Here is a 144,179-nt window from a genome sequence, read left to right on the forward strand (position 1 = left end):
GTTCAAATCCTACCAAGGACAACATCCGCAAAGAGTTTGTATGTTTCTATGTAGGGTTTGAAGTTCAGATCCCAAAAGGATGATATCTGCAAAGGGTTTGTATGTTCTCTGTGGGGGTTCTGGTTTCAAATCCCACAAGGACAATATTTGTATAAGTTTGTATGTGCTAAGGGGTTCTGGGTTCAAATCCAACCGAGGACAACATCTTCAAAAAGTTTCTATGTGTTAAGGGGTTCTGGGTTCAAATCCAACCAAGGACAACATCTTCAAAGAGTTTGTATGTGTTAGGGGGTTCTGGGTTCAAATCCCACTGCTGACAATGTGTGCAAGGAGTTTGCATGTTCCATGTAGAGTTCTAGGTTCAAATCCAACCAAGGACGACATCTTCAAAGAGTTTGTACGTTCTATGTCGGGTTCTAGGTTTAAATCCAACCAAGGACAACATCTGCAAGGAGTTTGTACGTTCTATGTCGGGTTCTAGGTTCAAATCCAACCAAGGACAACATCTGCAAAGAGTTTGTATGTTCCCTGTGGGTTTGCATTTAGGGTGTTCTAGGTTCAAATCCTACCAAGGACAACATCTGCAAAGAGTTTGTATGTTCTATGTAGCGTTCGAAGTTCAGATCCCAAAAGGATGATATCTGCAAAGGGTTTGTATGTTCTCTGTGGGGGTTCTGTGTTCAAATCCCAAAAAGACAATAGTTGTATGAGTTTGTATGTGTTAGGGGGTTCTGGGTTCAAATCCAACCAAGGACAACATCTTCAAAGAGTTTGTATGTGTTAGGGGGTCCTGGGTTCAAATCCCACCGCTGACAATGTGTGCAAGGAGTTTGCATGTTCCATGTAGAGTTCTAGGTTCAAATCCAACCAAAGACAATATCTGCAAAGAGTTTGTATGTGTTATGGGGTTTTGGGTTCAAATCCCACCGCTGACGTGTGCAAGGAGCATGTTCTAAATAGGGTTCTAGGTTCAAATCCAACCAAGGACAACATCTGCAAAGAGTTTGTATGTTCTATGTAGGGGTTCTGGTTTCAGATCTTCAAAGAGTCTGTATGTTCTCTCTGGGTTTGCATATAGGGGGTTCTGGGTTAAAATCCTACCATGGACAATATCTGCAAAGAGTTTGTATGTTCTATGTAGGGTTCGAAGTTCAGATCCAAAAAGGATGATATCTGCAAAGGGCTTGTATGTTCTCTGTGGGGATTCTGGGTTCAAATTTCACAAGGACAATATTTGTATGAGTTTGTATGTGTTAAGGGGTTCTGGGTTCAAATGTTTTTTGTAGGGTTATAGGTTCAACAAAGGACAACATCTTCAAAGAGTTTGTATGTTCTTTGTCAGGTTCTTTATTATGCAAAAAGTCTTTATATTCTCTGTGGGTTTGCATTTAGGGGGTTCTGGCTTTATATCCTACCCAAGACAACATCTGCACAGAGGGGAAGATTTATGAAACATGGTGTAAATTGAAGCTGGCTCAGTTGCCCCTAGCAACCAATCAGATTCCACCTTTCATTTTCCAAAGAGTCTGTGAGGAATGAAAGGTGGAATCTGATTGGTTGCTAGGGGCAACTGAGCCAGTTTCACTTTACACTATGGGGGGGATTTATGAAACATGGTATAAAGTGAGACTGGCCCAGTTGCCCCTAGCAACCAATCAGATTCCATCTTTCATTCCTCACAGACTCTTTGGAAAAGGAAAGGTGGAATCTGATTGGTTGCTAGGGGCAACTGAGCCAGTTCTACTTTACACCAGTTTGATAAATCTCCCCCAGAGTTTGTATGTTCTCTCTAGGTTTGCGCTTCTGGGTTCGAATCCCAACAATAACATTTGGATGGAGTTTGTCTATGAAGTGGTGAATTTAGATAGTGAGGCTCAATGGGGGACAGGGAATTAAAAAAAAAAAAAATCGACGCACAATTACTATTATTATTACGACAGGGAATCCGTATCGGAATTTAAGCAAAAAAAAAAAGTAAAGTCGTAAAGTAAATTCGACTCTGCTACATCGCCGGTTGAAAAGAGACAGTCTAAAGTGACAGCTTGCGAGTGAGACGCGGCGTATTGTGACAGGGGATAAAAACAACACAATGCAAGGTGTGTTTGTACAGTGTAAACCGAGAATGGCGGAGACTCCGAGGTGAAAGAGACAAATGCAGGAGAAGGAGGAAAAAGAGAGAGAGCGAGTGAGAGAGACAGGCAGAGACAGAGGCGAGAGAGACAGAGGGAAGAGTGACAGGCAATGTCTCACCCTGAGATCCTCCCTCCTACCTGCTCTCACCCAGGCAGCTTGTTACCTGGAGTAGTCAGAACAAGTAGGGACACATTGGCCTCCACACTGGATGGGATGGTTCCACAGAGACGTCTCTCTGCCTCTCACTCCTTTGGGGTTAAGAGATAATCCCTCTCAATTCCACTCTTCCTACATCAAACCCCCTGCTTCTTCTTCTTCTTCTCCTCCATGGATCCGGGCAGAGCGGGCGGCTTCCACACTGCACTGTTTTTACAAGCGAACCCGCTGCTCTTTGGTTTAGAGTGAAACATGCAATTGCTGGGATATACTCGCAACCCTGAACTCATTTTTTCATAACTTTATATGGATCAGCCTTTTGTCTAGACCATGCACAGACACTCCCGGAGGTGGATTTTCTATGTGTTTCTCTGTTTCGGGATCATCTACATGAAATTAGGGTGAGTACCTGCAAAGAATTGCGTCGCCCCCTTAAAAAAATAAAATAAAAAAAATTGATGGTTGCAAAACTACAACTCCCATCATGCCCTGACAGCCGAAGGCTGTCAGGGCATGATGGGAGTTGTAGTTTTGCAAGAGCTGAAGAATTACGAAGGCTGTCAGTTCATGATGGGAGTTGTAGTTTGGCAAGAGCTGAATAATTACGAAGTTTGTCAGTTCATGATGGGAGTTGTAGTTTGGCAAGAGCGGAATAATTACGAAAGCTGTCAGTTCATGATGGGAGTTGTAGTTTTGCAAGAGCTAAAGAATTACGCTGGTTGTCAGGTCATGATGGGAGTTGTAGTTTGGCAAGAGCTGAAGAATTCCGAAGGCTTTCAGGTCATGATGGGAGTAGTAGTTTGGCAAGAGCTGGAGAATTACAAAGGCTGTCAGGTCATGATGGGAGTTGTAGTTTGGCAAGAGCTGAAGAATTACGAAGGCTGTCAGGTCATGATGGGAGTTGTAGTTTGGCAAGAGCTGAAGAATTACGAAGGCTGTCAGGTCATGATGGGAGTTGTAGTTTGGCAAGAGCTGAAGAATTACGAAGGCTGTCAGGTCATGATGGGAGTTGTAGTTTGGCAAGAGCTGAAGAATTACAAAGGCTGTCAGGTCATGATGGGAGTTGTAATAATAATAATAATAATAATAATAATAATAATAATATTTATTTCTATAGCGCCAGTTGTGGTTTTGCAAGAGCTGAAGAATTACGCCGGCTGTCAGGGCATGATGGGAGTTGTAGTTTGGCAAGAGCTGAAGAATTACGCATGCTGTCAGGTCATGATGGGAATTGTAGTTTGGCAAGAGCTAAAGAATTACACAGGCTGTCAGCTCATGGTGGGAGTTGTAGTTCTGCAAGCGGTGAAGAATTACAGATGTAGCAGAGCTGAATTTGTTGTGTCTCCTATGTTCTGCTACCTTGTTCTCCCTTGCCATTGAAGCTTACAATCTAATTTTAGGACATCAATGCACGTGGTAAGCTCGGCACTGCTACATCTAGATTGCTTTTTTTTTAGAATTCACAATATCGGCTCTGCTAGGTGGTCAATTGGGTTCTCCTACATCATATTGTTTATAGGACAAACGCATCTCTTATGCACGTGACAAGCTCAGCACTGCTACGTGTAGATTTTATAGAAGTCGGCTGGGTGGCAAACTCAGTTCTGCTACATCTGGTGCTCACCACTGCGATAGGTGACTAGCTTAGCTCGGCTACATTTGACATGTGTTTGCATACTCAGCTCTGTTATAGGACTGTTATGACCGGCTCTGGGTGGCAAACTCAGTTCTGCTACATCTGGTGCTCATCACTGTGATAGGCGACTAGCTCGGCACTGCTACATTTAGAAAAGTCAGCCTTTTACAGTTCACAAACTCAGCTGTGTTATAGGTGACTAGCACTGGTCTGCTATGTTATATTACCTTTGACAAACTCAGCTCTGCTACATCTGGTACTCATCACTGTAATAGGTGAGTAGCTCAGCTCTGCTACATCTAGAAAAGTCAGCCTTTTACTGTTCACAAACTCAGCTGTGTTATAGGTGACTAGCACTGGTCTGCTATGTTATATTACCTTTGACAAACTCAGTTCTGCTACATCTGGTACTCATCACTGTGATAGGTGACCAGCTCTGCTCTACTATAGGTGGCAAAATCGTCGAAGTAAAATTTGAAAAACTCAGCTCTGCTACATCTGAACCTCATCCCTGTGACATGTGATTAGTTGTCTTCTATGTGACAAATTCAGCAATGTTACATGTGACAAACTCAGTTCTGCTACATCTTGCACTTATCACTGTCATAGGTGACCAGCTCTGCTCCACTTGTCATGTTACACTTGACAAGCTCAGCTCTGCTACCTTTTACCCTCATCCCTGTGACATGTGATTAGTTGTCTTCTATGGGACAAATTCAGCTATGTAACATTTGACAAACTCAGCTCTGCTACATCTGGCACTCAGAGCATTGTTTCATGCATCAGACTGTGCATTTCTACCTATGACAAGCTCGGCTCTGCTATAAGGGACTAATCCGGCTATGTTACACTTGACAAACTAAATCACAAACTCATCTCTGTTTTATGGGACTAGCTCATCTGTGCTAAAGCTGACAAACACATAGTTACATGTACCAAACTGGGCACTTCTACATCTCACAGTCATGGGGTATATAGGTCTGACAAGCTGGACTGTGCTACAAACTCAGCTCTGCTATTTGTGACAAACTCAGCTGTAATACATTTGACTGGCTCATATGGCAAATTCAGCTCTGCTATATCTGACCCTGATAATTTGCTTGCTAGGTGACAAACTATGATACATTTAACAAACTCAGCTCTACTACATCTGACCCTCATCTCTGTTGTAGCCAACTAGCCCGGCTCTGCTATAGATGACAAACTCAAGTCTACTACATCTGACCCTCATCTCTGTTGTAGCCGACTAGCCCAGCTCTGCTATAGATGACAAACTCCGCTCTACTACATCTGACCCTCATCTCTGTTGTAGCCGACTAGCCCAGCTCTGCTATAGATGACAAACTCAGCTCTACTACATCTGACCCTCATCTCTGTTGTAGCCGACTAGCCCAGCTCTGCTATAGATGACAAACTCGGCAATAATCATTAGACCTGACACATCCGGCAAATTCAACCCTGCTACATCTAACGCTCAGCTCTGCTATAGATGAACATTTAACAAACTCAATTTTGCTACATGAAGAAAACTGAGGATTGATCTATAGATTGGCAAAAGGGTTCTACATTTAATAATCTGGGCCTGACGTCTGACAAACTCCTTTCTGCTACATTAGGTAAACCCACTCTGCTACATCTGACACACCTGGCTATGGTATAATTTGATAATATAAGTCAGTCCTGCTACATCTCCCCCTGTCACTTCTGTTACTTGACTAACTCAGCACCACTACATTTAGCAAGCTGGACTCGGTATAGAAGAGACACTCGTCTCTGTTCCACGTGACACAGTCAGCTCTGCTGCATCTGAGTAGCCCGGCTCTGCTCAGTCACAGCTCAGGGTGATTTCTTGGCAAACCGGAAGATGAGTAGAATGATCTGTATTCACATATGTATCTGTATGTTACAGGTGTCTGGGTCTGATCTCCCCCATAGGTGACTGCTGATCTCCCCCATAGGTGACTGCTGATCTCCCCCATAGGTGACTGCTGATCTCCCCCATAGGTGACTGCTGATCTCCCCCATAGGTGACTGCTGATCTCCCCCATAGGTGACTGCTGATCTCCCCCATAGGTGACTGCTGATCTCCCCCATAGGTGACTGCTGATCTCCCCCATAGGTGACTGCTGATCTCCCCCATAGGTGACTGCTGATCTCTCCCATAGGTGACTGCTGATCTCCCCCATAGGTGACTGCTGATCTCCCCCATAGGTGACTGCTGATCTCCCCCATAGGTGACTGCTGATCTCCTCATAGGTGACTGCTGATCTCCCCCATAGGTGACTGCTGATCTCCCCCATAGGTGACTGCTGATCTCCCCCATAGGTGACTGCTGATCTCTCCCATAGGTGACTGCTGATCTCCCCCATAGGTGACTGCTGATCTCCCCCATAGGTGACTGCTGATCTCCCCCATAGGTGACTGCTGATCTCCCCCATAGGTGACTGCTGATCTCCTCATAGGTGACTGCTGATCTCTCCCATAGGTGACTGCTGATCTCCCCCATAGGTGACTGCTGATCTCCTCATAGGTGACTGCTCATCTCCCCCATAGGTGACCGCTGATCTCTCCCATAGGTGACCGCTGATCTCCCCCATAGGTGACTGCTGATCTCCTCATAGGTGACTGCTCATCTCCCCCATAGGTGACCACTGATCTCTCCCATAGGTGACCGCTGATCTCCCCCATAGGTGACTGCTGATCTCCTCATAGGTGACTGCTGATCTCCCCCATAGGTGACTGCTGATCTCCCCTATAGGTGACTGCTGATCTCCCCTATAGGTGACTGCTGATCTCTCCCATAGGTGACTGCTGATCTCCTCATAGGTGACTGCTGATCTCCTCATAGGTGACTGCTGATCTCTCCCATAGGTGACCGCTGATCTCCCCCATAGGTGATTGCTGATCTTCCCCATAGGTGACTGCTGATCTCCCCCATAGGTGACTGCTGATCTCCCCTATAGGTGACTGCTGATCTCCCCCATAGGTGACTGCTGATCTCCCCTATAGGTGACTGCTGATCTCTCCCATAGGTGACTGCTGATCTCCCCTATAGGTGACTGCTGATCTCCCCCATAGGTGACTGCTGATCTCCTCATAGGTGACTGCTGATCTCTCCCATAGGTGACTGCTGATCTCCTCATAGGTGACTGCTGATCTCCCCTATAGGTGACCGCTGATCTCTCCCATAGGTGACTGCTGATCTCCTCATAGGTGACTGCTGATCTCTCCCATAGGTGACCGCTGATCTCCCCCATAGGTGACTGCTGATCTCCCCCATAGGTGACTGCTGATCTCTCCCATAGGTGACTGCTGATCTCCCCCATAGGTGACTGCTGATCTCCCCCATAGGTGACCGCTGATCTCTCCCATAGGTGACTGCTGATCTCCTCATAGGTGACTGCTGATCTTCCCTATAGGTGACTGCTGATCTCTCCCATAGGTGACTGCTGATCTCTCCCATAGGTGACTGCTGATCTCCCCCATAGGTGACTGCTGATCTCCCCCATAGGTGACTGCTGATCTTCCCCATAGGTGACTGCTGATCTCCCCCATAGGTGACCGCTGATCTCCCCCATAGGTGACTGCTGATCTCCCCCATAGGTGACTGCTGATCTCTCCCATAGGTGACTGCTGATCTCCCCATAGGTGACTGCTGATCTCCCCCATAGGTGACTGCTGATCTCCCCCATAGGTGACTGCTGATCTCCCCCATAGGTGACTGCTGATCTCTCCCATAGGTGACTGCTGATCTCCCCCATAGGTGACTGCTGATCTCTCCCATAGGTGACCGCTGATCTCCTCATAGGTGACCTCTGATCTCCTCCATAGGTGACCGCTGATCTCCCCCATAGGTGACTGCTGATCTCCTCATAGGTGACCACTCATCTCTCCCATAGGTGACCGCTGATCTCCCCCATAGGTGACTGCTGATCTCTCCCATAGGTGACTGCTGATCTCCCCCATAGGTGACTGCTGATCTCCTCATAGGTGACTGCTGATCTCCCCCATAGGTGACTGCTGATCTCCCCCATAGGTGACCTCTGATCTCCAATATAGGTGTCCACTGATGTTCCTCATAGGTGGCCACTTATCTCCCCAAAGGTGACCGCTAATTTCCTCTATAGGTGACCGCTGATCTCCACATAGGTGACTGCTAATCTCCCCCATAGGTGACCATTGATCTACCCCATCAGTGTCGCTGATCTCCCCCATAGGTGACCATTGATCTCCCCCATCGTGTCGCTAATCTCCCCCATATGTGACCATTGATTTCCCACATCAGTGTCGCAGATCTCTCCCATAGGTGACCATTGATCTCCCCCATCGGTGTTGCTGATCTCCCACTAAATGACCATTGATCTCCCCCATAGGTGACCATTGATCTCCCCCATCTGTGTCGCTGATCTCCCCCATAGGTGACCATTGATCTCCCCCATAGGTGACCATTGATCTCCCCCATCGGTGTTGCTGATCTCCCCCTAAATGACCATTGATCTCCCCCATAGGTGACCATTGATCTCCCCCATAGGTGACCACTGATCTCCCCTATAGGTGACCTTTGATCTCCCCCATAGGTGACCATTGATCTCCCCCATAGGTGATTGCTGATCTCCCCCATAGGTGACCATTGATCTCCCCCATAGGTGACCATTGATCTCCCCCATAGGTGATTGCTGATCTCCCCCATAGGTGACCACTGATCTCCCCCACAGGTGACCATTGATCTCCCCCATAGGTGACCATTGATCTCCACCATAGGTGATTGCTGATCTCCCCCATAGGTGACCATTGATCTCCCCCATAGGTGACCATTGATCTCCCCCATAGCTGAGCACAGTAATAATGAGTCACAGGTTGGAGATGACTGACATGGAAGCCTCAGCTCATCATCCAGGCTGCCACAAGCAGCCCCTGTCCTCTGCTGATGGCCGGGCAGCTGCGGGGTATGTGAGGTCACTGCAGCTACTCGGGTTATAGATAAGTTATACAGAGGAGCTGGCGCTCTGTCTGGGGTGAATGGAGCCGTGACCCCATACAGGAGATAGCGATGGACATTGCCTTTAAGTCTGTCTGGGCTGTCGGGAGGTCCCGGTTCTGAGCGGCCACCACCTGACGCTCTCTCCACCATGTGCTGCTCTCTCTGCCATGTGCTGCTCTCTCCACCTGACGCGCTCTCCACCATGTGCTGCTCTCTCCACCATGTGCTGCTCTCTCCACCACCTGACGCTCTCTCCACCATGTGCTGCTCTCTCCACCATGTGCTGCTCTCTCCACCACCTGATGCTCTCTCCACCATGTGCTGCTCTCTCCACCTGACGCTCTCTCCACCATGTGCTGCTCTCTCCACCACCTGACGCTCTCTCCCCCATGTGTTGCTCTCTCCACCATGTGCTGCTCTCTCCACCATGTGCTGCTCTCTCCACCATGTGCCGCTCTCTCTCCACCATGTGCCGCTCTCTCTCCGCCATGTGCCGCTCTCTCTCCGCCATGTGCTGCTCTCTCCACCATGTGCTGCTCTCTCTCTGCCATGTGCTGCTCTCTCCACCATGTGCTGCTCTCTCTCCACCATGTGCCGCTCTCTCCGCCATGTGCTGCTCTCTCTCCGTCATGTGCTGCACTCTCTCCGCCATGTGCTGCTCTCTCCACCATTTGCTGCTCTCTCCGTCATGTGCTGCTCTCTCCACCATGTGCTGCTCTCTCCACCTGACGCGCTCTCCACCATGTGCTGCTCTCTCCACCATGTGCTGCTCTCTCCACCACCTGACGCTCTCTCCACCATGTGCTGCTCTCTCCACCATGTGCTGCTCTCTCCACCACCTGATGCTCTCTCCACCATGTGCTGCTCTCTCCACCTGACGCTCTCTCCACCATGTGCTGCTCTCTCCACCACCTGACGCTCTCTCCACCATGTGCTGCTCTCTCTGCCATGTGCTGCTCTCTCCACCATGTGCTGCTCTCTCCACCATGTGCCGCTCTCTCTCCGCCATGTGCCGCTCTCTCTCCACCATGTGCTGCTCTCTCCACCATGTGCTGCTCTCTCCACCACCTGACGCTCTCTCCACCATGTGCTGCTCTCTCCACCATGTGCCGCTCTCTCCGCCATGTGCTGCTCTCTCTCCGTCATGTGCTGCACTCTCTCCGCCATGTGCTGCTCTCTCCACCATTTGCTGCTCTCTCCGTCATGTGCTGCTCTCTCCACCATGTGCTGCTCTCTCCACCATGTGCCGCTCTCTCTCCACCATGTGCTGCTCTCTCCACCATGTGCCGCTCTCTCTCTGCCATGTGCTGCTCTTTCTCCGCCATGTGCTGCTCTCTCCACCATGTTCCGCTCTCTCTGCCATGTGCTGCTCTCTCTCCGCCATGTGCTGCTCTCTCCACCATGTGCTGCTCTCTCTCCGCCATGTGCTGCTCTCTCCACCATGTGCTGCTCTCTCCACCATGTGCCGCTCTCCCTCCACCATGTGCTGCTCTCTCCACCATGTGCCGCTCTCTCTCCGCCATGTGCCGCTCTCTCTCCACCATGTGCTGCTCTCTCCACCATGTGCTGCTCTCTCTCCATGTGCTGCTCTCTCCACCATTTGCCGCTCTCTCCGCCATGTGCTGCTCACTTCGCCATGTGCTGCTCTCTCCGCCATGTGCTGCTCTCTCCACCATGTGCTGCTCTCTCCGCCATGTGCTGCTCTCTCCGCCATGTGCTGCTCTCTCCACCATGTGTCGCTCTCTCTCCGCCATGTGCTGCTCTCTCTCCACCATGTGCTGCTCTCTCCACCATGTGCTGCTCTCTCTCTGCCATGTGCCGCTCTCTCTGCCATGTGCCGCTCTCTCTGCCATGTGCCGCTCTCTCCGCCATGTGCTGCTCTCTCTCCGCCATGTGCTGCTCTCTCCACCATTTGCTGCTCTCTCCGCCATGTGCTGCTCTCTCCACCATGTGCCGCTCTCTCTCCACCATGTGCTGCTCTCTCCGCCATGTGCTGCTCTCTCCACCATGTGCTGCTCTCTCCGCCATGTGCTGCTCTCTCCGCCATGTGCTGCTCTCTCCACCATGTGTCGCTCTCTCTCCGCCATGTGCTGCTCTCTCTCCACCATGTGCTGCTCTCTCCACCATGTGCTGCTCTCTCTCTGCCATGTGCCGCTCTCTCTGCCATGTGCCGCTCTCTCTGCCATGTGCCGCTCTCTCCGCCATGTGCTGCTCTCTCTCTCCGCCATGTGCTGCTCTCTCCACCATTTGCTGCTCTCTCCCCCATGTGCTGCTCTCTCCGCCATGTGCTGCTCTCTCCGCCATGTGCTGCTCTCTCCACCATGTGCTGCTCTCTCCACCATGTGCTGCTCTCTCTCCGCCATGTGCTGCTCTCTCCGCCATGTGCTGCTCTCTCTCCGCCATGTGCTGCTCTCTCCGCCATGTGCTGCTCTCTCCACCATGTTCCGCTCTCTCCGCCTCTCTTGCCAGCTTTCCTTCCGTGGTGCCCTTATTAATATGCCGCGCTGCACCAGGCCGAGTGGATTTTCCACATTCCTGAGTTGTAGCTGAGTCTTTACCTGTTTTGTTACAAACTCTACAAGGAAAAAAACTGAAGAACGAGAGAAATCTGCCTCGTGGCTATTACTATGATTAAATGGAAGCCGAGCCGCCGCATTGCATCTGTGTCAGGTGGTCACTAGAGAGGCAGCTAGAGAGAATCCACCCAGCTGTCACCTGGACGCTCTCCAGCTCCACCTACTGGAGGACAGGCGCACTCTCCAGCTCCTTCTGCCATAGGAGACAGATAGATAGATAGATAGATAGATAGATAGATAGATAGATAGATAGGAGATAGATAGATAGATAGATAGATAGATAGATAGATAGGAGATAGATAGATAGGAGATAGATAGATAGATAGAGAGAGAGAGAGAGAGAGAGAGAGAGATAGGAGATAGATAGATAGATAGATAGATAGATAGATAGATAGATAGATAGATAGATAGATAGGAGATAGATAGATAGGAGATAGATAGATAGGAGATAGATAGATAGATAGATAGAGAGAGAGAGAGATAGGAGATAGATAGATAGATAGATAGGAGATAGATAGATAGATAGATAGATAGAGAGAGAGAGAGAGAGAGAGATAGGAGATAGATAGATAGATAGATAGATAGATAGATAGATAGGAGATAGATGATAGATAGATAGATAGATAGATAGATAGATAGATAGAGAGAGAGAGAGAGATAGGAGATAGATAGGAGATAGATGATAGATAGGAGATAGATAGATAGATAGATAGATAGATAGATAGATAGATAGATAGATAGATAGATAGATAGGAGATAGATAGATATAGATAGATAGGAGATAGATAGATGATAGGTAGATAGATAGATAGATAGATAGATAGATAGATAGGAGATAGATAGATAGGAGATAGATAGATGATAGATAGATAGATAGATAGGAGATAGATAGATAGATAGATAGATAGATAGGAGATAGATAGATAGATAGATAGATAGGAGATAGATAGATAGATAGATAGGAGATAGATAGATGATAGATAGGTAGATAGATAGATAGATAGATAGATAGATAGATAGATAGATAGATAGGAGATAGATAGATAGATAGATAGATAGATAGATAGATAGATAGATAGGAGATAGATAGGAGATAGATAGATAGAGAGAGGAGATAGATAGATAGATAGATAGATAGATAGATAGATAGATAGGAGATAGATAGATAGGAGATAGATGATAGATAGATAGATAGATAGATAGATAGATAGATAGATAGATAGGAGATAGATAGATAGATAGATAGGAGATAGATAGATAGATAGATAGATAGATAGATAGATAGGAGATAGATAGATAGATAGATAGATAGATAGGAGATAGATAGATAGATAGATAGATAGATAGATAGATAGATAGGAGATAGATAGATAGATAGATAGATAGATAGATAGGAGATCACTCTTAAACCAAAGCAAATTTTCCCATAAGAAATCACTGAAATGCAGACAATTGGTTCCACACCCCAAAAATAATGATTTTCTATTCTGAATGACATGTAGAACAGATGAAACAATGAGAAACAGCAGAATATGTGATATTATAAGTTACTGTACAGTATAGCAATCAGCATGTGGTGTATAATGTATAGTAACTGTATAACCCTGATAACACAGCAGCAGATTGTAGATACAGGATGGAACTGTAGATCCCCATAATGCCGTAGTGTAGTACAACAGGCTAGAATAGAGAAGCAGGGCTGCTGTCAGAGGTCTGTGTGGTCACATGACAGCAATGGGGAAGGGGCGTGTGTTAAGCATGGACCAATCAGGAATTGAGAATCACAGAGCTGTGCAGGAGGACAGTGACAGAAGCTTTCCTATACAGCAGTGTGTATAGCTGAGTGTGAGTGCAGGCACATCATAGCAGCAGTGTGTATAGCTGAGTGTGAGTGCAGGCACATTATAGCAGCAGTGTGTATAGCTGAGTGTGAGTGCGGGCACATTATAGCAGCAGTGTGTATAGCTGAGTTTGAGTGCAGGCACATTTTAGCAGCAGTGTGTATAGCTGAGTGTAAGTGCAGGCACATTATAGCAGCAGTGTGTATAGCTGAGTGTGAGTGCAGGCACATGATAGCAGGAATGGAGAGGAAGGGAACACAAGGGCTGACAGAGACTGCAGGAAGGAATGAGCAGGGAATAGGGTGAGCACAGTATAGCAGCACTTTCTGTCCAGGGAAAGAGGTGTTACAGCTATGAAGAGATTACCTCGACACTCCTGTCCCCTGATGTAACCCCCAGCCTAAAGTGGATCTGCTATGATTTGCAAGGTGACGGAGACTTTCTGGGTCCGAATACATGGCTGTAGACCCTGCTATGCACACCATGCCCCTCCCCCACTCCCCCTCCCACCCAGTACAGGGAGCTCTTAAACCAAAGCAATGCTCTTACACCAAGTTACAATTTTTAAAAACTGTGAGCTCTTCTGGAAAAACGCTCTTAATCCAAGTTACTCTTAAACTAAGGTAACATTGTAGATAGATAGATGATAGATAATTAGATAGATAGATAGATAGATAGATAGGAGATAGATAGATAGATAGATAGATAGATAGGAGATAGATAGATAGATAGATAGATAGATAGGAGATAGATAGATAGATAGGAGATAGATAGATAGATAGATAGATAGATAGATAGATAGATAGGAGATAGATAGATAGATAGATAGATAGATAGATAGGAGATAGATAGGAGATAGGAGATAGATAGATAGGAAATAGATAGATAGATAGATAGATAGGAGATAGATAGATAGATAGATGATAGATAGATAGATAGATAGATAGATAGATAGATAGGAGATAGATAGATAGATAGGAGATAGATAGATAGATAGATAGATAGATAGGAGATAGATAGATAGATAGATAGGAGATAGATAGAAGATAGATAGATAAATAGATAGATAGATAGATAGATAGATAGATAGGAGATAGATAGATAATAGATAGATAGATAGATAATAGATAGATAGATAGATAATAGATAGATAGATAGATAGATAGATAATAGATAGATAGATAGATAGATAGATAGATAGATAGATAGATAGGAGATAGATAGATAGATAGGAGATAGATAGATAGATAGATAGATAGATAGATAGATAGGAGATAGATAGATAGATAGATAGGAGATAGATGGATAGATAGATAGATAGGAGATAGATAGATAGATAGATAGATAGGAGATAGATAGAAGATAGATAGATAAATAGATAGATAATAGATAGATAGATAGATAGATAATAGATAGATAGATAGATAATAGATAGATAGATAGATAATAGATAGATAGATAGATAGATAGATAGATAGATAGATAATAGATAGATAGATAGATAGATAGATAGATAGATAGGAGATAGATATATCTATCTATCTGCTGTTGTATATAGTGCAATATATTAGAGGCTGCTGTATATAGAATATATTAGAGGCTGCTGTATATAGAATATATTAGAGGCTGCTGTATATATAATGTATTAGAGGCTGCTGTATATAGAATGTATTAGAGGCTGCTGTATATAGAATATATTAGAGGCAGTTGTATATAGAATATTTTGGAGGCTGCTGTATATAGAATATATTAGAGGCTGCTGTATATAGAATATATTAGAGGCTGCTGTATATAGAATATATTAGAGGCTGCTGTATATAGAATATATTAGAGGCTGCTGTATGTAGAATATATTAGAGGCTGCTGTATATAGAATATATTAGAGGCTGCTGTATATAGAATATATTAGAGGCTGCTGTATATAGAATATATTAGAGGCTGCTGTATATAGAATATATTAGAGGCTGCTGTATATAGAATATATTAGAGGCTGCGGTATATAGAATATATTAGAGGCTGCTGTATATAGAATATATTAAAGGCTGCTGTATATAATATATATTAGAGGCTGCTGTATATAGAATATATTAGAGGCTGCGGTATATAGAATATATTAGAGGCTGCTGTATATAGAATGTATTAGAGGCTGCTGTATATAGAATATATTAGAGGCTGCTGTATATAGAATGTATTAGAGGCTGCGGTATATAGAATAATGTAATAGAGGCTGCTGTATATAGAATATATTAGAGGCTGCTGTATATAGAATATATTAGAGGCTGCTGTATATAGAATAATGTAATAGAGGCTGCTGTATATAGAATATATTAGAGGCTGCTGTATATAGAATAATGTAATAGAGGCTGCTGTATATAGAATATATTAGAGGCTGCGGTATATAGAATATATTAGAGGCTGCTGTATATAGAATATATTAGAGGCTGCTGTATATAGAATATATTAGAGGCTGCTGTGTATAGAATAATGTAATAGAGGCTGCTGTATATAGAATATATTAGAGGCTGCTGTATATAGAATAATGTAATAGAGGCTGCTGTATATAGAATATATTAGAGGCTGCTGTATATAGAATGTATTAGAGGCTGCTGTATATAGAATATATTAGAGGCTGCTGTATATAGAATGTATTAGAGGCTGCGGTATATAGAATAATGTAATAGAGGCTGCTGTATATAGAATATATTAGAGGCTGCTGTATATAGAATATATTAGAGGCTGCTGTATATAGAATAATGTAATAGAGGCTGCTGTATATAGAATATATTAGAGGCTGCTGTATATAGAATAATGTAATAGAGGCTGCTGTATATAGAATATATTAGAGGCTGCTGTATATAGAATATATTAGAGGCTGCTGTGTATAGAATAATGTAATAGAGGCTGCTGTATATAGAATATATTAGAGGCAGCTGTATATAGAATATATTAGAGACTGCTGTGTATAGAATAATGTAATAGAGGCTGCTGTATATAGAATATATTAGAGGCTGCTGTATATAGAATATATTAGAGGCAGCTGTATATAGAATATATTAGAGGCTGCTGTATATAGAATATATTAGAGGCTGCTGTATATAGAATATATTAAAGGCTGCTGTATATAGAATATATTAGGGGCTGCTGTATATAGAATATATTAAAGGCTGCTGTATATAGAATAATGTAATAGAGGCTGCGGTATATAGAATATATTAGAGGCTGCTGTATATAGAATATATTAGAGGCTGCTGTATATAGAATATATTAGAGGCTGCTGTATATAGAATATATTAAAGGCTGCTGTATATAGAATATATTAGAGGCTGCTGTATATAGAATATATTAGAGGCTGCGGTATATAGAATATATTAGAGGCTGCTGTATATAGAATGTATTAGAGGCTGCTGTATATAGAATAATGTAATAGAGGCTGCTGTATATAGAATATATTAGAGGCTGCTGTGTATAGAATAATGTAATAGAGGCTGCTGTAAATAGAATATATTAGAGGCTGCTGTATATAAAATATATTAGAGGCAGCTGTATATAGAATATATTAGAGGCTGCTGTATATAGAATATATTAGAGGCTGCTGTATATAGAATATATTAAAGGCTGCTGTATATAGAATAATGTAATAGAGGCTGCGGTATATAGAATATATTAGAGGCTGCTGTATATAGAATATATTAGAGGCTGCTGTATATAGAATATATTAGAGGCTGCTGTATATAGAATAATGTAATAGAGGCTGCTGTATATAGAATATATTAGAGGCTGCTGTATATATAATGTATTAGAGGCTGCTGTATATAGAATATATTAGAGGCTGCTGTATATAGAATGTATTAGAGGCTGCTGTATATAGAATATATTAGAGGCTGCTGTGTATAGAATAATGTAATAGAGGCTGCTGTATATAGAATATATTAGAGGCTGCTGTATATAGAATATATTAGAGGTTGCTGTATATAGAATATATTAGAGGCTGCTGTATATAGAATATATTAGGGGCTGCTGTATACAGAATATATTAGAGGCTGCGGTATATAGAATATATTAGGGGCTGCTGTATATAGAATATATTAAAGGCTGCTGTATATAGAATAATGTAATAGAGGCTGCGGTATATAGAATATATTAGAGGCTGCTGTATATAGAATATATTAGAGGCTGCTGTATATAGAATATATTAGAGGCTGCTGTATATAGAATATATTAGAGGCTGCTGTATATAGAATAATGTAATAGAGGCTGCTGTATATAGAATATATTAGAGGCTGGTAAATATAAAATATATTAGAGGCTGCTGTATATAGATAATATTAGAGGCTGCTGTATATAGAATATATTAGAGGCTGCTGTATATAGAATATATTAGAGGCTGCTGTATATAGAATAATGTAATAGAGGCTGCTGTATATAGAATATATTAGAGGCTGGTAAATATAAAATATATTAGAGGCTGCTGTATATAGAATATATTAGAGGCTGCTGTATATAGAATAATGTAATAGAGGCTGCTGTATATAGAATATATTAGAGGCTGCTGTATATAGAATAATGTAATAGAGGCTGCTGTATATAGAATATATTAGAGGCTGCTGTATATAGAATATATTAGAGGCTGCTGTGTATAGAATAATGTAATAGAGGCTGCTGTATATAGAATATATTAGAGGCTGCGGTATATAGAATATATTGGAGGCTGCTGTATATAGAATATATTAGAGGCTGCTGTATATAGAATATATTAGAGGCTGCTTTATATAGAATATATTAGAGGCTGCTGTATATAGAATATATTAGAGGCTGCTGTATATAGAATGTATTAGAGGCTGCTGTATATAGAATATATTAGAGGCTGCTGTATATAGAATGTATTAGAGGCTGCTGTATACAGAATATATTAGAGGCTGCTTTATACAGAATATATTAGAGGCTGCGGTATATAAAATATATTAGAGGCTGCTGTATATAGAATATATTAGAGGCTGCTGTATATAGAATATTTTAGAGGCTGATGTATATAGAATATATTAGAGGCTGCTGTATATAGATAATATTAGAGGCTGCTGTATATAGAATATTTTAGAGGCTGCTATATATAGAATATATTAAAGGCTGCTGTATATAGATAATATTAGAGGCTGCCGTATATAGATAATATTAAAGGCTGCTGTATGTAGAATTTATTAGAGGCTGCTGTATATAGAATACATTAGAGGCTGCTTTATATAGAATATATTAGAGGCTGCTGTATATAGATAATATTAGAGGCTGCTGTATATAAAATATATTAGAGGCTGCTGTATATAGATAATATTAGAGGCTGCTGTATATAGAATATATTAGAGGCTGCTGTATATAGAATATATTAGATGCTGTTTTATATAGAATATATTAGAGGCTGCTGTATGTAGATAATATTAGGGGCTGCTGTATATAGAACAATGTATTAAACACTGCTAAGTGTGACCTGTATAGTACATTTGGCACTGCTATGTAGTACTATATGGCCCTGCTATGTGTGACCTGTATAGCACTATATGGCCCTGCTATGTGTGACCTGTATAGTACTATATGGTATTTCTATGTGTGAATTGTATAGCACTATTTGGCCCTGCTATGTGTGACCTGTATAGTACTATATGGTATTTCTATGTGTGAATTGTATAGCACTATATGGCACTGCTATGTGTGACCTGTATAGCACTTTATGGCCCTGCTATGTGTGACCTGTATAGCACTTTATGACACTGCTATGTGTGACCTGTTTAGCACTATATGGCACTGCTATGTGTGACCTGTATAGACCTATATGGCACTGCTATGTATGGCCTGTATAGCACAATATGGCACTGCTATGTGTGACCTGTTAAGCACAATATGGCACTGCTATGTGTAACCTGTTTAGTACTATATGGCCCTGCTATGTGTGACATGTATAGCACTATATGGCATTTCTATGTGTAACCTGTTTAGTACTATATGGCCCTGCTATGTGTGACCTGTATAGCACTATATGGCACTGCTATGTGTAACCTGTATAGCACTATATCACACTGCTATGTGTGACCTGTATAACACTATATGGCAATGCTATGTGTGACCTGTATAGCACTATATGGCACTGCTATGTGTAAACTATATAGCACTATAGGGCACTGCTATGTGTAACCTGTATAGCACTATATGACACTGCTTTGTGTGACCTGTATAGCACTATATGGCACTGCTATGTGTGACCTGTATAGCACTATATGGCACTGCTTTGTGTGACCTGTATAGCACTATAGGGCACTGCTATGTGTAACCTGTATAGCACTTTATGACACTGCTATGTGTGTCCTGTATAGCACTATATGGCACTGCTATGTGTGTCTTGTATAGCACTATATGGCACTGCTATGTTTGTCCTGTATAGCACTATATTGCACTGCTATGTGTGACCTGTATAGCACTATATGGCACTGCTATGTGTGACCTGTATAGCACTATATGGCACTGCTATGTGTGACCTGTATAGCACTATATGGTTCTGTTATGTGTGACCTGTACAGCACTATATGGCACTGTTATATGTGATCTGTATAGCACTATATGGCACTGCTATGTTTGTCCTGTATAGCACTATATTGCACTGATATGTGTGTCCTGTATAGCACTATATGGCACTGCTATGTGTGACCTGTATAGCACTATAGGACACTGCTATGTGTAACCTGTATAGAATTATATGACACTGCTTTGTGTGACCTGTACACCACTATATGGCACTGCTATGTGTGACCTGTTTAGCACTATATGACACTGCTATGTGTGTCCTGTATAGCACTATATGTCACTGCTATGTGTGACCTGTATAGCACTATATGACACTGCTATGTGTGTCCTGTATAGCACTATATGGCACTGCTGTGTGTGACCTGTATAACACTATAGGGCACTACTATGTGTAACCTGTATAGCACTATATGGCACTGCTGTGTGTCCTGTATAGCACTATATGGCACTGCTATGTGTGACCTGTATAGCACTATATGTCACTGCTATGTGTGACCTGTAGAGCACTATATGGCACTGCTATATGTGACCTGTATACAGGGGCGGATTAACTTTACCATAGGCCCCGGGCTGTTCACCAAGCCTGGGCCCCCCCACCCCACTGTAACTATGGCAGCACTAGCCTGGCGTTCATAGTACAGGATAGATAATGTCATGATGTCCTGATTTGTGCAAAATTGCCATAAAAAAACTGATTTTTTTGCAAATCATGGCGGAAGTGTAGCCAGGGGACAGTACACCACTGAAAGTATAAGTCTTTTTGGGTGGTCATGGGCCCCCCAGGAGCTCAGGGCCCCGGGCTGCCGCCCGAAACGCCCCTATTATAATCCACTACTGCCTGTATAACACTATATGGCACTACTATGTGTGACCTGTTTAGCACTATATGTCACTACTATGTGTGACCTGTATAGTACTATATGGCACTGCTATGTGTGACCTGTGTAGCACTGTATGGCACTACTATGTGTGACCTGTATAGCCTTATATGACACTGCTATGTGTGACCTGTATAGCATTATATGGCACTGCTATGTATGACCTGTATAGCATTATATGGCACTGCTATGTGTCACCTGTATAGTGCTATATGGCACTGCTATGTGTGACCTGTGTAGCACTATATGGCACTACTATGTGTGACCTGTATAGTACTATATGGCACTGCTATGTGTGACCTGTGTAGCACTATATGGCACTACTATGTGTGACCTGTATAGCCTTATATGACACTGCTATGTGTAACCTGTATAGCATTATATGGCACTGCTATGTGTGACCTGTATAGCATTATATGGCACTATTATGTGTGACCTGTATAGCATTATATGGCACTGCTATGTGTGATTTGTATTGTACTATATGGCACTGCTATGTGTGACCTGTGTAGAACTATATGGCACTGCTATGTGTGACCTGTGTAGCACTATATGGCACTGCTATGTGTGACCTGTGTGGCACTATATGGCACTGCTATGTGTGACCTGTATAGCACTATATGGCACTGCTATGTGTGACCTGTGTAGCACTATATGGCACTGCTATGTGTGACCTGTATAGCACTATATGGCACTGCTATGTGTGACCTGTATAGCACTATTTGGCACTACTATGTGTGACCTGTATAGCACTATATGGCACTGCTATGTGTGACTTGTATAGCACTATATGGAACTGCTATGTGTGACCTGTATAGTACTATAGCTGTATAAACTAGAAATAGTATCACAGATGGGCAGGCTTGCTAGTTGCAGTATCCATACTAGTCTGTGTATTGGGAGCAGCTCTAGTGACCTGGCACTAACCTGCACTGACTGACAGCTGCAATGTGATGCCAGGGACAGCTTATACTGGGCAGCTCAATCACTCTATCCCATGGATAGTGCAGTACTCTCTATGGCCTGTAGGTGGTGGTGTGTATAGGATATCTGCCATGTGTTCATATCATAACTATTAATGTAAATAGGGAGGAAGCAGAATATTTCCAGCTAGAACATTACAAGTTCTGGTAGGACTATAAGCCTCAGCATGCCGAGATTACACGAGAATACAATAGCTAAGAGGTTATCTATTATCTATCTATCTTCTATCTATCTATCTATCTATCTATCTTCTATCTATTATCTATCTATCTTCTATCTATCTTCTATCTATCTATCTATCTATCTATTATCTATCTATCTATCTATCTATCTATCTCCTATCTATCTATCTATCTATCTCCTATCTATCTATCTATCTATCTATCTCCTATCTATCTATCTATCTATCTATCTCCTATCTATCTATCTATCTATCTATCTATCTATCTATCTATCTCCTATCTATCTATCTATCTATCTATCTATCTATCTATCTATCTATCTCCTATCTCTCTATCTATTATCTATCTCCTATCTATCTATCTATCTCCTATCTATCTATCTATCTATCTATCTATCTATCTATCTATCTATCTATCTCCTATCTATCTCCTATCTATCTATCTATCTATCTATCTATCTATCTCCTATCTATCTATCTATCTCCTATCTATCTATCTATCTATCTATCTATCTATCTATCTCCTATCTATCTCCTATCTATCTATCTATCTATCTATCTATCTATCTATCTATCTCCTATCTATCTATCTATCTATCTATCTATCTATCTCCTATCTATCTCCTATCTATCTATATATCTATCTATCTATCTACCTATCTATTATCTATCTATCTATCTATCTATCTATCTATCTATCTATCTATCTCCTATCTATCTATCTATCTATCTATCTATCTATCTATCTATCTATCTATCTCCTATCTATCTATTATCTATCTCCTATCTATCTATCTATCTATCTATCTATCTATCATCTATCTATCTCCTATCTATCTATCTATCTATCTATCTATCTATCTCCTATCTATCTATCTCCTATCTATCTATCTATCTATCTATCTATCTATCTATCTATCTATCTATCTATCTATCTATCTGTCTCTATATCTCACATGTCTCCCTCCCTCCAGTTGCTGGCCTGTATCCACCTGTCCTTACTTCATTACTTTCTATATTACACTCTCTGTATATTACGGGGTTATATATACCATGTGAAGTGATATTACTCCATGTGGAGAGATGCAGTCACAGGATCACCCGTCCCAGCAAGGTGTTTCGAGTGCTTTAATATTTGTCATTCCTGGCATTGTTTGCTCACTTGCACAAGTGGATTAACCTTTCAAATCTTTCTTGGCTAATATACATCTCTCCCTATCCTGTGTATAACATATACCTGTCCTGTGTATAACATATACCTGTCCTGTGTATAACATATACCTGTCCTGTGTGTAACATATACCTGTCCTGTGTATAACATATACCTGTCCTGTGTATAACATATACCTGTCCTGTGTATAACATATACCTGTCCTGTGTATAACATATACCTGTCCTATGTATAACCCTATATCTGCACTGTGTATATAGTATACCTGTCCTGTGTATAACATATACCTGTCCTCTATATACCATATACCTGCCCTGTGTATAACGTATACCTCTCCTGTGTATATAGTATACCTGTCCTGTGTATAACTTATACCTGTCCCCTGTATAACATATACCTGTCCTGTGTATAACATATACCTGTCCTGTGTATAACATATACCTGTCCTGTGTATAACATATACCTGTCCTGTGTATAACATATACTTCTCCTGTGTATATAGTATACCTGTCCTGTGTATAACATATACCTGTCCTGTGTATAACATATACCTCTCCTGTGTATATAGTATACCTGTCCTGTGTATAACATATACCTGTCCTGTGTATAACATGTACCTGTCCTGTGTGTATAGTATACCTGCCCTGTGTATAACATATACCTGTCCTGTGTATATAGTATACCTGTCCTGTGTATAACATATACCTGTCCTGTGTATAACATATACCTCTCCTGTGTATATAGTATACCTGTCCTGTGTATAACATATACCTGTCCTGTGTATAACATGTACCTGTCCTGTGTATAACATATACCTGTCCTGTGTATAACATATACCTGTCCTGTGTATAACATGTACCTGTCCTGTGTATAACATGTACCTGTCCTGTGTATAACATGTACCTGTCCTGTGTATAACATATACCTGTACTGTGTATAACATGTACCTGTCATGTGTATAACATATCCCTGTCCTGTGTATATAGTATACCTGTCATGTGTATAAAACATATACCTGTCCTGTGTACATAGTATACCTGTCCTGTGTATATAGTATACCTGTACTGTGTATAACATATACCTGTCCTGTGTATATAGTATACCTGTACTGTGTATAACATATACCTGTCCTGTGTATAACATATACCTGTCCTGTGTATAACATATACCTGTCCTGTGTATAACATAAACCTCTCCTGTGTATATAGTATACCTGCCCTGTGTATAACATATACCTGTCCTGTGTATGACATATTCCTGCCCTGTGTATAACATATACCTGTCTTGTGTATAAAATATACCTGTACTGTGTATAACATATCCCTGTCCTGTGTATATAGTATACCTGTCCTGTGTATATAGTATACCTGTCCTGTGTATATAGTATACCTGTCCCCTGTATAACATATACCTGTCCTGTGTATAACATATACCTGCCCTGTGTATAACATATACCTGTCCTGTGTATAACATATACCTTTCCTGTGTATATAGTATACCTGTCCTGTGTATAACATATACCTGTCTTGTGTGTAACATATACCTGTTCTGTGTATGACATATACCTGTCCTGTGTATAAGATATACCTGTCCTGTGTATAACATATACCTGTCTTGTGTATATAGTATACCTGTCCTATGTATAACATATACCTGTCCTGTGTATATAATATACCTGTCCTGTGTATAACATATACCTGTCCTGTGTTTATAGTATACCTGTACTGTGTATAACATATACCTGTCCTGTGTATAACATATACCTGCCCTGTGTATAACATATACCTGTCCTGTGTATAACATATACCTGTCCTGTGTATATAATATACCTGTCCTGTGTATAACATATACCTGTCCTGTGTATAACATATACCTGCCCTGTGTATAACATATACCTGTCCTGTGTATAACTTATACCTGCCCTGTGTATAACATATACTTGTCCTGTGTATATAGTATACCTGTCCTGTGTATAACATATACATGCCCTGTGTATAACATATACTTGTCCTGTGTATATAGTATACCTGTCCTGTGTATAACATATACCTGTCCTATGTATAACCCTATATCTGCACTGTGTATATAGTATACCTGTCCTGTGTATAACAAATACCTGTCCTCTATATACCATATACCTGTACTGTGTATAACATATACCTGTACTGTGTATAACATATACCTGTCCTGTGTATAACATATACATGTGCTGTGTATATAGTATACCTGTCCTGTGTATAACATATACCTGTCCTGTGTATAACATATACCTGCCCTGTGTATAGCATATACTTGTCCTGTGTATATAGTATACCTGTACTGTGTATAACATATACCTGCCCTGTGTATAACATATACCTGTCCTGTGTATAACATATACCTGCCCTGTGTATAACATATACCTGTCCTGTGTATATAATATACCTGTCCTGTGTATAACATATACCTGCCCTGTGTATAACATATACCTGTCCTGTGTATAACATATACCTGCCCTGTGAATAACATATACCTGTTCTGTGTATATAATATACCTGTCCTGTGTATAACATATACCTGCCCTGTGTATAACATATACCTGTCCTGTGTATAACACGTATACCTGTCCTGTGTATAATGTATACCTGCTCTGTGTATAACATATACATGTCCTGTGTATATAGTACTGTATACCTGTCCTGTGTATATAGTATACCTGTCTGATGTATATTGTATACCTGTCCTGTGTATAACATATACCTCTCCTGTGTGTAACATAAACCTGTCCTGTGTATAAGACTTACCCATACTCTATATACCTGTCCTGTGTATATAGTATACCTGTCCTATGAATAATATATATCTGCCCTGTGTATAATATATACCTGTTCTGTGTATAACATATACCTGTCCTATGTATAACCTGTATCTGCACTGTGTATATAGTATACCTGTCCTCTGTATAACATATTCCTGTCCTCTATATACCATATACCTGTCCTGTGTATAACATATACCTCTCCTGTGTATATAGTATACCTGCCGTGTGTATAACATATACCTGTACTGTGTATAACATATACCTGTCCTGTGTATATAGTATACCTGCTGTGTGTATAACATATCCCTGTCCTGTGTATAACATATACCTGTCCTGTGTATAACATATACCTGTCCTGTGTATAACATATACCTGCCCTGTGTATAACATATACTTGTCCTGTGTATATAGTATACCTGTACTGTGTATAACATATACCTGTCCTGTGTATAACATATACCTGTCCTGTGTATAACATATACCTGTCCTGTGTATAACATATACCTGTCCTGTGTATAACATATACCTGTCCTGTGTATAACATATACCTGTCCTGTGTATAACATATACCTGCCCTGTGTATAACATATACCTGTCCTGTGTATATAATATACCTGTCCTGTGTATAACATATACCTGCCCTGTGTATAACATATACCTGCCCTGTGTATAACATATACCTGTCCTGTGTATATAGTATACCTGCTGTGTGTATAACATATCCCTGTCCTGTGTATAACATATACCTGTCCTGTGTGTATAGTATACCTGCCCTGTGTATAACATATACTTGTCCTGTGTATATAGTATACCTGTACTGTGTATAACATATACCTGTCCTGTGTATAACATATACCTGTCCTGTGTATAACATATACCTGTCCTGTGTATAACATATACCTGTCCTGTGTATAACATATACCTGTCCTGTGTATAACATATACCTGTCCTGTGTATAACATATACCTGCCCTGTGTGTAGCATATACCTGTCCTGTGTATAACATATACCTGTCCTGTGTATAACATATATCTGTCCTGTGTATAAAGTATAGCTGTCCTGTGTGTAGCATATACCTGTCCTGTGTATAACATATACCTGTCCTGTGTATAACATATACCTGTCCTGTGTATAACATATACCTGTCCTGTGTATAACATATACCTGTCCTGTGTATAACATATACCTGCCCTGTGTATAACATATACCTGTCCTGTGTATATAATATACCTGTCCTGTGTATAACATATACCTGCCCTGTGTATAACATATACCTGCCCTGTGTATAACATATACCTGTCCTGTGTATATAGTATACCTGCTGTGTGTATAACATATCCCTGTCCTGTGTATAACATATACCTGTCCTGTGTGTATAGTATACCTGTCCTGTGTATAACATATACCTGTCCTGTGTATAACATATACCTGTCCTGTGTATATAGTATACCTGCCGTGTGTATAACATATACCTGTACTGTGTATATAGTATAACTGTGCTGTGTATAACATATACCTGTCCTGTGTATATAGTATAACTGTACTGTGTATAACATATACCTCTCCTGTATATAACATATACCTGTCTTGTGTATAACATATACCTGTCCTGTGTATATAGTATACCTGCCCTGTGTATAACATATACCTGCCCTGTGTATAACATATACCTGTCCTGTGTATATAGTATACCTGCTGTGTGTATAACATATCCCTGTCCTGTGTATAACATATACCTGTCCTGTGTGTATAGTATACCTGTCCTGTGTATATAGTATACCTGCCGTGTGTATAACATATACCTGTCCTGTGTATATAGTATAACTGTACTGTGTATAACATATACCTCTCCTGTATATAACATATACCTGTCTTGTGTATAACATATACCTGCCCTGTGTGTAGCATATACCTGTCCTGTGTATAACATATACCTGTCCTGTGTATAACATATATCTGTCCTGTGTATAAAGTATAGCTGTCCTGTGTGTAGCATATACCTGTCCTGTGTATAACATATACCTGTCCTGTGTATAACATGTACCTGCCCTGTGTATAACATATACCTGTCCTGTGTATAACATATACCTGCCCTGTGTATAACATATACCTGTCCTGTGTATGACATATACCTGTCCTGTGTATAACATATACCTTTCCTGTGTATAACATATACCTGTACTGTGTATGACATATACCTGCCCTGTGTATATAGTATACCTGTCCTGTGTACAATATATACCTGTCCTGTGTATAACATGTACCTGCCCTGTGTATAACATATACCTGTACTGTGTATAACATATACCTGTCCTGTGTATATAGTATACCTGTCCTGTGTGTAACATATACCTGTCCTGTGTATATAGTATACCTGTCCTGTGTATAATATATACCTGTCCTGTGTATATAGTATACCTGTCCTGTGTATAACATATACCTGTCCTGTGTATATAGTATACTTGTACTGTGTATAATATATACCTGGTGTGTGTATATAGTATACCTGTCCTGTGTATATAGTATACTTGTACTGTGTATAATATATACCTGGTGTGTGTATATAGTATACCTGTCCTGTGTATAACATATACATGTCCTGTGTATATAGTATACCTGTCCTGTGTAATATATACCTGTCCTGTGTAATATATACCTTTCCTGTGTATAATATATATCTGTCTGAGAAGCAAAAGCTAATTCGTCACCTGACTGAAACTTTGTGCCGCACAGTGCCTAACGTAAATGTTTTCAATGTATCGTCGATCGTCCGTGCGTACTATGGACGCCATTGGTTGAGTCTTATCCAGGCTCTGCAAATGAACACCGATCTTGTGACCAATCGTGCTTATCGTAACTTGTTTTGTCACCTCCCATCGGGTAGTGTAAATAGGCAGTAAATATACAGTAAGATTCTCCTTGTTATCCATAGCAACCAATCACAGCTCAGCTTGTTACCCATAGCAACCAATCACAGCTCAGCTTGTTACCCATAGCAACCAATCACAGCTCGGCTTGTTACCCATAGCAACCAATCACAGCTCAGCTTGTTACCCATAGCAACCAATCACAGCTTGGCTTGTTACCCATAGCAACCAATCACTGCTCAGCTTGTTACCCATAGCAACCAATCACATCTCTATTTCATTTTACCAGAGCAATACGCGAATTGAAAGCTGAGTTGTGATTGGTTGCTATAGGAATCAATGAAAATCTTACTATAAGACCGTGCCACGAATCTCCCCCTTTAATCCTTAAAGGGGTTGATACACGATCACCCATGTGTCTGTTTTGTTTTGATAAGCTGTTGCCCTTGGTTACAACTAGGTTCGATCCGGCGAACTTTCGTGAAGTTCGGATTGGTCCGAACAGAAAACAAACCTTGCTCTAACGACTGAATAATTGCAGCTACAATAGTGGGAGTGTGATAGGGTATAGTTTCGTTTAGTTGCAGTTGATATTACAATAAAAAAAGTGGGAAAAGAAAAAGTGCAAAAATAATGAGAAAAAAAATAAAATAAATAATAATACTAATTGGAATAATTTTAATAAAATATAGTAAATAAAAGTGCCAAAATAGTGACAAGAAATATTGAAGAAAAAAAGTTTACAAGGAGGATGCGGCAGCACTTGATTGCACCCAGGCCAGTATTATTGAGAAGAGACAAGTTGAGCAGCAGGAGGAGGCAGCAGTAGATTGCTCGCCTCTCAGGCCAGTATTATTGAGAAGAGACAAGTTGAGCAGCAGGAGGAGGCAGCAGTTGTTTGCTCGCCTCTCAGGCCAGTATTGTTGAGAAGAGACAAGTTGAGGAACAGGAGGAGGCAGCAGTAGATTGCTCGCCTCTCAGGCCAGTATTGTTGAGAAGAGACAAGTTGAGCAGCAGGAGGAGGCAGCAGTTGATTGCTCGCCTCTCAGGCCAGTATTGTTGAGAAGAGACAAGCCGAGGAACAGGAGGAGGCAGCAGTAGATTGCTCGCCTCTCAGGCCTGTATTATTGAGGAGAGGCTACTTGAGGAGGAGGCAGCAGTTGATCGATTCAAGGCCAGTATTATCATAGAGAGGCTACTTGAGGAGGAGGCAGCAGTTGATCGATTCAAGGCCAGTATTATCGAAGAGAGGCTACTTGAGGAGGAGGCAGCAGTTGATCGATTCAAGGCCAGTATTATCGAGGAGAGGGTACTTGAAGACGATGAGGCAGCAGTTGATTGATTCAAGGCCAGTATTATCGAGGAGAGCCTAATTGAGGAGGATGAGGCAGCAGTTGAATGATTCAAGGCCAGTATTATCGAGGAGAGGCTAATTGAGGAGGATGAGGCAGCAGTTGATTGATTCCAGGCCAGTATTATCGAGGAGAGGCTACTTGAGGAGGAGGCAGCAGTTGATTGATTCCAGGCCAGTATTATCGAGGAGAGGCTACTTGAGTAGGAGGAGGAAGCAGCAGTTGATTGATTCCAGGCCAGTATTATTGAGGAGAGGCTAATTGAGGAGGATGAGGCAGCAGTTGATCGATTCAAGGCCAGTATTATCGAGGAGAGGGTACTTGAAGACGATGAGGCAGCAGTTGATTGATTCAAGGCCAGTATTATCGAGGAGAGCCTAATTGAGGAGGATGAGGCAGCAGTTGAATGATTCAAGGCCAGTATTATCGAGGAGAGGCTAATTGAGGAGGATGAGGCAGCAGTTGATTGATTCCAGGCCAGTATTATCGAGGAGAGGCTACTTGAGGAGGAGGCAGCAGTTGATTGATTCCAGGCCAGTATTATCGAGGAGAGGCTACTTGAGTAGGAGGAGGAAGCAGCAGTTGATTGATTCCAGGCCAGTATTATTGAGGAGAGGCTAATTGAGGAGGATGAGGCAGCAGTTGATTGATTCAAGGCCAGTATTATCGAGGAGAGGCTACTTGAGGAGGAGGAGGAGGCAGAGCACAAACGGACAGCTTTTGTGGGGCACTGACTTAGCGTCACCTAGAACAGCTGATCACAAACAAACAAACAAACTTTTTTTATTTTTTTAAAAGTTTTTTTTAACTTTTTTGGTTGCGGGCAGCTAGAAGGGGTTGACGGCAACCAGCAGAGCACAAACGGACAGCCTTTGTGGGGCGCTGACTTAGCGTCACCTAGAACAGCTGATCACAAACAAACAAACTTTTTTTTTTTTACGTTTTTTTAAACTTTTTTGCTTGCGGCTATACGCGGTTAACGGCACCCAGCAGAGCAGCAACGTCTAGCGTCTCCTCTCTGTCACGGAACAGTAGCTGGTTCAATGCTACGTGTCCTGACTCCTGAGTGACTCTTCTCACTTTTCTCTCCCTATTTCTTTTTTTTATCTCCCTATCTCTCCCTAGATATCACGATTTTTGAGTTAGATGCCTCTCTCTCCCTCTCTCTACCTAACTCTCGATTTCTCAGCCTCTTTCACTATGTATGAGCTTATCAAGCTTTCCCTGGATCTTGCGATTTTTTTTTTTAATCTTCCTCTCTGTGGCTTCTCTCACAAGCAATATATACTCCTTCTCTATCTCTCCCTGTACTTATCCAGTTGTTTGGATATGTAATCTAGGTGTTTTCCCTCTCTGCCTAACTTACACCTCCTCTCTCTCTGCAGTCTAGACACACAATGAGAAAGAGCATGGACGCTCAGGCACTTCCTGTTTCTGGAGTGACGTCACACACCTTGATATTCACATAATAACAGGATAAAAGGGATTATAGGAGTAATAATCCCTTATATCCTCTTCCATTCTGTGAAAACAATACAGTTTTGCGACGCTGTTGCGATTTTAACGAACTTCGTAACAAACTTTTTGCAAAGTTCGTAACGAATCTGGTTCGTAACGGTTCGGTTCGCTCATCCCTAGTTACAACGGACTGTCAGGCATCCACTAAGGAGCTCACTCGATCTAGTTCTATTGCGGTCTCCTCATCTGTCCTATTAGTATTGGCTGTTGGTCTTCAATATACATGGAAGCAGAGAAGATTAGGAGAGAGTGTGTGTCCTGTTGCACGGCAACAGCAGGGTCATAGTTCAGACAGTAAACCAGGAAGTGATGAGATTCATGGTGGAGAAGAACAGTACAGGGACGTACAAGAAAGTTGTTTTATTTAAAAGCACATTCACCCTGCTTTATCATGTAGTACACATCTACCTTTTACCAACTTTACATCACGGGACAATCCCTTTAAGTGCTTCCTCTAGGCTTAGACGTAGAGTGACCATACGCCATGCACTATGAAACCAAATGTGTCTTGTGTATACAGTGGATGGAGCTGTTCATGTTGTGGCCGGATCTGTATCCACCCCATTCCAGGACATTACACTCTAGACATTGGACTAGCTATGGATTATATATTCTCCAGTACTTATCAGCTGCTGTATGTCCTGCAGGAAATGGTGTATTCTTTCCAGTCTGACACAGTGCTCTCTGCTGCCACCTCTGTCCATGTCAGAAACTGTCCGGAGCAGTAGCAAATCCCCATAGAAAACCTCTCCTTCTCTGGACAGTTCCTGACATGGACAGAGATGGCAGCAGAGAGCACTGTCTCAGACTGGAAAGAATACTTCTCTTCCTGCAGTACATACAGCAGTTGATACTGGAAGGCTTGAGATTTTTTTTAACAGAAGTAAATAATACATCTCTGGCACTTTATGGTACCAGTTGATTTAACCTCTTAGGGACATATGACGTACCGGTACGTCATATGTCCCCAGGAGGTGTTAAGAGCGCGGCGACCCCGCTCTGAACCGCCGCGAACCCGGGAATAACCCTAACCCCAGGGGGAATAACCCTAACCCCAGGGGGAATAACCTTAACCCCAGGGGGGAATAACCTTAACCCCAGGGGGGAATAACCCTAACCCCAGTGGGAATAACCCTAACCCCAGGTGGAATAACCCTAACCCCAGGGGGGAATAACCTTAACCCCAGGGGGAATAACCCTAACCCCAGGGGGAATAACCTTAACCCCAGGGGGAATAACCCTAACCCCAGGGGGGAATAACCCTAACCCCAGGGGGAATAACCCTAACCCCAGGGGGACTAACCCCAGGGAGAATAACCCTAACCCCAGGGGGAATAACCCTAACCCCAGGGGGAATAACCCTAACCCCAGGGGGGAATAACCCTAACCCCAGGGGGAATAACCCTATACCCAGGGGGAATAACCCTAACCCCAGGAGGAAAAACCCTAACCCCAGGGGGGAATAACCCTAACCCCAGGGGGAATAACCCTAACCCCAGGGGGAATAACCCTAACCCCAGGGGGAATAACCCTAACCCCAGGGGGGCTTCTAGTATAAGTGTAAAAAAAAAAAGTGTTGTTATTAGTAAAATGCCCCCTCTGATCTCGCATGGTAAACGGCGTAAGCGCCCAAAAAATACCAAAGTGCAAAATTGCGCATTTTTGGTCGCATCAATTCAGAAAAAAATTTATAAAAAGCGATCAAAAAGTCGCATATGCGCAATCAAGGTACCGATAAAAAGAACACATTATGGCGCAAAACATGACACCTGACACAGCCCCATAGACCAAAGGATAAAAGCGCTATAAGCCTGGGAATGGAGCGATTTTAAGGAACGTATATTTGTTAACAATGGTTTGAATTTTTTACAGGCCATCAGATACAATAAAAGTTATACATGTTATATATCGTTTTAATTGTAACGACTTGAAGAACATATATAACAAGTCAGTTTTACCCCAGGGTGAATGGCGTTAAAAACAAATACCCCCCAAATAAAAGAAATGCATTTTTTTGTTCAATTTCACCACACTTTGAATTTTTTCCTGGTTTCGCAGTGTACTTTATGCAAAAATTCAGTCTGTCATTGCAAAGTACAATTAGTGACGCAAAAAATAAGGGCTCATGTGGGTTTCTAGGTGGAAAAATGCAAGTGCTATGGCCTTTTAAGCACAAGGAGGAAAAAATGAAAACGCAAAAATGAAAATTGGCCCTGTCCTTAAAGGGTTAAAAGAAAATATGTTTTGGTGAACAACCCCTTTAAGTCAGAAAGACCCGCACAGAACTCATATCATCCATCTCTCCTTATCCTTCCATACATGTGGATGCTCAATCCAGCTGAGCGTTCGTGCATTCAGAATGGATAAAGGGGGTAAGCCACTGCCTGAAAACAGAAGGATCAGGAAGGTGAGATCCATCATGCCCGATCCTTCCTAACACCCACACTGGGAGGCCGCTATGTACAGTCGGTGGATGGCAAATCCCAATGACATTGGCAATTGGTAATTTTATGGCGCCATCTTGGGACACAGAATATATCCGCTTATAGCCTCCAGCAGGAAGAGACAGAGCCACGGCAGTAGATCATTGCTATCGTTGTCATTTGTCTTACAACATCAGCCAAAATCGTGCACGTCAGCTGATCGTTGCCATTTATTACCCAAAGCGATTATCGTCCATAAAGACCGATAATCGTCCATACACAACCAATAATCACTTTGCGTAATAGGGCCTTCACATACACACAGTGTCGGACTGGGGTACCTTGGGCCCACCAGGGATTATTTTATTCTAGGTGCCCACCCTACATACACCAGATATACCCAGCGCCAAACCTTTCACATTACTATAGCGACTTTGTACAGTGCTGTGTATGTGACCGGCAACGCTCGCTCACTGTTAGTAACTGGTCAGACACTCTATGCCAGGGATGGGGAACCTTCGGCTGTCCAGGCATGATGGGAGTTGTAGTTTTGCATCAGCTGAAAGGCCGAAGGTTTCCCCATCCCTGTTCTAGTGTATAGGAGCTATCCAGGCATGATGGGAGTTGTAGTTTTGCAACTTCTGGAGGGTCGAAGTTTCCCCATCCCTGCTCTATGCAAACAGCACAGCCGTCCACTTAAGTTTCTTGAAAGGTGACATCCCCATGAAACTAACTGGGGGATTATATGTCATCCTGAAGCTGCTAAACAGGGATGCAGACCTCCTGCTCAGGGGCCCACCAATGGGTAGGGCCCACCGGGGGATTCCCCTGCTCCCCTCTGGGCCAGTCCGTGCCTGCATACACACAGGCTCCATAGTGTGCACTTACAGGGTTTTCTGCGGCCGCTATTCACTGAATAGCGGCCGCAGAAAACTGACATGTCAGTTTTCTACGGTGCCGCTAAGGATCCCGGCCGTAGTGTATACCCTGTGTGTACACTCCGGCCGGGATCCCTTCAGCCTGCAGCACTACGTGAGTTCTGTGGGAATCACGGCTGCTGTAACAACGGCCGTGATTCCCACGGAACCTACGTAGTGTGAACATAGCCTTGAACGGACAAAAAAAAAAATCAATATTGATTTTTTTTCTTTCAAAAAGTTGGTCAACTGCTCCACCTGTAACTAAAATTGTAACTTTTTTTTTTTTAAGAAGCACAGCGCCATGGCTGTATGACAGCTTTAACGCGCCAATGTATCAGCCCGGCAAGGTGTCCCCCGTCACTGGGCTCCACTTGTCTACGGTCCAAGCTCTCAGCGCTGCGCTGCCCAGGACAGCTGGGATGAGAAGTAGCTGGAACATTCCCCCCCCCCCCCCCACCCCTCCTCTTCTTGTGGCAGCATCCCAGCCAGTGACTATAGTAGCCGTATCTCTGTCACCCTATTGTCATTACACCCCCCACCTCTTCTTTTTCTAAAAAACAAGTAGGCGGACTGCAGCGTCTGTATGCCCAATGGCAGCGCACAGGCTCCTGAAAGCCAGAGGGAGAGGGAGACAGGAGAGGTCCTCTCCCTCGCTGCCATCCCAAGCCTTTAAACCATCATCACATACATCCCAGTCTGTAAAACTTGTGCAACCACTGAGACATGACAAAGTCCCAGCAGCTTAAGCCAAACCCTGCAGGCTGTTACTGAGCGGCCGAGCGCACAGGACTGGACTGGGGAGGACCGGACCTTATTATTAGCCCATCTGGGGAGGGGGCTGGGATTTGGGGGGCCCTTACCAGCAATTAATAAGGATCTTTTTTTTTTTCCTATGAGAGGACAACAGTCATGATTCTGCTCACATCTCGCAGTGTATTACTCTCACTTCACTACCCCCAGATCTTCCTCATCCTTACCAGTGGCAGTTACCTGTAAGTCTTCGCTTTTTTATTTGCATATTTTTTTATTTTAATCCCTTAAAGTTGCAGGTGCATAAAGTGAGAACAGAAGGGGGCGCTCTCCCATGTGGCGAAATCTCAAAAAGTATCTACTGTGCTGAGAAGATTTTTTATTATTATTATTTATTCCGCCATTATATGCAGATCATTTTTCTACAAGTTTTTTTATTTTTTTGTGTTTTTTTTTTTTACACATTTAGTTGTTTTATGATTTATTTCTAATTATTTTACTTTTTTTATTTGCCTTTTTTTATTTTTTTTATTTAGTAATTTATTATTTAGTTACAGGCAATCGATTTCAAATTAGTTTAATTATTTTGTCTATTATTTTGCCTTGTTTTTGTTTTTTTCTAAATATATATATATATATATTTTTTTTTTAAGTTAGATTTATTTCAAACTATTTTTTATAATTTTTTACCTTATTATATAATGATTAAATCATGAATCTATGTGGGATTTATTTCAAATGATTCTTTATGTGCTATTTGGAATATTTATGTATTTATTATTTATTTAGTCGTTCATTTATTTATTTATTATTTATTTAGTCGTTCATTTATTTATTTCGATGTTATAATGTTTTCTTTTCATATTTTTTGCATTTTTGTTTTTTCGATATTTTCACTTCAGATTTACGTTGTGTGGGATTTTCGGCACAATTATATGTATACATTTTTTAAGTATAATTTTGCATTTTATTTAGCTGTTTGTTTGGTTCTTATATATTTAGTCAATGGACATATATGGGATTTATTATTTTACGATATAACGATTTTTTTAAAATTGAAATTTTTATTTAAATGATTTCCGTTTTCTAGAATGAACGGAAGGATTTCTTGCTCTTTAGGTCATGTGTGCTGTCAGTTTGGTTTGTAGTAATCTGCTCTATTACATGTGATATGAAGGGGCCTGGGCAGAGATATTGCTGTAGATATCTGGATGTCACTGTGTCTGAATATATATATATATATTTTTATTATTTTATTTATCATTTATTTTTATAATTAATTTTATAGAATTCATCATTTCTGGTTATTATAATTTACAACCTTGTGGACACGAGTGTTATTGGTCTCCTTATAGTGCTGTGGACTATTCTGCCAGGTATGCTTGGCTGATATGGTTGTGGAGGTGGAGGATGGAGCCTCCTGCCTATCAGCTGGTGTAACCTTCTCTCATTGTGTTTGTATATATTCGGTTGTTTCCTCCGCTTTGGGTTATACTGTTATACTGTATGTATTTGGCTGGTTCTTTGTATGTGTTACTGTATGTGGCCGCTGCTTGGTGTCCTTTGGTATGAGGAGGCAGATTGTGATGCAGGAGGCCAGGATGAGACACCTGTAGTGTTATATTCCTCTATAACCTTATGGCTCTTTTACTTAGTTTGTGTCTGTATGTAATGTGACAGTGTATATGTGGTATTTTATACAATAATAATATTACCTATCTATTCATCTACTTACCTTTCTCATATCTGTCTATATATCCATCCCTTACCTCTCTTTCCTTATCACATCTATTATTAATTCTATCTATCTATCTATCTATCTATCTCCTATCTATCTATCTCCTATCTATCTATCTATCTATCTATCTATCTCCTATCTATCTATCTCCTATCTATCTATCTATCTATCTATCTATCTATCTATCTATCTATCTTCTATCTATCTATCTATCTATCTATCTATCTATCTCCTATCTATCTATCTATCTATCTATCTATCTATCTATCTATCTATCTATTATCTATCTATATTCTATCTATCTATCTATCTATCTATCTATCTATCTCCTATCTATCTATCTATCTATCTATTATCTATCTATATTCTATCTATCTATCTATCTATCTATCTATCTATCTATCTATCTCCTATCTATCTATCTATCTATCTATCTATCTATCTATCTATCTATCTCCTATCTATCTATCTATCTATCTATCTCCTATCTATCTATCTATCTATCTATCTATCTATCTATCTATCTCCTATCTATCTATCTATCTATTATCTATCTATCTTTTATCTATCTATCTATCTATCTATCTATCTATCTATCTATCTATCTATTATTTATCTATCTATCTATCTATCTATCTCCTATCTATCTATCTATCTATCTATCTATCTATCTATCTCCTATATATCTATTATCTATCTATCTTTTATCTATCTATCTATCTATCATCTATCTATCTATCTATCTATCTATCTCCTATCTATCTCCTATCTATCTATCTATCTATCTATCTATCTATCTATCTCCTATCTATCTCCTATCTATCTATCTCCTATCTATCTATCTACTATCTATCTATCTATCTATCTCCTATCTATCTATCTATCTATCTATCTATCTATCTATCTATCTATCTCCTATCCTGTTAGTGTGTGTTGATGCTTTAAGTTTCGACCCAATTTTGTGAACCTTCCTGAATCTCTGAACATTTGTGAGATTTTGTGGTCTGAATAATATAGACGTTCCTATCTCATTATATTGAATGTAGTTTAGTTCTTCTGTCTGATTTAGTTTGTTTTCAACCTTTTTTTCAGTATTTTTCAAAGATATATTTCTTTCACCTAAAACCAACATTGAGTCCTTAGCTAACTACACTGTATACCTCCATCCAGGTTGCGTCTCCCGAGACAACTTTTTTCCATATTTCATGTGATATCCATTGATGTTGATGGTAGTTGTGCAAACAGTGTAGCACTGCGGGCCGAGCTGTTTTACTTACTCCTGTTATATTGTTTATGCAACTCCCATTAACCTCTATGGGAGTTACATGAACTGTGGAAAACAGGCGTCTCAAGATATAGGGGGAGATTTATCAAACATGGCGTGAGGTAAAACTGGCTCAGTTGCCCCTAGCAACCAATCAGATCCCACCTTTCATTTTCCAAAGAGTCTGTGATAAATGAAAGGTGGAATCTGATTGGTTGCTAGGGGCAACTGAGCCAGTTTCACTTTACACCATGTTTGATAAATCTCCCCCATAGGCCCCGTTCCCACTGAGGAAAGGTAGCGGAATTCCGCGACGGAATTGTCCGCCGCGGAATGCCGTTAGCCTCCCGCTCCTAATGGGAGTCTATGGGAGGCGCGTGCTGCTGCCCTGTCCGCGCTGAAGAATGAACATGTTCATTCTTCAGCGCGGACAGGGCAGGAGCGTGCGCCTCCCATAGACTCCCAATATGAGCGGAAGGCTAACGGCATTCCGCGGCGGACAATTCCGTCGCGGAATTCCGCTAGCTTTGCTCAGTGGGAACGGGGCCATACAGTGTATTTGAGTTAAGACCCTGTGGTTCATTGAAATATTAAAGAAGTTGAAAAGGTCAAGGTACAGTAGATAGGGAATATCCCTTTAACTGCACCACCCAATGGGTCATCATAGGCCCATGTCCGATGCCATAGCTAAAAGCCTATCACCAGTCACTGACGGGTTAAATGCCATCGATTACCAGATGTTTTTAAAGAATTAAAGAGATTTTTCTCTGCCGATCTGCGCTCGCGATGCCTTGGCTCGGCCCTAGAAAGAAACATTATCAAATATTTGGATTTTTTTTTTTTTACATAAATGCGGCCATATTTTCATAAAACCGTATAGGAAATTACTATCCTGAAAAATTTCGCTCCCTATAAATAGTTCTGATCTTGAAACAAAAGTTTTCGACCACATACCAGATGCTGAGATGCTGGTGGTTACCCGGACTGTGTGACATAATTATAAGGTTCTGCTGCCGGAGCTGGAATCGCTGTGATACCAGAACACAGTCGCAGAAGGAATTACGAGTGAATGATTGCAGAAACCCATGGCTGAAATATTTCCTTATAAATTCAAGGACGTTTTAGAGGAAAACTAGGAAAATCGGCTTTGCCTACAGCTCGGGAAGGACTCGCTGATCCCTGGACTCCTGGTATCCATAGTGTTGGCTGACACCAATTTTCTCACACTTACAATTGTACCATGCCTCTCCCCCCCATTCGTGTTTGCAGGTGCACACTGGGATAGCCCAATGCTCACGTCCCGGAGAGTACGTTTTAGATTTGTCACATTACGACAACCCCATTCTGTATGTTATACGGCTCCTAGTGTTCCTCTCCATGAATCTTAGTGGACCTAGCCGTCCATGTATTATATCAATGATCACTGACTTCAATGGATAGCATGTAATACTCCATTTCGCCTGTAGTGGCCGCTGCAGTGTTAGTTCGACCAGTTTAAAAAGTAACGCCAGCAATTTTTTTTTTCTTTCAAATCAACTGGTGTCAAAAAGTTATATAGAATTGTGACATTACAAAGAAAAGAATATTAGGAGGCACTCACCCTAAAAAAAATCTTCTTTATTAGTGAATCTTCATTTAAAATCGTTCAGAGTGTGTAGCAGTCGGCGGGGACTGACAGTGAAACAGCCGTTTCCCGCGTGCATGCGCGCTTCCTCAGACTGAAGAAGTGTGCATGCGTGCGGGAAACGGCTGCTCCACTGTCAGAAGATTTTTTTTACGGTGAGTGCCTCTTAATATTCTTTTCTTTGGAATGTCACATTGTTGCTTACACTGCATTTCCTTGGGATAGCTCCCCGCTACATATATGCTGCATTATTAGCGGGAGTCATTGTGCATAGTTAATTAGTGCCAGTCTGCTGTTTCTCTTGAGATATAAGTTATATAGAATTGTACTTTACTTGTTACTCTGTTATATGAGAGAAGTAACCCCAATGGCAAGTGCTCTGCCCATTGGTGACCCTCACATGAGGTTGTCTTCTGCTGGATCTCAGGAGTTCTCCTTAAAATGTAGGACCACATAAAGGTTCTTATGCCTAGGCCTAGGTGTGCCATCAAGTGGTCCCTACGTCTTTTCTAGCATGTAACATCTGTGGTCTGACGGTAGGATACGGTATCACAGTGTAATAAGTTTGGTCTGACCACCTTGTACCATGACCAATCTGCAGAAAGAAGGGACAGTGCCACCAGCTGGATCTCTTGGGACCCCTTGACTGCAGGACCAACACAGAAGGGCTTTCATGGTGGCAACATAGTTGGACTTATTGCCAGTCAGACATTGAACGATCCTTGTTAGAATGGTCTCCTAATGGTTGTCACACAATGGTCCCCTACTAGGGGGTAATAGTGATTCTTGTGGAGGTCTTACTTGTGGATTATCAGAGAAGTTGTCCATCCAGTCAGGTAGGAGGTGAAGGTCAAAGAAGGAGCTGAGGCTGAGGAACCTTGAGGAGGCTGACCAGCTGTTGGAGAGCTAGGGGCCTGGGTGAAGACCTCGCATTGGTTATTCAGATTGGGCCTAGCTCTCCATGCTGAGGTGAAGTTGTCAGTACCGAGCACGTTTCCACTCCCACGCTTGGTCTTTTCTCTGTATGTAGATTGTTGGCCGCTCTCTATTGTTGAGGGGGGGGGGGGGGGTATTTTTACAGCATGGGGCTTGTGAATGGCTGCTACATAAACACTAGTTATTACAGCACGGCTAATGTGTGATTCTGTGAGGAAGAATCTGGAAACAGAAGAATGGACGGAGCTGTCAGCGTTACATGTTCCCACTGAGCTACATGGCGGAATGTGGGATGTCGGGGATACGTCTTAGGTCTATAAGAGAAGGGAGGTCGGATCTCTATCTGTAGGTGGACTGTATGGTCTGTGTATGGGGATATAGATGAACATGAGTTAACGCCAATTCCATGTCTTATATCAACCCAGTCTATCTATCTCCTATCTATCTATCTATCTATCTATCTATCTATCTATCTATCTCCTATCTATCTATCTATCTATCTATCTATCTATCTATCTATCTATCTCCTATCTATCTATCTATCTATCTTTCTATCTATCTATCTATCTATCTATCTCCTATCTATCTATCTATCTATCTATCTCCTATCTATCTATCTATCTATCTTTCTATCTATCTATCTATCTATCTATCTATCTATCTTCTATCTATCTATCCATCTATTATCTATCTACTATCTATCTATCTATCTCCTATCTATCTATCTATCTATCTATTATCTATCTATCCACATATTTTTATATCATCTATCTGTTCATTATCTATCTATATATCATCTATCTATTATCTATCTATCATCTATCTATCTCCTATCTATCTTCTATCTATCTATCTATCTATCTATCTATCTATCTATCTATCTATCTCCTATCTATCTATCTATCTATCTATCTATCTATCTTCTATCTATCTATCTATCTATCTATCTATCTATCTATCTATCTATCTATCTCCTATCTATCTATCTATCTATCTATCTATCTATTATCTATCTATCATCTATCTATCATCTATCTATCTATCTATCTATCTATCTATCTATTTATCTATCTATTTATCTATCTATCTTCCATCTATCTATCTATTTATCGATCTTCTATCTATGTATCTATCTAATGTAAAATCAAAGAAAGGTGAATTTATTGCTCCCACACTGCAACGTTTCGCTCTGCTTCTCAAGAAGCTATGAGTGCAGAGCGAAACGTTGCAGTGTGGGAGCAATGAATTCACCTTTCTTTGACTTTATCCTACCATATACAGTCTCTGCGGTGGGTTCAGCTGCAGTCACAGCCAGCACCCTTCTTCAAGTTCTAACACCGAGTGCCGCTTCCACTATACTATCTATCTATCTTCTATCTATCTATCTATCTATCTATCTATCTATCTATCTATCTATCTATCTTCTATCTATCTATCTATCTATCTATCTATCTATCTATCTCCTATCTATCTCCTTTCTATCTCCTATCTATCTATCTATCTATCTATCTATCTATCTATCTATCTATCTATCTATCTATCTCCTATCTATCTCCTTTCTATCTCCTATCTATCTATCTATCTATCTATCTATCTATCTATCTATCTACTATCTATCTATCTATCTATCTATCTATCTATCTATCTATCTATCTATCTTTCTATCTCCTCCTATCTATCTATCTATCTATCTATCTCCTATCTATCTCCTATCTATCTATCTATCTATCTATCTATCTATCTCCTACCTTTATACTGTCTTCTATTAATCTAACTTTCATTTCCCAAATGTGAAAAATTCCCGGAACTTTTTAAGCAACCAACTAAGCAGGACATTCTCATTTGGGTTCCAAGGCTTGGGTGGGTGGCAGAACCTACTGGAAATGGTTAAAGACCACAAGTGTTTTAAACCCGAGGGGCTTCTATACCATAGAGGCATAGCATCCTTTAGGGGCCTTGTACCCCCTTTTAAACTCCCCTTTATGGAGTTATCCCAAGAGTGATGGAAAGGATGAAACAACGAGGCACCTTACTGGGGTGACTATGTGGTGCCCTCTTCTCTGTTCATGCCAGTGGCCTATGTGTGGTGGTTCTCTCCCAAATTTACCCTAAAGGTGCCCAAATAATCTGTTCTTCGCACACCCTCCAAGCTACATCTGAATATTACCATAGGCCAAATGATTACAAATTTCAGGGATTATCCCTTGATATCCCCCATTAGCCCACATTAAGAGCTGAACGCCGACCACCCATTTACGCCCTCGACTAATTAGCCGGCATGTAGTCAGATTTTTGGAGGTCGTCACACAAAGTTTTTGTTATTTTTTTCTTTCCTCCCACTAATTCCGTCCCATGACAGCTTGAACCATGATTTGTCGGGAATGCGCGTCCCATAATAAGCGCCATTGTGCGACATCACAGCGGTGATCTGTCCTCGCTATCATTAATATGCATGTTGAATTCTCACTGTAAAAAAATAAATAAAATGGTTTCATTTGCGTGCCAATGGCACATTGAGGAGTAACTTGGCCAAAAACAAAAGTTACTGGCAGGGGGTGTTCAGACGTCTCGGAGAGAATTAGAGAACTAAGGATAATAAGAGGCTCCCTTTTCCGGCCGGGGCTGGCTTCTCTTTCACTGGCCATTCAGTCTTTTTTTTTTATTTTTTATTGAAGAGGTTCTGCAGCAGCCAGTGGAAATTAACACAAATGGACCATGTCTAATCTACTTTTATAGCCAACTATTTGATGAATGTAATTTATGCTTTTTGTACTAGTTTCTAAAGGCGGCCATAACTTCTCCCACCACCCATACACTTAAGCCATCTCTGGTGCTGGCTTACCTCTAATGAGACATACCTGATCCTTTTCTCCTGCCCTTGGGAGACCACCATAAATTTTTTTTCAATCCAGACCATCCTAAAGCATGACAGGGAAGGTCCTTTGGCTACTGCTGAGCTAGACCTTTCAAGACATTGCAGCCAAGTGGCGGGAACTGTTTCTGTAGCGGCTACGCGGTGGCGGAGAAGATGGGAGTAAGGCAGGTGCGTGGCTGCACTTAGGGTCCTTTAGGGCAGGGCTGGTCCTGCCCCTGAGGTCTGATTCTGGGGCTTGTAATAAACTGGGGTCCAATTGTGAGGTCTATCTTATGCTGGGGGTCTAAATCTGGTTTGTATTGCGGAGGGGGTCTGATTCTGGGGTCTGTATTGCGGAGGGGGTCTGATTCTGGGGTCTGTATTGTGGAGGGAGTCTGATTCTGGGGTCTGTATTGTGAAGGGGGTCTGATTCTGGGGTCTGTATTGTGGAGGGGGTCTGATTCTGGGGTCTGTATTGTGAAGGGGGTCTGATTCTGGGGTCTGTATTGCGGAGGGGGTCTGATTCTGGGGTCTGTATTGTGAAGGGGTGTGATTCTGGGGTCTGTATTATGTAGGGGGTGTGATTTTGGGCTCTGTATTATGTAGGGGGTCTGATTCTGGGGTCTGTATTATGTAGGGGGTGTGATTTTAAGGTCGGTATTATGTAGGGGGTGGGATTTTAAGGTCGGTATTATGTAGGGGGTGTGATTTTCAGGTCTTTATTATGTATGGGGTGTGATTTTCGGGTCTGTATTATGTAGGCGGTGTGATTTTAAGGTCGGTATTATGTAGGGGGTGTGATTTTAAGGTCGGTATTATGTAGGGGGGGTGATTTTCAGGTCTTTATTATGTAGGGGGTGTGATTTTTGGGTCTGTATTATGTGGGGGGGGGGGTGATTTTCAGGTCTGTATTATGTAGGGGGTTTGACCTTCTGGTCTGTATTATGTAGGGGGTGTGATTTTTGGGTCTGTATTATGTAGGGGGGGTGATTTTCAGGTCTGTATTATGTAGGGGGTTTGCCCTTCTGGTCTGTATTATGTAGGGGGTGTGATTTTTGGGTCTGTATTATGTAGGGGGTGGGATTTTTGGGTCTGTATTATGTAAGGGGGCTGATTATAGAGTCTGTATTGCACAGGGGCTCTGATACTGGTTTTCTACAAAGTGCAGAACCTGTAGCTAAGTAATGTTTAGCCATTTTAGCCCCTACCTACTACCAAGTCATGTGGGCCTGAAATGGAGAATTACTTTTAATCTTGAGATGGATCTATTTATGGCCTCAACCTACTTTCTGTTGTTCGTATAATTTCGATAACCAATGGTCCTCCAGCTCTTTTGGAACTACTTGCTCCCTTTTCAGATTGTAAGTCCTAAACCTATAGTATCACAGATCATCATTTGAATACTGGCAGCTGAAGACGTTGAATTCAGGCCTACGGAGTCCGGGAAAACATGGATATAGCCATAGGCCATAGACTGTACACATATTTTCCCGGACTCCCTGGGCTGAATCCAACTTTTTCAGTCATCGGTATTCAAATACCGAACGATCGTACTTGAGTAAGCTCCAGTTCTGCTCATCTCTACAGCTAACCACCGAACAAGTTCTTTCACCCACATCTGTCTCCCCTGAAAAACAAGAGACTGGACCGCTTAATGTCGTAGTGGTTATTGAGCTCCAAACAGCGCTTCAAGTGTAGACAAAAAACACCCATAAGGTGCACTCCTTCTAACAAATCACTTATTAAGCAATGTGTTTGGGGGTTCAAAGGAGTCCTATGGCAAACTATAGAGACTTAAAGGGGTACTCCAGCGGGGGGGGGCACTTTTTTGCTGGGACCGGGGAGGAGGTGGCTAAGGGAAAAGACGTCCACTTACCTCCCCGTAGCCAGTGGCGGGTCCCGCATCGCGACGCTCCGGTCCCTGAATCCCGGCCGCTTCCTGGTGTCCTGGGGCCCAAGACGATATGTTTCAGGTCCGCTCAGCCAGTCAGTGACAGAGGCGGGATCTGAGCGGACTTGAAACAGATCCCGCCTCCTTCACTGACTGGCTGAGCGGACCTGAGATGTCATGTCTTGGGCCCGCGTCAGACACCAGGAAGCCGCCGGGAACCGGGCACCGGAGCACCGCGATGCGGGACCCGCCACTGGAACCGGGGAGGTGAGTGGACGTCCCAGGGAAAAAGCGCCCCCCCCCCCCCCCCCCCCCCCCCCCCCGCTGGAATACTTCTTTAAGCCCCTTTTACACTGGCTGTTTATCGGCAAGGATCACTTGTTGAGAAAACTTCATGAAAGTGCCTGGTCTTGGCAATTTCTCCGAACCTGAACACTCGGCATTTAACTCCCCACGTCTGGAGTAGAGATGATCGAACATCGGGAATTTTCAAGCTCGATCGAACTCGAACCTTCGTCATTTGATTCCTGCTACCAGTTTTCCAGGCGTTACTTGGGCTGTTTCCATCTTCCCTACGGAACGGGTAGGCAGCGGGAATCAAACGACGAAGGTTCGAGTTCGATCAAAAGTGAAAATTCCCGATGTTCCAACATCTCTAGTCTGGAGACGTTGGATGCCGCCCATGGGAGTCCTGGAAAACTTGGACAAAGCCATAGGCAAGAAGCTGTTTTCCAGGCAGTCCTCGGACTGCCTCCACCTTCCCCAGATGTTTGGATAGTGTTCAGAGAAGTTGCTGAGCCCGGACACTTTCATGTTCGCTCAACACTAGTTGCTAGAAACGCTCTTTCATCCGATCAGTCAAGGAGCGGAAAAATGTATGATCCTCGGCCGATTGCATCTTTTGTACTTTGTAAAAGTTATCGCTATTGGCCTTACATCTCTCTCTAGACACAGAAATGTGATCACTGCAACTATTAACTGGATGGATCAGTGGAGTCTGTGCGGTGAGTGACCAGGAAGAGGCCAGCTGGGGACCAGGGAAGCGCTGATATATAAGTGGACTTGAAACGTCAAAAGATTAAGGGGGAGATTCATCAAACATGGCGTAAAGTGAAACTGGGCCAGCCCCTGGCAACCAATCAGATTCCACCTTTCATTGCTCACAGACTCTTTGGGAAATAAAAGGTGGAATCTGATTGGTTGCTAGGGGCAACTGAACCAGTTTCACTTTACACCATGTTGGATAAATCTCCCCCTAAGACTATATTCACAGGTCCTGTTAAATTGTCTGTGGTCACGGATCCGTGAACACGAACAGTTTTAGGAACCATTCATATGAATGCAGCCATTCTCACGATCCCCACCGCGAAAAATAGGACATGTCCTTGTGTGGATCCTGGCACGGAGATGACAGGCGTGCAAAAGACAACTAGTCGCCACCCCCCCACACACACACACACCCCTCCCCTGTGCCAGTGAACATGTAAGCCGGCTGGCACGGAGGGAGTAGACGAGTGTTTGTCTTCTGTGCTTCTGTCTTCTGCGCTGCTGTCATATCTGCAGAGGGGGGCTGCACTTCTATTGGGTGATCCATGCCGCGATCCTCATCCGAACATCACGGCGCTGATCGTGGCACGAATCGTGTGAATGAGGCCTAAGAGTATGGACAAAACCCTTTGTCCTTAAAGCTTTGTCTACTTTGGACCATTTCTTTATGTTACTGGGTGTTCTCCTACTAGTACGTTCAGCGATCAGCGAAGTAGCAAGTGTACGATTTCTCTACAGCTCCCCCGCAGGAAAAAATAAGCATTACACTTTTTTTTCCATTGTTATCATTGAGCTGTTCGTGTAATCCATAGACCTATTGAGTCCTCCAGAACAAGAGACTTGCTTTCTGTACTCGATAACCCCTTTAAAATCCTATAGAGGAACAAGAGGTAAATTTATGTCAGAGTTAAAGAGAACCAGAAGGACTTTGATAACCACAGCTGGGTCTATAGACTGAAATAGTTAAGCCAAAAATGAAGGAACAAGATACGGTTTGAAGAAAATGTTGGTTATTCTGCTTACTTTGTGTAGGATTCAGAAACCACACCAGTCTTCTTTTCTTTTTGGGCAGCTGAAGAAGAGACTCTTGTGGTTTTGAATCTCATTGATACTTCAAGTGCGGCTCTGCTCATGCAGTGTAATTATAGACATCTCGCCCTAGGATTCCCATGCATTCTTAGGACGGGGATACAATTGTTCTTTGCATTGCTAAAACAAATCTCCTCTCCTTTTGATGATCCGCTGAGGTTATTCATCCGAGGCTGACTGATGCAAATTGGTGTAAAAATCCACATTTCAAGCCCGGTTGGTTTTTTCGCTAGCGTCAGGCTCGATTATTTTGCAGTGTTTACTTTTCTAACCAAAGTCTGAGCAGAAGAATGAGTTTTCTTAGGGAAATTACCTTGGATGTATATACGAACATTTACTAATTTCTTCCGACTTCAAGGTCTCTTAGATGTCGTCTGGTTAGATAATTCAATGGCAGCCTAAGTTAGCGAATCTCTCCAATTCTCAGACCCTAAATTCGAGTTTGGGATCCTCATCTCTTCATCAGAGGTTACAAAGAGTGTCTCTCGCTCTGGAGGACCTGTCCTGTCCTGCAATGCATACATATTGTGTAATACTTAAGTTCCCCTGTGGTGGCGCTAGAGAGATATTGAACACTATAGGTTCCCTTAGGGCCCTATTACATGGAGAGATAATTGGCCAATTATCGCTTCGTGTAATAGAGACAACGATCAGCCGATGAAACGATCATCGGCTGATCGTTGGTTTAGGCTTGGACCTAAACCGACCGTGCATCATTATGCGTAATAGTGATACACGGCCGAAAGCTGACATTTCCCCCCACACCTGACACCTTACTTCTCCCCGCTTCCAGTCTTCTCTCCTGTGCACCACAGCTTCCCAGTCCCAGCGGTTGGAGCGTCTGAGCGGCCTGTTAGCTAAAAGGGTGCTCAGCCACAGGCCACGGCCGCCACGGCTGGATCGGAAAGCTATCTAGCACAGAAGAGAAGACCGGGAGTGGGGAGAGGTAAGGTGTCAGGTGTTTAAGCAAGGGCTGCATGGACATCACTAACAATGTCCATGCAGCCCTTACCACCCAATTATCGGGCTATCTAATGGTCCAGTAAATGATCTAGTAGATCGGTGCTTGTTTGCTCAAATGATCGGGCCGTAGTCGGCCTGTCTAATAGGACCCTTAGACTTTATCCTACTGCTGACAGTATTAGGTGTATGGGGGTCTCCCGAAATATCCAACGACAGATGATCTTGGTGGACATAGGGGTTGGGCATAATGTTGTTTCACTATCCGACCCCTATGTTATTGGAGAGATTGGCAAGTGCCGGGGCCTCCGCATAGAGAACACAGGGACGTTACGCCATTCCAAACATTTATGTGTATATGGAGGATAGGAGAGATAACAACAGTTATTAAAGTTGTATAGGCACCTTGATCATCCGTAAAGTGGTTGGCCATATTGGAAATTTACGCAAATTTTGTATGAACGATCGTTCATGAACAAATACTCTCACAATGTTCCCTGAAAGATCTTTGATGCCTGTCACTGATCATATATGGCTTGTTTGAACCGGCGATAAAGGTCCCCATACACATTCGTTGGCCTTACCAGACACTCGTGGCAGGTTTAGCCATCAGTGTAAGGTGTATGGGGCTCTCCTGACCATTCACCGATAGATTATGTTGTGGAGATTAGACATGATGAAAAATCACTGCCCGACCCGTGTTCTCAGAGAGATAAGCCGCAACCAGAGCAGATAGAGAGATAATGGACGGCTGAACCATGGTTCGCCCATCAGTTATTGAAGGCGTATGATCACGTTAAGAAAAAAATGTGTCTATGAACTATTGTACCTACTTATATCTAATGTGTATGGCCACCATAAAGGTCCCTGTTCAGCTATCACTATAAAGTGTATGGGAGTTTCAGGCACCACTAAGCGATGGTGTCGGTGAATAGGGGTCAGGCATGATGTAATTTCACTGCCCGATCCCTTTTTTCTCAGAGAGATAAGCTTCCGCCAGAGCGGCTTACCCCTCCCCATAGAGAAAATAGGAAAGTTTGCTGGGCAGAACTTAGGCATCTTAACTTGAGATACTGGAGCTTAATGTGTGATCTGTACCCTTGGTGCCATGTATAATACTATGTGGAGCAGGAGCCCTTGTGCACCAGGATCCGGGTGCATCTACTACCTCTGCTACACCTTGTCTGATACATGGGTCAGCAAACTTTTTTGTTATCATTGGAAATGTCACATAACACGGCAAGGCCTACGAGGAACCCAACTGCATGATGTTTGACCTTTCCGCCCCTTAGACCGAGCACTCGGATCATTATAGACAGCCCCGCAGCCTATTCATGCAGTCAGATGACCACACAGACAGCTCAATAGTTCTCTGTTGGTGGCCATTGTCTAACATGTCTGATCATGATTGTCCCAAATTTGAGGGGATTATAACCAGGCGTAGGCTTAATTGTCAAGCCGTAAATACTTCAGAAGCACATTGGTATCCCCGGTATCTCCACAATTATCTCCAAGTCTATAATAGTGTAAGATGTCTGTCAGTCAGTGCAGTGCTTAGTCCTGGGCCAAGTACTATGCTATGTGACTTGTTGCCCTAGTTATTAGAGAGGGTTGTACCTTAGGTCTATACTATTACTACTACCTTAGTACTATACCTATACTCTACCTTAGTACTATACTATTCTTCTTCTTGTAGTTCTCCAGGGATCTCTCTCCACTGCGTCCTTCTCCACTATGGTCCATTCTAGGTCTTTAGCCCTATTCAGGTCTTTGTTGACTCTGTTGACCTTAGGGTCTTTACATGGTCCAATATGGGGCCGTGCAAGGTGTTGATCAATGCTGCCATTTAACTACCTGCACTCCCTATATTTCCTCCCTGGTTTATGGGAAAGCCAACACAAGAAGACGTCCCCTAGTTCTTGACTAAGACCAAGAAGGTGGTTGCATCCTATGTACCCGCTATGTCTTCTCCCTTGGGACCTTTAAAGGGGTATTAATTAACTAATTTATTGATTAATGAAAGGTCTGATTACGAGGGATCCAATGTCTAGGATCCCTCATCATCTCAAGAACAGGGCTCCGACTCTTCCAGCTGAGAGGAGTGACTGGTTGGCAGGTGTACCCAACTGGTCCATCCATTCTCTATGGAGCCACTGGAGATAGCCGAGAGCTGCAGAAGCCCCATTCTGAAGATTGTAGGGGGTCCCAGATGTCAAACGCTTATTTCCTATCATGTGGATAGGGAGTGTATTTTTTCGTCACTGGAAAATCCCTTTAAGGGCTCTGTGGTCTTCAGAGATGTCATTAGCCCTATTGTGGAGCTATCGGAAGGAGCAGATCTTGCTTTGTCTGGCTAGGTGCTTACCTACCCACTCTTTACACTAGGCCGTCAATATCAGATTGGTGTTGGCACCACCGATGACCAGATGTTTGCTAGAAACACACAGTGAATGGAGATGGAAACGCGTACAGTGTAGCGGCCATGCTGGATTTTTCCAGCTCAGATCCCATCAGGGAATCTCTGGCCATCACTCGATATCATCTACAGTCAACGAATGAGTTGTAAGACGGCACACAATGGGGCTTTGCATCTAGACTTATTGGGGGAGATTTATCAAACATGGTGCAAAGTGAAACTGGCCCAGTTGCCCCTAGCAACCAATCAGATTCCACCTTTCATTTTCCAAAGAGTCTGTGAGGAATGAAAGATGGAATCTGATTGGTTGCTGGGGGCAACTGAGCCAATTTCACTTTACACCATGTTTGATAAATCTCCCCCATTCTTTTTATGTAGTTTTTGAGTCCATTTTCTTTGCCCAAAATGCACAAATTTTGCACACCTTCTAACTACACTGGTTCGGCGGTGGAGTATCGATGTGCGCTATTATTTAACAAAGAAAAAACTCAGCTCACCATAGGTGGTTTGTTGTGTGATGGTGGACGTTCAGGCAGGAGCAAGTGGAGTAGTAGCGGGCCGCACCCGGTGATAATAGTAAGAAGGAGGAGAAGATCCACAGCGTCCAAAAAAAGTTTTGTTGTCTTTATTATGAGGCATATGAAAAGTTACAAAAGATAAAAACGTTGGCCTACATTTTTATCTTTTGTAACTTTTTATATGCCTCATAATAAAGACAACAAAACTTTTTTTGGACGCTGTGGATCTTCTCCTCCTTCTTGCTATTATTTAACGTTAAACGTGGGCACCTGAAAGATATATGGATAGAATGGCGCTGGCGCGGTGAAGCCCCAGCCAAGGTCCTTTTTTTCAACTGCAGCCCGGTTCCCGTGTACAGCACCGTTCTATTCACGGGTATCGGGCCGGGGGTGAAGCACTGGAGGCAGGCTCATCATACAGCTCCTTTAGGGCCCTATTCCACAGTAACGATAATCGGCCGAATCGGCCCCATTTGGCCCGATTCGGCCGATTATCTAGCAGATCGGCGATCGTTTACATCGTTGATCGGACCCTCCTCGGCCCGTGGAATAGGACCCTTAGAATCAATGGAGCCGCATCATAGAGGGACGGGGGTATCCTCCCACTGGGGGCGGGCCAGCCTGCCTTCAGTGCTTCACCCCTGGCTGGTACCCGTGAATAGAACAGTGCTGTACACGGGAACCAGGCCCGTGGTTCAAAAAAAGGACCGTGGCACCAGCTTCCCCGTGCCGCACATTGTTCTATCCATGGGCAAAACTTAAAGGGGTTATCCAGTGCTACAAAAACATGGCCACTTTCTTCCAGAGACAGCACCGCTCTTGTCTCCAATTTGGGTGGAGTTTTGTAACTTCCATTGAAGTGAATGGAGCTTAATTACAAACCCCACCTGAACTGGGGACAAGAGTCATGTTGTCTCTGGAAGAAAGTGGCCATGTTTTTGTAGCACTGGATAATCCCTTTAAAGCCAATGTATCTGATAGTACATTCGCTTTAAATGCACCAAAATTTTATGGCAGAATATTGGTGCACAGTGGGCCAATGATAAGCTGCCATAAAAAATTACACATGTCTAAAGATACTAAAACAAAAATTTTACTATGAAATCCCCTTTAAGTAATTCAAAGGCTAATGTATGTTTGCATAGGTTTTCCTATCTGATTCTGGAGAAGCCGAGTGACAACCAATATGGCCGCCATATTAGCCTCCACAGGGGTTGCCCATGATATCCGCTCAGGAACTTGATAAAGCCATGTGATGGGGTAGAATGAGACGTACGACTGACTCCAGGACTTAAAGGGGAAGCTGAAAAAAAGACAATGATGGGTGAATAGAGTAGTCAGGATACTGGTACGGGCTCCATTAAGTGTATAGAAATATGTGGTCGAGCAAAAAGTCGAACTTTGGTCGGTGTCTGTATTAAGTTCGTGCCCCCCTCCCGCAGGGTCTCCTTATATATGAACTGCCTGCTCAGCGGTACATGAATCTGTAATTACAACCTGTCATTGTTGCCGGGTAACAAGAAAGCAGAGGAAAGCGTGTAGTGGGGGTCACGGACTCCGACTCTTAATAACACGAGGCGTAACGTTGTGCTCCGGCCCCCCGCTACACAGAAATAAAGTCATAAATCAACTTTAATTATTGTTGTGTGGTCCCCGGGTGAGGGAAGATTCTGGAAGCCTGAGGGGAGATAAAAATTTATCACAGGCGGCCATCTTGTTTCAATATGACTTGGAGACTTAAAAATCACAGCCATAAAAAAAAAAAATATATTTTTTTTTGTTGACCTGATGTTGTCACAGCCCCGCCTCTGTTAGTGACATCACTTAAAGCGTTTTTTCCAGGTAAAATATATTAATGAACTGAACTATCCTCAATTTCCCTCAGTAACTGGCACGCTGCAGTTACCACATATGGCCACTACTGAATGGACAGCGCTGTCTGCTTCCTCCTCTATTGACTTTGTAGGCCGAATATCTGCTTGTTGGGGATGCCGATTGTTAAATACTAGGGATGGGTGGGCTTGCTGACAACTAGGGATCTCTATTGACAACCGAACCTGAGGATGGGGGTCATCAGTGAATTTTGGACGTGTCCTTAAATAATAATTTGATGCGCCCTCTTAAAGGGATTGTCAAAGACAAAGATAACCCATGTCCTTAGACCCATGAGGGATATATGAAACCCACTGTGTGTGTGTACGGGGGGGGGGGGGGGGGGGGGGGTACTGTGCAAAGTCAGGTTCTCTATGTATAACATATTCTGCTGTTCATTTGGGGAAGATGATGGAACACAGACGTGCAGTTGAAAAGTCAGCCCTTAAAGGGTTTCTCCATTTTGGATGGATCCTATGAAAACAAACGGATCACAAAGCTCCTCCCCAATCCTTAAAGGGGGTTATCCACCACTACAAAAACATGGTCACTTTCTTCTAGAGACAGCATCACACTTGTCTCCAGATTGGGTGGGGTTTGTAACTCAGTTCTATTGAAGTGAATGGAGCTTAAAGGGGTTATCCAGCGCTACAAAAACATGTCCACTTTCCCCTCTCTTGTCTCCAGGTCCGGTGCGGTTTGCGATTAAGCTCCATTTACTTTAATGGAACTGAGTTAGAAACCCCACCCAATCTGGAGACAAGAGAGGGGGAAAAGTGGCTTTGTTTTTGTCGCACTGGATAACTCCTTTAATTGCAATCCACACCTTACCTGGAGAAAAGAACTTTGCTTTTTCTGGTAGAAAGCGGCCATGTTTTTGTAGTGCTAGATAATCCCTTCAACTCCCGATAAACGTTTGCCATCTCTATGGGAAGCGGCAAACTGAAGCTAGACTTCTCAGGCACCAGCTTATCTCTCCCAGAACAAAAGATTTGGGTGCCAAAAATCCAACAGGCCCAACCCTTTAGGAGGTCCCATACACATTGTCCAGTTGGCCATTCCTGCCAAAATCAGTGCCTTTGGCCCACTTTTCTTTTGTCTATGGGGGTTTTAAAGAGGGTTTTTTTTTTTTTTTTAAATGTCTGTTTTCTCTCAGAAACAGCGCCACCCTTCAGTTTGTTTGTGGTACTGCAGCTCACTTCTATTAAATTAAATGGAGCCACGTTGTAATACCACACACAACCTGAGAACAGCTGGTGCACTGTTTTTGGAAGAAGGCAGCTATGTTTTTCCGACCCCTATGGGCCTTGTTCTTGCTAACCCCCCATATAAAATGCCGGGTCATGCCTCCTGGAACACGTAAGACATGTCCGACGCATCTGTCACTTCAGATAACCGTGAACGTGATTGTGCTGACATGGTACAGAGGGTGAAAAATCCTTTGAAGCCGCAGTGAATGACAGGAAGAGTATTTGTTGTGCTGGAGTCAGTGACGGCGCATTGTTCAGGGGTGATAGGAGGCCCTACGGCAGCGGCGGAGAGAGACCTAGAATGTGTTCTTAAAGGGGCAGTCATTGGCGTCTTTACAGGAAAGTGGCTGCCTATGTCCATGTAATACCACGCACAGCCTGAGACTGGGGTGGCGCTGTTTTTGTAAGAAAGTAGCAGACCTGGAACGTGGTCTGACACCCTACCAATCATTTACTGAGTCTCGGTGAAACGATCACTGGATCTACTATCACCCTGTTTGGCCAATAGGGCCTTAAAGGGGAACTCTGTCGAAAATGATTTCCTTTCAGATCAACTGGTGTCAGAAAGTTATATAGATTTAGAATTTACTTCTATTTACAAATCTCCAGTCTTCCAGTACTTATCAGCTGCTGTATGTCCTGCAGGAAGTGGTGTATTCTGGTGTCAGAAAGTTATTTAGATTTATAATTTACTTCTATTTACAAATCTCCAGTATTCCAGTACTTATCAGCTGCTGTATTTCCTGCAGGAAGTGGTGTATTCTGGTGTCAGAAAGTTATATAGATTTATAATTTACTTCTATTTACAAATCTCCAGTCTTCCAGTACTTATCAGCTGCTGTATTTCCTGCAGGAAGTGGTGTATTCTGGTGTCAGAAAGTTATATAGATTTATAATTTACTTCTATTTACAAATCTCCAGTCTTCCAGTACTTATCAGCTGCTGTATGTCCTGCATGAAGTGGTGTATTCTTTGCAGTCTGACATAGTGCTCTCTGCTGCCACCTCTGTCCATGTCAGGAACTGTCCAGAGAACGAGAGTTTTTTTTATGGGGATCTGCTACTACTCTGGACAGTTCCTGACATAGACAGAGGGGGCATCAGAGAGCACTGTGTCAGCATGTTTGATCAATCTCCCCCATAATGTTACACCTGATTTCTTCAGGAAACCTCGTTCTCACAGTCCGGACATAACTACTGGATGCCAGACTCATCTCCGGGCTATAAATCCCAGTGTAGAAGTCCACAAACATGTCTCTTCTTTCACAGCCTGCGATCTGTCATGACCGCACACATCAAGATGTCATCCCTAGCTGTTCCTATGTATTGTGAGAGGGGCAGGAGGGCTATGGAGGGGGGGGGGGGGGGGGGGGGAGGGGTCAGGGCAGTTCTTACCACCACTAAAACAAATATGGCTTTTCCCTGTGTGATTTCTTCTGTTATATAAACCTCAGCCAGATTTTATACGATCTTAACCCTTGGAGGGGATTACTCGTCTCCTTATTGCTGATCCTGAGAATAGAGGATGGATGGAGTGCGACACGTGTCATGGCTGTTTTACAGTCAGGAAACACTGATCAGAAACCTTTCAGGAGGAACGATCAGTGTTTCCTGATTGTAAAGATGAAGGGGGAAAAAAAGCTATACTCACCTGCTGCAGACACTTACCTGCTGCGGGCATACTCACCTGCTAGGGGCATACTTACCTGCTGCGGGCATACTCACCTGCTAGGGGCATACTTACCTGCTGCAGGCATACTCACCTGCTAGGGGCATACTTACCTGCTGCGGGCATACTCACTTGCTGCAAGCATACTCATCTGCTGCAGACACACTTACCTGCTGCGGGCATACTCACCTGCTGCAGGCTTACTCATCTGCTTCGGGCATGCTCACCTGCTGCAGGCATACTCATCTGCTGCGGGTATACTCACCTGCTGGGGGCATACTCACCTACTGGGGGCATACTTACCTGCTGCGGGCATACTCATCTGCTGCAGACACACTTACCTGCTGCGGGCATACTCACCTGCTGCAGGCATACTCATCTGCTTCGGGCATACTCACCAGCTGCAGGCAAACTCATCTGCTGCGGCATGGTCACCTGCTGCAGGCATACTCATCTGCTGCGGCATACTCATCTGCTGCGGGCATACTCACCTGCTGCAGGCATACTCAACTGCTGCGGGCATACTTACCTGCTGCAAGCATACTCATCTGCTGCAGGCATACTCACCTGCTGCAGGCATACTCATCTGCTGCGGGCATACTCATCTGCTGTGACATACTCATCTGCTGTGGGCATACTCATCTGCTGTGGGCATACTCATCTGCTGTGGGCATACTCATCTGCTGCGGCAATACTCACCTGCTGCAGGCCTTCTGGCTTTGTGAGCGCACGCTGGGGGAGAGAAAGTGGCTTCCTCTGGCCAGAGGTATAATGCTGCCTCCAGCCTGAGGAGTAATTGACAAGGCCGGGAGCCAATGGCGCCGCATTTAACTGTATGTGCTCCTGATTAAGAGTTCATACACTTAAAGGGCCAGTGTCAGCAACCGTCGTCACTTGCCTGGGTGCTGGCGGTCTGCTGAGCAGCGCATCCAGAATTCTGGACAGTGTTAATCCGGTGCTGTCCAGACTTCTGGATGCCCCCATACGGTTCGATGGGGCATTTGTGCTGGAATTTTTTTATTTTTTTTAACAGCATTTAATAATTACAGCAAGTCCCACTGAGAAAGCCAACAATAGACAGGAGCCGTCCCATTGATATAAATAGGAAATATTACTGAGCGTACTCTGTGACCTTTGAAGAGGTCATCCACAGGGAGCGGGAGGTTGAGCTGTGAGCTTCGTCTGTCACCTTCACTGTAATCCTGTACAGATCACTTACCAGCACTCTCCTCCTTATCATCACAGACAGAACGAGGAGTCTCCGCTTAGTTTTAGGCCTAGTGGTTGGAATGGAAACTGCAAGATTTCGGGATGATTTTACAGTATAGATAATAAGATAGAACATTTTAAAATAAAAAAGTAAACAAAAATTCTAATATAAAGTGGTGACTTGGATTACGAGCATAATTCGTTCCGGGACTGTGCTTGTAATCCAAATCTGCTCTTAAACCAAAGCAAATTTTCCCATAAGAAATCATAGAAGTGCAGACAATTGGTTCCACACCCCAAAAATAATGATTTATTTTTCTGAATAACATGTAAAACAGATGAAACAAAGATTAAGAAACAGCAGAATCTGTGATATCATAAACTACTGTACAGTAATGGAGAGGATGGGAAACACAAGAGCTGAGAGAGACTGCAGGGAGCATGAGGGAATGAGCAGGACAGATGTGGGCACATACATGCAGCACTCTGTCCGGGGAGAGAGGGGTTACTGCTATGGAGAGATTACCCCCCCCCCCACAGTCCTGTCCCCTGATGTAAGCCCCAGCCTGAAGGGGATCTGCTATGATTTGGAAGGTGAGAGAGACTTCCTGGGTCACAGTACAGGGCTGTAGACCCCCGCTATGCAGACCATGCCCCTCCTCCACTCGCGCTCTTACCCAGAACATGGAGCTCTTAAACCAAAGCAATGCTCTTAAACCAAGTCACAATTTTGAAAAACTGTGAGCTCTTAAACCAAAACGCTCTTAAACCAAGTTACTCTTAAACCAAGGTACCACTGTACATATATATATATATATATATATATATATATATATATATATATTTTATATATATATATATATATATATATATATATATATATATATATATTTTTTTTTTTACTTTTATATATATATATATATATATATATATATATACACAGTCTTCCAGTAGTTATCAGCTGATGTATGTCCTGCAGGAAGTGGTGTAGTCTCCAGTCTGACACAGTGTTCTCTGCTGCCACCTCTGTCCATTTCAGGAACTGTCCAGAGCAGGAGAGATTTTCTATGGGGATTTGCTTCTCCTCTGGGCAGTTCCTGAAATGGACAGAGGTGGCAGCAGAGAGCACTGTGTCAGACTGGAAAGAATACAATGTCATCTATATGTTGTCTTCTTATGGGGCAGAACACCCTGTTACAACTGCTACTTCAGCAATCCCTATAGCCGCTTTAGTCAGAGACCATCGGCGACCTCCCGTTTCCTTCCCTGGAATCCAGCACGTACAAGATGTAGAGGTAGAAACGATGATGTAATTGACGAATGAAAGTCATTACAAGAGCTGCCACCTTGCAGCAAAAAAAAAAAAAAAAAAATTTATAGCTGTAATTTGTGTGTGTATGTTTTTTCTATGAAAAGCTTGCTTAATCCTTTCTTTGCAAGGGTAATAAGTTAAGTGCCGTTTGCCAGTAATTTACGCGTGGTGTCTGTGTTTTTTTACAAGGCCTTTCATGTGGGTAGTTCCATTGTGTTTAGTGTGTGTCTAGCATATATGATTTCTACAAAGAGCTTAATAACATCAAAGAGGAAGTGGCAGTGATGGGGTTACCATAGAAAATATTTATGTGCCGGTCCCGCCTCGCCAAGCACAAGGAGTTGTCATAGGAAGCCGAAGGTGGCTGGATATGTATGGGGTTTGGGTCGTTACCCTCCAATTTTTATTCTATGTCCGCCTTAGTAAGAAGAAGTCAACAATATCTATAAACCTTATTAGGGTACATGGACATCTAGCCCCTGGGTCAGACTGGCCTAACGGAGGACCGGGCCCCCAGCTTTAGAACCTGCAGAAACACTGACTGACATGTAGTTTCTCACTGGTTCTTTATTGGTGGGCCCCAGACACCCCAGTCTGACACTGTCTAGCCCGTCCCTTTATGGGCAAGAATGTGCGACTGAAACTCTTGCTCTAATATTTATCAAAATGGCCACCTTGTAATACCGCACTTCTCCTATAGTGGCCACTGCAGTGCAAATGCCTGGCTAGAAATGAGTGTCAGTGAAACGCTCAGCGATCAAGTGATCGCCACAGAGATTATTATTTTTAAAGGGAAGCTTTCATCTGTACCCTTTGCTGATCGCCTGTGATCGTCAGGGGAAGCCATGGGCAGCCACGTTTTACAGATGTAGCACCTGCCAAATTAAGCCTAAAGGAGGTACCTCACTTCACCGGCAGCTTTTGCACTGGTCCTGGCAAATGTAGAGTCAGCGATGATGCTTACATACAGCATCTAGATCTAGATCTACTGGGGCCAACAGACCCCCCCCCCCCCCCCACACACACACACACAAATATTCCGCCATTGCCCACCACTGCCAGGCAGTTAGAGGCGGAGAGTGGTGCAAGTTCCTCCTTGTATGGTGCAATTTGCATGTTGCACTATACCATCACCATATCGTGCCCCCTGGTAGAGTTAGTGGCACTGAGATCCAAAACTAGTGCCGTATGGAGACAACTCCCCCCAAAAAACACTATATACAGGTGAGTCCTCATAAAATACTTGTGTTTGTCTCCTGTATAGTGTGCACTCATATCCGCACCTTTGTAGGCTGATCTGCACTATACCAGCACCATATCGAGCCCCCTGATAGAGTTAGGGGCATGGAGTTCCCTATATGCCGTATGGGGATGACCCCTTTCCCCCCTTAAAAAAACACTGTATACAGGTCAGGTTTTTACCCATGTGTCCACATAAAACACTCATGTCTCCGGTTTGTCTCCGGTATAGCGTGCGCCCCTGTTCGCTCCTCCATACAGCGATAGGCTGATCTGCATTTAACCTTTCCGAATAACTGATCGTAACCTCAGGGGCTCGCCGCAGCTTATCCTGCTTTAATATCTCTCTACATCTGTCTTCAAATCTAAATTAAAACTCTTTATCTCGATAGCTTGAGTGCAGTTAATATACTATGCCTGTCATCAGCACCTTTAAGTCGTCTTTTATAGTATGGGTGCACTGGGGCGGGGGGAAGGGGGGGTTCAGGCCAGGGCACCACTTGCCTGGATTTGTATGTGTGTTCTGCATGTATATCTGGTTTTCCCACAGTCATGATACAGTATACAGTATAGTACAGTATACGGCTTATAGTATACGGCTGCTATCACTGACACCTTTCATATATTTTATGTATTTTGTTAGTTTAAAGGGGAACTCCAGCTATTTTTTTCAACTAGTGTCAGAAAAATATATAGATTTGTAATGTACTTCTATTTAAAAAAAAAAATCTTCAGTCTTCCAGTACTTATCAGCTGCCGTATGTCCTGCATGAAGCAGTGTATTCTTTCCAGCCTGACACAGTGCTCTCTGCTGCCTCTTCTGTCCATGTCAGGAACTGTCCAGAGCAGGAACCTGAATGAGGGGTCAGCATGGTATCGGAAAGAAGAGTAACTACTGCTTTGTTATTTTAAATAATTTAGGCTCCTTTAAAAAAAACTGGATTGCTACTTTAGTTATTTGCGTGGGGCATAGTAACATCCAAAAATGGTCAATTAAAAAAATTCTTTAAAAACAAAGTTGTAAAAACTTACCAACAGGTCATGCTTTGAGCATATTCCATACAAAGAACATCTGTGATAATACCTGGCGCACTAAGTATAATTATATCACCTGTGAAATCCTCAAAACATCACCTGTTGGTAGGCCATGAGGACTAGAATTGAGAAACACGTATACGCCATAAATACTATGCATTTAGAACTGTGTTATGCCTGGAGTAGGCTCCGAGGGGGTGGTCCATAACACACAGATTCTCTCATTGGTGTTCCTTAACCCCGCCCCCACAGTTCCCTAACTACACAAACTCAGTCTATCAGATCTGTCTTCTGTGTTTCTCTAATTTCCCAGCAATCTCCTCGCAGGGTAACTGTAATAATTTATTATCATAGTAAACAATCATCACAAAGTGAACTTCATCTGACTGTAGAAGCGGCTTGTTTGTCCTTTGCCAGTATTATAATCTAGATGCCAGGCTGGTATGGAGTGAATTCAAAGTATTCGTTGTGAGGAATCTTACGTCTTATCACCGTGATTGGAACAGATGGTCCCTGTGATCTTTCGGAATATGACACACCTTTCCAAATATTTAGAAAGGACTTTGAGTCCCACTGTGTCAGACATCCGTACCGAGGAATGGGACTGAGTCCATGTGTCATTGTTGTGGTCTGGGGGATTATTACACATTTTAAAGGGCAGCTTCATTTTATCATTGTTATCAAGGCTCACTCAAATGTACAGATTCTTTAAAGGGGTTATTCAGGATTAGAAAAACATGGCTGCTTTTTTCCAGGAAGGGCGCCACTCCTGTCTACAGGTCGTGTGTGGTATTGCAGCTCACTTCATAGGGACCAGATAAGGTGTGAGCGGCAATGTCTTTCCAGTCTTGGTCAGCCACTTTAAATGTAACTTTTGGCTGCAATACCCAGGGTCGGCTACAGGTTTTTGCGGGCCCTCGGGCGACAGAGCTTCAGTGAGCCCCTCATGCATCCACTAAGCACCCATCATCCACACACTATGCACAATCACTTGAGACACCACTAACATACACAAACACATATTATTGACTTACACTGACTGACTGACACAGACACTGACTGACACTGACTGAAACAGACACTGACTGACACTGACTGTCTGACACACACTGACTGACACACACTGACTGACAAAGTGACTTAAACAGACTCACTGACTGACACTCACTGACAGACGGTGACACACTCAGACACTGACATGCAGCACTTACAGCTCAGTCTTCTCCACCTTCCTCTCTGCCAGGCTGCCCTCCACACTGTAAGATTGAGGACCTTCGGGTCATGTGATCAGGTCCTTCACCCTTTGCTCTCTCTATGCAGGATGCTGACAGGTCCTTTCTCCTCTGTCTTCTGATGTTCAGCCTACTCACCCTGCCCTACAATGTGCAAACTGAACATTAGAACACCAGGCCCCTCTCCCTTTCTGGGCCCCTAGAGGCACAGAGGGCCACGGCACTTGCCCGGGTAAGCTCTGTGCTGACGCCGGCCCTGGCAATACCTGTAGGTGAAGATGGGGCAGTTTCTTTAAAAACACTGCCACTATTAGGGTGGGTTCACATTGAGGAATTCTCGCGGATAAACTCAGCGGAATTCCGCCGGCTGTTCGCGTTCACGGACGCTCGCCTTTCCGCCGGCTCCATGGACACCATTCTATGGGCCGGCTGATTCCGCATTCCGCCGAACGAATTGACATGTCAGTCCCTTCTGATAGTCCTATGTTTCAGCTATGTAGGCTTGGGCCCTGTGCCCAAAAAGTTACGTTGATTAATTTAAAAAAATTTTTTGGAGGCCCTAGAACATCCACAGGGTAGAGACGAAAGGGCTGATCATCTCTACAATCTCTAGAATGGTCTCTGACTCTCACCAGCTCCATACATTGTCTAAGGGAGATACCCAAGTGCTGTTCTTTGCTATCTCTGACTTGCCATAAACAATGCATGGAGCATTTGCCGAGCCATCACTCCATGCAGCAGAAAGAACCAGTGCCCATTTTGGAACCCCTTACGATCAAACAGTTATCCCTTATCCTGTGTATGAGGGATATGTTTTTGGATACTATGTCAGAGATTTTAGACAGTATTTTTAAGGGGTTATCCAAGATTAGAAAAAACACAGCTACTCTCTCCCCAAAACAGCTCCATCCCTGTCTTCAGATCGTGTGTGGTATTACAATTCAGCTCCATTGTCTTCAAAATTCTCTTTGTTGCAGAGAGTGCAGATTCTGCCGCCATGTTTTTCGAGGCCTGGACAATGGAGATTGATTGCAAATATGCTGTTGTCTGGCTGTGTTGGTGGTCGTGTAGCCTGGTTATACTACTGATAGAGTACCCACAGGTGGTTAGACTTCATTCAATTCTTCTCTCCTTCTAAGGTTCTTTTTACTTTCTCATTTAAGTCCATGGGTAAAATTCGCAAAAAAATCTCCAATTCGTGGAATAAAATTCTCACAATCTTGATCAGATTGATCAGGTTTTCCGTTGCCTATTGTCCCCGACCAATGGCAAAGTTTCCAAAGGGTTAAGCTCGTAAATAAAAACAACCTCCAAATAGATGTCTCATTGACCACATGCAAATTGCAGTAAAAGCTGGGCTCTGAAAAGATGGCTAATTGCCGGGGGTGGTCACCCATCACCCGGACATGTCTCCCGCTATTCCATGATTTGGGAATTCCCATATTTCTTTGGGAATAGCAGGGTTGGGGGGTTGGGTTAGGTCATTACCCACGGACTCTTCCTACTACTGCTGAGATTTGTGACTTAGCGTTGAACCCTTGACCTCATAATCCGATGGCATGTGTAGGGTCTACAGGGTTGTAAAACGGCCATTACAAATGGGTGAACAGATTTGGTGAATGCCTGTGACCTTCCCAGGTCCTAGCAACCATATTACGAGTTGGGTCTATTATCCTCCCACCCCCGTAGGTTGACAAGGTAGCTGTCATTAGTTTTTTTTTCACCCATTTCCTGCTCATTGGCATAACATTAGATGAGTCCACATTGTGTGAGATCCTGATAAGTCTGGACAAATGGGGCCATCACATGCTTGTCCCATGATGGTGGATCTAGGCCACCATGACAACTGTTAATGGTGCTTGTATTGTACTTAGCCCCCTCTACAGCTACTTGTTAACCCAGTAACCCTAAGGGACAACTTGAGGTCACTTTTTTGTTAGTAGTTTACGAGTTTTTGGCTCACATCTCGTGTAGGGTCTCCATATCGAACGTCTTCGCCGTTGACCACATCGTGTTGGTCTCGACTAAAAATTACTGACTGATCCAAAAACTTCTTCCTAATAGAGAGGGTCAAGTTTCAGACTTTAGGATATACATTGCCTGAAAGGAAATGGAAATCAGGACATCACAATGTTGGACCCAAAAACTACATGGGGTAAAAAAGTTGACCTTCACCTTAAAGGGGCTTTCCCAACTCAAACATTTAAGAGATTGTGGTTTGATATATGATATAAGATGAAAAATTCTCCGTACCTGACACCAAGTAGACTAGTACTAATGGGGTATTTCCCAGTTTAGCTTGGGCTGCCATAGTGTTTCGGCAACTCCTACTAAGGTCTAGAGGAGTTGTGTAAACAATGTAAAACAGCCCACATGACTGTTCAAAATTCTGTCCACCTCAACCATCGAGTTCGGTGCGTTACCGACTGGGCTTACGAGGATATGTCATCATTATCTTAGATGGTAGTGCACCCTTTTAAGGAGGTTGCTGGGCAAAAGTGATGTGTGGATCACTGTGAAGCCAAGCTGGAAGCAAATAGCTCCATACATTATGTAGTGGCCATTCTGGGTTACTGCAGCACTTCTTTCATCAAAGTTAATGAGAGCTGAGCTGTAGTAACCCAGAATGGCCACTACCCTATGTATGGAGCTGTCTGCTTCCTGTTCTTTCTCGCCTTGTATACTAGCACCCTGCCTTTGGCAAACAGATGGCACCTGACCAATCTGATATTGATGACCTATCCTGAGTACAATATTTTTTTCTTGGGGAAAAAAACCCTTAAAGGGGTTATCTAGAAAAAAAAACCTGTAGTTTTCTTTCAAAAACAGCGCCTCAGGTTGTGTGTGGAATTACTATTTGGCTCCATGTTGTTTTTGTTTTGTTTTTCACTTTATTTTTCATATATTAAACCAAACAAGTCATTTATATGGATCCTTACACGGTACTATGTGTGCCGCCAAACAGTGCACAATAAAACCTCTGATATACTGGTTTCCAATTGCAAAATTTTTACAAAAATTTGAGTAAATATTCTGAAACTTTTTAATTTTAGGAAGGTTTATTGTTTCGCCACCTGTAAAATATGTGATCCCGGCCTCGGCCAAAACACCTGTAAATACCTGAGGAGCTTGGCTGGCTATAGGATATCTCAGCTGAGGGCAGATAATTGTATTGCTTGCACATTAGGCATTTTCTCAGTCAGTCTATTGATACAGAAGTGGTGGGAATTAGTCACGCCGGAGGAATGGCCGTCTGGAATTCTCCGGCTGTATTTCTGCATTATTTACCATGTGTTCAAGCTGAGTCAATATTGCGTAAAAACTGCTACACAATCGTCTCTCGGGATAGCCGACTGAAATGTCGCAATGCCGCTCTGCCTATTACACGGCAAAGGAATTCAGAGCCTTGAGACATATCCCTCCATGCAATGGGAATTGTATCTGATATACAGGCTGATGATAAGGCCGGATCTACTCTCTGCTCACAGGATGTGTGACTTAAAGGGACACTCCAGATTTAAGTGCATGATATGGTGGCCTACTTACATTAATGTATGGTTCAGTAGACTTTTATTGTTGTTCCTGTCTTGTAAAGGTTTGGTCGATAGGAGTCCGATCCCTGGAATCTCTGCTGATTGGCAGAGTGGAATATGTAGGTAGAACAGCTCATCCATATACTTTGCATAGAATATATTGTGCAGCACAAGTACCAGGCTCAATACAGACGTGCAGCACATGTACCAGGCTCAGTACAGAGTACAGCACAAGTGCCCAGGCTCAGTACAGATGTGCAGCACAAGTACCAGGCTCAGTACAAGTGTGCAGCACAAGTACCAGGCTCAGTACAGGTGTGCAGCACAAGTACCAGGCTCAGTACAGGAGTGCAGCACAAGTGCCCAGGCTCAGTACAGATGTGCAGCACAAGTACCAGGCTCAGTACAGGTGTGCAGCACATGTATCAGGCTCAGTACAGATGTGCAGCACAAGTACCAGGCTCAGTACAGGAGTGCAGCACAAGTACCAGGCTCAGTACAGAGTACAGCACAAGTGCCCAGGCTCAGTACAGGAGTGCAGCACAAGTACCAGGCTCAGTACAGAGTACAGCACAAGTGCCCAGGCTCAGTACAGATGTGCAGCACAAGTACCAGGCTCAGTACAAGTGTGCAGCACAAGTACCAGGCTCAGTACAGGTGTGCAGCACAAGTACCAGGCTCAGTACAGGAGTGCAGCACAAGTACCAGGCTCAGTACAGATGTGCAGCACAGGTACCAGGCTCAGTACAAGTGTGCAGCACAAGTACCAGGCTCAGTACAGATGTGCAGCACAAGTACCAGGCTCAGTACAGATGTGCAGCACATGTATCAGGCTCAGTACAGATGTGTAGCACATGTATCAGGCTCAGTACAGATGTGCAGCACAAGTACCAGGCTCAGTACAGATGTGCAGCACATGTATCAGGCTCAGTGCAGGTGTGAAGCACAGGTACCAGGCTCAGTACAGACGTGCAGCACAGGTACCAGGCTCAGTACAGAGTACAGCACAAGTGCCCAGGCTCAGTACAGACGTGCAGCACATGTATCAGGCTCAGTACAGACGTGCAGCACAAGTACCAGGCTCAGTACAGACGTGCAGCACAGGTACCAGGCTCAGTACAGACGTGCAGCACAGGTACCAGGCTCAAAACAGAGTACAGCACAAGTGCCCAGGCTCAGTACAGATGTGCAGCACAAGTACCAGGCTCAGTACAGATGTGCAGCACAGGTACCAGGCTCAGTACAGATGTGCAGCACAAGTACCAAGCTCAGTACAGACGTGCAGCACAGGTACCAGGCTCAGTACAGACGTGCAGCACATGTATCAGGCTCAGTACAGATGTGCAGCACAAGTACCAGGCTCAGTACAGGTGTGCAGCACAGGAACCAGGCTCAGTACAGGTGTGCAGCACAAGTACCAGGCTCAGTGCAGATGTGCAGCACAAGTACCAGGCTCAGTACAGATGTGCAGCACAAGTACCAGGCTCAGTACAGATGTGCAGCACAAGTACCAGGCTCAGTACAGATGTGTAGCACAGGTAACAGGCTCAGTACAGATGTGCAGCACAGGTAACAGGCTCAGTACAGATGTGCAGCACAAGTACCAGGCTCAGTACAGATGTGCAGCACAAGTATCAGGCTCAGTACAGATGTGCAGAACAGATACCAGGCTAAGTACAGATGTGCAGCACAAGTACCAGGCTCAGTACAGATGTGCAGCACAAGTACCAGGCTCAGTGCAGGTGTGCAGCACAGATACCAGGCTCAGTACAGGAGTGCAGCACAAGTACCAGGCTCAGTACAGGTGTGCAGCACAAGTACCAGGCTCAGTACAGATGTGCAGCACATGTATCAGGCTCAGTACAGATGTGCAGCACAGGTACCAGGCTCAGTACAGATGTGCAGCACATGTATCAGGCTCAGTACAGATGTGCAGCACAGTTACCAGGCTCAGTACAGATGTGCAGCACAAGTACCAGGCTCAGTACAGATGTGCAGCACAAGTACCAGGCTCAGTACAGGAGTGCAGCACATGTATCAGGCTCAGTACAGATGTGCAGCACATGTACCAGGCTCAGTACAGGTGTGCAGCACAAGTACCAGGCTCAGTACAGATGTGCAGCACATGTATCAGGCTCAGTACAGATGTGCAGCACATGTATCAGGCTCAGTACAGATGTGCAGCACATGTATCAGGCTCAGTACAGATGTGCAGCACAAGTACCAGGCTCAGTACAGATGTGCAGCACATGTATCAGGCTCAGTACAGATGTGCAGCACAGGTACCAGGCTCAGTACAGATGTGCAGCACATGTATCAGGCTCAGTACAGATCTGCAGAACAGGTACCAGGCTCAGTACAGGTGTGCAGCACAAGTACCAGGCTCAGTACAGGAGTGCAGCACAAGTACCAGGCTCAGTACAGATGTGCAGCACAAGTACCAGGCTCAGTACAGATGTGCAGCACAAGTACCAGGCTCAGTACAGATGTGCAGCACAGGTACCAGGCTCAGTACAGATATGCAGCACATGTATCGGGCTCAGTGCAGGTGTGAAGCACAGGTACCAGGCTCAGTACAGACGTGCAGCAGAGGTACCAGGCTCAGTACAGAGTACAGCACAAGTGCCCAGGCTCAGTACAGATGTGCAGCACATGTATCAGGCTCAGTACAGATGTGCAGCACAAGTACCAGGCTCAGTACAGACGTGCAGCACAGGTACCAGGCTCAGTACAGATGTGCAGCACATGTATCAGGCTCAGTACAGATCTGCAGAACAGGTACCAGGCTCAGTACAGGTGTGCAGCACAAGTACCAGGCTCAGTACAGAGTACAGCACAAGTGCCCAGGCTCAGTACAGATGTGCAGCACATGTATCAGGCTCAGTACAGATGTGCAGCCCAAGTACCAGGCTCAGTACAGATGTGCAGCACAGGTACCAGGCTCAGTACAGATGTGCAGCACAAGTACCAGGCTCAGTACAGACGTGCAGCACAGGTACCAGGCTCAGTACAGACGTGCAGCACATGTATCAGGCTCAGTACAGATGTGCAGCACAAGTACCAGGCTCAGTACAGGTGTGCAGCACAGGAACCAGGCTCAGTACAGGTGTGCAGCACAAGTACCAGGCTCAGTACAGATGTGCAGCACAAGTACCAGGCTCAGTACAGATGTGTAGCACAGGTAACAGGCTCAGTACAGATGTGCAGCACAGGTAACAGGCTCAGTACAGATGTGCAGCACAAGTACCAGGCTCAGTACAGATGTGCAGCACAAGTATCAGGCTCAGTACAGATGTGCAGAACAGATACCAGGCTAAGTACAGATGTGCAGCACAAGTACCAGGCTCAGTACAGATGTGCAGCACAAGTACCAGGCTCAGTGCAGGTGTGCAGCACAGATACCAGGCTCAGTACAGGAGTGCAGCACAAGTACCAGGCTCAGTACAGGTGTGCAGCACAAGTACCAGGCTCAGTACAGATGTGCAGCACATGTGTCAGGCTCAGTACAGATGTGCAGCACAGGTACCAGGCTCAGTACAGATGTGCAGCACATGTATCAGGCTCAGTACAGATGTGCAGCACAGTTACCAGGCTCAGTACAGATGTGCAGCACAAGTACCAGGCTCAGTACAGATGTGCAGCACAAGTACCAGGCTCAGTACAGGAGTGCAGCACATGTATCAGGCTCAGTACAGATGTGCAGCACATGTACCAGGCTCAGTACAGGTGTGCAGCACAAGTACCAGGCTCAGTACAGATGTGCAGCACATGTATCAGGCTCAGTACAGATGTGCAGCACATGTATCAGGCTCAGTACAGATGTGCAGCACATGTATCAGGCTCAGTACAGATGTGCAGCACAAGTACCAGGCTCAGTACAGATGTGCAGCACATGTATCAGGCTCAGTACAGATGTGCAGCACAGGTACCAGGCTCAGTACAGATGTGCAGCACATGTATCAGGCTCAGTACAGGTGTGCAGCACAAGTACCAGGCTCAGTACAGGAGTGCAGCACAAGTACCAGGCTCAGTACAGATGTGCAGCACAAGTACCAGGCTCAGTACAGATGTGCAGCACAAGTACCAGGCTCAGTACAGATGTGCAGCACAGGTACCAGGCTCAGTACAGATATGCAGCACATGTATCGGGCCCAGTGCAGGTGTGAAGCACAGGTACCAGGCTCAGTACAGACGTGCAGCACAGGTACCAGGCTCAGTACAGAGTACAGCACAAGTGCCCAGGCTCAGTACAGATGTGCAGCACATGTATCAGGCTCAGTACAGATGTGCAGCACAAGTACCAGGCTCAGTACAGACGTGCAGCACAGGTACCAGGCTCAGTACAGACGTGCAGCACAGGTACCAGGCTCAGTACAGGTGTGCAGCACAGGTACCAGGCTCAGTACAGACGTGCAGCACATGTATCAGGCTCAGTACAGATGTGCAGCACAAGTACCAGGCTCAGTACAGAGTACAGCACAAGTGCCCAGGCTCAGTACAGATGTGCAGCACAAGTACCAGGCTCAGTACAGACGTGCAGCACAGGTACCAGGCTCAGTACAGGTGTGCAGCACAGGTACCAGGCTCAGTACAGACGTGCAGCACATGTATCAGGCTCAGTACAGATGTGCAGCACAAGTACCAGGCTCAGTACAGATGTGCAGCACATGTATCAGGCTCAGTACAGATGTGCAGCACAGGTACCAGGCTCAGTACAGATGTGCAGCACATGTATCAGGCTCAGTACAGATCTGCAGAACAGGTACCAGGCTCAGTACAGGAGTGCAGCACAAGTACCAGGCTCAGTACAGATGTGCAGCACAAGTACCAGGCTCAGTACAGATGTGCAGCACAAGTACCAGGCTCAGTACAGATATGCAGCACATGTATCGGGCTCAGTGCAGGTGTGAAGCACAGGTACCAGGCTCAGTACAGACGTGCAGCACAGGTACCAGGCTCAGTACAGAGTACAGCACAAGTGCCCAGGCTCAGTACAGATGTGCAGCACATGTATCAGGCTCAGTACAGATGTGCAGCACAAGTACCAAGCTCAGTACAGACGTGCAGCACAGGTACCAGGCTCAGTACAGACGTGCAGCACAGGTACCAGGCTCAGTACAGAGTACAGCACAAGTGCCCAGGCTCAGTACAGATGTGCAGCACAAGTACCAGGCTCAGTACAGACGTGCAGCACAGGTACCAGGCTCAGTACAGGTGTGCAGCACAAGTACCAGGCTCAGTACAGGTGTGCAGCACAGGTACCAGGCTCAGTACAGACGTGCAGCACAGGTACCAGGCTCAGTACAGACGTGCAGCACAGGTACCAGGCTCAGTACAGGTGTGCAGCACAGGTACCAGGCTCAGTACAGACGTGCAGCACAGGTACCAGGCTCAGTACAGACGTGCAGCACAAGTACCAGGCTCAGTACAGGTGTGCAGCACAGGTACCAGGCTCAATACAGGTGTGCAGCACAAGTACCAGGCTCAGTACAGATGTGCAGCACATGTATCAGGCTCAGTACAGACGTGCAGCACAAGTACCAGGCTCAGCAGATACATTACCAGAACCAGGCTTACAGAACCAAGATACAGTGATAAGCTGCAAAGTCAGGGTAAGTTCTGTTATAGCTATATAAGTTTGCAGCATGTGACGTTATATCTCCAGCTATTACCTAAGCAATGGTAAGGATATGCCAGGAGGTGTTTTTTTTCCCCTCTTTTTGTAATTTTTACATACATGAATGCCGCCACCCATCGTCTCGCTATGGACTAGTCGGAAGCAAAATAAACATTACAGTACACTGGGTGACTCATAGGTGACGTCTTCTGTGTTTGGAGTTGTTCTCTTTTCTTCTCCATTCGGCTGACACCTCTATAGCTTACCTGATACAGGGCTTGTAGCGCCTACTGAATGTTTTTGATCCCTTAAATTTCTCATAGCACCACACACTGCACCTCCTTACTATAACACATCACAGACTGCACCTCCTCAATATAACACACCACAGACTGCACCTCCTGAATATAACACACCACACACTGCACCTCCTGAATATAACACACCACACACTGCACCTCCTGAATATAACACACCACACACTGCACCTCCTAAATATAACACACCACACACTGCACCTCCTAATATAACACACCACACACTGCACCTCCTGAATATAACAGATCACACACTGCACCTCCTGAATATAACACACCACACACTGCACCTCCTGAATATAACACACCACACACTGCACCTCCTGAATATAACACACCACACACTGCACCTCCTGAATATAACACATCACACACTGCACCTCTTAAATATAACACACCACACACTGCACCTCCTGAATATAACACACCACACACTGCACCTCCTGAATATAAGACACCACAGACTGCACCTCCTTACTATAACACATCACACATTGCACCTTCTCAATATAACACATCACACTTTGCACCTCCTGAATATAACACATCACACACTGCACCTCCTAAATATAACACACCACACACTGCACCTCCTGAATATAACACACCACAGACTGCACCTCCTTACTATAACACATCACACATTGCACCTTCTTAATGTAACACATCACACACTGCACCTCCTAAATATAACACACCACAACTGCATCTCCTGAATATAACACACCACACAGTCTGCCCCCTCAATATAATAAAGCCCACAGAAAATAGTACCGCAATACACTGCACCCTCTGAATATAAGCTTGCTCTCTCAATATACTGTAATAGTACCATTTAGTGAGCCCACTGAAAATAGTACCGCCATACACTGTGCCTCCTTACAGTTCCCCGACATAGTGCCACCAGACGGTAAAAACACAGTGCCCCTATGGTAAAAAAAAGAAATACTTACTTACCCCTGTTCCCATGCTGCCATCAGGGATACAGGCCAGGCCTGGTGGCACAATGATGATGCCCTTGTTTTTGGAAAAATTGGCACGTGTAGGGCCAAAGTGTGATGTCGAGATGACTGGGACAGAGCATATCCAGAATGGCCGGTCTTTTGGGGTATCCTCGGTATGTAGTGGTTAGTATCTACAATTGTGGTCCAAGAAAGGTCAACTGGTGACCAGGGTCATGGGTATCAGAGGTCCATTGATGTTTTTGGGCAGTGAAGGCTAGCCCATCTGGTCTGAATGCAAAGGAGTCAGAACACACAGGGCATCACAGCTTCTAATAGATGGGGCTCCAGACTGGTCATAGTGCCCATGCTATCCCCTGTCCACCACCAAAAGTGCCTACAGTGAACACGTGAGCATTACAACTGGACTATGGAGTAATGGATGGATCAAGTGGCAACAATCCAGCACAACCGACCTTTCTCTACACCAACATCATCAGGAGGCCGCCATAAACCTTATACCATCTGAGTCGGGATCGGCCAACTTTAGTATAGGGTGTATAGCCACCTTTCGAAAGGAGGCCACAGAGCAGGGATATGGAGATAGGGAGATGATAGGAATATGTCCGAGCAGTTTCATTGACTCAAGGGTGGAGTTAAGAGCAAGTTCAAGGAATGTGTTTGAGGTGGAGATGGTGGTGAGGAACAGGGAGGAGAAGAATGCAGAGCCACTAACTGTGATGGATGAATACGGTTTCGTTCAAGACGAGTTTCAGGAATTAGAAGAAGTGATATCATCCATAAATACCAAGGACCATAGAAGGAGTGAATCACTCCCTCGCTCCGTGATTCACCGATCATAGGTGCAAAGTGGCTGAAAGTGATGTCTGGCCATGTTGAGCAGAACGCCGATGCACATGACGGGGCTTTGTTACCTTAAGCACCATGGCGGTCTCCTATGTGGTCATGCTTGTTATGACTATGCCGGGCAGCTTAAGTTCAATCAGCTATTAGATTCTATCACGGAATCCAGTCCTAGACATTCAAGAGCGTAGAGAAGTGCTCGGCACTAATCTGGTGCTACATTGTCTACTGCCTCATTGTGTATCTTGGTGGTTGAGACGCTAAACTTGGTTGTCATATGGAAGTTATTTCAATGGTATTGTTATTTTTACAGTGTAATTCCTCCAGTCAATCACAAGATCCCCCCTTTAACCTTGTGTTTTTAATGTCTGAACTTTTTTCGTCGGTGGAAATTCCCAAGTTCTCAGGTAGACGTGCAAACTGTGTTGATTTAGTTCTATCTCTTTCCGTGCGCGCTAATCGTTCCTTACCGAAGAAAAGCCGGGATTTGCTGACTGCCGGTAATTTTCCTGACAGGCGTAAAAAATTTAAAGGAAAACTCCACTTTGGTAACATTCCACAGTTAGGAGGTCATGCACGTGCCTGTAGGATGGATCTACATTGTAGGGCCTGCAATGAGGCCCATACTATACCGCCATGAACCATCCCTTGACCCATTGAGTCCCTACAGGTTTGTGATGTCATCGTAAAGGGTCAGATTGTGAGTTACTTTATATTGCTTATTATACACTATAGGTGCTATTATAGTATGTGGTCACTATGTATGACCATTATATCGGCACGTTTATTAGTCATATTAGTCATGTACTACTATTAAATAGGCATTGCTATGTGGTTACTGTGTAGTACTATTATATAGCAACTATTATGTGGTTACTGCATAATACTAAATATATAGGTACTGCTGTGTGTAGTACTATTATATAACAATTATTAACATGGTTACTATGTAATACTAACTATATAGGTACTGTCAGGGCCGATTCAAGGGTTTCCGCCGCCTGAGGCAAACCTCAGGCGGCCGCCCCGAGTGATAGCCGGCATCCCCCCGGAGCACCCCCCCCCCCCCCGCCGCCGCCGCCGCCGCCGCCGCCGCCGCCATCTACTCACCTGTCCCACGCCGCAGCCGGCCCGCGCTCTCCGCTGTCTCCACATCCCGTCAGGTCCCGCGATGTCACCCTGCAGCTGTCACGGACCTCCAGGCTGTGGTGAGTGAGTGGGGTGATCGGGTCGCGCGGGGCGGTCCCGCGCGACCCGATCACCCCAGCGCGTCCCCCACCGACCCCGGGCACTCACCACAGCCTGGAGGTCCGTGACAGCTGCAGGGTGACATCGCGGGACCTGACGGGATGTGGAGAGCGCAGGCGACGGGACAGGTGAGCGGCCGCTGTCATTTTTGTTAAGTGATACTTAACAAAAATGACAGCAGGGGGGACATAATGCCGCCCCCAGCCGGACCGCAAATTCTGCCGCCTGAGGCGGAAGGCTCATTCCGCCTCATGGCAGAAGCGGGCCTGGGTACTGTTATGTGGTTACTGTGTAATTGTGCTATTATGGTTACTGCATAATACTAAATATATAGGTACTGCTCTGTGGTTACTGTGTACTATTATATAACAATTATTACATGGTTACTATGTAATACTAACTATATAGGCACTTACACTCAGCGGCCACTTTATTAGGTACACCATGCTAGTAACGGGTTGGACCCCCTTTTGCCTTCAGAACTGCCTCAATTCTTCGTGGCATAGATACAACAAGGTGCTGGAAGCTTCCTCAGAGATTTTGGTCCATATTGACATGATGACATCACACAGTTGCCGCAGATTTGTCGGCTGCACATCCATGATGCGAATCTCCCGTTCCACCACATCCCAAAGATGCTCTATTGGATTGAGATCTGGTGACTGTGGAGGCCATTGGAGTACAGTGACCTCATTGTCATGTTCAAGAAACCAGTCTGAGATGATTCTAGCTTTATGACATGGCGCATTATCCTGCTGAAAGTAGCCATCAGATGTTGGGTACATTGTGGTCATAAAGGGATGGACATGGTCAGCAACAATACTCAGCTAGGCTGTGGAATGGCAACGATGCTCAATTGGTACCAAGGGGCCCAAAGAGTGCCAAGAAAATATTCCCCACACCATGGCACCACCACCACCAGCCTGAACCGTTGATACAAGGCAGGATGGATCCATGCTTTCATGTTGTTGATGCCAAATTCTGACCCTACCATCCGAATGTCGCAGCAGAAATCGAGACTCATCAGACCAGGCAACGTTTTTCCAATCTTCTACTGTCCAATTTCGATGAGCTTGTGCAAATTGTAGCCTCAGTTTCCTGTTCTTAGCTGAGCGGAGTGGCACCCGGTGTGGTCTTCTGCTGCTGTAGCCCATCTGCCTCAAAGTTGGAGGTACTGTGCTCTTCTGCCTACCTTGGTTGTAACGGTTGGCTATTTGAGTCACTGTTGCCTTTCTATCAGCTGGAACCAGTCTGCCCATTCTCCTCTGACCTCTGGCATCAACAAGGCATTTCCGCCCACAGAACTGCCGCTCACTGGATGATTTTTCTTTTTCGGACCATTCTCTGTAAACCCTAGAGATGGTTGTGCGTGAAAATCCCAGTAGATCAGCAGTTTCTGAAATACTCAGACCAGCCCTTCTGGCACCAACAACCATGCCACGTTCAAAGGCCCTCAAATCACCTTTCTTCCCCATACTGATGCTCGGTTTGAACTGCAGGAGATTGTCTTGACCATGTCTACATGTCTAAATGCACTGAGTTGCCGCCATGTGATTGGCTGATCAGAAATTAAGTGGTAACGTGCAGTTGGACAGGTGTACCTAATAAAGTGGCCGGTGAATGTATATAGGCACTCTATGTGGTTACTGTGTAGTACTATTATATAACAATTATTACATGGTTACTATGTAATACTAACTATATGGGCACTTATATGTGGTTACTGTGTAGTGATAATATATAGCAATTACTACGTAGTTAATATTTAATACTAACTATATAGGCACTCTTATGTGGTTACTGTGTAGTACTATTATATAGCAATTACTATGTGGTTACTGTGTATTAATATCTATGTAGGCACTGTTGTGTGGTTACTGTGTAGTACAATTATATAGCAATTACTATGTGGTTACTGTGCAATACTAACTATATAGGCATTGTTTATATGGCAACTATTATGTGGTTACTGTGTAATTCAAACTATATAGGCACTGCTATGTGGTTACTGTGTAGTACTATTATATAGCAATTATTACATAGTTACTGTATAAAACTAACTATATAGGCACTGTTATGTAGTCACTGCATAGTACTATTTTTATGCTGCAGGTACTGTTTTGTTTACACTATACAGTACTATATAGAGGCATTGTTATGTGTTTAACGGTACTAATTATATATACCATAGGTACTGTTACAGTATGTGGTCACCATGTATGACTATTATAAAAACACTATGGGGTTACTGCGTAGTATTATTATATAGCCACTCTTATGTGGTCACTGTATAGTAATAACTATATAGGCACTGTTTTGTGTACACTGTATAGCGCTGTTTATATAGGCACTGTTATGTGTTTAATGTGTGCTACTAACTGTATACCATAGGTACTGTTACAGTATGTGGTCACTATACAGGCCTATTATATAGACACTGCGATTAGTCACTGTTTAGTACTATTAAATAGGCATTGCTATGTGGTTACTGTGTAGTGCTAATTATGTAGGCACTGTTACATGGTCAAATATATTGGTACTGTTATTTGGTCACTGAGTGGTACTAAGTATATAGCTACTGTTATGTGGTCACTGTATAGTATAGTAATAATTGTAATAATTATATAGGTACTGTTATGTGGTCACTGTATAGCACTATTCATATAGGTACTGTTATGTGTTTAATGTATGGTTCTACTTGTATACTTTGGATACTGTTACAGTATGTGGTCACTATATAGGCTTGTAAAATTAAATAGGCATTGCTATGTGGTCACTATGCAGTTCTATTATATAGTTGCTGTGTAGTTACTGTGTAGTACTACTATATAGGCACTGTTGTACATACACTGTGTAGTAATAATTATACAGGCACTATGGGGGAGATTTATCAAACAAGGTGTAAAGTGATTCCACCTTTCATTTTCCAGAGTCTGTGAGGAATGAAAGGTGGAATCTGATTGGTTGCTAGGGGCAACTGAGACAGTTTCACTTTACACCATGTTGGATAAATCTCCCCCTATGATTTGATCATTGTTTTGTACGATTAATAAGGCACTGTGATGTTGTCACTGTCTAGTAGGATTATATAGGCACTGTGATGTCGTCACTGTCTAGTGGGATTATATAGGCACTGTGATGTCGTCACTGTCTAGTTGGATTATATAGGCACTGTGATGTCGTCACTGTCTAGTAGGATTATATAGGCACTGTGATGTCGTCACTGTCTAGTGGGATTATATAGGCACTGTGATGTCGTCACTGTCTAGTGGGATTATATAGGCACTGTGATGTTGTCACTGTCTAGTGGGATTATATAGGCACTGTGATGTCGTCACTGTCTAGTAGGATTATATAGGCACTGTGTTGTCACTTTCTAGTAGGATTATATAGGCACTGTGATGTCGTCACTGTCTAGTAGGATTATATAGGCACTGTGATGTCGTCACTGTCTAGTAGGTTTATATAGGCACTGTGATGTCGTCACTCTCTAGTAGGATTATATATTCATAGTGATTTTGTCACTGTCTAGTAGGATTATATTGGCACTTTGATGTGGTAACTAATTAGTGCAAATCACATAGGCGCTTTATGGCAGTGTTATGTTGGCAGTGTATGGTACTATATTGGATAGTTTTAGGATATATTGGAAGCTTTAGCTGTCGCATTCCCATGTTAGTGCCCCCCCCCCACAACAACCTCCACTGTAAGTGGCTTTTAAGGACATGAGGATTAAGCTCCTTCTGAGATCTGGTGTTGTCACAACACGCTCGGCGAGGCCCTTACACTGTAAATATCTCTTGTTTCTTCAGCACCAGACAGAGCACTTAGTGAAGAGGACAAAATGGCTGCCCCCTCCCCTTTTTCCTCCTATACAAAAAATCCTTGAAAATGCCACCAAGATGGGGCCGTAATCCTTATCCGCAGAGTAAAGAAACAAAATGCACTAAAAACTTAAAAACGTCCAATAAAGAAACAGTCATTTCCAGGTCGCAACAACATGATGGGCTACAATGGAAGACACATAGAAGACGGGGATCATAGTAGCGGTAAACCGGCGACATAATGGAATAAAATACCAAGGTTACTGTATAGGCCCCTGTTAGCGTTGAGTAGAGTTGCCGAATGGTTCAGGTTTTGCAACGTTTTCCGAACCCTAAAGCTCAGCATTTGATTCCTGAAGAAGTTAGCCCTAGGGGGTCGGGAAAATATGGATTCAGCCATAGGTTGCATCTATGTTTTTTCTGGCACTCCTAGGATGTCATCTATCTTTTCCAGACACCGGGAGTCAAATCCCGAGAATTTGCGTTCGGAAAATGTTGCTGAACCCAAAAAGTTTGTCAACTCTGCTCACCACTAGATACCATAACATAGTTGTATTTAGCCCATAGCTGTAATATGAATCTTGTCCGGTGTTTTTGTTGGGTTCTATGCAGCCATGGTCTTTTTTTTCCTCTTTTTTAGAAGAGCTGGTTGACAACCAATATGGCTACCATTGCGGTGCCCATAGGGGCTGTCCAGTCCAGGATCACCTCCCTTACATCTCTGATAGCTCTTTTTATTTCTTTCTAGAGCTTTGTCATCTGTGGTGGCTTTGGGAGCAAATATAATCTGCAACAAGATTCCAGGGTTGGCGCCTCGGCAAAGAGCCATCTGCGAGAGCCGCCCGGATGCCATTATAGTTATTGGTGAAGGGGCACAGATGGGGATCAACGAATGTCAGTATCAGTTTCGCTACTCCAGATGGAATTGCTCGGCACTTGGAGAGAGGACCGTCTTCGGACAAGAGCTACGAGTAGGTAAGCGATTTCTATCACTAGAGGGGTTGGGAAGTGATGAGTAAAATCTGTAATGTTTTTAAAGGGGTATTCCAGCCATTGCATTGTGCTGGGTAATAATAGAAAAAAGGCTGATCTTACCTACTCCTGATCCCCTGTTGGACCTCTGTCCTGCTTCCGAGAAAAAAGCTTAGTGTAGGTCTTGCCCACTCACTGGCTGAGACCGGACACCATTGATTGGCAGTAGACAGTTCCTACACTGAGCCCACATTAAGGTCTTACCATTACTTTAAGTGTTGAGTGGACGTGCCAAATTGTTCTCTGAACCTGAACGCTTGCCATTTGACTCCCGACATCTGGAGAAGTTGGATACTACCCTAGTGTTGCCTGGAAAATGCATGTTTTCCAGGACTCCTTAGGTCAGCATCCAACTTCTTTAGCTGACGGGAGTCAAATTCCGAGTGTTCGGGTTCAGAGAATCTTGCCGAACCCTTACAGTTTGGCAAGTCCGCTTAACACTAGTTAATTCAAAAAACTTTTGACTTGTCACAGAGGCATGTCAAGTTTGGATCCGTCTGGGTGTTCAGATCACCACCAATCACTAGATAGATCCTTGAGAATTTGCTTCCCGATTCCATGCTCTCCTCTTCTTGCCGCAGGAGTTGGGTTCTGTTGTAGGTCTATGGTGCTAGACTCCTTCAACAAGACTGAGCCAGGGACACCAGTTTATGGTCGGTATGGGCCTAACACCTATATTGGCCCTTCAATGCATATATGTGTGGCTGTGCCTAGTACTGCAGTTCAGCCCTCTTCAAATCAATGTGTATCCATGATGCCAAGCTGGGTGCTGCAATGAAGGCAATGAAGTGCCAATGCCAGTCATTTAGCCGATTAGTGGAGGTCTCACCATCCTGGCACTCACCATGGTCAAGCTGATGTTCCTTAATGGCGTTCCTTAATAACCTCTGGTAATCTGTCAATTTAATGTTGGTCCCAAGCATGTTGGTTTATTGGATTTTCATTGTATGTACTGGCTGGCGTTTTGTTCTACTTTTGAGCTTTTTTGTATTATTTGCAGATTAACGGTATAGTTGACAAGAGTCCTGATTTTGTTGGGTGAACCCCAAGCTGAATCACAAAAGGGGTGTGGATTGCATACAAACTCCACCCCAAAAGTGGGTGTTTGAAGGTATTTCTGATCTACTAAGCTATGGAGCATTCTAATTCTGGGTTGCGGCTTAAAGGGGTTTTCCACACAAATTTATTGTTGGCCTATCCTCAGGAACGATCGTCAATATCAGAATGGTGAAGATCTGGCACCTAGAACTGCCACTGATCAGCTGTAGTGCTGATATTCATGATGAAACAGAGCAGGAAGCAGATAGCTCAGTCCACTGTACAGTGGTCAAGAGTGGTTACTGTAGCTCAGCTCCTATTGAAGTGAATTGGAGCTGAGCTGCAATAACCGATCTTGGCCTGCTTCCTGTTCTCATTTACTGTGTATACCAGCGGCTAGTTCTGGCAGACAGCTGGTTGGTGGGGATGCTAAGGTCAGATCCTCACTGATCTGATATTGATGACCTTTCTTGAGGATAGACCGTCAATAAACTAGAAAAAAAAAACCTTTAAATGTCATAAATTTGGCCATGTTGACAGGGCATGTTGCTCATATGATGTCTCTGGAGAACAGGGTCCAGTCCTGGTTGGTTCTCCTTTGCTGTTGGGTGGTCAGTACCTGTGCATGGGCTCAAGAGTAGCATTGAGCAGACTCGAGAAAACTCTCCGGGTTCAGAAACTTCTCCAAACTCTCAGAATTTGATTCCTGCCGTCTAAAAAAGTTGGATCCTGCCCTAGGGCTGCCCAGAAAACATGGATAAAGCCATAGGTCATATCTATGTTTTCCAGGACTCCCTAGGGCAGCATCCAACTTCTTCAGATGCGGGAATCAAATGCCAAGTGTTTGGGTTTGTAGAAGTTGCCGAACCTGGATAGTTTCCTCAACTTCACTCAACACTACTCAAGGGTCATAGAAAGAACTAAACAAACACCAAGCCATTAAAACAAAACCTGGCACCATCATGGGTCCAGTCATTGCCAGGTACCCCACTGATTACACTTGCCCTTGCCCCATCTGTCTTTTCATATTGCAGTTTTTAGTTAATGCCGATGGGCATCAACCCCTACCACTGGCCACCAGTGTATGAATGGCTACTCACATTCATGAGGCAGGGTGCTCGTACTCCGACCCAGTGAATGTGCTATACAGTGTAACCATCACCAATCACTACTACACAGAAGCAGGGGGCCCAGTGATACATAGGAGTCATACTTGCGATGATGTGCTACACCTATAGAGTAATACGGCATGGAAACAGAGTAGCATGCTGCCAATCAGTTTGGTGCAAATTGGTGGAAATTCCACATTGCATGGTCACTGCGCCCGCAACCATCCCAATGCCGTCATTGATATTAGTTTCTATTGACTTACCGTTGAGCTTGTGATTATATCGAGCATCCAATCTGAATGGGCCTAGCCACAGTATAAAGCATGGCAAAGTGATACTGTTATGTCCGCTTCTGTTCAGACCTCAGTGCAGTCCTCTGCCCATAATGTAAGATGGTGACTGTAATTTTTGCCGTGATTCTGTCTGTATGTTTCCTACCAGTCTGAACATCTTATTCCAGCATTTGCCATGTGGTGATTGACAGATTCCACCACACCCGTCTGGTTTCTTCTGCTAAACTGAGTGGTGATGGACAGTTGCCTTCTCCAATTATCTCCCTTCCCTGTCAGTCTGTGTTCTCTGTGGTCTGGATGTCAGAGGGCTGGTCCCAATCACGCCCTGGACCGGTACTCTGGCATCTCATAAGAAGTCCACTTGTCCTCTGGGACATTGCTTGTGATAGTGTCGGATTGGATTGATTGGTATTCTGACTTCTTTGCTTGTCCTTCTTACCTCTTTTTTTCCTGCTGTTTTTGTGCTGTTCTGCTATTGTGTTTGTCCGTCTCATTTTGAGTTTCACTTACCTTGTGTAGGGACTGTTGCCTGTTTGTTGTCGACCACCTTGGGTCAGTCTGGCAAGTAGACAGGGACAGAGCTCCCTGTATTCCATCCAGGTTCCGGTTTCCCTTAAAGCCTGAGACTCTGATGACACTGTAGGTGGGATTTAGGTCAGGTTGTCTCAGACTCCCATAGACGCCATAATGTTAAAATTCTCTTCGAATTTGGATATAGATTTTGTCAGGTAATTTGTCAGGGAGCGAAACAAAGAAAACAATGTCAACGTATATGTATTTAAGGTGAAGCTAAAAAAAAATAGCCCGTAGACCTCCATTGGGCTCCAAAGCCCATCAAAGGCGAAGAGGGAACGCTCCAGGAAATGTGCTCCTTGTAAGGTGCTGGGGAATGCGTCCCGCTGACAGCTCGGGCCTTGGGATATAGAGAGAGGGGTGACTTATCCGTACAGGCAGCGATGATGCCTATGGCTAAGGAATGTATCTATTTGGATGTTTATGTAAAGTTTTCCACAGAAATGTCAAGTAGCAATGTTGGATTTAGTTCAGTTCATGACCCTTGGAGTTTAGACGGTCAGTCCTGGTCATGGTATTCTACCTAAAGAGGAACAAGCTGAATGGGAAAAGTTTCCTACACGAGCCACTACACTTCCTGACCTGAACCCTTAACAACAGTGCCCCCACAACATGACCCCATAATGAGAGTTCCTATAAGGACAATACTAGTGCTTCCCTAGTGTTAACCCTAAGGGCTGTATTACATGGCCCAATATTTAGAAGCAAGCGTCCATACAACCTGGCAGGTCAGCGCTCGCTTGCTCCTCATTCCACACACAGACATCATGCGGTGGTGGCGGGGGGCATAAGCGGTCCCCATGAGCAGCAGGAGGGCTGCCCGAACGATCTTAAGGTGGCCCATAGGAGAGAGCATTGGCCAGCAGACCGTAGCTATTGTAATCTTTTTCTTTAAAGAAAAAAATATTTAAAATCCTCCATTGTGGACGTTTTTGTTGCAAATTTTTTTTGTGGATTCTCATTTCCTACATTGAAGCCAATGGAGGAAATCATGAAGACATTAAGGCAGTAAAAACATTGTAAGGGGTTGTCTAAAAAAGTGCCAGGGAACAACATAAAAAGGGGCACGGTGACAGCAACCTACAAGACTTACTCAGAGGTGGCGTAGAGTATCGCTTGTGGTACACAAGAGGAGATTTAGTAAGGGCCAGTTCCCCTTTAATAAATCTGACGAAATATTTGGCGGTGGGGGGATTCCATAATGACTGTTATTAACCCAATAATATTTATCACCACAGTGTGCCCATAAAAAAATCTCTGTTAAGTTTCACGCGGCCTCCATTGAGTTTCTCACAGACTTGAAGGAGAAGTCCTGGCAAATCAATTTTTTTAAGAAGTGCCGGGAAGGGGGAGGATTAAAAAAAAATAATGTGCTCTTACCTTCCTCGCTCCGGCGCTGGTGGCCACATACCGCCACTCCAGTCCCCAGGTCCACGGCCACTTCCTGATTTGAGTGGGAACACGAGTTGTGATGTGTGGTCAACTCAGCCAGTCAACGGCCGTAGTGGGGTCCTGCATTCGGCTGCTGACTGGCTGACACGCGCTACAACCCGGGTCCATCTCAGATCAGAAAGTGGCCTGGGACCGGAGCGGCGGTATGTGGCCACCAGCGCCGGAGCGGGGGAGGTAAGAGCATGTTATTTCTTTTATCCTCCCCAGAAAATCGATTTTCCCGGACTTCTCCATTAAATGGGCTTGTAAGAAGGGACTGTACTGTAAGGGGAAGGAGACTGATTCTGACCAGATCTCACCTCTAAGGACCCTGGTGAGCAGCAGCACCACAGATGGAACAGAAGAGTAAAAACAAAAATGATGAAAAATCGAGAAACACTGCAAATCATTCACGGGATGACCTCTGGCAACACCATTGAAATAAAAGGACCGGACGCACTCCAATACAGACCGTTTCTGAGCATATATAGTTTTTGAGTCCCACAAAAAAAAAAAGTAGGTCTTCTATCCTTACTATACAGAGTTGGGGCTCCTCTGCAAGGTCATATTTTTGGCTACCAATCCCTGGCAATAGAAAGAGTATCCACCTGATTAACAATCGATAAAAGCCCGGCCTCAGTTGTCTTCTCTTCCGCCCACTACTTGAATATCATTTTATCCCGGTCTTTGATGTCTTTCCCACAATTATCTGTCACCAGCACATTAGAGGACGTTGCATCTGTCCTGCTCACTCAGTTCTAAGCTGGAGATGGTTAATATTACTGTCACCCAAGTACCAAACACTTTCATCTTCCGAGTCTTGTTTACAAAGGAAGAGCGGAGGAACATGGTCGGTATTTGTTGCTTCTGGATGGTTTTTCGAGAGGGTTTCCATGGTTCTACGCAAATTTTTGGGGGATGATATAATAAGTATATATATATATATATGTATATTTTTTTTTACAATGATGGCCTTAATGGTATGTCATGGTCATAGTTTCCTTTACACAATCACCATCAAAGAATTCCTTATTAGCTTATGGCTTTTGAAGGCATGAATGGATACGTCCTCATTCCTTCTGTGTTGTAGTGGAGTTGTGTGGTGTTGTTAGGTGTGTCCAGGTAATAACGCATAGTTGTGAATGGATGACAGTAAAGCTGGTGGTGATGCTATGGGATCCAGCAATGAAAGGTTGGCTTCTATGAAATCTTGAGACACCCCCATATGATACATATGTAGGATGGGACTAGACGGTGGCTTGTTTAAGTACCGCGGCCCCACCTAGAGGCTCTAGAGCTAAATTTATTTTCACATTAATATAGTTATATTAATATAGTTGATAGAATAAGGGGAAATATGGGTTAAAGGGGGTTTCCTACTAACATCATTGATCACCTATTCACAAAATAGCTGATCAATATAATAGTGGTCCCAGAGTGCCCAATGTACATGAAGTGCACGACATGTCAGACCCCCTCTAATGATACACTTATGAGCTGTGGGTATAAAAGCTGATGGTGGGCCAACACCTTTAAAAGGGATTTCTGATAATAAAACAAGCCCTCTACACCTTCTTGACTGTAATTCATAGTAGCAGGGAAATAGAGTTGGCTGAATTCCTCACTAGAGTGTACACAAGAACAGGAAGTCCATTAGAACATGTACACCAGACTGGCTGCTTTTCGAAGCTGCACATCTTAGTGGGATTTCTGATTATCTTGTGTGTATGAGGCTAGCCTGAGTCTCCTGTGATGGTAGAGGCAAGTGAATGTGTTTATGGTGGAATTGGCTGCAGATATAAAGCTACCTTAAAGGGTTTTAGCCATGAAAGACTAGATGTGAGTCTGTTTGGTGGAGCAGCCTGCTGCTAGGACCTCCAGTGTTCCCTTGGTGGACGGACATGCTTCTTGCCATTTCAGTCAATTCTTTGGGCTAGATGAAGCTAGTTAAGTACGATGCTTGGCTATCGTCATGTTGCCTATAGAAATAATGGAGTTCCACTATATTCAACCAGGGGAAACCACATCACTTCTGTTCTTGTAATAGGTGGGGGTCCCAGACGTTGGGCCCTCAAGATTGCTCATTCTCTATTCTCATAGGGGATTAATGTCTTTCCTGGACCCCTTACCATTCACTCATCTCGTATCCACAGGTGTCTTTCATAGACAAACCTCTTTAAGTGATGAGCCACTTTAAGGGTGGTACAGTCCCACAAACAGGGCTGTGAAAGGGTGAGGATTGTGTAAAGTCTCTGATAGACTTAAGACTTGAAATGTTGGCCACTGTATATCCCAACTGGGCTTTATACACTCGGAGTGGACCAATGACGTGTCCATCACAGGAGGCAATAATAGATCAAGTGGATAATATCATGAACAATCGGTGGTCAGGGGCACACAAGAGGTGGAGCAAATAGTAATGTGACGCTGCCACACAAGACTCACCAGTGGCATCGGTGTCCTATCTGCTCCTCTGCTGTGCTCCTTGCTCGTCCCGGTGCTGCTTGTGTCTTCCGACATCTTCTTCCTCCTGTTGCAGTGACACATCTGGCCATTAGGGTGTCCAGGTGCTCTGGATTTATAGAGGCAGCTTATCTCCACCTGCTACTGCCACCTGCCAATCCACAGCCATCTACACCTATTTAAACCAGCTCCACCTGCTGCTTCTTGCCTGAGCATTATTGGACTCTTGCATTCCAAGCAAAGGTTTGTTTCTGCTATTCTGCTTACTGTCTGTGAATTCTGACCTATGTCTGTTCTTCCACTTACTCTTGACTGTACCGTGTACCTCTCCTGTTGCCGACTCAGATTGTCTAACCAGCCTCTAAAGTCGCCTGCCCTTATCCTTCTCCTATCTGACCACTATACCTGTTTCATCCTTGCTGACCCTGCTTACTGACCACATATATTCGACCTGTTCCCTGGTGCCTTGCACCAACTTCATCTGGTTCTTGGGAACCAGAGGCTGGTCGCAGCAGGACCACACTTGTGGAGCGAGCTGGTGTCCTCTAGCAACAAAAGTCTAGCTAGACTAAGACCTAGAGGTCACTTAGACCCTGGTGTGACCCAAAGCCAAACCACTTGAGTAGCACAGCGAGTCCACACGCTGTCTCTTACAAAGGTCAATGATGTTGTCCAAACTATGGCTTAACATAGCTTTAGAAACATGCAAACTAGAGACAACTTCTTAGGGCGTTAACTATTAGCATGAATTTTTGGAACCATGGTTGGACACCCATGATGGACCAACGGGAATCGGGTTAAAGCTGCAAGACAGCTATGAGACAACCAGTGTCCCACTATAGTAACATAAGCTGCCCACACACCTTATATTACAGCTGACTGTATAAGCTATACGGGAGACTCTCAACTCTCCACCCACAGATGACATTGATGGAGAAAGGTTCTCCACCAACGATGGTGGAGAGGATGTCAGTGGAGAAAGGGCCAGGCGTATGGAATTTTTAACACTTGCCCCATCTCACATCTATTTTGATCTATGGGAATTTCGCCAGCTGGAAGGCCTTGATTTTCTAGTTGCCTTGGACCCCATTTTGTATCAAACCAACCTAAGAGCCCAGACCACTCTCAGTCCATGGATGGGAAGATGATGGAGGTCTCCTACCCCTTACAATACAGGATACTCTTGAATCCTAAAGTATTAGCTTCCCCTTGTTCTGTATTACACTGCTCCGATCCTCTAACACATATCACTGTCCGTCCCATCCCGACCAGGCCGTGTTCATGAAGACATTAACCAAAAGAAAAACCAAGCTGTAAAAATCAGTAATAATAAGAAGCATGCCAGGTATGCCGAGCTTAGATAGTCTCCGCATAGTGGCCTCTTTTGTTATCGGTGCCAAAAATGATAATTTAAGGTCCATTTGCTGGTGCCAGAACTGGGGAGCCTCTCGCGGGTCCAGAGAGATAACGGGATCAGGTAACAGATAGGGTTTATCCATTATTTATTTATTGTGCTATTATCTTTTCAATAAAGCAATTATCTTATAGCGGATTATTCACCGACTGTGGCCGAGAGGGGAGAGAACTCAAGCTTTTAATGGAAAAGAAGAACGCCTCGATAAGATGGAAATTAGAGCGAATATTCGAGAATTTTCTTTTCCTTTTTTTCCCGCAAAACAAATGTTTTTTTTGTTAACAGAATATAATACTTTTTTTGTTATTGGTTGGCATTGGTAATACCAGCCGAGGTTTCCTCCAGACGGAAACTGCAATGGCCGTTACAAGGAATGGGCGACCATGTTATACACTGGCACATAGACAAGAAGGGCCTATAAAATGGGTGGTCTTTGTGGTCAGGAGGCCCTAATATGGTTCATGGACGGGGTCTATGGTGGAATACATATCCAGGGGGCAACACATACATGTATGTAATCCCTAGTACATGCCCATCTACAAAACTCATATTCTTACTCCATTACTTGTCCTGGGCATCTCATAATCTTACTCCATTATATGTCCTGGGCATCTCATATTCTTACCCATCACATGTCCTTGGCATCTCATATTCTTACCCATCACATGTCCTTGGCATCTCATAATCTTACTCCATTATATGTCCTTGGCATCTCATATTCTTGCCCATCAAATGTCCTGGGCATCTCATATTCTTACTCCATTACTTGTCCTTGGCATCTCATATTCTTACTCCATTACTTGTCCTTGGCATCTCATATTCTTACTCCATTACTTGTCCTTGGCATCTCATATTCTTACCCATCACATGTCCTGGGCATCTCATATTCTTACTCCATTACTTGTCCTTGGCATCTCATATTCTTACTCCATTACTTGTCCTTGGCATCTCATATTCTTACTCCATTACTTGTCCTTGGCATCTCATATTCTTACTCCATTACTTGTCCTTGGCATCTCATATTCTTACTCCATTACTTGTCCTGGGCATCTCATATTCTTACTCCATTACATGTCCTTGGCATCTCATATTCTTACTCCATTACATGTCCTTGGCATCTCATATTCTTACTCCATTACATGTCCTTGGCATCTCATATTCTTACCCATCACATGTCCTGGGCATCTCATATTCTTACTCCATTACTTGTCCTGGGCATCTCATATTCTTACCCATCACATGTCCTTGGCATCTCATATTCGTACCCATCACATGTCCTTGGCATCTCATATTCTTCCTCCATTACATGTCCTGGACATCTCATATTTCTACCCATTACATGTTCTGGGTATCTCATATTCTTACCCATCACAGGTCCTGGGCATCTCATATTCTTACCCATTACTGGTCCTGGGCATCTCATATTCTTATTCCATTACTTATCATGGGCATCTAATATTTTTAGCCATTACATGTCCTGGGCATCTCAAATTCTAACCCATCACATGTCCTGGGCATCTCATACTCTTACCCATTACTTGTCCTGGGCATCTCATACTCTTACCCATTACTTGTCCTGGGCATCTCATATTCTTACCCATCACATGTCCTGGGCATCTCATATTCTTACCCATCACATGTCCTGGCATCTCATATTCTTACCCATCACATGTCCTGGGCATCTCATATTCTTACTCATCACATGTCCTGGGCATTTCATATTCTTACCCATTAATTGTCCTGGGCATCTCATATTCTTACCCATTAATTGTTCTGGGCATCTCATACTCTTACCCATCACATGTACTGGGCATCTCATTCTTACCCATTACTTGTCCTTGGCATCTCATATTCTTACCCATCACATGTCCATGGCATCTCATATTCCTACCCATTACTTGTCCTGGGCATCTCATATTCCTACCCATTACATGTCCTGGGTATCTCATATTCTTACCCATCACATGTCCTTGGCATCTCATATTCCTACCCATTACCTGTCCTGGCATCTCATATTCCTACCCATTACTTGTCCTGGGCATCTCATATTCTTACCCATCACATGTCCTTGGCATCTCATATTCCTACCCATTACCTGTCCTGGCATCTCATATTCTTACCCATCACATGTCCTTGGCATCTCATATTCCTACCCATTACCTGTCCTGGCATCTCTCATATTCCTACCCATTACATGTCCTGGGTATCTCATATTCTTACCCATCACATGTCCTGGCATCTCATATTCTTACCCATCACATGTCCTGGCATCTCATATTCTTACCCATTACCTGTCCTGGGCATCTCATATTCTTACCCATTACCTGTCCTGGGTATCTCATATTCTTACCCATCACATGTCCTTGGCATCTCTCATATTCTTACCCATCACATGTCCCTGGCATCTCTCATATTCTTACCCATCACATGTCCTTGGCATCTCTCATATTCTTACCCATTACATGCAGTGGCCATGACCCATTCTCAATGCCCGTCACATTGTGTGCCCCATACAGAGCCCTGATACAGAGGATGATGGGTGTAAATTGAACACCGTATCCCAGAAAACTCAGGTTACACTATGGAAACCAAGCCGCCGCTCTCAATCTAATCCATCCAGATCAGGTCTTTATTGTCTAGACATCAGACGAGGAGCGGAGTCTCCGTTCTAGCAGTCACTTTTTTTTTTGGCTGTTTTAACCTCTTAACTGCTAGAGGCGTCTGCCATGTGGCACTGAAAGGGTGGATTTGGTTGACTGGCGGGGAAGGCTCTATAAAGTATTATAGCAGCGACTGGCTCGTATAATTACATAATGATCTGTGAAGGAAGCCGCCAAGGAGCAGCCGTGAAGACAATCTCATTCCGCTTTACAGCCTCTAGTAATCTTACTGAGCTGCCCAGCAGTATTGTGCGCGGATGATGTGTGTTTTATCCCTGCCAAAACCTGTGTACACACTGTATTTATACAAGAGTCATTTGTTGGCATAGAGCGGAGATTCCCAAACTAATCCCTAGTGATGCCTGAACAGAACGTATCTATACCGTAATGACTGGCAATCAGGGGGCCCCAAAGCAAAGCACGGAGCAGGGCCCTCCTCCCCCTACCCATGTTATTCACTCCCAAGGTTCACAACCCCTTCATCACCTTCTGGCCAGGCGGGAGTATAGCATCTCTTGCTCTGGAGGACCTTCTCTACACTGGAATACACCACTATTTAATTTGGACCTTGTGTAATACCTGAATTCTCCTGTGGGGGAGCTGTAGAGAAATTGAACACCTACTTCCAGGTTTTTGTACAGATTACAGATGATCATTAGCGATCCTAGTAGAAAAGACAAAACTAAAGGCCAAGTAGAGACCCATGCATCTTCTCAGCATCTTATATCTACAGATTAGACTAGTCCCTTAAAGGTTAGATTGGTCTCCTTAAAGGAGTTGTTCACCAATTATTTTTTTGGTGCTGGAATTTACTTCTTTTAAAAAATCTCAAGTCTTCCAGTACTTATTAGCTGCTGTATGTCCTGCAGGAAGTGGTGTATTCTTTCCAGTGTGACACAGTGCTCTCTGCTGCCACCTCTGTCCATGTCAGGAACTGTCCAGAGCAGAAGCAAATCCACATAGAAAAGCTCTCCTGCTCTCCAGACTGGAATGAATACACCACTAGTGTAAAATAACAAACCTTACATAATTCTTGTCACTCCCCGGTGTCCTTCTCGCTTCTGCCCCCTGCTCGCATTTCACTCCCGATAGCTGGAGAACTTGGATGCAGCCCTAGAACTGCCAGGAAAACATGGATCCAACCTATGGACAGCCAGGACTCCTTAGGGCCACCACCAACTTCTACAGCCACCGGGAGTCAAGTGTCAAGCATTTGGGTTCACCTGAACCTGAATGTTTGGTAAGTTCGCTCATCACTAGTCATAGGTATAGTCTACACCTTGCCCAATGGGTGACACTGGCTCAGTTCGAATTGATTTGTTCAATTGATTTGATTGAGGAAGTTTGGCGTTGAGGAGATTGGACATCAGTTGTTCCCCAGTCATGTGTGTTAACTGGCTACATCCCTGAAAGTGTTTAATTTCCCTGCAGTGCCCCCACAGGAGAAATGAGGCATTACTCCCCTCTGAAATTATTTTTTGTAGATACTTTCTTTGACTAGGGCAGGGTTCCCATTAAGATTATGACTTCCGAGGCACAGACATGTCAACAAAAGTCAAAATGGCATGCTGACGCATCAATATACCGTAGACAGGCACGCGCCTCTAGATTACAATGGCCTGAACATAGTTAGACAGTGTATATGCATATGCAAGTTTTGACCCAGGCTAAAATGCAGTGTCAGACTGGCCCACCAGAGTACCGGAGAATCCTCCGGTGGGCCCCCAGCTTTAGAATCTGCACTAACACTGACTGACATGTCCTTTATCACTGGTTCTTCATTGGTGGGCCCCCAGGATCATTTCCTCTGGTGGGCCCCAGATACCCCAGTCCGACACTGCTGGTGCAATCATCACTGAGTCTATAGAATAAATAAACTGATCTTTACAGAAAGTCTCTTACAATACAGGATAGTTGTACAATAGATGACTTCTGAGATACAAACTTGAGCTCACTAAATCTGTGCTGAAAGATGCTTAAGTGCTGAGGTAGAGAAGCAGTGCTGGTTCAGTTTAGAGTTGAGAAGAGTAGTAGAGTTTAGAGGAGTTGAAAGGAGTTTGTTGGGAGAGCCCCAGTCCAGTAGTAATGTGCTCTGTCAGAACTTGAGAGAAGAAATACTTAAAGAAGAATACTTGAGAGAAGAATTGTGCCCGTGTTTCGACCTTACTGTCGCTAAACCACCTTCTGCCCTGCAGTGTTGGGTTACCGTCCTACGAGGGTGACACAAGACCCAGACTATGTTACCTGGGCAAAGCTAAGTGTCCAAAGTTCTCCAGTGTCACCTGCGCTGTGAGATAGAGTACGTAGACCTTGGTTACAGTTGCTTTGCTCTATCTGGGTCAGTTCCTCTGTCTAGGATACTGCCCTGCTCTGTTTAGAGAGGTTCTCGGCATGGGCTTGGATGATCTCTGACTTGTCCTCCTTTAGTGACTTAGCACTGCATAGTGTCTGTAGGTGTAGCTTGGAAAAGGAAAGTCTCTGCTTTCTCCATACACGTGTGTCTGTCCCCTACCACAGCTGGTCTGTCCCGGACAGGGAACCTGGCAGAGCTAGGCCCTGACTAAGTTCAGCAGGGATGCCTGGTCTGTGTGTGTCCTACTCCTCAGAGAATCAGAGGGAAACTAAACTAGGTAACGCTACACTTCCTCTCCCCAAGTGACTACTTCCTACAGGGTGTGTAAAAGTACCTGTGAGTGGTGGAGAAGAGAGTGTGTAAAGAAAGGAGAATAGAGATAGGTAGAAGGAAAAGAGCATCTCTCATTAGCTCAAAGAATCACATAACAAGACAGTTAGGGTCCATTTACACAGAAAGATTATGTGACAGTTTATCTGCCAAAGATTTGAAGCCAAAGCCAGGAATGGATTTGAAAAGAGGAGAAATCTCAGGCTTTCCTTTATGATCTGATCTCTTTTTATAGTCTGTTTCTGGCTTTGGCTCTAAATCTTTGGCAGATAATCTGTCAGATAATCTTTCTGTGTAAATTGACCCTAACCCTGTAGTGACTACATCTGTGCAACATATACAAAACTATACATAGTGACATCTAGTGGCGAAGCTCACACACAACTTCATCAGCATTTTACTTTAGAGTACAAGGCTTTTGCAACAGGTGTTCAGACTAGAAACACCCGTAGTGGGACACCACACAGGTGTAGCGCTGTTTTCTTGAAGAGAGCAGCCATGTATGGAAGAAAATCCATGTAGGTAAATGATCATGATGGTCGCGTAACCTTCTCTATGAGAAAGAATCCTACTGATCGCCCACAAACATGTACTGTCTATAGAAAGAATTCGCAGTGGGGTTTTACGCATTCTTCGGAGGCGATCATTAGTAAGTTATATGAAATGCCAGTTCTCTGTGTAAGCCATCCCACCTCTGAGTCCTCTCATTTGTCTTTCTCAATGGCTTTGAGAAGTGAAGACTATGTCTATTACGTCTTTAAGCTCATGGGCAAAATAGAAAGTGCAAGGCAGACAAAACTGAGCAAGTATGCGTTGTGTCATTCTTAGTGGAGCACTCTCCAAAAACACCCCAAGCAGCGTTTTGTCTGCTCTCCTCCTGTACAATGGCTTTCTCGGAGACCATCGAGCCGTGAACAGTCTGTCTTTTTCTTTTGACTTCGGAAGACCACAAATACTTGAACCATGTTTGTTGCCCTTTGTTTCTGCTCTCTCGGCTGTTGAACAACTTGGTTGTCCTACCAGATCCTTTGACTGTGTTTTCCGAATGTGTTTTGAGGACTGGATTCCGATAGATGGAAGAAGTGCCGTCTGACACTGGGTTGAACACAAATCATGGCCGGTTATTTAACTTGACTGTTAAGTTGATGGGGTGGTATGAGATTCCAAAAACTTGTCTGTTATGTTGTATCAGGTCTTATCCATGGGCTGGTCATTGCAGCTCAGCCCTATTTACTTGGCTTAGATGCAACACTTGTAACCATTCTTATGCACAGGTGGACCAAAAGTAGTCTGGGCCCACTGGCAACAATGGTCATGAATCCATTGCTTATACATTTGAGCACAGAATCACTGCTTTCGGCCTTTTCCTGGTCCTGTCCACACTTCTACTGCCGCTCGTGGTCCTGCCAGCTCCTCTAGCATACTCCCCATTTGGACCATGGTGGCTGGTGCTCTCTCAGCCTGGGCTCTGCACCTCAGGCACCACTGTTGTTCCTCTAGAGTGTATGCGCACCTGCCTTGGTTGCCTGGTGCCCTCTAGTCATAGAAGTCAAGCTTCAACGTCCTGGAGCAGGATAAAGGGTCATGACCTAGAAGACACTTAGGGCCCTGTTACATGGAGCGATAATCGGCCAAATCGGCCTGCTCTGTGTAATAGAGACAACGATCAGCCGATAACAACGATTATCGACTGATCATTGGTTTAGGTCTGGATCTAAGACCTGGGCGCCGACCGCGCATCACTTCAAGAAATAATGTTGCACGGACGATGGGTAATGATTGCCCAAACACCTGATACCTTACCTCTCCCCACTAGTGGTCTTCTCTCCTGTGACAGGCCACTCAGACGCTGCTGCTGCCGCCAGGACCAGAAAGCTGCGCAGCACAGGAGAGAAGCCCAGGACAGGGAGAGGTAATGTGTTTGGGCAAGGGCTGCATGGACATCGCTGACGATGTCCATGCAGCCCTTACTGCACGATTATCGGGCCATCTAATAGGTCCAGTAAACAAGTGCTGATCTAGCAGATTGGTGCTTGTTTACTGAAATGATCGGGCCGTAGTAATGGTACCCTTAGACTCCAATTCCTGGCATGGCCCAAAGTCACCATTACAACTGACTGAAGGGTTTTGGACTCCTTTCCATTGACATTTGGCTACTGCCCCAATACCCCAAATCCTATAGGTGGCACAACATACAGAGACAAATTCTCCCTATAAATTTACTTGGTACCCATCCCTTTCTTTCTTCTATACACTCCATGAAGATGGTTGCCAGTTTTGCTGTTCCCTGCTGGGTACACGTAGGCTTAGCAGCCCCTCTCCACCACTTTGCTATCCCATTACATGGGTAACTGGCACATTTCATCTTACACCAGGTGAGAGTCCAATCCTCTAGTTAGGAGGACAACAACACCCACACTCATGACGGACAGGGATTTTTAGTTCCCACCATGCCAGCAAACATGCAAGTTGCCCAAATCTCACCATCTGGTACTAACTAGTAAATGGGTTCTGAAGGTAGGGAACTCAATAAGCCTCAGTAACAACGAGCTTGCTTGAAAATATAGTACCGAAACTCCACTAAGCAGGCCTTGATCTCCTCAATCTATGTATTTACCATGATAAATGTCTCCTGGTGTAATCCTGTGGGTGATTCCTGACAAGTCACTAGGAGCGCAGATGAAGCAACCTATCACAGGAGCTTCATAAAACATAAAGCACTCTCGAAGAAAACACGGCCTCGCAGGTGTGATCTCCACTCAACCTAAAGTTCACATGTAATTCCTTACGATGGGATGAAAGCCGGCACTTGATTATGTCACGAACATTGCTCAGTGCTGACAAAACTTATCACCGTATAACTTCATTATCTACCCGGACAAAATGGGATTTCCTGGTATGGACGCCTAAAGTCAATCCTATGACTACTGGCACTGTTATATGAATAGCATATGGTGGGATGTTGGTGGGGGGAGTGGCCCGGTAAAGATTTTGCGTTGTGATCCAGGAGGTTCTGGTTAGACTTTAATCACACGTCCCATAAAGGTGCCTATGGTCACGGATCCACGACCATGGACAATTTTAGGGGCCATTGAATCCAGTGACACCATTCACACGATCTGTGCCAACATCCGCTCCGTAAGCCGTGCCGTGAAAAAAATAGGACATGTCCTAGTGTGGAGTTGGATCGCAGCACTGACTGCTCAATAGAACTCTACTGGATCTGTGTTTTTTACTGACTCCATGGATCCCACATCTGCAGAAACTGTGAAAAACAGGGATAATATGTCACCTACATCCCCCCCATCAACCCCCCCCCCCCCCGACCCTCCTGGCAGTGCCCCCTGAACCTGTCAATGCATCACCAAGAAGACCACAAGCAGGTCCGGGGACGAGGCCTTCTTGGTGATATACTGCCAGGTTCAGGCGTGGGGTCTTCTTGGTGATGTACCGCCAGGTTTGGGCGCAGGGTCTTTTTGGTGATGTACCACCAGGTTCGGGGGTGGGGGTGGTTGAGCGCCTATTTGTGGGGATGTTCTGACAGGTCTTTGGGTTGGGGGTGGGGGGGACTACACATCAGTAAAAACAACAGGCACAATGGATACAACTACGAATGCAATTAAAGATGAATTTCCGTGAATTATGGAGGAAAAATAGTGTGAGACTTTTCGGCCCTGAAAAAACACTGAACGTGTGAATGAGGCCTTACTCCTCTGTGTGTGACCTTTTTAAGGTGCTCATACATCTTATGTTAAAGTTGGTTGAGCCCAATGCCTTCAGCGGGTTTCACCGACTGTCTAAGGTGTTTAATGGCCTCTCGATTTTCAACCAACAGAAGATGTCAGGGAAGTCTAGGGTCAGGCATGTTGGATTTTTTTACACATGACCCTATTGATCTGGAAGGAATAAGCCAGCACCAGAGGAGTTTGGCTGCAGCTTACCCCTAACTGGTTAACTGGTTTTGTCAGCTAGATCTGCAGCGATCAGGTGATTGCCATTGCAATATCTGTTTGGAAGGAATAACCCTCTAAACATCCCTTGACCTATAGCACAGATTGAATGCAATGTGTTACCATAGGAAAGGGCTCTATTTTTCTCCTGAATTCCCATTGTATGAAATATTAAATCAAAGAGTCCAGAATTTAAGCATTTAAGGGTAAGTTTTCAAGGAAATTCCAAGTGATCACTTTGTATTAAAGAAAAAAATAAAAACTTGGCACAAGAGCTTCTGCCGCTTATAGGAAATCATTGTCTATTTGCTTTGTCTCCACAGTATGGCCTCCAGCTAATAACCGCAAGTCTGGACTTCTCAGCAATTTTCTGAATTTTAAGAAAGTGAGAAGCATTTGGGTGGATACATTTGTTAATTGGTAAAAATTTTCCCAATAGAAACAAAAATCACCAAAAAGTAAAATGGTATTTTAGTACTGCATAAGCCCATTTATATCCCCCCCCCATGATGTCCTGATCTGGAGTTGGGGGTTTCATCCTATGCCAATCAGACCTGTCCTCACTTCTTCTTCTCTCCTTCTCGTCCAATTTCTAAAAACTTCAGCTTCACCCCCTTCCTCCCCCATCCTTGTGTCTTCGATTTACTATTTTACCCTAGATGGACTTTCTGTGTGACTTAAAAAGGTTTCTTATTAGGGATGAGAGAGCACGCTTGGTGGAGCATGATGCTGAATTGAGCATCGGGGTGCTTAATTGAGGTTGATGCTCAACCAAGTACCTCATGCTTCTCGGGTTACGCGGGTAGAAGCTTGGCCCCCAGGAGGTCACTTTAGATTAACCAGGTACCCTCCGCTCTGCCGAGCAGGGGCACCTGGTTAAGTTCTCGAGTCTCCCGTTGTTTTCCATGGGGCTCGTTACTCGAGTTGAGCACTTGACCATTGAAAAATGCTCGACTCAAGTAATGAAAACTCAAGAATTTAAAGGGGAACTATCAGCAGGTTAGATGAATGTAACCTGCTGATATGTCCCTACTGCACACAAGATGCTGAGGAGGAAGGTACATCTCTTACCTTTCTCCTTGGTGCTGTTTCGGTGAAGTTAGTCTTTTGCTCTACAGTGAGACCATTAGGAGTACTGCCCGCCCCCATAGTGCCTATCAGCCCACGTCCATCCCACCCCTTTCTAATGATAATGAATGGAACGGGCCAGCTGAGGGGCGGGGCAGTCCTCCTAACAGTCTTACCAAACCAAGGAGCAAAAAACTAACTGCATCGGAACAGTGCAGAGGAGGAAGGTAAGAGGCATACCTTCCTCCTCAACATCTTGTGTGTAGGGACATATCAGCAGGTTACATTCATCTAACCTGCTGTAAGTTTCCCTTTAAATACTCGAGTGCTCATTACTTGAGTCGAGCATTTTTCAATGGCCAAGTGCTCGACTCGAGTAACGAGCCCCATTGAAAACAATGGGAGACTCAAGTATTTAACCAGGTGCTCCAACTCTGGAACATATCAGCAGGTTAGGTTCGTTCCTCTTTAAGTGCTCATTCAAGTATATTTCCTGTCATTTACAGTGAAATGATAACTATAGAAGATGATAAAGAGGCCACCTCTAGCTTTTATATAATTACATCATATACTAGTGATGTATGTATAATTATTATAATAGAAATACCTCAGAGGTAGTAAATATGAAGTAAAAAAAAAATTAGAGGACAGTAATGGGGTCAAACTTTACCCCTAGCTTCTTGGCTCCTCCATGATGGAGGGCCAATGTCTGCTTGTATAGCCCTAATGGATAAGTCAAAGAACTCTTTAAGAGTTAATGGATGTTTCTGCATGACAGAGTTTATGGCACTTGGATAGTTCAGGGCTCCAGATCCGACCCTGACGTGATGGATGTTGTCTCACATCAACACCTCATCTGTAGCTTTCAAAGAGACCTTCTCAGGAGCAGTGGTGCCTGTGATCTTAATTATCTCTATAGCCTTCTCCAATGCATGACATCACAACAGCCAATCACGGCCTATACCTTCAAGCTCCTTGCCTCGGATACGCTCTCTAGAGCATGCAAGAAAGGTCTTAGTGGTTGATGGTCCTTAATGTTCCTGAGCTGTGTGTGCGGCACATGATGTATTATTGCTGTTTTATACTTTTTACAAGCTGTTGAAATGTCCCATGCGACTGAAAGGACTGATGGGTCGGCACTCTTAAACTAATGGGAGTCATAGTCATAACGGTACCTTCTTGGGGGATCTCGAGGAGAAAAAGCTTAATCCACAAAGCTCTAAATCCTTTCACACAAAATATACAGTTTTTTAGGATATTTTTAACCTCACAGTCATACATGAAGACTATCTTACTGCAAAGCATTGTGGGTGACCTCTATTTGAATTCATGTGAACTCGTAGTCGTTTATGTAAAGTTGCTTAAAAAGCGTTGTTACTGGCAGTTAGTGGCCGTTTTACTGGTGAAAGGGGGTGTGGCTTACACATTCCGTAATTCTATGTTTAAATTATGAATTTGTCATTAGTTCCTATCATTGCTTTTACATTATACAACATGGCTGACTTGTTTTGGGGTCTTGTTTTTCTATAGGGCTAAGGTCAGGATGTGTCGGTCATTCTATTACTAACACTTTGTTGTCCCTAAGCCACAACTTTGGAAGTTTTCTTGGGGTCATTGTCTATTTAGAAGACCCCTTTGCACCCAAGCTTAAAAAGACTCTGTCAGAAGGTTTGTGGTGTCCTATCTAACTAGTGACAGATCAGCTGAACAGAATGATGTATCACTCACCTTGTTCTGTGCAGCTGATCCAGAGATATCCTCCTGAATAACATGGACAATAAGTAGTCCTCTCCATTATGTGCATGAGCCCAGTAGTCCTGGATATTCATTAGAAGCCAAAACTCCGCCCACCTGCTGCTGATTGGCAGTTATCTATCCATGCTGTGTATAGGCAGTTAACTGTCAATCAGTAGCTGGAAGGGGGGAGGGGTGTGGCAAGAATCCTATTCTCCTGCATATTAGGAGAACGGCTGAACAGAATGATGTAAGTAATACACCGATCTGTTCAGCATTTCTGTCACTAGTTTATGCTGTCCTTATTTAAGGTACAATAAACCTAGTGACAGATTCCTTTTAAACTCCCTGCTAATAGCTTGATATGTTATTTCAATATCTCTATATCCTTTCTAATGATGTCAAGCAAAGTGGTGAGTAGGCCTTAAAATCCTGCTACAGGTACACCACTAATGACATCACATGACGTAAATTAACCAGAAGCCTCTAAGGGGACTTACACAGCAGCAGTAAAAAGATAGGGATGGGTAGGGAGGGGGTCTTACAGCTGCCAGGAGGGATTTGATAGGTGGTGATGTCATCTAGTTCACAGGAAGTTAGCTGACCCCAGACAGATCACTTCCTGAGACACCTAAAGCCATGTCATTTTCTGGTGGTCTGAGTGCAAGTCACATGACCTGGCTAGAGTAATGAAACTTATGTACATGACAGAGCTGGGATGAAGCAGATGGCACTGAAGGAATAGTAAGGATGAGTGTGCATTATGAGGGCAAAAGAAAACTGGAGTACTTCTTTAGGGCACTTTCATAATTACTATCTTCTCTGTATATTTTCTGCTGAAGACCATGCATTCTGTATAGGGAAGGGGAGGTAAGCCAATGCCTGACACCTCTGGCAGCAGCTTCTCTCCCTAAAAACAAAAGGGGCAGTTGAAATCCAACATGGCTGATCCTTCTCTTCTGATAATTGGGAGTCCTCCATACTATCAGGCTAAGCGTGAATAATATTTTCCTGCCTCTTTCCCGTTAATGAATCTGACACAGGTCACATGGGGCCATGGGCCAATATTATGTCATCTTCCCCCAGTTTTCTAAGTTGGTTTCCACCTCGTGGATGGAAAATGTACTTTTTTTTTTTTTTTCGATGTGGGCATGGCTGATAAGTAGAAATTTTTGAGTGTAGTCATGTTGCAAATATGTGAGTGTGTTTTGGTTGCAGTCTTATTCCTACTCACTACTGCAGCCAGGATTTCGCCACTTTTGAGTCCTGAATGGGGTTTGGAGAGAATGTTTGGAGACTGCCAGGGCATGTTTAACATTTCTGCAATACCAAAGTCATCTTTTTACATTTAACATTTGATGAGGAGTGGTGAGGAGGAATCGTGGAAATTAATGTATAATAAGCTAAGAAAAAATGCATGCAGTCAGACTTTACCCAGAATTCCTGGCACGGGGATCCGACTGTCAGACCTTGGCTCGTACCATCGAATGATTAGAAAACCGAGCCTCTGTGTATAAATGTTTTAATGTTTTCTTCCACTCCTTGCATTGGACATGGGTGATTGGGCAGGCTCGAGAGGGTACTGAAAAATTATTACAGACATAGAGGAATCATTGTATATTTTGAATGGAAACGATATACTAAAAACCATAGCAAAAAAAATACTTCACACTAATATCTGCCAAACCGTAACAAAAATAGACACACAAAGATTTGCTACATCTCTCATGTCCAATAGCCGTCACTTCTCCACATTATCACATGGACCATAGGGACCTCTATTATTTCAGTCGTGGTCTATTCTAAACCTTTTGCCTAGTAAATTGTCACAGTTCACAAACGTACAACATGGCGTCCTAATCACTGAACCTGATCACTAATTTTATATTAATAAAGATTTTATTGGGCTGGGGATGGCATGAAAAAAAAAAAAGACATACTCACCTAACTTGATCCCTCCCAACTCCCGATGTGATGTCATCTGGTCCCCCACTCATCCTCAATTCTAAGATGGACTTGTCCCAGGATCATCCAATCACTGTCAGTGATAGGCTGACCAGGTCATAACTGCCAAGACATAATGAACTCAGAAGTAGAGATGAAGGGGGGACTGGATGACATGACACCAGTAGCTGCAGGGGGTAGGTGAGTACGTATTTTTTTTTTTCTTCCATAAACAAATTTTATTGTAATTTTCAAATATAACAATACAGACAATATCCAATGCCGATGAAAGTCAAATAATAATACAAAGATCTTTTATTTGATGGTACCTCCAGTCAAACATAAACATTTTTAAGGCCCATATAAACCCTTCAATCCCCGGTATTGGGAAATTATTGTAATACTGTCATATATTGTAATACTGTTTTGCCTTTGGATTGTACCAACCTCAGTGTCACGGGTGTATAAAGCTGCTTATGTTTACTTTTTTTTTTTTCTTCCAAGAATTCTTAAACACTTGCCCTATGCATACATGACAGGTGCCCTTTAATCCGCTATGATGCTATATACATGTGGCCCCAGGTGATACAGACAAATGGCGGTGTTTATATTAGTCTGTGTATACAAAGAATTGAGCCAGAATGCCGACAACAGACTCTTCTCGTTGTGATGTTCCTGCGTGACAGCGACATTACGTACCTTGAAGGTCACAGAGGAATGAGAAGAATTACAAATATTCATTGGGCGTAAATATACTCTCTCAGGAATCTAGGCCTAGATAGTTTCACTGATCGTTCTGTCAGATCGGACAAAATATTTCTCAATTACCATTTTAGTTAAGAAGAACAGCCGATCCAGTAGAAGAGTCCATTTTGGCACCCAAACCCATACTATACCCTTTATATAGGGATTCATAGTAGAGATAGACTCTGCAGTTATCAAGGTTTTGGTTAAAGTCTTTCTTGGGCTTCTTGAACCCGAGTAGATCACCCATCATGTAGGCCACCAACTGGCATAAAAAGTTACTAAAACAATGAAATTGGTGGGCTGAGAAGTCCACTGGCAACACAAGTAGGATAAGATGGCTGGCTTGGGGTTGAAAGGAGTGTCTTCTGCAAGGGATAATAAGGAGATGGCACCAGTAGGTGCCGGGATGGTGACTGCGATGGTACCAGCACCAGGACTGAGCTTTACTATGTAGGTTTTTGACACCTGGTTTGACATTCTACTTTGGATTGGACTGAAATTGCGATATCAAACTATCTTTTATAATTTCTCTTACTTCCCGTGTTTCTGATGTTTTTGTGTTCTATCTCCGCAGGTAGCAGGGAAGCTGCCTTCACCTATGCCATCACTGCCGCTGGGGTAGCACACTCTGTGACCTCCGCCTGCAGCCAAGGAAACTTCAGTAACTGTGGCTGTGACCGAGAGAAACAGGGCTACTACAATCAGGACGAGGGCTGGAAGTGGGGAGGATGTTCTGCCGACATCAAATACGGCATTGAGTTCTCCAGGAAGTTTGTGGATGCAAGAGAAATAAGGAAGAATGCCCGGCGGCTCATGAACCTTCATAACAATGAGGCTGGAAGAAAGGTATTCTAGATCAGGGTAAACAAGTCACATTTATTGGTCGATGATATGTGGGGGGAGGAGGTGTAACTTCTTGTGATCTTAACGTTCTAGTTTACTAAAAAAATTGGTCCCCTAAAGGCCTTGTAGCTTATAATATACAGGTCCTCCAACTTCTGGTTCCATTAATGTCTTGGGTGACCATGGGGTAGGATGTTTTACAGTTATCATACACCTTAGACTGCCAAGGCAGAAGATTCGATGGACTGTCTATAGCGTTTAGTGGTCTCCAAGATGATGTGGCTTGCTGTACATTAACCCAAGCCTATTGTTCTGGGAGCAATAAGCCACTATTACAACTGTCTGGCAGTGGCTTACCTCTGCTCCTTTCCATTGAGGACACGTGAACATTTGTGTGTATGGGGAGGTTGGGAAAACTACTTTGGCCACCTTTAGACTTCTCATCCAGGAGTGTTCCACTTTGTACCTATTCTACAGAAAGCAGGAGACTTAAGAGAAAATGTAACAGAGAATGTCTTTAGAACAGGAAGTTTAGTCATCGGGACAGGAAGTGAAGTCAACAGAACAGGAAGTGTAGTCATCAAAACAGGAAGTGTAGTCATCAAAACAGGAAGTGTAGTCATCAGAACAGGAAGTGTAGCCATGAGAACAGGAACAGTCTCTGGTCTTAGGGCTGTGGATTCAAGCAGTCAAAACTAAACTTAGAAGTAGGATACAAATAAATGTTTTTCATATGTTTAATGTACAGGAGACCTTTATATATTTCTTCTTGCAGTCCGAGGGGTAAACACAGCTCAGTATTCTGCAGTTTTCCTTATTTGCCCCTTTGTATAATGGACTTTCCTGTTCGTCAGTTGGCTACATGCACTGGCGGCCAGCCTTGTTCATCACAGAAAAGTAATATATTTTTTATAGAAATTGGCTGGAGCCATGGCCCAGAATTTGTTCAGATGGTTTACGCAGTGTATTTCCTGGTTAATATTTCCGTCATTATTAACAGTAAAACATGATCGTCTTTGGCAGATCCGAGGGGGCCATTACACCGCGGTCTGATAGAAGTTAGCTTTCGCTGACTCCGCTTGGCTTACACAATTATAGAGTTAGGTTGAAAAAAGACGCGAGTCCATCAAGTTCAACGAGAGGCGTAACTAAAGATTACTAGGCCCAAATAAAAAAAAAAAATCTGATTTTTGAAATTTAACAAGGACCTACATTCAATAAAATTTGAGTTGTCCTTTTTTGTCAAAAAGTTCCTCAAAAATACCGCTAGGGTTGAGCTAGGCCACCAGAATACTTGAAGATCCTCAGATCTTCAGCCCAAACTTTGATATAGGAATGAACCCCTAGTAGGACTTTACCCTAGAACTTCAACTTCATTTGGAGCCAATCATTTGTGTTCATACCTCTGGCCTCAAAATAATTTACTTTGGTGGATTAAAGGAACCCAAGTTCGACACTGATGGCAGCCATTCATTTCTTAGGCTCTTCCAGAGAATATCAGTAGAGATACAACCTATGTTCCACATTGTCATATATTAAGACAGAGGTCATTTTCAAGACTCCATCTCTACCACTAGAAGCCATACTGGGGACTTATACAGCTTCTCAGCTTTGGGCAATCCCTTCTTGTTTGAAGATTAATATAAGTTGGCCCCCAGTTAAGCTCCCAGTGATTGTCTGTCATCTGTGAAGAAACCTGGTAGTAAGTAGTCAATTTCTCTGCAGTGCCACCACAGGATAAATTAGGTATTACACTGTGCTCATTTTTTTTTTTTACAATGGGTTATCAGTATAGGGCAGGACAGGACAGGTCCTCCAAGGTAAGAAACCATTCTCCATACTGTTCAGAAAGGGGAGGATCCTCTATTATCTCAGAATCCCCTAATAGGATGTATGATAATAGGTTTACTAATGCGAACAACTGCTTTAAGGGCCCTTTTGGCAATTGAGGTGATCAAATCATTTTGTCTACAAACCAAAGGACCACCCAGACCCGACCCTTCGACCTCTAACCTCAAACTACAAGACCTAACTACATGGTCAGGAAAGGGGTTAATGACTTAACAATCCTTCTAAAAATGTCCGACAGAGATCTGAAGGTGTGAAAGGTGAAGGAGAGTTGTAAATACTGCACAGAGAATGCCAATCATTCGCCTAGAGCCAAGGGCTCATCTTCTAAACAGGCTGCACAATTATTGTTGTGACGGTGTAAACCTGTCACCGAAACAATGGTCCTTGTTACGGAGCGTAGGACTAGAGACGTGATGGGTTTGGGTTGTGGAATTTCTACCTCTACCTTGTTTTGCTTCTGTGTACAGAGAAGCCATTCGCAGAATGTGCCCGATCTGACCTTAAAACTTAGCGAAATGGAGTTGATGAACTTTCGACAGGATGCTGGTGGAGATGTCAGGACAGGTACTAATTCTGCTTGAGGAGATCTAGGGAGGCTTTTGGGCAATGTTTTCTGGGGGGAAAAAAGCTATGCAAATTAGTTCTTTAAGAAGAAGAAGAAAACTGTAGCTGTACAGGTTACTACCATGAAGTCTGAACCATAGGCCAAAACAGATGGTGCTCTCTGATGCCACCTCCAATAGGAGAGCTTCCTTCTTGAGGAGGGCTATTTTGTTTATTTAGTTTTCAATGGAGCACTGCATGACCTATAAGACTCCATATGCCAATTTGGTGCCCTCCTCAAGGAAAAACAGTACACCTCAGTCAAAATAGAGACAACCACCTTCAATAACCATTGGCCAAACAATCGCTCGGCACTGGCTGAACATTAAAATGCATTGCAGTGAAAGTCCATCACCCTTGACCGCTATCTCCACTGACATCACGTACTGGAGACTCAGGGGCCACCATTCAACTTCTACCACCAACCAAACCACCTTACAGGTACCCTCTTTCTATGCAGAGGACTAGCCCATTTGCAAGGAACTCCAAATACAATGGGCCTCTCTATATGTCAATGCAACTGGGAGTCTAGTGGGCTTGGGGTCCCCATACTCATAAGAAAGCTGCGGCCAAATGTTTGATGGCTGATAACTTTTTCTGCCGATCCCTCCACATGCCAGATTCTAGAGGGAGCTCATCCCTTCAAGAACAAAAAGATCGGGCAGTTGACATCCAACGTGTCCAATCCTTCTCTCCCCCAAAGTTGGGAGGCCCCAATTTTTTTATCCCTCTTAACCTTAATCCAGTCCTGGATGCAAAGTTTTTAGTTACATCTGGGCTCTGATGTCTATTGGGGCTCAAAGAACCCTTTCCCTTCTGAATAGAGGAACCATTATAATACATGGTAGATTAGAGTTCCATCACAGATAGAGCATGCTCGAGTCCAATCATTCGGCGTTTGATTACTGGTGGCTGAAGAAGGCTGCTTGAAAGACATGAATACAGCTCTAGGCCATAGGCTATATTCATGTTTTCCCAGACTCCCTAGAGTTGCATCCAACTTCTCCAGACACCGCTATTCAAATGCTAAGCAATCAGACTCATCTCAAATTACAGATTTTGGACCTGAACTAAGGAGCTACACAATACGTTGTTGGGCCAGTCCAGACCCATTTTCAGCACACTTATGCACACTTATTTAGGGATTGTCTGAACCTGCCGAGGTTCGGGTTCGTACGAACCCGGACTCTCGTCAATGATTCCCACTGTCTTAATCCTCCGTGCAGAGGGTGGATACAGCGGGAGGACCGCCTGGAAAACCGGGATACAGCCACAGCCATAGGCTGTATCCCAGTTTTCCAGGCGGTCTTCCCTCTTTATCCACCCTCTCCACAGAGGTTAAGACAGCGGGAATCATTGCCGAGAGTCCGGGTTCGTACGAACCCGAACGTCGGCAGGTTCGAACCATCCCTAGTCCTATTACATGGGCTGACCACGGCCCGATCATTTTAGTAAAGGAGCCCCGATCTGCTAGATCGGCACTCGTTTACTAGACCTATTAGACAGCCTGATAATCGTGCAGCAGGGGCTGCATGGACATTGTTAACGATGTCCATACAGCCCTTGCCCAAACACCTGATACCTTACCTCTCCCAACTCCCGGTCTTCTCTGCTGTGCTCCGCAGCTTCCTGGTCCCGGCGGCTACAGCGTCTCAGCAACCCGTGATTGGCTGAGCGGCCAAACCTAAACCAACGATCAGCTGATGATCGTTTCATCAGCTGATCATTGTTTCTATTACAAGGAGCGATAATGGGCTCGATTTGTTCGATTATTGCTCCGTGTAACAGGTTCTTACTTTAAACATTTGCTTTATTTTCGCCAACCTATTATTCAGATGTTGGAATCCGTAAACTGTGATCTCCACTTGTCCTATAAAACATCTCGTGAAATTTTTATTGCTTTCTATTTCTTAGGTGGCATTTCTCTCATCATAGGCCCAAGGCGTTTCCACCTGCCCTGGCGCTACCTGACGGTTTATCTGCTGTCATCTAAATTTATAGAACCGACAAGTTGTTACCCAAGCTGCAGCCCCTGCTGACAAGTACCTGCCTGAATAGACCGCAGGCCCTTAATAATGCCTGTATGGTTACAATAGAAGGTGTCTGGATATTTGTAAAATGGATAATTATACGGAGCAGCTCACCCAGCTGAATTCTCGATAGAATTCCTCGCATACATGTCATTTTTTATTAGTCGAGGGCTGAGCTCATAATAATGGTGATTGACATGTAGCAGAAGGCTGTTATTTTATGTCTACTAGACGGATACAAAAGGCCGTGTAAATTCTGCTGCAGTCAACATCTGTTACAGGAATGTGCATCCCCCTCACTCACCCGGTGATCACGGTAGCCAAAAACAAATAGGCAGGTACAGTACGGGGTTGTCAGGCAAACCGGGATATAGCTCTAATATCTCTTTGTGAAATTTAAAGTGGCAGAGCAAATCAGCAAACCTTCAATATCTCTGCAGCGCCTCCAGAGGGGAAGCGAAGTATCACATGTTTGAGCTCTGTGTAATTAAGTATATATATATATTTTTTTTTTTTTTTTTTTTTTTTTACTTATCATATGCTTTTAGCACTTGGGGCCTGAATTCTCAAACTCTCAGCATTGGGGCAGAACTCAACTAAGCCCTGGTGTACAAATAATCAATGAGATTGATTAAATTAACAGCGGTAGAAATAATCAGCAAGCGTTCTGTTTCCCTATAGCACCTCCAGAGGGGAAGTGAAGAATTACATGTTTGAGCTCTGTGTAATTAAGTCTCTCTCTCTTTCTCTCTCTCTCTCTCTCTCTCTCTCTCTCTCTCTCTCTCTCTCTATATATATATATATAATTTTTAATAACATTTGACATGTTTTGAACAACATGGATCTGGATCCAGAGCCCCCCCCCCTAGAGATATAAACTGCTGTTTTCATACTCCTTGATGTTTTCTGTGAATCTGTACACCAAGGGGGAGATTTATCAGACATGGTGTAAAGTGAAACTGTCTCTGTTGCCCCTAGCAACCAATCAGATTCCATCTTTCATTCCTCACAGACTCTTTGGAAAATGAAAGGTGGAATCTGATTGGTTGCTAGGGGCAACTGGGCCAGTTTCACTTTACACCATGTTTGATAAATCTCTCCCATAATGTGCAAAATTGTTCAGAACCCTTAAAGGGGTTATCCTGGCTTAGAAAAACATGGCTGCTTCCCTCCACAAACAGCTCCACTCTTGTCTCCAAGTTTGGGGGTGGTTTTCAACTAAGCTCCATTCACTTCAATGGAACAGAGTTGCAAAACCTGGCCCCAAACTGGAGACATGAGTGATGCTGTTTCTCAAAGAAAGCGGACATTTTTTTTAAGCATGGATAACCCCTTTAAAAATAATTTTCCTCCCATAATGCTTTAGCACAAAGCCCAAATTTGATAACTTCTTTAACCTCTCTATAAGAGGAGTAACCCTCCCCATACACTTTATAGTCAATATGAAATGTTTGAGGGTCTCCCCTCCCCTGACAGATGATGGCGGTGGAGATAGGGGTCGGGTGTGATGGAGTTTCACTGCCAGTTCTTGAAGGTGTAGTTGTCACCGTAAGGGAAGAGAAGTGACTGTAGTTGTCACCATACAGGCACATTCAGTTATCTAGAATTTCTTTCCTCTAGGAGTCTTCAGTTCTCTAATACTGCCCCCTATGGACGAGAATGTGTAGTTCTGCATGAGTAGAAATAGTTGGACAATTTTGCCAGGAATAGAAGATGTTGTGCTTCTCCTTCTGGAGTGATGTAATGGTGCTGGCAGCCTGTCAAGGAGGCCTGCTCCGAAATGCTCAGCCCAGGGACTAACTTTAAAGATCTGCTTGCTGTTAGGAAATAGGGATAGTCATGTTTGCATTTGAGGGCTGAAGACCCAGTCGTTCTCACAGCTGAGGGTCTGTTACAATGTATAATTTAAAGGGGTAGGAAAAAAATGTTTTCAAATCAACAGGTGTCAGAAAGTTATACAGATTTGTAATTTACTATTTAAAAATCTCCAGTTTTCCAGTACTTATCATCTGCTGTATGTCCTGCAAGAAGTGGTATATTCTTTCCAGTCTCTGCTGCCACCTATGTCTATGTCAGGAATTGTCCAGAGCAGGAGAGGGTTTTCTATGGGGATTTGCTACTGCTCTGGACAGTTCCTGACATGGACAGAGGTGTCAGCAGAGAGCACTGTGTCAGACTGGAGAGAATACACCACTTCCTGCAGGACATACAACAGCTGATAAGTACTGGAAGACTTGAGATTTTTTTCACAGAAGTAAATTACAGATCTATATAACTTTCTGACACCTGTTCATTTGAAACAAAAAAAAAGTTTCACTACAGTACCCCTTTAAAGATCTAAATCTGTATAGTCTGGAGGAAAGAAGCTACATGATCGAAGCCTTTACATATGTTTAAGGGTTAAATACAGTTCAGGGGGAAAGAAACTGAGCACAAGATCAAGGGGGCACAATCTCCGTTTGCGAAATTTGGATCCCTGCTTATTGCCATGGATTCGGAAAAACTACTGACCAACTCAGCTCTGCTACATCTGTATGTTTACGTCTGCAGATACAACTTCATTGTAGGCTTCTTGCCTTTTGTTCTAGCGTCACCTTCAGGTCTTCACACCTGTCTTCCATTGGTTGCATAATCCTGTGTTTGGGCACCCGGTATGCAGCACATCAGCCTAAGGCGGGTGGGTTAGAATGAAAATCTGCCTTGTGCATTGGAGCAGTGTATGTATCTCTGCATGTGAGGGCTTGATAGGTGATTAATCCATCTGTAGAATAAGGTCGGTCACCATAGCTAATGGGTTTTCCATCTGTAATCAGGAGCTCGCTGGCAGCCACCGCTGAACCTGGTTGACTGTATAGAGCTTGGCTCCAGGCCAGAGGTGGGAAAACCGCTGCCTAAGCCAAGCCTGGTATTGATATTCCTCATCCAGCATCATTTTCTGTGGAATCTGAATGATGAGACGGCCAAACCCCGAGAAGTATTAGTTTACGGCTTAGAAAAATCATTTCGGACCAGTTTTGTGGTTGCATCCGGGCCAAAGGTGCTGGTATATTATCTCTATGAGGGCAAACAACCATGGGGAAAAGGGGTAAGCTAGGATTATGAGCCTCCCGTAATAGCGAGGTCATCCAGGTATCTCCAAGTCCAGGTCTTTTCGTAGTTCTCTGTTTCATCACGTATGGTTGACCATACATAACGTAATGTGACCATGATGACCATTTGCCCCCTACTCTGTTGACGTTACACGTGATGACCCATTTTTGCTTTTTAACACTGTTGACATGTTTTTTACTCCTTCTCCCACGAATATTCCTTTTAATATTTGTGGGTCGATCCCACTGATGCTACAATGGGATATGTAAGGGTTCGGCCTGATTTGATGATCCTAGCATATTGTTTATTGAACTAGTAGGCCGCTACCTGCAGGAGAAACAGGTATTCTGAGATTAGAACCGGCGCCACTCCTATGTTCTGGCCATGAATGGAATTGAGGGTCTGCCCCGTTCATTTTCTAGTTTGTGGTGACACATTTTACAGAGTCAGCCTTAAAGGTGTATTCCGGCAACTGTAGAATAAAATAATATAGTGCTGCGGCCCTATAAAAAAACTATACTTACCAAACTTTACTTACCAACCCCTAGTACCCTGCTGGTTCCACCACAGCTCCGGTTCTTCCTCCGGACTCCCACCACTTGTCTTTTAAATGTGCTTGTGAGACAACCCTGTGGAGCGAGACCTTCTATCTCAGCCAATCGCTGGCCACAGTGTTCTGCTGTCCCGTTCAGTCGCTAGCTGATAAGGAAGGTCCTTCTTCAAGGCTTTGTCTCGAAAGCAGCTTAAAGTGTCACTGTCTTCTCACAAAACCTTGGACATTTCATAGAGATATGTCAAAAGTTTTGATCGGTCCTGGTCTTTTTCAGAACTGTACCAATCGGGAGATAGAGCCTGGAGAAGACCGCGCTAAGCATGGTCCTCTCTCAGCTCAGTCTCATGTGATCAGTAGGACTTATAATGGAGCTCTATGGAGCCTGGTCTTCTCCCAGCTCTATCTCCTGATCGTTACGGGTCTGAACATTTAGACCCGTAACAATCGGGAGATAGAGCTGGGAAAAGACCAGGCTCCATAGAGCTCCATTATAAGTCCTACTGATCACGTGACACTGAGCTGGGAGAGGACCATGCTTAGCGCGGTCTTCTCCAGGCTTTATCCTAAATAGACTTTTTGGAGGCAGAATACCCCTTTAAAGTTGGCCATACACATCTTTTAGCTGTTGGGCAAACACTTTTCCAGCCAAGTTATCTCTTCCCATTTCCCCCCATGTATGTATATTGAAATCCCAACATACCCAACTCTTCCCTATACAAATCAGATGGTCAGCCAATTCCCACTTTGATTGACTTTCATATGTACGGTTAGCTTTAGCATGTGACCTGTGCGGTCATACATCACATGTCTTTACTGGACCCAAAACAGTACTTCCTTCACAAGCGGTAAAAATGTATTCCCCCCCCCCCCAGCCCTAGAATTATGGTTGTTTGCTTCCTTAAAGGGTTATCCCCATCTTGAGAAGTGCCCCACAGGATAGGGGTAGGGGCTAACTACCTGACTGAGACAGGGGTCCAACTAATGGAGCCACCCACAGACTCATGAACAGTGACCCCAGTCCGCCATTAGGACAGAGCACCGGGGGAACATGGAAACAGCCGTAGGGTACAGTGGAGATGAATACAGTATTTGGCTGTTCTTGGCAGCTTCCTTAGAGAATGAATTGGGAGTGGTACGCATTGCGGTCCTCATTCTAGATAATACGGGGCCCGAGTGGTTGGACATCCCGAGTTTAGCTAGTAATAGCTTGTCAAAATGAGAATACCCCTTTAACGTGTCAAACATCCAACCCAAGTCACTGTTAGTTCTTCAAAGTCTTTCTTGGTATTGTTGCCTCATTTGTCTAATGGTTAACGTGCCCCCAGTATACAACTTGAGGGAGGTGAAAGGAAACCTTTTACTCCGGCACTCGGGGCAGAGCCCTTCCGACTCCCCGGTAGAGCTCCGGATACTTACCCCTCCTGCCCCAGTTATTTCCTATGGGTGTCGGACTCATTTACATATCATGCGAGCAGACCGTTGGGTGACGATTTCTCCGCGACAGGAACAGCTTCTGGAGTGGGACTTGCAGGATGGGGTAAGTATCCGGGGCTCTACCAGGGGGTTGGGCGGGCTCTGCCCCAGGGTGAAAGGTTTCCTTTAAGATACAGCACATGGCACCATCCAACTCAAGACCTCACCAATGCTCATGCCATTTCGGTCATAGGAACTCTAGGGCTTTTGTATGACACTACAGGAAGTCTATATGCAAATGATGTATATGTTTTTTTTTCTCCCCGATCAGGTATTAGAAGAACAGATGAAGCTGGAATGTAAATGTCACGGGGTCTCGGGATCTTGCACCACCAAAACCTGTTGGAACACTTTGCCAAAATTTCGGGATATTGGATTTATTTTAAAAGAGAAGTACAACAGTGCCGTACACGTGGAGGTGGTGAGGGCCCACCGGCTACGCCAGCCCACGTTCCTCACTATCAAAAAAGTCAAAAATTACCAGAAACCCATGGATACAGATCTGGTGTTCATTGAGCGTTCTCCAAACTACTGCGAGGAAGACAGCACCACGGGGAGCGTGGGGACTCAGGGCCGGCTCTGTAACCGCACCTCCCCTCACGTGGACGGTTGCGACCTCATGTGTTGCGGTCGCGGATACAACACCCACCAGTACACCAAAGTATGGCAGTGCAACTGTAAATTTCACTGGTGCTGTTTTGTCAAATGCAACACGTGCAGCGAAAGGACAGAAGTTTTTACCTGCAAATAGAGCACGGAGGTGCCCATCGAAAAAAAAAAAACCACATTACAGGACCACTATGGCGCCATTTTGCACACTTAATTTTCTTTATTAAGAAAATTAGACCCTTTTGTTACAGGCAGGGAGGGAAATGCTTCGTTCATTGCTGATTTTCCTAGTCTACCGGGAGGCATTGCACCTTTTCACGCTGGAGGGGGAGTTTATTGTAGATATTTTTTTTTTAAATTATACATTTTACAAGGAAAAAAAAAAGTCTAAAGAAAATGAACGAGAGAAAGAGGTCGCAACGTTATATATATATATGGGACTGTAGGACTGCTGAGAAGGGACCAAACGGAATAAACTATAATACAAATCTCAACTATTAGCTAAATGTGTTCAATTTGTATCACCTGCCAGTCACACTGGAATTATTCTAATGAACATAAAATTTTTATAATTATTAATTTATGTTTTTAATAGTATGAACAAATTCTGAGCACTAACGGGTAGCTTGCGTCTTAATTCCCTACTAAATGTTAAACTTATAGTTGTCTGACTTACAACAAATCTTGTATATGTTTTTTTTTCTATTTTGTGCTACTGAGGGGTCCTAAATTTTTTGTTATTTTTTTATGTTTTTTTTCCTTTTTTTTTTGTAATTGTCTTACAGAGCAGAATAGAGTACTAAGTTGTATCAGCCCTGCTGGATGACTGCAGATAGCACAAAGTGTCAATACACAGGAGTTATTGATTAGGTACGACGATATCCTTATCCCTGGCCTTTACTCATTCGGCTGTCCAAATGAGACCTCAGTTGTTGCAGGACTTTAAGCACACCATGAATGGTATATTAAACCAACTACCTACGTACTGTATGATGTTCGGTATTTGTTCAATAAATGTTTATTTTCTAGATATTTGGATTCTAAGGCTGAATCTTGCCATTTTATTTTATTTTTTCACAAAGGTTTGGGAACTCCTGGTATCAAAGATAGTTTGTTGTCCATACCATGTTAACTTATAATACATGATTCTAATGTTTCAATGTCTATCTTGTGCTAATCTAGTCATACTTTTAGTTAGACTTGGTTCCTCAAGGGCGTGGCCTAATATTTTCTAAATTCTAATTTGACTAAAGTGGTCTCTTAAACTGGTTTTCCACTTTTAACTTACTTGTCTTCTATAGAGGGAAAAGTATGAGATCATGGGGGATCTGACCACCATTTCCCCCAGGGATCTCTAGATCTGAGCCCCAGCTCCTTTGTTATGAATGGAGCCGCAGCACTATGGAGCTGTTGGAAAGAGTTGAATGTGGTACTTGGCTCTCTCCGATAGCTCCATAGAAAATAAAAAGAGCTGCTGACCCACGGCTCCATTCATAATAAATTAGCCAGAGTACCGATCTAGGAATCCCTGAAGGTCACAGAGGTCAGACCCCCTGCAATCTCATACTTGTCCACTATCCTGTGGATAGGGTACAAGTAAGATTTGATTGGAAATCCCCTTTAATACAGTAAACTATTTTGAAGGGGTCAGCCAGAGAAAATTTGTTCAATTTAGAAGGGCTGAGGGTGGCAGTAAAACCTTACAAAGTGCAGACAGTGATTGGTTGCTGGCACTTCCTATGTTTTTGGGACAAAAGTTTACGAAGTTCTGAGCAGCAACAGGGAGTGCAGAAACAGGTGAGTACACTTCATCATTCAAGAAACAGAAGAGGTCATAAAAATATGGTAGAATACTCTTTGTTATGCAAGTATGCTTTACAGGTGGGTGGAACCTAACACAGGAGATTTGCCTGCGGGTTGTTCTTCAAATCCTGTGTCATGCCCCGCCCCTGAGGTCCCGAACTATGAAACAATATATCACATTTATGCAAATTGTAATTCTACCCTCACAAACCAACTTTTTTTTTTTGTTTCCCAGGCAACCAAAATGAAACAACTTTTCAGAAAGTCTTTATAGTAATATTTTGCCATTGTGTGTTTACAACTCCTCTATAGAATTCTGTCTCCATGGTAACAGACAACAAACAAACCCTGTGTAGTCAGCAGTCAAACTCTTCTTTATTTCTCCTTTACTTCTCCCTAACCTACTGAATGTAGTTTAGCATAAAAAAATAGCCGAGCTTCAATTCTTCTTTTATATTCAATAAACACAGGAAAAAATGGAGAAGGTAAAGATAGCCTTTAGCGTCTTTCATAGAAAGTTCCTTCTTCCTTTCACTCTCCTGATTGATGTCAGGGGAGAAGCGTTTCTCTGTAACAGGCCTGAAGAAGAATGCTGTCGTTGATTCTCGCTCGGGGGCAGGGTCAAAGATTTCACAGCAGCTCAGATGACTGCATTCTCCACTTTTTGACCATTATCTTCTCCTGTTATGATAGTGCTCTAAGAATGTGGAGAAACTTTTGCTCTCGCTAATGGATGAATGATAGGACGGCTTGCATCATTTGCAGAATCTTACAAAACGGTTCGATCTGGTTTCAGGTTTCCTATCTTAGGTTGTCAATGCTAGGATATAGTTGTCCCCGAAAGCACAAAGATCTGTATTCAACTATATCAGAAGGGAGCGGCTCCAGTAGTACTGCCTGAGGAAGTCATCAGCAATAATCAACTTTCGTCTATATGACTTTTAAAGTGGTTCTCTCCTACATATTGTTGAGTAAACTTTAGGAAAGCGTCCAGGTTCTGCAACTTCTCCAAACCCGAACACTCCTCAGGCTGTATCCACCTTCTGGAGAAGGTTTAATGTGGAGGGTTCGGGTTCAGAAAAGTTGCCGAACCCGGAAACTTTCAAGAAGTTCGCTCAACACCACTCTTAGGTCTAGAGGTCTGGTTTTAAGTACATCAGCTGATGAAGGCAATATGCCGAAACGCGTCCTCCTATATTGTGTGATGCTTTGCACATAATAAATAAGCTTATATTTGAATTGGTGAAGTGTCGGGACTTTCTTCTACATAACTTATTTTTAAAACACTCCCTGCTGTCCTGCAATTTTTTTTATTTTGCCTGGACAACTCCTTTAAGCAACATTTTTTTCTATAATTTAATAATTTTTCTATAATTTTTTTTTTTGACCAAGACAGGAGACATCATTGTTCTCCCCTCCCTGACCTGCAGCATAGCCCCATCCAAGTGAACATACTACCTAACACCAACTATGTGTAGAAGTGGCGCTGTTGTCTTAGGGGCCACCACTACAATTTTAGGTAGTTTTTAGTACATTTGGAAATAGATAAAGCCAGGTAAATGCCTCTAGTATATAGTAAAGTAGTACAAAATAACCAATAACAAAACTCCCCGCCCTATCCCATAAGCATTGCCTAACATTGCTGCTGCAGCAAAACAAAGCAGCTGCAAAAACCACAGCCAAAAAGCGAGGTGCGTGAAAGCGGCTTGGGGGCCAGAGTTCACGGCAGACAATAGATATTTTAGATAAAATCATTAAGAAAAAAACTTCCCAGAAATATTGAAATTTTTCTTGCAGCCCGGGTTATTTGAGCAGACACGGATCCAGCGCTGAGGTATGTGTGTACGGCGAGGGGAGGGGGTCGCATATTTCATATTCTCTGTGTAACTTGACTGATGACAATTGACATCTTTAGTGAAAGGTGCTGAGAGCTGATAGCCTTTACCTCCTAATGCTACGTGCTGCCGAGTTCTCCGCCGGCATGACTCCTACAGCAACCTCTCATATAGAATGTGTGGAGGGAGCAAATCTATGGGATTTACAGCCCTTAAATGGTGCAACTTTTCTTGTTTAGCCACTGTTTTTCAGTTTTTTGTTCCCTTCGGGTTTGGGGTAATGCCCATTTAGAGGGTGGCTTAAAGGGGGAATTTCCATCTGACATAGTTATCCCCATCCATAACTAGCTGATCATGGGGTCCAACCGCGATCTCAAGAACAGGAACCCTGGTCTTCTTTTAGAATGGACTGACTGTTTCTATAGCGTAGAGAATGCATGCATGACCTGTAGCTCTATTCTAATAGGAGACTGGTGCCCCCATTCTTCGGATTGTGGGGGGCATCTTTAGGGTAAAACTTGGGTTCATTTGTTGAATGACAGGGCATAACTACCATGTTTCCCCAAAAATAAAACGTGCCTTATGTTAATTTTTGCTCCCAAAGAGGCACCATGTCTTATTTTCCGGGGTTGACGTTTTTCTCTCCCGCCAGTCTCAACCCTGGCTCTGCCCACAGCTCTCAACCCTGGCTCTGCCCACAGCTCTCAACCGTGGCTCTGCCCCCAGCTCTCAACCGCGGCTCTGCCCCCAGTTCTCAACCGCGGCTCTGCCCACAGCTCTCAACCGTGGCTCTGCCCCCAGCTTTCAACTGCGGCTCTGTCCACAGCTCTCAACCACGGCTCTGCCCACAGCTCTCAACCGCGGCTCTGCCCACAGCTCTCAACCGCGGCTCTGCCCCCAGCTCTCAACCGCGGCTCTGCCCCCAGCTTTCAACTGCGGCTCTGCCCACAGCTCTCAACCGTGGCTCTGCCCCCAGCTCTCAACCGCGGCTCTGCCCCCAGCTCTCAACCGCGGCTCTGCCCCCAGCTCTCAATCGCGGCTCTGCCCCCTGCTCTCAACCGCGGCTCTGCCCCCAGTTCTCAACCCTGGCCCTCCCCCCAGCTCTCAACCCTGGCCCTCCCCCTGGATCTCCCCCGGCCTTCCCGCAGTACTCCCCTAACCCCCTCCCCCCCCAAACTCACCAATGTCCTCAGTGTTTCTACTGTAGAAGCAGCAGTGGGACCAGGAGCGTGCGTCTGGACGTTCAGCAGGACGTGGGGGTCATGGACCAGTATGCCTGCAGCACCGGTTGTGAAGGTCCAGGACGGGATTAAAAGACTATCAGGGGGTGATGGCCTTACTTTAAAGGGGGTGACTTAGTTTACGGTGGGATTGCCTTATTTTCAGGGGGATGCCTTACTTTAGGCTAGTTGGTAGATTAGTTGGGGTGTCTTATTTTAGGAGGACATCTTATTTTTGGGGACACACGGTAGCTGATTGCATGGGGTCCAACCACTGGGGCACCACGTGATCTCAAGAACAGGCACATCAGTCTCCCAATAAAACATAACAATGGCCCACGCACCACTTTATTCATTTTCTATGGTTGGAAATTGTTCTAATGGGAGACTGGGGCCCCCAATCTCCAGAACATCAGGGGTCCCATTACTTAGACCTCTCATGATCAGCTAGTTAAAGGGACATACAATGACTTTGTCAGGCGTGAATACCTGTTTAACCAGACAACACTTTTAAGGAGTTGTCTTGTTGGAAACCCCTTCCTATGAAAGAATAGGGGCATCATGGAGGGGGTGCCCCTTCTGGTCCCAATTCTATTAACCAGAGCAAGAAAACGCTAATAAATTCTGCATTGTGTCACTCGGGGGAAGTGTATGGCACTTACCCCTGGCAGTGGCTCATCGTTGGGAGGTCCTCAATTCGAAAAAGGGTAATTTTTTTTTTACAATATTTTGGACACTAGATGGCGCTGCACAGTTGCATAGTTACTAAAAAGTTTTTAAAAGGTTTGAGCTCGTGGGAAAATTGATTAATTGCAAATATTTAGACCACGACTTAAAGGGATTTGCAACAGACAGAATAAGTTTGCTACTAAGGTGGGCCCAGCGATCCTTATCTAGCTCTTGTCAATCTCGCAGCTCCATCTCTCTGGATCACAGACTGTTTGTTCACAAAAATGCCAAACTTGTCCTGACTTTTTTTTACCGTTAACTCTTTCTGGAATTTAGTCTTTTGTAAAGGTCTTGAAGCTCCAGTCTGTTGAGTTATTTCAGGTGACCGGGAGATCTCTGCGCCATAATCCCCTGTGTGCGTTACAGTAGACTGCAACAGTATCTGCAAGCCGGGAGCGGCGGCATACCATTCAGCTTATACGCTAAGGTGACATGAAAAAGGTTTTGCCCCCTTCCCTTCCCTTTTTTTTTTTTTTTAACAAATGTCTAAATATTGCTCAATTGTTACTATGGGACATCTAGTGATCGCTATGGCTGCACTAGGTAAGACTTGGTCTTTGTCATCTCCACTAGGTTTCATGGTTGGCCCATCAAAGTCAAGGGCCAACCATGCAACTTCCACAAAAAAATGAAGTTGACAGAATTGGTAACGAATAGAAGGAACTCAATGGCAATGTTTAAGCTGTGTCCACTACTCTGATGTCAAGCTTCTCCACCCAGGACAGAAGGGCCAAGTGTTTGCGTCCTCTTACCTACTTTCCATGACCCTTAGTCCAATTCACCATTGCTTTGTCTGCAGTTCATCTGTGAAGTAGAGTCCTTCAGATGTCCTCACCATCTAACAGTAATGGGATTGGGACGACCAGGATTGGGCTCTTCTTTCCAAGGTTGGACTCCATTAGTCAGATATGGCTGCCATGTTCAAGTCAGATGCCATCAACATCACTTGTAAGTCAATTCTTTATACTCTTGAGGGCATAATAGGAGAGAATGCAGTCACTGACACAAGGGTTTGGATCTGGCCATTTGGATTCCGACAAATCTCAAAAGCGTTTGCCAAACTCTGTGTTACGTAACCGAGATGGACTTCCAGTGTAATTCTATGGGACCAATCCTGTGATGTGGACAGAAAGTGGGAGGGAAGCACACAGGTAAGTACTCCCCTCCCCATCCGTTGTAGCGATCAGTTTGGGTCTGACCACTCAGATCCTTTCTGATCAAAACCTTTGTTTTATCACACAACATGGATCTTTGGATCTTGTCAGGCGGCTGAAGAGTTCCCGGAAGTCATGTCCCCCCACCCTTCTACCAGTAATTTCCTAAGGATAGGTCATCAATATCCAAGTTCCGGAAAGCTTCATTACCCCTACAAAACCATTATATTCTTATGTTCCCTCCAGTTTGAAGGCCCAGCTGCCCATATCTCCTGGAATTTCCAGATTTTTATGTTTCCAGTTGAGATATTCCCCCTTGTTAGTAATAGCTTCAAGGACTTCAAGCGCGCTCCGGTGCTGTATATGGATATGACGGGGATATAGACCCTGCTTAGAGTGATCCTCTAAAATTGTACTCTATAAATGCCCAATTCCTGCAGTCTATGGGTGGAATCTTTTCTATCCGATACTTTGCATGCTATCGAGATGATTGGAATAGAACCAGCCTCGGTAAGTTCCAAGTCCCCGGTGGGGGGTAAAGTCACATTTCGGTGGATTCACATGGTGCCGTATGCGTCCTTAGCTGCGCGCTCCCACAGTTCTCTCCACCTTCTCCAGTCTGGTTTCTATTTGTAATGCAGACAGCCCGTCCCGGAAGGAATTAGAGAGGAGCATTAGCTTGCAGAATATATGCCGCTGAGCTAATGATTCTGACACATCCACAATACCCGCTTTGTAGACGACCAGCTATGTTTTTCTATCTCTTATATTTTACTGGCTGAAAGTTTGTAGGAAACAGAATGGACTTATATACTCGTCAATCCGGGGTATAATATGGAGGCTTATGGAGTTCCGGGACCTGGGACCTCAGACAACTGACAAAACCCCTCTTACTTCTGCTCCGATTGATGCCTGATATGCTTTACACGTGAATAAAGAATGTGGGGGACTCAACATAGAAGCATGATGGCCAGGAGAAGGCGTGGCTAAAACCTTCCCATAGGGGGCAGTATTATAGTAGTTATATTCCTGTATATAGGAGCAGTATTATAGTAGTTATATTCCTGTATATAGGGGGCAGTATTATAGTAGTTATATTCTTGTATATAGGAGCAGTATTATAGTAGTTATATTCTTGTATATAGGAGACAGTATTATAGTAGTTATATTCTTGTATATAGGATCAGTATTATAGTAGTATATTCCTGTATATAGGAGCAGTATTATAGTAGTTATATCCCTGTATATAGGGGGCAGTATTATAGTAGTTATATTCTTGTATATAGGAGCAGTATTATAGTAGTTACATTCCTGTATATAGGGGCAGTATTATAGTAGTTACATTCCTGTATATAGGGGCAGTATTATAGTAGTTATATTCTTGTATATAGGAGCAGTATTATAGTAGTTATATTCCTGTATATAGAGCAGTATTATAGTAGTTATATTCTTGTATATAGGAGCAGTATTATAGTAGTTATATTCTTGTATATAGGGGGCAGTATTATAGTAGTTATATTCCTGTATATAGGAGGCAGTATTATAGTAGTTATATTCTTGTATATAGGAGCAGTATTATATTAGTTATATTCCCGTATATAGGGGGCAGTATTATAGTAGTTATATTCCTGTATATAGGAGCAGTATTATAGTAGTTATATTCTTGTATATAGGAGCAGTATTATAGTAGTTATATTCCTGTATATAGGAGCAGTATTATAGTAGTTATGTAGAAGGAGAGAAAATAAATCCAGCACTCACCAGCTTCTGAGTCGTAGGCTTGCTTCTTTATTTCATAACAAGGTTCAGGCAGGGAGAGGGAGGGTGCGTGGCGTGTCTCTAATGGCGACGGACGTTTCTGGCCTCACGGGCCTGTCGTCTAGCCGAGAGCAACCTTGTTATGAAATAAAGAAGCAAGCCTACGACTCAGAAGCCGGTGAGTGCTGGATTTATTTTCTCTCCTTCTACATTGCATTACACTGCTGCTCCTATCCGCTCACCAATGCTGCAGACTATCTTTATTGGGGATACACTCCTACTGCCCATACCTGTGCTCCATATGTTGATGGTTGTGCGTACTGCTGAGCGGTTGTGCTGAGGTCTCTCGCTCTCCACGTACTATTATAGTAGTTATATTCTTGTATATAGGGGGCAGTATTATAGTAGTTATATTCTTGTATATAGGGGGCAGTATTATAGTAGTTATATTCTTGTATATAGAAGCAGTATTATAGTAGTTATATTCCTGTATATAGGAGCAGTATTATAGTAGTTATATTCCTGTATATAGGGGGCAGTACTCTAGTAGTTATATTCCTGTATATAGGGGGGGAGCAGTATTATAGTAGTTATATTCTTGTACATTAGAGCAGTTTTACAGTAATTATATCTATATACTGTATATAGGACGCTCAATATGGCGTCACTGTGGATAACACAACAGCATATATTGCTGGTTGCGAGAAGCATATACATCAGTGGTGCCAAGCCCATAAGGAGCCCCTCTAACATGACACTTATGATCAGCTATGCCAAGAATGCCGGATAAGTTGAGGTCTAACCCTAGGACTCCAAGGGTCCAATGTCCTTGAAATCCTGGGCATTTGGTGAAGCAAAACCAAATTCTGACCAGATACTTTGTACAGAGGTTTCCACATGTATTTGAAGACCACTACTATTTCACTCTATTGGTGACACAGGGGTTAGTCCTGGCTTCAGACTTGGCCAGGGCACCACATTGACCCTTATGTTTTTATGTAATGGACCTCTAAAAGTGGAGCTTACAGTCTACAAACAGAAGGAAGCCTAGGGATGAGATAACCTCTTATCAGGAGGACATAGTTAATCATCTGAGACGATGGATATTGATGTCGATTCTCGGTTTCCGTCATATTTCCAGCCCAGCCTGTCTGCGCTCAAAGACGACTTGTGACCCTACCTCTCTGTATTTTGTCATCACAACGTGTTGCCAGGGAAATCATCTCGATGCCATGAATAAAAGTCTTTGTGTGATTCCCACTTCCCGGGTCATTGGAGTAATAAGAAAAAAAATCACCAGTTAAACATTATAGAACAATAAACTACTCAAGTTTAGAGAACACTCAATGGAAACTTTACCTGCGTACATATAGAAGGGGGGCTGGTCCAGAGCAACGATTAGGATGGGGCTCCCAGCAGGTACTGGCTAACACATAAATAACTATGTGGATCAGGGGGACTTGGCGTTTATTTGCCCCCCGTCAACTTTCCATGGGCATAGCCTATGCCCTATGGCTGTATCCATGTTTTTCAGGACTCCCTAGGGCTGCATCCAACTTTTTCATCCACCAGTGCTCTAATGCCGGGCGATCATCTCTAATAGTAAACTCCAGATAGTCCCGAAATGATGCCATTTAAAGTCCAAATAGCAGTACCATTAAGACCCCATACACCTCTATTTTTCAGTGTACGTTGCCAATATACATCGGGATACTGGCAAAAAGGTAGACCTTCCCATAGCATGGTGTAAGTGCGGCTGACCCATTGACTCTGCAAAACCAAACTATCGACTCTGTTCAGTCTACTTCTGTAAAGTAAAATTCTCTGATATCTCCAATTCTCCGATATCTCCCAATTTTGTGCCATTGATTTTCTGATCACCATTAGAAATGAGCATGCTCGAGTCTGATCGTTCAACATTTGAATACCGGTGGTTGAAGAAGATGGATTCATCCCTAGGGAGTCTATAGCATAACTATAGGAAGTACAGTGGTCCCTCAACATACGATATTAATTGGTTCCAGGACGATTGTATGTTGAGACCAAAATTATATGGAAAACTAGCCCAGCTAAAGAGCAGCACAGGACATGTACTATCACAGTATAGTCAGAGAATGACTATTAGACAGCCAACCAGTGCATGCATTTCAGTAATACTGGGGTTTTACCAGTAAAATGGCCAGTTTCATTGGTCGATCATCTAGTTATTCACATGTGCCGCAGATCCTGTCTGTAGCATTGTATGTTGAGTCTGGTCTCAAGTTACGATGGTCCAGAAATGACCATTGTATGTTAAAAATATTGTATTTTGAGGTCATTGTAAGTTGAGGGATCACTGTATACTATATATATAGTATACATGAGCCCTTGGGCCTCTTTGCCCCAATATAAGGAATCAGTATTGTATGTCACATGGGGACTGTACAAGGCCTGTAACAGATTCTGGAGCTCCCCTTAAAGCCAATAAACTTTGCTATTTCGAGTACATATAAGATATTTAGAATTTTTCTTGACCCTCAGGCCTCCTACAATAAATCAATATTACTAATATGTGTACTCAGTAAGATCAAGCACAGCACTCAAGGAATCATTAAACCTAATGCTGCTATGTGGACTGAAGACATGAGGGAAGGTCTCGTGTGAGACGCCTTTGTTTAAAGAAGGTATAGCGTTTCCATATGGTGAAAGGACTGCTAACTCTGAAGCCACCCATATACATTAGGCCGAAGTCAGATGAACTCTTGGTGACTGACTTACTGGTCTTATGTACTGTAGGCTGTCCGGATTCTCCCATGACAGCAGAAGTCCTACAAGATGAATTTCAACATTCCCGATCTTCTGCCAATGGAGTCTGGCTGTGTTTTTTCCCCTCCCTTCATGGAAAGGGCTTTCATGGGTATGGGGAGGTGTGGATGAATAGGTGCGGGCCAACCAAGTGTTCAGCCGACAGCTATATAGGCATCTTTACACCAGATCCAAATGGGCTGCTTTTTGGGTGGTATTTTTTTTATTGGTTTTCTTAAAATTAGATATAAACTTAATTTTTATAGCCATAGAGTCATAGAATCTGCCAAACATTTTAGGTTTACACTCCAGCACCCCCTTATCTCTATACAAACCCACACTTCCCCCATATAGTAGTCAGCCCCCACATTGCCGTTAGGCCCCTCTGAGCCCCCATATAGTAGCGGGGCCACCTCTATGCCCTAATATAGAAGTTAGTCCCCAGACTGCCCAATTATAATACTTATGTCCCTTCTGTGCTTTATATAGAAGTTAGGTCCTTCTGTGCCCCAATATAGTAGTTAGGCCCTTCTTTGCCCCTGTATAGCAGTTAGGCCCCCTCTGTATCCCCCATGTAGTAGATAGGCCTCCCCATGCCTCTATACAGTATTAGGTCCATCTGTGCCCCCCAATATATTATATAGGCCCCTCTGCGGCCCAATATAGTAGCTAAGCCCCTCTGTGGCCCTATATAACATAAGTCATCCTCTGTAGGCCCCTCTGTCCCTGCCTTCATATGTGGCAACAAGAAAAAGAATCCTGTTACACCATACCCAAGAAGCTACTCCTCCAATGCTCCAATCCCCACAGCTCTTTCCCATTACTCGGACTATCTCCATCTAATGCTGGCTTCTCTGAAAGACCTGGCAACGTTCAGTTGTGTAGTGCAACTGTGTGTGCCTCTTAGCTATACACACACAGTTAAAAACTTAAAATTACTTCGGGATCTGGGACCTGTGTTCTGGATCCCAGGGCTCAAACACTTTTCACATATGTGCCCGGTCACAGTCTTAGCCCTGCGACTGCCCCTTATTCCCTTGGTATATTCCATATCATCAAAAAGTATTCACACCATTTTATGGGTCTCCAATGATATCGGTTTCCGAGTAAATCTAGCTATACACATTACATATGTGTCAGCTGAACCCAACGATTTCAATGGGATCGGCTAGCCATCTAATGTGTTCAGCCTTCATCTCTCTATTCCCGGCAGCAGTACACACCATCGGGCGTATTCTTAGGTCTTGCTATCACATTGGATGTATATTACATTCATCACGATTTTAGTAGCTTAAAATGATCATCACAAGATAATCTGGTAATTATGACGATAATAGAGCTGAGGGTCAGAGTCGGTTTGTAACATTTACAGCACAAGTCTCGCCATTGTTCAGCACGTTCCTTGCAGCCTCGTTTTCTTGAACTATCCACCCAGGACAGCGAATCGACATGTTTCCTGAGATCAAATTAATATTCTTTGTCTTAATCCCATAATAATTTTCTAATACCTTTCACTATTCTGTCACTAGTGGTTGAATCAAAAGTTGGCAGACGCTGCTGGAGAAAGGTTACGTAAGAGATGGAAGATGGAGTGCAGGCGCACATGGATCCCGGGAGGGACCGTCTATAATAGACCTGTAGCACCACTCACCTATGCATTAGAGGTGTAGATCAAATTTAATGGGAAGAGGTGAAAAAATGGAAAGGAATGCACTGGTGACCTTCATGTACAAATAACTATATCAGCCTAACAATAGCTATTGTAAAGTGAAACCTTTCCAAGTTCTTGGGAAACCAATGAGGTACTCAGATTCCATAGTTCTCATATGGTGGTCTATATTTGTAATGTTTTAAAAGTCCAGTCCCTGTTCGATAGTGGTTTTGGTCCACAGTTTTTGATGGCTGGTAGCTTAATTCTCTAGTCCCAGGTGCCTAATTTCTTCATTTCCAAGTCCTTGGTATCTAGTGTCTTCGCTCCTCAGTCCCTGGTGTCTCGTATCTTCATTGTCGAGTCCCTAGTGTCTTTATACCACAGTCCCTGGTGTTTAGTGTCTTCATTTCCCAATCCCTGGTGTTTGGTGTCTTCATTCCACAGTCCCTGGTGTCTATTGTCTGCATTCCCCAGTCTCAGATGTTTGGTGTCTTTATTACCCAGTCCCAGATGTTTGGTGTCTTCATTACCCAGTCCTAGATGTTTGGTGTCTTCATTCCACAGTCCCTGGTGTTTGGTGTCTTCATTCTCCAATCCCTCATGTTTAATTTCTTCATTCCCCAGTCCCAGATGTTTGGTGTCTTCACTCCTCAGTCCCAGATGTTTGATGTCTTCACTCCTCAGTCCCAGATGTTTGGTGTCTTCATTCCCCAGTCCCAGATGTTTGGTGTCTTCACTCCCCAGTCCCAGATGTTTGGTGTTTTCATTCCCCAGTCCCAGATGTTTGGTGTCTTCACTCCTCAGTCCCAGATTTTTGGTGTCTTCATTCCCCAGTCCCAGATGTTTGGTATCTTCACTCCCCAGTCCCAGATGTTTGGTATCTTCACTCCCCAGTCCCAGATGTTTGGTGTCTTCATTCCCCAGTCCCAGATGTTTGGTGTCTTCACTCCCCAGTCCCAGATGTTTGGTATCTTCACTCCCCAGTCCCAGATGTTTGGTGTCTTCATTCCCCAGTCCCAAATGTTTGGTGTCTTCACTCCCCAGTCCCAGATGTTTGGTGTTTTCATTCCCCAATCTCTGGTGTTTGGTGTCTTTATTCTCCAGTCCCTGGCGTCTTCACTCCCCAGTCCCTGGTGTTCGGTGTCTCCATTCCCTAGCCCCTGATGTTGGGTGTCTTACCTCCACAGCCCCTGGTGTTTAGTAACTTTACTCCTATCTTTTGTAATTTCCCAATCCCTCGTTCCCCAATCCTTGGTTTCTTCTGGTTTCACACCCCCAATTCCTGATATCTAGTGTCTTAACTCTACAATGTTTGATCTCTCAAGGCTCCATTTCTCAACCCCTCATTGTCTTGTGGTTTCATTCCACAGATCTGGATTCACACTCCAGTCCTTGGTGTCTTTCAGATAATTTTCTAGTCCCTAGTGTCTATCGTGTTCGTTTTACAACCTCTGGTGTCTCAGTTCCTAATGTCTCAAAATAATAGTTGCCAATCCCTGGTTATCTTGTAGTTTCATTCCTAGTCGGGGGCTTCTTCTGGTTTCACATGCCATTCCCTGATGTATTCTTGATTCCTGTCATTCTTAATGCTTCAAGACATAATTTCCCACTTCCTTGTTGCCTTTGGCTCTATTCACCAGTCCCTGGTGTCCTCTGGTTTCAAATTCCAGGCCCGATGTCTAGTGACTTCATTCCCTATTTTCAAGACTTAATTCCCCAATCCCTCATTGTCTTGTGGTTTCTTTACCCAATCATGGATGTGTTCTATTCTCTTGGGTCTTCTGGTTTCCCATTGCAATCCCTGATGTCTAGTGTTCCCAGTTCTTGATGTCTCAAGGCTTGATTTCTCGTTCCCTGGTTGTCTTATGGATTCGCTCCCCAATCCCTCGTATTTCTTAGCTTCACACCCCAGTCAGTAGTGTTCAGTCTTCACTCTCCAAATTCTTATGTCTCAAGTGTTCATTTACCAATCCCTCTTTGTCTTGTGGTTTTATATACCAGAGCCTGGTGTCTTATGATTGCTTGCCACAACCACCAGTTTTTGCCTAACCTCCGGCGTCTTGTGACTTCATTTCCTAGGGATTTTTCCATCCAGTCACTGATGAAGGATAGCTCAGTACCAAGTGAGCTCTTGGGGATGTTTAAGTTTAGTACTCCACTTAGGCCTCATTCACCAACCCGTGCTGCAATCCATGCCACGATGACCAGAGAAGTAATATGGATCCCTCAATTAAGAAAGGCAGCCCCCAACCCCCCCACACTCCCCGGCAGCAGAGATGACAGGGGCACAGAAGACAACTACTCCCGTGCCGGCCAGCTCACGTTTACCGGCAAGGGGGGAGTAGATGCGTAGTTGTCTTCTGCACTCCAGTCATCTCTGTTGCCGGGTGGTGTTGGGGCTACACATCCGTGCCACGATCCAAACTAGGACATGTTCTATTTTTTCGAGGTGCGGATCACAGTGGGGGTCACAGCACGGATCCTGTGAATGGCAGCATTCATTTAAATGGTTCCTAAAATTTTACGTGGTCCCCGATTCGCGACCATGGACAATTTTACAGGACGTGTCAATGCAGCCTTAGTATCCAGTCTGTGGTGTCCAAGGGTTTGTTGCCCTTGTATGGTTTTTTGGTTCTCCTATACCTCGTCAGATCCTAGCTCCCATAAAGCTCTGTTTGGGAAGACATGAGATGCCTTCATAAAGGGGGTTTATTAAAGGGATATCCCCCCATTGAGCAAATTCTTGCATAAGGCCCAAACTCAAGTAGCGGTTTCAGCTGTTGGGTGTGGTCCACATTGCATCGCTGATATTTGCACGGCGCCCTCTCATGTGCACTTAATATAATTGTTGGTGCATTATCAGCGCTGGTGAGACCTCACGTGAACACACAGGCTTATTTGATGTTGAATATTAACTGCAGGTAATTGAACAAATGGTGTTGAAACACAAAACACAGATAACACAGCTTTGTAATTGGAAACCTAGAATTCAGAGCATCTGTTCCCGGGTTGTAGTGCGTCCAAATTGGCATGAGGAGACACAGAGAGTATGTGCTAATGCGGGCACGTGGTTTCTAGATGCCTTAGGAATGTTCACCACTTTCAAATTAAACCTTTTAATGCCGAGCACTTAAGGCAGATATCGGTATCGCTGATCAACTGCTGTGGAAGAAGGGATCAGACAAGAATTCCATCATGGATGTTACTTAGAAATCAAAAAAATCTTTCGAAACGTCTTTTCAAGAGAAGATATTTTCGCAAGTGTAACTTTTCCTGGGTTCTTCAACTTTTTGAAAAAGTGCAGGTATTACAAAATTGTATTGAAATAATAAAAATCGTCCCATAATATATATCACTAACTAATATTGTCCAATAATAGAAGGAATCACAGCTCCAACAAAGTTTTTGTAAAAAAAATCCTTAAAAAAGTCTTTATTACCAAAGCATATTAAAATTTGCAGATGACAGTAAAAACAAGACGCCGACACATTTCAGGATCAAGCCCCATATTCATGGCCGCTAACGTTGTGTTATTCCTAACAGTACTGGCTTCGGCGGCTTTTGGGTGATTCACCCGACAGGAAAATAGAAGAAGTGCACAATGTGTATTGTCTCCAGCTTCCCGACTCCTCCCTCTCCCTGGTGTCACAGGAGGCTGGATCATGTCACCCTTAAGTAATGTCACCATCTCTGACCAGCCCCTCCAGACTACATCACCATCTCCCTGTCATATACACAGATACATACTGTATATATCTTTATTGGGACATTTAGGGAGAGTGAGGTGTGATTACTACATGCTGCCTGAATAATGTCACAGAAACAGCAGACAGGAAGTGAATACAGCAGGTGTTGCAACCTCATGGATGCAAAAGTCTGCAGTGAAAATATATATTCTGCAGTTTTGGGCGGGAAACTGGCTGAAATGCTATGGGATGGGAATAGGCACAGTAGGAGGACTGTGATGAACAGCTGAGAGAAAGCAATGCATTCTGGGAATTTTAATACTGAGCAACTGCTCAACCAGGAAGTACAGAACTAAGACCCCAACACTTAGGCCATGTTCCCATTCTGTAAGACACCGGCCGTTATGTGATCCTACTGCAGTATTGGCAGGATGATCATTACTGCCGCTGAATTCGGATGCGGGCGCATCCAAGCGCGTCCGCATCCAACTTCCCTGCTGCACACAATGGCTGCACGCTCCATTGTATTAACTGACAGGTTTTCTGCAGCCACTACTCACTGAATAGTGGCCGCAGAAAACTGACATGTCAGTTTCTTGCGGCACCGCTAAGAATCCCAGTCGGAGTGTATACCATATGTATACACTCCGGCCGAGATTCCCTCAGGTGCAGCACTACATAAGTATTGTAGAAATCACGGCTGTTGATACAACGGCCATGATTACTACGGTGCTTACGTAGTGCGAACATAGCCTTAATGCGTAATGCCCTATGGCTCTGATGCAAGTTTATTTTTTACCCGATATCGGGTTGATACCAGGTATCAATGGTTGAAGTCTACATTCAGGGTTTTTTGCATGGTCCTAGTGGCTCAGATCTTTGTCCCTGGAGAAGTTTTTGTCACATGTTTTCCTCTACCCCAATATTTTTTATAAGAACACCCAATGGTAGAAGTTCTACCTTACAAGAGTAAGCGGTGCCTCCGTTAAATTCCTAATATAAATTAAAACAAATCTATACCCACTGACCCACTGCCTTCCCCCCAAACCACTGCTACTGTTTCACAAATGAATGTTACTATGTCTTTGGGGTGAAAAATTATCTTTTATTCTGCAGCAGTGTCAATAAGGTGGGGCTTACAGTGTTCATGCCCTAGGCCTGCAACGCCTCTGGTGTCTTCCTAGACTGGAATAAGAAGCCCAACTGCGTCACTGCATCCGCTTAGTGTAGCTACAGTGCATGTGCACAGTTGTAACCACCCTTACAGCCAAGGGGAGTTGCTAGAAACTAGGGGGCGGACAGGAAGACCCAGAAGGCGTAGCAGGCCTGGGGTACAGACGATCTATTGACACCTCTGCTGCAAAATAAAAGATGATTTCTCATTTCCCAAAGACGGCACCAGGAGCATTTTGAAATACATATCCGTGAAGGAATTCCGTTCACCGAGCAAACAGTACCAGTGATTTGGGGGGGGTAAAATTTTTACTTAAATTTTTAACAAAAAAAATTTACATTTTTGTTAGACCACAGGACTTTGGTACTTTGCTACCAAAAACTATTTTACAAAAGCATCTCAATTTTATTTGCCACCTGTGTTTTAGATGGCGCACTATACCGGCAAATAACAGTACCACGCAATGCAATAACAAGTGCTATAGATCAGCCGCATACAATTCCCGCTGAATACCAAAATAAAAGAATAGCCAAAACCAAAATTTTCTTTCTTTCTTTTTTTTTTTTTTGGATGACCCTTCGTAAGTCTAGAAGTGACCACACTTGGTCTGAATGTTAAAACATACATTTATCTGATAAAATCTTAAAAGCAAAATCTAAGTAGTGTGTAGGTTTATATAATGTGTGAAAATCGTGTCCTGGACGTAGTTTCCCCTTAACCCAAAAAGAAAAAAAAAAACATGCCTCAACATTATTGCAACCTTCATAAATCTATCAGTCTTCAGCTGGCTGCGAGTCAAGAAAGACAAATCCTGGCATAAGTTCTAGAGTTTTCAGAGCCCGGGGCTACAAAGACCTAATTTAAGGAGCAGATTTTTCTTGAACGGTTCCTCTCCCCCCCCTCCCGTATGGCTCTAGGCTCTGTGAGACACACACATACGCGAGGCTGAGAGGCCGTCTCTCTACTCTCTTACATTTAGCTAAGAAATAGCTGGCCAGGTAGTGGTGCTGAAAGACGCACTGCAGGTGGGTCCTCGGTCCTGCGGGTGAGGTGAAGGACAGAGATGGGATGGAGCACTGGACTTAGGATATGACTCTAGGAACTAGGAATTAGGAACTATCACTGATTAAGATTTTTTTAAATTTTTACTAGCCTCTTGGGTGTCACTTATAAGACATGTCCCATAGCACCCAATGGGCTCATCCAGAATTCTGGACTACTGTCTGGAATTCTGGATGCTTTGCCTGGCAAGTACATCCGGGTGCTGACAAGTGTATGTGCTCCTAATCAGCAGTGCATATAGTTAAATGCAATGCTGGGTTTGTCAGGGCTTGGAGCCATTGACTCCCGATCCTGTCAATCACTCTTCTGGTCAGAGAGGTCAGCTCCCGCCCTCCCAGTGTTGAGGTGCATGGGTAACTTCAGGGAGAAGCCTGGGGAGATCAACAGGTGAATATGTTTTTTTGTTCTCCTCCTTTTTTACGACCAGGAAACACTGATGGTTTCCTGAAGCCTCCTGATCAGTGTTTCTTGACCATAAAAACGGCCACGGAGGTGTGAAGGGGGCCTTAAAAGGGAATGTTTCACCTAGATTTTTTTTATACGAACTGGAGGCAAACACTAAACTTTTTTCAATCTGTTTCTATTGTGATTTATTTTATTTTAGAACAATATTATGGGGGCAGCCATCTTGCCCAGACTGTTTTTATTAGCATTGACATGCTTTATGGCAAGCCCCATGGAAATAGAAACAATAAACTTCTCCACGCCCTAATTATTCATACAACAGATTTGTAAGCGCTCTGCAAGGAGGGGGAGGCTGAGCTGCGAACATTATCTATTGTCTTATCTTAGTTTTAAGCCTAGTGGCTAAAATTAACACGGCAGGATTTAAAGGACAACTCCAGAAACAATCTTTTTTCAGTCCCAGGACAGCGGAATTTTGAGCAGTCACAGACTTTTTAATTTTTTTTATTTGCAATGAAATTGTCCTTTAAAAAAACACTTGAAATTCTTAAAAAATATGTTTATCTTAAAACTTGATTTAAACAGGTAAATTCCTGATGACATATTCCTTTTAATTCTACATAAAATGTTGAACAAAGTCACAACTTTTTTGTTGTTGCTATTTTAGTGTTTATTTAGTTCTTTCTTGTTGACATGACCTTTCATTATTATGAAACCACTTGTTCTACTGGTTGCCCTTGGAAACGGTCAGTGGTTTAGTTCAACCCATTTGACTTAACCTCTGACTTCTAACCACCACTCCAGTTCCTGTGAAAAATCCAACAAAATTTTTTATTCAAATTTCATCATATAACTGAAAATCGGTACAAAAAGTAACATAAAACTTCAAAATTATTCAACATTTTATATAAATTTAAACCTTAAAGTAATATGATTTTTCCCCATAGTTAGAGAGGCATAACTTTTTTAGAATTTTTTTTTACATTTTCTTTTTCTCTTTAAGTCCTTACTTAGATTTTTTTTTATGAATTTCACAGAGTAACATGAACACATCACACTAAGGGAAATGTTAAATGTTGTCTGCCGTTTCCAGCGTAAAAATATTTCTGGCCTGTGAATCTGTCAAAACAATTCTTCGTTCTTCAGGCCAGGACTTGTCTCTATCCACGAGTGCAAAGCGACTTCCAGCTAGAATTTCACAGTTTTACAACCACCGGCTCCGCTGCACTCTTTATCACATTTAGACGGAGTTGCCAAATTATTAGAATAATTTTCAGGTACATTTAGCTGCCGGTACAGTGTCAACGCGAATGTGCCCCCTATGGACAAAAAAATGTACTACTAACTTGTCTTAAAAATAAATAAAATCACTTCAATATAGAAGGCAAGGACTCACCTCGAAACATCTTAATTATTTTTGTGCCCATGCTGACCCCTGTCCACCACTGAAAGTACCTACAACATGTGGGTAAGGATCAGAACTGGACCCTGGAACCTTGTCTGATGCATAACATTCTCGATCAGTTGGACGGCCATGTCCGTGTGCGTCACTTACCTGGGAAGAGATGGCTCCAGGATGCATTATGGGAAAAAGCCAGAGGGGGGTACTGTGATGGGCAATGTTGTGATGGACCATGGAGGACATTTTTGAAGACTAGCCTCTATTTTGCGGCCGGATTTATTAGGAGGCGCATGCCTCTTAGTAAACCTGTCTGGCCCTATGCCCAGTGCAGGCTCTGCACCAGGCGTAATTTATAATAACTCAGGCACTGGAGAAAACCATGCTTCCTCTCCCTGCCTGCCCAACAGACGAGCTGGGGATATGGCTGGCATATCCCTGGAAAAGGGGCAAATCTGCCCCTTTTCCATGGTGTTATCCATGGGTGCACATTGATATACGTGCCCCTTGTGTCCTGGCATCATGTGGATGTTACTGTGACATGTATCACCTACCTAACCATTGTTCACCCCTTATCGGCAGCAGGACACCCTAATGGCAGTGGATAATGCCCATAGGGCCACACTGCAGACATTGTCCAGGAATGAGGAACATGACAAACAGATCAAGGTGGTGACTCGACCTCCCAATTCCTCACAACTCAATCCGGTCGATCTTCTTTGGGATGTGCTGGAGAGACAAGTCCGATTCATGAAGGCCGCACCTTACAACTTACAAGATCTGCTGGTAACATCTTGATGAAACAAGGGGGACCTCTTTATAGATCACTATAAAGGGCAGCCATTTAGATGTTGTATGGTGATATGTTTCATAATAGAGTAAGAGATAGATCATTCATGATCCCCATCTCTTCTTCATGTAGGGACGACAAAGCATTCATCTTCAGCGTTCATAGAAAGATCTGTTTTGCAGATGACGAATATAAATATAATACATTTTGTTCCAGTCATCTCTCGTCTTCTTTGAACCAAACATTCAGCAGGGACATCAAGGCACGACACAATATTCCACTCTGATCCCACCATGTAGACAACTCTTGAAGATGCACCACAATGGTCTTGTTTTGGAATTCTTACAGCCCGCCCCTATGTAATCCACACCTGGTGGCTGGTGGCTCCGCGACTCTCTTGTTTAGAGGGTTTTCTCTTCTTTGATGCTCTTCGGGATGGATTCTTCTATAAAGACATGGCATCTAAAGATCGAATCATTTCTTTAATGTGGTGAACATCTCCTGCACAGATCCCAGGGCAGATAATGGGAGATATGAGGGTTCTTTTAAAGGATTTCTTCTAAGTAACCCAGCTGGTATCTATTAGTAAAAATTACGCTAATGTTCCAAGATTTTTAGATATTGGAATTCTTGTCCTCGAAGTGTAAGTTCAGCCTTGGTTATCTGTGAATTGCACTGGCAATTCTCTACTTAGTATCGGATGTAGAAGAGATGGACAGATCCTAACTTCAGTGAAATCCATCTAGTGGTATGTAAGAAGATGACATCAGGGGACATCTGTGAACTTGGGACCTTCTAAAACGAGGGACCATGTTACTGAATAAAGTATCTATCGGCAATGTAATGAGATTTCTTTAGCTCCCGTCTCCACCATTCACTTTGATAAACTATGGTCCACTTTAGGCTGTATCCCACTTTTCCAGGCGCTCATCCGGCTGTATCCACCCACTGCACGGAGCCTGCAGACAGCGGGAATCAGACGCCGAGAGTTCTGGTTCATACGAACCAGAAATCCGTCGGGTTCGCTCATCTCTACCGATGGCTAATGGTTGAATAAACGCTCCCTGTCTTCTCCTGCCCTCTGCTCACTTCCCAGAGCCGCCACACAGTAGCTTCAAAGCGGTCTCTGAGCTGACAGGCCGCACAGCCAATCACTGGCCACGGTGGTCCCGACCAGTGATTGGCTGAGCAGCCTGTCAGCTCAGAGACTGCCCACTCCACTGATATTCATTAGAAGGCAGACCAGATCAGTGCTCTAGGGGCGGTAGCCCCACCCCAGTGCTGCAAACAGCCCTACTAGACACAGTATTAAACTACCAACTGCCGGGAAATGGTGCAGAGGATGAAGGTAAGAGACATAGCTTCATCCTCAGCACCCGGTTAGATTAATCTAACCTGCTGATAGCTTCCCTTTAAGCCCGTGCAAAGTGCTATGGTAAGTGCATGACTATTGTTCAGATAAAGTCCATGTTCTTTTAGAAATATGTGAATTTCAATACAATTTATGAAGCAGTGAGGGTTAATGCCTTGGTGTTCATGCTCCCAATAGTCCATGTCTGTTACCATATAATCATGACAACCAGGATATTATACCAAATCTTCTATAATATGCTGGTGTGTATAATAAATATACGTCGTCTATATAACGGGCTCTATTGTATAATGGTGACATGCCTCTATTAATCATCTCGGTTTATACTTGAAATGCGTTGTCGGAATGTGTTCAAATAAACTAAGAGAAGTGGTTACATGGCTGCCTGTACATCCAGCAGATATTATGTCTGCACCTTACGCTATCTTAGAGATACGGGCTGATAACAAGATATATGGCAGGAAGTTGCTGCCATTGAATATCACCACTCTACGTGATCTAAGTTTAGACACAACAACTGTTAATGGAAGAAGGTTGGAGTTTTTTCATGTTCTTTCAGGAATCTATAAAAATAACGATGGAACAGATTAAAAAAAAAAAAAAAAAAAAAAAGGTTGTGTCCTTACAAAGAGACTCCAGTCACAACCAACATAAACTGGTATAGTTATTATCGTTACGGGTGGGAGCAGACAAGATCCCACCCCTACATGTGTCATGATGATATCTTCACGTAACCTGCCCAATAACCACTCCATGTTCCTGAGACACCGGCTGGCCTTCTTCTTACCACATCTTCTTGCCATTGGCACCTGGACCAATAATGTTACCCAGTACCAGCATCAGCATCAAGCAAACCTGGGCATATAGCAGGGTCCACTGTTCTTAAAGGGGTTATCTGGGATAAAATGATATTTAACTATGCTACCGGGGCGGTGGGGGTCATGTCAATGATCTATACTGTCTAGGCTGCCGGGTCCTGGGCTGTCCGGTCTGTGCCATTCCCACCAGAAATAGTAGCTCAGCATAGATTCGCTGACATGGCTCGGGCAGCATAGTTAAATATCTTTTTTATCTGGGGCAACCAGTGTTAGGGTCTCCTCACAGACACAGGCTGTCAGGGCATGGTGGGATTTGTAGTTTCACAACAGATGGAGAGCCACATGTTGGGGAACACAGTCCTATCTGGACACTAAGCAAAAAGTCATCATATTATTGCAGCTTGGTTATCTTAAAGAGGTATTCTGACTATAACCAATTCGGCAATATCTATGGGAGACATGGGCACCCCCATTTTCATGATCAGGGTTAGACCCATCAATCTAACAGTATATAGTGGTCCCTGTGGATATCTGTCCATTCCTTTTTACCAGTGCATCACATGCTCTATGTCAACACTTACCACACATTCCCTACTGAAGAATCATCACAAAGATTTTACCCTTTGTTTATGTCTAGCAGTCAGCTCTGGGAGCGAAGGGGTTAATCCCCCCCCCCCCCCTCCACCCAAAAAAAAAAATTGCTGACATTTTTATTGGACGAGCTCTTAAGTATCTCTCCTGTAGTCATAACAATTGCAGACGAGATTCATGGAATTTTGGGTCCTTTCAAAATATTGTGGGGAAGAAAATACCTTTAATCAGACAGGGAGATAATGGCGTTACGAACGGGATGTCAGAGGTGCCACTGGGATGATATCTGCCACCAGACTCTAGGCGATGAGCTATCCAGCGCTGATCTGACAGGTCAGCACTAGCTTTCTCCTCACCATCGCCCTGTGTAATAGGGCCTTTACACTGTGGTTCAAAAAATTCTACACTGATTTCTAAAGAACAACCCATGAAGAACATGGTGCCCCCAAAGAATCCACATTTCCAACTGTCCATCCCAATGTCCCAAAGGAGATAATTAAAAGAAAAATATATAGATAGTGAGTGACTTGGTTTGTACTCATGGACCTTGTGTTCCCGTTGTACACTAGAAGACTTGATTTGAACTCACTGGCCTAACCTAATGGGTCTGTTTAGAGTTGGCATTGCTTATCCATTGGCATTGGGTTCTCTACATAACATATCTTGGTTTGGACTCATTGGTCCAACCTATTGGGCTTGTTTCCTATTGGCATTGCATACATTGAAAGATTGGGTTTTTACGCATGTTTTTACATCTTAATCTTAACGGCCTGTAAAGAGATGGCCTTGCTTCTCTGTTGGCATTGGGTACAAGACTTAGTTTGGACTCATTGGCCTCCTAATGGGAATGTAAAGCGGTCACCCCACTTCCTTATCGGCATTGTATGCATTACAATATTTGACTTAGACTCTCTGTCCCAACCTAACAGGCCTATAAAGAGGGGGCCCTGCTTCTTTGTTGGCCACTATAAGATTTAGTTTGAAACTCTCTGGCCCAACTTAATTGGCCTGTGGCTCTGTTTCCCCATTGGCATTGGGTACATTTTATGTCTTGGTTTTGACTCACTGCCCCAACCTAATGGGCTTGTAACTAGGTGGCCCTGCTTCCCAGTTGGCATTGGGTATAAATTGTGTCTTAGTTTTGACTCGTTGGCCAAAACTAATAGGCTTTTAAATAGGTGGCCCTGCTTCTCAGTTGGCATTGAGTATGATATATCTCTTGCTTTTGACTCATTGGCCCAACCTAATCGCCTTGTAAAGAGATGGCCCTCCTTCCTTATTGGCCATTACAAGATTTAGTTTGGGACTCTCTGGCCCAACTTAATTGGCCTGTTGCCCTGTTTCCTAGTTGGCATTGGGTACGTTATATGTCTTGGTTTTTATTGGGTTTAACTCATTGGCCCAACCTAATGGGCATGTAAATAGGTGCCCATGCTTCCCAGTTGGCATTGTATATGATATATCTCTTGCTTTTGACTCATTGGCCCAACCTAATATGCTTATAAAAAGGTGGCCCTGCTTCCTTGTCTGCAATATATATCTGCGTAGAGCTCTGGAATGGTAGTAAATTTTACAAAAAGGAACTAGCCCACCCATATCTGTACAAACAATTGAAGAGGAAAACATATTGGGGTCTTTACCATGGAGTAAGACTAGAGGCCTGGACCAACCACCACAAGAAGGAAAGTCTAATTTAGATTTTTGGACAAATATCTTGTGCTCCCCCAAAATGGCAACCCTTACATTATCCACTTTAAATATCCACTTGAAGCCAAAAATCATGTCATCGGTTCCCCTAAATAGAGATCTATAGTTTACATCAGTTTGTGTCGTTTGCTGAATGCAATTCTTGACTGGAGCTCAAGAATTCTGTGTGTTTGGTACAAATTTCTGTGGTCTCCGCGCCGGCCTTCCCTTCTGTGATTGTTTAGCTTACAGCATATGTTAAGATTCTATTAGTGATATTTTTCGAGTTGGCAACGGGGCGGCACGGTAACCATAATGTTTTTTGGGGACTCTAATGTGAATAACACACAAAACAGCGTTTTGATGTGGTGCGTGTAATAACATAGGAGCTAAATGGCACCATTTGGAGCAGCGTGAGAGAAGCGCGGTGGCATCCGCCATAACTTTTTCCATTTTCTACGATGACTTAATGCATTAGATGAAAACAAGCCACATGACAGACATTCTATGGGGAATATTCTAAGCAGCATCTAAAATAAGACAGATGCTGGATGGATCCCATCAAGCCAAATAAATAACCTGATAAAAAATCTTCTACCGTTTTGTGTATACAGCTCCTATGCAGGAAGGTGTATCTCCATAGTTACGCAGAACAAACAAACCCTGGGTGGAGCCTTCTACGTACAATAGAGGAGACACCAACAGAAGTAAGATTTCACTGCAGGATCAGACTACATAGAGGGTTTGTTTGTAGTCTGTTACCATGGAGACACATAGAAGCTGCATAGAAGCTTAAAGACTTTGTCCTGGAAAAACTAACTTTTCCCCTATCTAGCAACAGATCGCTGGGGGGCGGGGGGGGGGGGGGAGGGAGAGTGTCCAACCTCACTTCTTTCCACCATTTTTCGTATCGGGACCATATAAATCATATAAATATCGCTGTGGGAATAGCACGTGACCCGTCGGAAGGAGCCGAGTAAGCTGGAGAGTTCTGTATTCGGCTCTTCCACCCCCCATGATCTCTTACTTCTAGTTAAGTTTTTTCAGACAAGATTCCGGAATAAAACCTATGTCCCTTCCATGCCACAAGGAAGTTATTCATGCTGCAGAGCATTGTACAATGCACAGATAACAGTGCCATATACTGAATAAAACTGCCATCCTGTGCTGAATAATAATGCCATATAATGCTCGGACAATGGTGCCCTATACTGAACACAGGAAACTGCTATGCAGTGCTGAAAAAAACACTATTGCTGAGTGTTTACATAACAGTGCCATATACACATGAAACTGCCAAACTGTGCTGACTAATAACGCTGTACAATGCTCAGATACCAGTGCCATATACTGAACACATAAAACTGCCATATAGTGCAGAATAACAATGGTGTACAATGCTCAGATAACAGTGCCATATACTGAACACATAAAGCTGCTATGTAGTGCTGAATAATAACACTGTACAATGCCCAGGTACCAGTGCCATATACTGAACACATTAAAGGGGTACTCCAGAGGGGGGGCATTTTTTCCCTGGGACCGGGGAGGAGGTGGCTGAGGGAAACGACGTCCACTCACCTCCCCGGCTCCAGCGGCGGGTCCCGCATCGCGGCGCTCCGGTCCCTGGTTCCCGGCCGCTTCCTGGTGTCTGACGCGGGCCCGAGACGTGACGTCTCAGGTCCACTCAGCCAGTCAGTGACAGAGGCGGGATCCGTTTCAAGTCCGCTCATCGCGTATCGTCTCGGGCCCGCGTCAGACACCAGGAAGCGTCTGGGAACCGGGGACCGGAGCACTGCGATGCGGGACCCGCCGCTGGAACCGGGGATGTGAGTGGACATCGTTTCCCTGAGCCACCTCTTCCCCGGTCCCAGGGAAAAAATGGAGTACCCCTTTAAGCTGCTATAAAGTGCTGAAAAACACTATAGCTGAGTGTCCACATAACGGCGCCAAATACTGAACACATGAAACTGCCATACTGTGCTGAATAATAATAGCATACAGTGCTCACATAATAGCGCCATATACTGAACATATGAATCTGCCATACCGGGCTGAATGATAATACCGTACAATGCTCACATATTAGCGCCATATACTGAACACATAAAGCTGCCATACAGTGCGGAATAATAATGGTGTACAGTGGTCACATAATAGTGCCATATACTGAACACATAAAGTTGCCATACAGTGCGGAATAATAATACCGTACAGTGCTGACACAATAGTGCCATATACTGTACACATGATGCTGCCATGTAGGGCTATGTAATACCCAAATAATAACACTGATACTGTGATGTAAGACTAGATCGCAGATCGTTCCGTCAGTCGGTCCCCCTCGCTGACGCTCTTTAGTCGCCGATGGTCCCCGGGTGCAGCTCAGGATATGAAGCCAGGTTGTTAATCTTGGTATGAAAGGCGGTATTAGGTTGGCAGCGGCGAGTGTCATGCCACTCATTCCTCTCATACACTGCATGCCATGTATTGTACAGTAGGTACACCGCTCTATGACTCAGTATCATTACCCAAGGGAAATACTTGTTCTCCATTGTCCGGCAACAATGAGCGCGGCGGTGCGGTTTTCTAGCTATGCGGAGAGCCACGCAATGATCTGTGCTGTTTACCCGCAGAGGAATTTCCCTGAATCACAAAAGGTTCCTAATCCCCGAGCGTTAGGATGTCAGCGCTATATACCATTACATCGGGTGGTGGCTTTGTGTGTGCGCGCTATGGCACTGCTATGTGTACGGGGTTACGTCTCTGCAGGGACATGCCATCTCCGCACCGCACCTTCTTATCTGTTTGGTGTTTATCCCTTCGGTAAAGAAACGTCGGTGCCAAGTCAGTAACGCCCATGTTGACAAACTGCTTAGATATGCCTGCGTACAATGTGAGAGGATCCAGGGCCGGAGAGGGGGGGGGGGGGGTACTTCAGCCAAGGGGGGTAAGATGTCTCAGAATGATGTTATGCAAACAGCTGAGATGGTCCGTAATACTAGAGAATCGCTTATATAGCAACTCCCAAATGTCCTGTGTCTACCCTCCCCCCCCAGGATATAGATGGTGGGATTCTACATCAGAAATCATAAGTGCTGGATCGGTGACAGGGCAGGATAAGCTAGTGTTACAAGATGGCAGGGGCATTCCCGGGAAATCCTTTTGTATGTGTGGGGAGTATTAATATGTCTTGTACATATCACTGAGTGTCCCTCCTAGCACTAGGGCTCCTACGTGATGGCTCCTACATGATCACACCAGTAGGGGGCAGTGTGTCCTCCTCACATCATCACACCAGCAGGGGGCAGTGTGTCCTCCCCACATCTTCACACCAGGAGGAGGAACATCATCACACCAGCAGGGGGCAGTGTGTCCTCACCACATCATCACACCAGCAGGGGGCAGTGTGTCCTCCCCACATCTTCACACCAGGAGGAGGAACATCATCACACCAGCAGGGGGCAGTGTGTCCTCACCACATCATCACACCAGCAGGGGGCAGTGTGTCCTCCCCACATCTTCACACCAGGAGGAGGAACATCATCATAACCAGGAGGGGGCAGTGTGTCCTCACCACATCATCACAACAGCAGGAGGCAGTGTGTCCTCCCCACATCATCACACCAGCAGGGGACTCAGGGGACAGTATGTCCTCCTCACATCATCACACCAGCAGAGGGCAGTGTGTCCTCCCCACATCATCACACCAGCAGGGGCAGTGTGTCCTCCTCATATCATCACACCAGCACGGGGCAGTGTCCTCCACATCATGACACCAGCAGGAGGCAGTGTGTCCTCCCAACATCTTCACACCAGCAGAGGGCAGTGTGTCCTCC

General features: G+C 43.9%; 1 protein-coding gene across 1 annotated transcript; it reads left to right on the forward strand.

The window, feature by feature from the left end:
• The first annotated feature begins 2,325 nt into the window (after positions 1-2,325).
• WNT7B (Wnt family member 7B) lies at positions 2,326-115,416 on the forward strand. Its single transcript, XM_069967845.1, has 4 exons — positions 2,326-2,690; positions 79,981-80,207; positions 103,946-104,217; positions 114,086-115,416. The coding sequence occupies exons 1-4, from the start codon at positions 2,620-2,622 to the stop codon at positions 114,563-114,565; spliced, it is 1,050 nt and encodes a 349-aa protein (XP_069823946.1). The 5' UTR covers positions 2,326-2,619; the 3' UTR covers positions 114,566-115,416.
• Positions 115,417-144,179: the final 28,763 nt, after the last annotated feature.

Source organism: Dendropsophus ebraccatus, chromosome 1, assembly GCF_027789765.1.
Source record: "Dendropsophus ebraccatus isolate aDenEbr1 chromosome 1, aDenEbr1.pat, whole genome shotgun sequence".
NCBI lineage: Eukaryota > Metazoa > Chordata > Amphibia > Anura > Hylidae > Dendropsophus > Dendropsophus ebraccatus.

Excerpts from the sequence above, each read along its gene's own strand:
- WNT7B (XM_069967845.1), top strand. The coding sequence starts at position 2,620 with ATGCACAGACACTCCCGGAGGTGGATTTTCTATGTGTTTCTCTGTTTC. Across the intron at positions 2,691-79,980 it reads ATCATCTACATGAAATTAGG|AGCTTTGTCATCTGTGGTGG; the intron begins GTGAGTACCTGC and ends ATTTCTTTCTAG. Across the intron at positions 104,218-114,085 it reads ACAATGAGGCTGGAAGAAAG|GTATTAGAAGAACAGATGAA; the intron begins GTATTCTAGATC and ends CTCCCCGATCAG.